General features: G+C 41.7%; 5 protein-coding genes across 14 annotated transcripts; 1 reads left to right on the top strand and 4 right to left on the bottom strand.

Annotated features, from left to right (window-relative positions):
* Positions 1-2,961: 2,961 nt before the first annotated feature.
* On the bottom strand, positions 2,962-8,137 carry LOC124146902 (galactose-3-O-sulfotransferase 2-like). Its single transcript, XM_046517453.2, has 3 exons — positions 8,049-8,137; positions 6,961-7,023; positions 2,962-4,348 (listed from the first exon to the last, which is right to left on the bottom strand). Exons 2-3 carry the CDS (start codon positions 7,011-7,013, stop codon positions 3,118-3,120), a joined length of 1,284 nt encoding a protein of 427 aa, XP_046373409.2. The 5' UTR covers positions 7,014-7,023; positions 8,049-8,137; the 3' UTR covers positions 2,962-3,117.
* Positions 8,138-14,102: 5,965 nt separating this feature from the next.
* LOC124146912 (DNA polymerase delta catalytic subunit-like) lies at positions 14,103-56,126 on the bottom strand. Of its 5 annotated transcripts, XR_007219498.1 has the most exons (26): positions 55,951-56,076; positions 53,911-53,980; positions 51,842-51,936; positions 49,791-49,922; positions 48,482-48,654; positions 46,950-47,043; positions 44,658-44,826; positions 43,204-43,436; positions 40,825-40,991; positions 38,274-38,519; positions 36,777-36,887; positions 35,578-35,769; positions 34,423-34,511; positions 32,127-32,243; positions 30,268-30,381; positions 27,554-27,701; positions 25,687-25,782; positions 25,179-25,316; positions 23,915-24,087; positions 22,773-22,925; positions 21,647-21,749; positions 20,223-20,355; positions 18,051-18,164; positions 16,304-16,457; positions 15,080-15,250; positions 14,103-15,047 (listed from the first exon to the last, which is right to left on the bottom strand). XR_007219498.1 is itself a non-coding variant. In XM_048390161.1 (25 exons), the coding sequence occupies exons 2-25, from the start codon at positions 53,967-53,969 to the stop codon at positions 15,154-15,156; spliced, it is 3,300 nt and encodes a 1,099-aa protein (XP_048246118.1). In that variant the 5' UTR covers positions 53,970-53,980; positions 56,037-56,126; the 3' UTR covers positions 14,103-15,153. The 5 variants fall into 5 exon arrangements, 4 of the variants coding, with proteins under 4 accessions (XP_048246118.1, XP_046373425.2, XP_048246117.1 ...); XM_048390161.1 differs by having other exon boundaries at positions 14,103-15,250; positions 56,037-56,126; XM_046517469.2 differs by having other exon boundaries at positions 14,103-15,250.
* LOC124146911 lies at positions 55,658-74,166 on the top strand. 6 transcript variants are annotated; one of them, XM_048390166.1, is made up of 9 exons: positions 56,293-56,331; positions 61,077-61,170; positions 63,776-63,777; positions 64,479-64,658; positions 65,508-65,644; positions 67,498-67,651; positions 69,692-70,009; positions 70,732-71,139; positions 71,852-74,166. In XM_048390166.1, exons 4-9 carry the CDS (start codon positions 64,535-64,537, stop codon positions 72,190-72,192), a joined length of 1,482 nt encoding a protein of 493 aa, XP_048246123.1. In that variant the 5' UTR covers positions 56,293-56,331; positions 61,077-61,170; positions 63,776-63,777; positions 64,479-64,534; the 3' UTR covers positions 72,193-74,166. The 6 variants fall into 6 exon arrangements, with proteins under 6 accessions (XP_046373424.2, XP_048246120.1, XP_048246121.1 ...); XM_048390163.1 differs by lacking the exons at positions 56,293-56,331; positions 63,776-63,777 and adding an exon at positions 55,670-55,753; XM_048390164.1 differs by lacking the exons at positions 56,293-56,331; positions 63,776-63,777 and adding an exon at positions 56,238-56,276.
* A 163-nt stretch (positions 74,167-74,329) lies between these two features.
* Positions 74,330-105,942, bottom strand: LOC124146913 (atrial natriuretic peptide receptor 1-like). The gene is made up of 20 exons (XM_048390172.1): positions 105,756-105,942; positions 104,729-104,836; positions 103,516-103,654; positions 102,045-102,181; positions 100,202-100,310; positions 95,966-96,047; positions 92,006-92,108; positions 90,745-91,020; positions 89,837-89,941; positions 89,349-89,420; positions 87,519-87,690; positions 85,796-85,954; positions 82,559-82,748; positions 81,835-81,975; positions 81,245-81,368; positions 80,349-80,417; positions 78,997-79,159; positions 78,177-78,287; positions 77,627-77,718; positions 74,330-76,766 (listed from the first exon to the last, which is right to left on the bottom strand). The coding sequence occupies exons 1-20, from the start codon at positions 105,900-105,902 to the stop codon at positions 76,593-76,595; spliced, it is 2,673 nt and encodes an 890-aa protein (XP_048246129.1). The 5' UTR covers positions 105,903-105,942; the 3' UTR covers positions 74,330-76,592.
* Positions 105,943-106,007: 65 nt separating this feature from the next.
* Positions 106,008-107,944, bottom strand: LOC125377267. Its single transcript, XM_048390173.1, has 3 exons — positions 107,812-107,944; positions 106,777-107,001; positions 106,008-106,120 (listed from the first exon to the last, which is right to left on the bottom strand). The coding sequence occupies exons 1-3, from the start codon at positions 107,942-107,944 to the stop codon at positions 106,008-106,010; spliced, it is 471 nt and encodes a 156-aa protein (XP_048246130.1).
* Positions 107,945-121,833: the final 13,889 nt, after the last annotated feature.

Here is a 121,833-nt window from a genome sequence, read left to right as displayed (position 1 = left end):
CCTTCATTATGTGATATCAAAGTTGGGTGGTGAGGATGTGATAATCCTCGACTATCCAGTCTGTCCCCTTCTATTATGACAAATAGTCAAATAAGATGGGTCCATTCACCGCCATAGCTTCGTTTCCCACCTGACGTATAAAATAGCCGACTAATCAAATTAATCTCACGTGCGAAAAACATTATGTGCTGTCAGAGACAAAAGGACCGCCTCCGTGGTCTAGTGGTAGAGTGTCCGCCCGGAGAGCGGAAGGTCCGGCGTTCGATCCCCGGCCGCGTCATAGCAAAAGACGTTAAAAGATGGTACTTGTTGTTATCCTGACTGGCGCTCGGCATTGAAGGGCTAAAACAAGGACTGGTCGGCTCGGAGTCAGTATACTGTGTCTGAGTGGGGTATTCATGTTAAATTGCGGCATGGTATCTCAGTGGGATAGCACCATAAATCGGCATCAGTCCGGACTAGTATAAGCAGCCACACAAACACACGTGCATGCACGTCGCTATATAAGTGCAATAATCTTGGACGCAACGTTAAACCCCATTTCACCCACCACCTCACCCAGAGACAAAAGTGATAGATGCGGCGACGTTACTTCCAAAATGAACCTATAGTGGCGAAAGGGCATTTATCGACACAGAATGGATTTATAAAGTACTAGACACTCAAAGATGACGTATTTTTGGCAATACGAGATCGATTCTTTTCACATGCAGTGATAGGCCATATTTAGACTGGTCGTCTTCAGACATGATGCATAGATTAAATCATATTCCCTTTTGCCGCAGGTGCTTGAAACTAAGGAATAAGTGACACACGTGACTCATCTATTGCCTCAATGTCCATGACACATCAATTTCCGAAAGCCCTTCGGAGCATGATAAATGTTAGATTTAGTTTAAAATATTTATTAAATTGGGCTGAAAACCTAAACCATGTTTCATGTGCTCGGGTGAAATCACATTTTTGTACTGTCCATCGAGAAAAAAATGGCAGTTGCTACCTACCTACTTCCGGTTTGGCATGGACAGCGCTTACCCCCCTGTGCTTTTGACATCAGAATTATCGTCTTGGATATAAAAAAACAATGAAACCTCGATAATTCGAACTCAACTTTATTGATATGTATTTTAGTATCACTATGATCCGACAGTCCAAACAAATTTTAAACAATTCTCAAAGGAGTCTTTTATTTAAATGAAATGAACAAAACCTTTATAAAGTGTAATGAATGTTATTAGATGTGTTCATATTTATCAGAATTTAACTTGTTCTTTTTAATACGTACACATATATTATATATATGTCTTCAACTTTAAGAACCGCCTCCGTGGTCTAGTGGTAGAGCGTTCGCCCAGAGAGCGGAAGGAACTGACACTAGTTCATTGTTATTTGCCTTTCTGTTAAACAAATACTTTTAAATCTACAGGGTGTGTACAGGCTACCCCACTACCTCTGTTTTCTTTGAAAATCGCCTCCGTGGTCTAGTGGTAGAGCGTCCGCCCGGAGAGCGGAAGGTCCGGGGTTTGATCCCCGGCCACGTCATACCAAATGACGTTAAAAGATGGTACTTGTTGTTACCCTGTCTGGCGCTCGGCATTAAGGGGCTAAAATACTGTGTCTGAGTGGGGTATTCATGTTAAACTGCGGCATGGTATCTCAGTGTGCTAGCACTATAAATCGGCATCAGTCAGGACTAGTAAAAGCAGCCACACAAACACACACACGTACATGCACGTCGCTATATAAGTGCAATAACCTTGGACGCGACGTTAAACCTCATTTCACCTCACCTCACCTTCAACTTTAAACATGTTTTATTCCCTTTATGTTGTCGACTAATCTGGCTCAAATTAACAAATTTGCACAGTGACAAGTTTGTGTTTGTTGTTTAACGCCGCACTCGGCAATATTCCAGGTATAGGACGGCGGTCTGTAAATAATCGAGTCTGGATAAGACAATCAAGTGATTGACATCATGAGCATCGATCCACGCAATTGGGATACGATGACATACAGCGAGCCTGACCTAGCGATCCCTTTGGTCGAAAAGCATAGTCGCCCGTTACAGCAAGCATGGGTTGCTGAAGACCTATTCGATCCCGGACCTTCACGGTTCCAGAGACGACCTGTCACACAAGACAGTTAATGAAGATGATGATGATGATGACGATGACGATAGCAATAACAATAATAATGCGTTAATAATGCGCCAAGATCTATTCACCAAGTGAATGCGCGTGTCCCTTCATTATTGTTACCCTGGTCAATGGATCAGCATGCACTTGATTTTCATTCTCAGCTCCCTGGAGAGTATACACTCTAAGCTGCCTTTGAGGCGCTTGGTGAAGAGTCATTACGATCCAATCCTACCGGGGACCCATTCAGTCACTTGCCTAAGGAGACACCACGTGTGCTACTGCATGCGCTTACGTTATTACAATGTCATCACTGCAACCAGAAATGCAATCTCATTAAAATCAGATCTTAGTTCTCGCTATCGCTAAACAAAGATCTGAGGACATCCCATTATGAGTCACACCAGAACGACCTTTCATCCGACCAATCAAAGCGTAGATCCAGATCATGAAAGTGACAGTCGGAATGTGTTTTCTCATCATGCAACCTCGAAAACGTTAACACGGGGAATTCCGAACAGTACGGCTGATTCCGTCAAAATCATCGTCTATCTCTCGCTTCTATGGGATAAATATTTGAACGGAGGAGGCGTTGCACAGTACGTGGGAAGCACTGCCATACAATCTCAACCATATATTAGACATTCCGGAATCTTCGTTTGCTCAGTTGTCAAAATCTTAATCGAGAAATGTGTCAGCATATTTTTCAAGCGTAGTCTGAAATGGAAGTCGCCAGTGCCATAAAGCTCGAGAAAGCTGCTTTCTAATAGGCTGATGTCGACTTCTTGTTAGTCATTTCAGTGGTTGGTCAAAGTTCGCGAAAGATCGTTCTGACGTGACCCGTAATGGGATGTCCTCAGATCTTTGTTTAGCGGCAACGAGAACTTAGATCTGAGTTTAATGAGATTGACCAGAAATGGCGCCAGACTGTAGAACGGAGTGCCTCTTTAAGATGATGTAACTTCTTGGTACAAACTATCAGTCAAAGAGGTATTGATTTCATAAAGTCATTATTAGCCCCAAAACCCAAAAGGTCATTCTTGCGCTGATTTTGAAGATACGAGACAAAGGGTAGTTCTTCTAAACGTAGTAACGTACACTCGCGTCTGGTCACGCTGAATCCACGTGACCAGTTGCTGGGTGGGATCTCAAGTTTAGGTTTGCGTTGCCAACGAGTGCAGAAACTTGCAACGTTTTCTCGCAATGTTCGGAAATATTCCACCTCTTTATGAAAATCAGGACCTTCCTGTTCAATTTGCTTTCTGAATCTCTTCAGGGAGAAATCGTAAAGTTTTTTATCTAAATTTGACACCTGATAAAAATTCATCATTAACTTTCCTTCAATTCCAGGAACCCTTATTTTAAAACGAGCTCTGTTTTTAATGGTATATATCACGTCCTTGAGGCTCCAGTTCAGAGTTCGCTTCACCAGGACAAGCGATTCGTCGAACTGCTCAGCAATCATCACTACACGAAACGTTTTGTTGAGAGATATCAAGTATTCATCGAACAAGGACTCGTTGCGCAAGAGCTGAGCAGGAAATCCAAAATCTATGGCCATTCTGTTATTAGTCATGGACTGCATGGGGTTTTCCGGTTCCCAAGCCATCGGGTTCTCGAGATAGGTCTTCAGAATCGCACCGCGCCTCCCAGGAATTCGTTGAAGGTATTCTTTGGGTTGTGTAAATCTAAAATAGTGTACAGCCGAGACGAATCTTTGAAATGGTTCTCTCACAATGCCAATGTATTCTGTGTCAGTTGGGAGGTAGGACGAGAAGGATGTGTAGTTAAATAAAGCATGGTTGCAGAGAATGTCAAACTTCTTCCCTTTAGGCGGCGGAAAGATCCTCGTCTTGTTAAGATATCTGCCTGTTAGATAGTTACCCACCTTAGGTAGAATAATTACGAGGCCTCGTTCACTTGCAAACCGGTAAAGAATGTTGAGGACAGTGGAACTGGCAGCCTTGTGCGTTTTAACGAAAGCAACGTGTTGCTTTTCTGGCAACCGTTTCGTCTGATTGGCTGTGTGAATGACGGAAGGTTGCGGAGAGGGTCTTGGCAGTGTCATTTTGCGCTCTTGACAGGAACAGGTAGGTCTAAAGGCTGGGGACCGTTCACACATACGTTGTATTACATTTGTCATAACTGGTTGTCGAGGCCACTGGAAAACAGCTAACACGGAAACATACGCCACTGCGCCAAAACACACCAATCTGAAAGCGAAGTTTAATATTAGTTTACAAATACAAGGCACAAACGAAATATTTCTGTTTGAATAATTAAAACAATAGGAAAGCAATATACACAAGAGAATTAATTAAACACAGTCTGGCTTATTCTTTTGAAGCATCACAGGGATGTCAATCACGTCTATGACATTGGTGCGTTTTGGAGAATATAGTGAGTGAGTATGGTTTTACGCCGCTTTTAGCAATATTCCAGCAATATCACGGCGGGGGACAGCAGAAATGGACTTCACACGTTGTGCCCACGTGGGGAATCGAATCCGGTGTTCGGCGTGACGAGTGAACGCTTTAACCACTCGGCTATCCTACCGCCCTATTGGTAATGAAAACATTCAAAGAATGATAAATAATGTGTTGTGGCCCTAGATGATGAATATGAGAAATATTTTCTCCCGATGTATATCTGTAGAGAGATATATTAGAGTGAGTGAGTGAGTTGGGCTTAACGCCGCTTTGAACAGTATTCCATACATATATCAGCTTCATGTGGGAGGAAAGCCCGAAATGATGCAGGTCTTAGACGTTTACCATTTTGGTGAAAACCACGAGCAAGGGTATGGTCTGACAAACCTAGAAACATAATCGGGTCGAACTTGGATTCGCACCACGATCATAGATTTCTGGCATACCAAGGGACGCAACTCTGCAAAGTGAACTTCAACAACTTGGACGACTGGACCACCATACGCCTGGATATACCACAGATCACGATACCCAGGGATTTACAGGACGCCAATATCACGTATACTAATTGCATGAGAATTGACGCAAATAATTACTATTTGAATAATTAAATCTAAAAAGGCGACTATGCTTGTCGTAAGAGGCGACTAACGGGATCGGGTGGTCAGGCTCGCTGACTTGGTTGATGCATGTCATCGATCCCAATTGCGTGGATCGATGCTCTTAATGTCAATCACTGGATTGTCTGGTCCAGATTCGATTATTTACAGACCGCCGTCATATAGCTGCAATATTGCCGAGTGCGGCGTTAAAAAACAACCAAACAACAAACAGCGTTAAACTGCGGGTTATACACAACTGCCATTTTAACTGGTAACAAGCACACTCAAACTTCATGGCGTTAATGGTTGATTTTCTTCAATCTAACATTGAAATCCCCATGTACAATAGGCATTAGGCTTCTGATCATATGGAGTGTTTTGACATCAGCAAAATTCATGGACATGAGGTCAAGTGTGCCACGTGTCTCCAGCCTTGGATCCGCATGTTCATTCCGTGGACTCCTTAAGTGTATTACTGAGAGACCCTTGACTCAGAAATAGTGAGTGAGTATGGTTTTACGCCGGGGGACACCAGGAATGGGATATGCACATTGTGCCCATGTCGGGAATCGAACCCGGGTCTTCGGCGTGAAGAGCGAACACTTTGACCACTAGGCTACCCGACCGCCCCGAACTGAGAAATAGAGAGACCCAGGTATGTCCCTGAACACAATGATAAAACTACACGGCTTATCACATGCATAACAGTACATTGATGGAAGATAACCCGTGGCTCTTCCGTATGACCCTGACAGTAATCTGAAGGTCACGGGCGCATTGTTGCAGCCAGATACATTATGATGTTAGGGTATTTTTCCAACCAATATGTGAAAATATAGGTCGTCATCTTCATCATGTTACATAGCCTATTCTAACGAAACGTGCCATGCTTTCTTTTCGGTCAGCAGGTTTTTGTTACAGCCAGTGTGGAATCAGTCAATGTGTACAATGACTGATATTTCCACTTATGAGATTTACAAAACGCCAAATATTTCATTTTACAATTATTTTCTGTCAGATTGACTAAACGTTATTTAGAAGTTCTAAAGGGCTTAAAAACATCACAGCAGACTAATTATGCTTAAATTACAGTGAGTGAGTGAGGTTTTACGCAGCTTTTAGCAATATTCCAGCAATATCATGGCGGGGGACACCAGAAATGGGCTTCTCACATTGTACCCACTATAATTAGACGCCAGAACGTATACATTGACTTTCGTTATGAAATAGAACATAATAATGTTTGGAATTCGCTAGTGGTTAGAGCGTTCGCCCGGGTTCGATTCCCAACATGAGTACAATGTGTGAAGCCCATTTCTGGTGTTCCCCGCCGTGATGTTGCTGGAATATTGCTAAAAGCGGAGTAAAACTATAGGTGAGGTGAAATGAGGTTTAACGTCGCGTCCAAGATTATTGCACTTATATAGCGTCGTGCATGTGTGTTTGTGTGGGGGGCTGCTTGTACTAGTCCGGACTGATGCCGATTTATAGTGCTAGCTCACTGAGATACCATGCCGCAGTTTAACATGAATACCCCACTCAGACACAGTATACTGCCTCCGAGCCGACCAGTCCTTGTTTTAGCCCCTTAATGCCGAGCGCCAGACAGGGTAACAACAAGTATCATCTTTTAAAGTCTTTTGGTATGACGCGGTCGGGGATCGAACCCCGGACCTTCCGCTCTCCGGGCGGACGCTCTACCACTAGACCACAGAGGCGGTGAGTACAACTATACTCACTCCCTTACTTAAAAACACCATATATGAGTTACGTTTGCTTTGACTAAACACCTACCTTATCATGGCCCGTTTTGAAATCATGGAAGAGATTTTGCACAATTTCGCCATTTCAAGGTTGCTGAAATGCAAGTAATTAAACGTGAGATTGTGCGTCATTGAGAACATTATTTCAGTCAGATCACGGCGTGTCAGTTGTAATCTGTAATCCCAAGTTTATCAACCTTGTAAACCCAAGGGCGGGTATGGGGCTGAGAGACAAAGGATCACAATTGGGCGTATTTGGGATTCGAACCTACGACAAGCGGATCATGGCTAAGGGGCGTAACTCTGCCTAGCAAACAGTGGCACCATATAGTCCACCAGTCTCCGGTGGCATACAAGTATCAAGGTTATACCCTCAAGGTGATTTAGTGAGTGAATGATCTTTAACGCCGCACTCAACACAATATAAACATTTTTTTACTTAGAGCCGACCAGTCCTTGTTTAGCCCCTTATGCCGAGTGCCAGGCAGGGTAACAACAAGTACCATTTTTAACGACTTTTGGTAAGACGCGGCGGGGGATCGAACCCACGATCTTCCGCTCTCCGGGCAGACGCTCTACCACGGATTATAACCAGTGTTAATCAATGACAACTAAGTGCAGTTCCCGAAATAAAACGCAATGTGGTAACCTCGGAAGACTCGAACCACTCAAATTATACAAATCTAAAGTGACCCGTGAAGATCCGGGGTAGAATAGGTCTTCAGCAACCATGCTTGCAGGAAAAGGCGAATACGCATGTCGTAAGAGGCGACTAACGGGATCGGGTGGTCAGGCTCGCTGACGTGGTTGATGCATGTCATCGTATCCCCAAAACGTAGAATCATGATCATGATGTCGACTACTGGATTGTCTGGTCAAGACTCGATTATTTACAGATCAACGTCATATAGCTGGAATATTGCTGAGTGCGGCGTTAAACAAGAAACAAACAAACAAACTAATCGAACGCACGTACTCATATCCGGATGTGGTCTGAAGCCCTGATTTCCGTTCCACGTATCTAACCAAGCGGCTATCGTAAGTCTATGTTAACGATGGGGAGTTAAGGAAGGGTAGCTTTTTCGAGCGGAATCCTGGTTCTACCAAAGTCTTACTTACAGTCCTTGCCTTGCGACCTGAATCCAACAAACACCTCGTTGCCGTGTCACCAACCGAATGAATAAATCGCAAATGGAAACTGCACAAGCGTTTTCATATCTCCACCAGAAGATAACCCACTATACATAATTTCAAATAGGCGTAAGGGGTGTTATCTTATGTTATCGCACGTTTGTATGATATCGCAGTCTGTATCTCAAGTGTGCTGGCGACGGGCATGATTGTAATGAATTATCTCTCCACCCATGCCTTGACCAGTCGAAAGAATGTGAGACTTGATTTCATCTTGTGACCTGTTCAATGCGCTGTTACCAGTCGCCACAACTCGCCCCTTTCCGTGACCCGCAAGCACTATATGAGAACCATTAAGCAACGAGTTGACAATTGTTTTAGATATGCCCGTTTGCGCTAAGAGGGAACCCAGTCGCAAAAGTGGCCACGCGAGGGGCACGAGTCGCTATTCGGCTTGTCCCGGAATAACACGAGTTGGTCACGACTGCGCTGTTACAAGTATGGGTTTTACGAGGGGAGGCTGAGGTTCTGAGCCTAACTACGAAGGATGTATCGTACACCCTCAGCAGTTTGCATGTATTAAGTACATTACTTCCCACTCTTAAAGGCTACATTTGAACCAAAAAATACAACCAAAAAAGCATATTTCTACAGGCAACTAAGTGAAAAGGTATTCTTTGTTGCTGAAAAAATATTTGTACAAGTATCACTTGTCCCCAACTGGATTCAAATAAAATTGTTTTCTATTAAAAACAAAGGGGACTGCCCCCCGGCTGGCTACGGCAGTGGTGTTGATAAAATATTATACTGAACAACAAAAGTTCCTGTGACATTGAATAAGATTTAATGCAAAGTTATGTTTTTTACCAAATCTGAAACAATTTCGGTTTGCAACAGATAAAAGACTCCTGTAAGTGTTCAAATGGTTTAATTTGCCATACTGACTTCAGAAAATGCGTGATTTCATAAGAAAACATGAACATGCCAAAATGTCAATTTACGAATCAATAGCGTGTGTGTCCACCTCTGGTTGCGGTGCAAGCAACCCCTCCTCGTCTCATGGAATGGACTAGGCGTCGCACAAAGTCCTGTTGGATATCTGTCCATATCTGCTGGAGCATGTTTCGAAGTTCCTGGAGTGTCTGTGGAACACGTGGTTGACGTCGAAGGCGCCGATCCATCTCATCCCACATGTGCATGATTGGTGAGAGATCAGGGGAGCGAGCCGGCTAGGGGATGACATTCACGTTGTTTTGTTGAAGAGAATCCTGAACAAGTCGAGAAATATGAGGCCGGGCGTTGTCATGTTGAAAGGTAATGCCTGGGCCATGACGACGCAAAAATGTTAGAACAACAGGGCCGATGATCTCGTCGCGGTAGCGCTGTCCATAGAGATTTCCCTCTCCCACTATCAAACGGGTCCTCTGTCTTGCTGTAATCCCACCCAATACCATAACGCTGCCGCCCCCGAACCGATCTTCCTCCATGACACAATGATTGACGTAACGATCACCTCAACCTCGGTACACTCGAATCCGCCCATCGCTGTGGCTGAGGTGAAAACGAGACTCGTCAGTGAATAGTCCCTACTGCATGGCCGTCCAGCGTAGACGCTGTCTGCACCACTGTAGACGTGCTTGACGGTGGTTTCCTGTCAAAATGGGACGTCTGGCGGGTCTTCTAGCGAAAATCCCTGCACATCTGAGGCGACGACGTACGGTTTGTGAAGAGGCCGAAGGCCAGGGATGCTCTTGCAGTCACTGTTGCTGGCTGAAATCGATTTCGTAGGTGTGTTGTTCGAATTCAGTTGTCTTGTCGATGATTGGTTACGCGTGGCCTGCCACTCCGAGGATGGTCTTTGACTGCATTCGTCTATGGTGTTTATGTGGACGTTACATTGTCTTGCAACATCACGTTGACTCGATCCTGCTTCAAGCATACCAATGGCTCGCAGACGCTCATTTTCGGACAGGCGTGGCATTTCGTAATGTTGGATAATTGCGTAATTTTGTTGTTTTCTGAGTGATTGTTGTCAGCACGATGCTAAACAATGGATATGGAATCCCGTTAACGCACGTTTTTATACCCATTCTTGGGTAGTGAAATGCATGGGGCTTGCATAAAAGTCAACTTTTGCATGAAATGCATGCTTTTCTGTATCAGTTGCGTTTTTGTGACTTGATTCCATACAGGTACTACAATATTGAAAACCAAACTTTACTTGTTTGAAAAATACACTAAAATATTGGTGTCACAGGAACTTTTGTTGTTGAGCACATAATGGAGGAACGACGACTCACATCGCCGATATAGTAGACATCTCTTGTGAGGTGAGGTGAAATTGGGTTTAACGTCGCGTCCAAGATTATTGCACTTATATAGCGACGTGTGTGTGTGTGTGTGTGTGTGTGTGTGTGTGTGTGTGGCTGCTTGTACTAGTCCGGACTGATGCCGATTTATAGTGCTAGCTCACTGAGATACCATGCTGCAGTTTAACATGAATACCCCACTCAGACACAGTATACTGACTCCGAGCCGACCAGTCCTAGCTTTAACCCGATAATGCCGAGCGCCAGACAGGGTAACAACAAGTACCATCTTTTAACGTCTTTTGGTATGACGCGGCCGGGGATCGAACCCCGGATCCGGGCGGACGCTCTACCACTAGACCACGGAGGCGGTCCTCTCTCGTGGGAGATGAGAATATTCGGAAGAATGAACATGTCATGACAAAAGTTTCAGCACGCTGGGTTCGAGTGATGCTGACTCCTTATCAGATTTTGTTTGTTTGTTTGTTTGTTTAACGACGCACTCAGCAATATTTCAGCTAGGGAGGAGGGCATGAAAAAATGTTACATAAAATGGGGGGTCGGCATAATATATACAGTGAAAGACCAATTTCACAACCCTCTGTCATAAATGACCCGACCTCAACTGTGGGTTGTTCCTCCTGGGCAATTCACCTGTGCACAAGTCTGTTGTTGGCATGGCTGCAGCGCATGATTTGGTTTGTTTTTTCAGCAATATTCAAGCTACATGACAGCGGTCTGTAAATAATCGAGTCTGGACCATACAATCCTGTGATTAATGTCATGAGCATCGATCCACTTAATTGGGATCGATGACATGCATCAACCAAGTCAGCGAGCATGACCACCCGATCCCGTTAGTCGCCTCTTACGACAAGCATAGTCGCCTTTTACGGCAAGCATAAGTTGCTGAAGACCTATATATTCTACCCCGGATCTTCACAGGTCCTGCAGCGCATGAGTGTGGCTTTGAACTCATTGAATATTTACCGTATCCACCACATTAAGCACCTTAAGATTTCCTCCTCTTCCCAAACTTTTGTTTTTAGCCAAAAAGAACCGCCTGGATAGCATTTTGCCAATGATGACGTCATTTCTGCTGTGGCAACATTTTATACCACCCGATGTCTTTTACACAAGTGGGGGTCAATCATCGTTGGTAGATGTGTGGACATCAGAGGGGATCAAATACATTAGTTACCAACTCCATCACCCCTGTCTATAACTTTTCAGCCATCCCTTTATACATGGAGTTCTGAAAATGAATAAACGAGCTAACACCCTGTCTGGTTCACAGGGTTTGATGGCCGTCCTGTTGACAGGGATAAGTACGTGGTGATGTCGGTACAATCCAATTATCCAGTGTTTTACATCTCCATTCTATTTTGATAATACGGGGGCGGTCGGGTAGCCTAGTGGTTAAAGCGTTCGCTCGTCACGCCGAAGACCCGGGTTCGATTTCCGACATGGGTACAATGTGTGAAGCCCATTTCTGGTATCCAACGCCGTGATATTGCTGGAATATTGCTAAAAGCGGCGTAAAACCTCACTCACTTTGATAATACCTTTTGCGTTCACATTTGGTCCAGGGATGCGGCTTTGTCATCCTGCCTTACTGAAGTCTCCATCTTGGTCTCCCCGAAAGGTCTCTGATGGCGACCATCACCTCGTTGTTACTGGTAGAACCTATGCCACACGAGGTGCAGTTTGAGTTAACGGAAAAGATCAGTCAGAAGTTGCCTTGTAGGGTTTCATGGGAAGCAATCCACAGCCACACTTTACAAATGCGGCCATCACGGCTTGTAACGTTATGCACAGGTGCCTTGTCCTGACACGCCTCATCCTGAACTGAACCTTCTGCCGACGTATTGCCCATTAATAGTCTGACCTGGTTGCAGATAGACAAGCATGATGATCCCCTTCCTGTCTCAGAAAACCAAAGCCATGGCTTTGCCAACAGATGCCACCCATTTGTACGTCTTTGGTGGGTGTCAGGCCAAATGTTTCCAGTGTTTCTTCTGAAATCTTGAGTCTTATCCAGGATTACAACGTGCAACAAGAATTTGTCAAGGTTCTGCTGGTGTAAAGGTTGCTTCATATGTTCAATCTGTCAGCTTTCAATCTGGAGTCAACATTCATCTTGCTCATGTGCTCATTTTCTCACCCTGTTAAAGTCTCCAGTTGACATCCAGAAAACAGATTCCCGTGAAGACTACTGGTTAGTCTTCTGCAACCCATGCCTTTTGTACTAGGCTACTAAGGGAACTGGGTGGTCAGGCTTGGTTGAAGCCTGTCATCTTATCGCAATTGTGTAGATCGATGGTCATGATGTCAGATTTACAGACCTCTGTCATAAAGCTGGAATATTGCCAAGGGTGGCGTCAAACAACAAACAAACAAATCAGAAAACAGACGCTGTTATCAGTTTGTCAGGCGGCGTTGGTCTCCTAGGATATGATTCTTCATACAGGTTGAAACAGGATATTACAGAAGCAATATCTCAAGGCCACAAACCTTTCAATTAACCCTCTAAATCGTTTCTGGTTCTACCCTACTCTGGCGGTGGGACCTACCAACTTGGTGAAAAAGCTTGTTATGTCTGTTTACAATCATTTTCGCATTTTTCGACAGTAGTTGGTGTCTAGGTGAAAGTTTGGCTGGGGACCCACATTCCATTCGTGACCAACTCGTGTTATTCCGGGACAAGCCGAATAGCGACTCGTGCCCCTCTCGTGGCAATTTTTGCGACTCGGTTCCGTCTTAGCGCAAACGGGCATATCTAAAACAATTGTCAACTCGTTGCGTAATGGTTGACATATATTTCCCCATATATTATATATATTTCAGATGCAATTTAAAGCACACCGGGACGCGCGCAATTATACAGTATGATTGAACATATTTAACTGTGTCTTGGGTATATTTTTAGATGCAAGACATATGTAAAATCAAAAAAAATTTCTGAGGGATTATTTGACAAAGAACTCGAAATCATACGCGCCTTCTGATTGGTTTGTCGTATTTTCGCACATAACATTCATCGATAGGGGGATGAGTCTTCTTGCAGGTCCCGGAAAGGGGCAAGCGGTGGCGAATGGGGGGACCCACTGACCCGATTAGTTTTTACAGAATCCAAGATGTCGCCACACAGGATGCACATCTATATTTCCTCATAACTTCGGACCCGGCCGCGTCATACCAAAACACGTTAAAGATGGTACTTGTTGTTACCGTGTCTGGCGCTTGGCATTAAGGGGCTAAAACAAGGACTGGTCGGCTCGGAGTCAGAATACTGTGTCTGAGTGGGGTATTCATGTTAAACTGCGGCATGGTATCTCAGTGAGCTAGCACTATAAATCGGCATCAGTCCGGACTAGTACAAGCAGCCACACAAATACACACACGTACATGCACGTCACTATATAAGTGCAATAATCTTGGACGCGACGTTAAACCCCATTTCACCTCACCTCATAACTTCGGATCTGTTTTTGAGGGCGAGGAGAATGATTCTGAAGTTATTTTAATATTTTGTGGCAATATTGATGACATAATACTAATATAACAGTGTCTAGGCTGAAAGTGATGAAGGAGGTACAATGTTTGTAAAGTTGATTGTGTGTGATCACGTCATTCCACGGATCCTCATTCATGCTTCAAATATTATATCATATTGTTCACAGTTCACTGTAATTGTAGAATAAATGTTAAAAAAAACCCAACAACTCAAGAATCTTGCTTGCATGTTTATTGATGAAATATGTACAGTGGTATGTTATGTACAGCAATTTCAGTATTCACAATTCATTGTTGTCAAACAATTCAGATTGCAAACAATATAATTTCCATCTGAGCAAATTGAGTTCATTGCAAAACCAATTCTTGCATACATTGCCTGAAATCACCACACAGACTCTCACAGGCAGAACATGTCATAGCAAAACAATCTCTCAGCACTAGGATGCATCCATTAACTTACGATACAGATGAAACTGAGGCTACAGCAGAACCACAAACAAGGCAATGGATGGAACATTGATAGTGGTGTTGTAATCAGATTCAAATATTTGGCTGAACCAAAATTTACCAAAAGGGCAAGTATGACAGCTGCATGAAATACATTCCCCCAAATGAAATTATTTATTAAATTGGTCGAGTTTCCTCAAAAATGAAAATTCTCACTGAAATTTATTTTCACATTATTCATCGATATTTTGACATAAACAAGGCACTTTATAAAAGAGTCGACAGTCCCGAAATGTACACATAAACTGTCTCACATTTTCTGTCTTGCAATGTGTTTGAGACAGAGATCTAGTGCAGCCAAACAGAATCTACTGAATAGTGGGTAGGTACTCTATACACGGAATTGTCATTTGACTTCTTGCTTGAAACACTTGAAACACATTGACACCTGAATACAGGTCAATGGCACAACGCTGCCTCCGTGCAGGTCAATAGCACATCGCTGCCTCTGTGCAGGTCAATAGCACATCGCTGCCTCTGTGCAGGTCAATAGCACATCGCTGCCTCTGTGCAGGTCAATAGCACATCGCTGCCTCTATGCAGCAGGTCAATAGCACAACGCTGCCTCTATGCAGGTCAATAGCACATCGCTGCCTCTGCGCAGGTCAATAGAACATCGCTGCCTCTGTGCAGGTCAATAGCACATCGCTGCCTCTATGCAGCAGGTCAATAGCACATTGCTGCCTCTGTGCAGGTCACAAACACATGATGACCTGCACACAGGCCACTCTCACAACACCAGTCCTGCAGCATGGCCACTACCAAGTCGGCACCCCAAATCTCATGATGAGTTTGTCCTGATCAGCCAGGTCTTTCTGAACCTTCTTCCTCATGTAGAATATGGGGCAATCTCGACTGAAAACAATCAATATCATCTTTCAGTAAAAATGAAACAAAAAAAGGCTGAACTTGTTTCAAAATAATGAAGGTAGAAAGATACAATTGTAACAATGTTAGACATTTTGAGGGTGGCCATTTATGGGATCATCCATGCAAAGGATCATGAAAGGATCCCATGATATGTGAAATGAATTTGTTTTATACCTATCCAAGGACATGGATCTAGCCATACACAGGATGTACCCTACAAGCACTGGGCCCTCAGTCAGGAGAACTCATCTCGTACACAGGATGTCCACTGCTACGACTTGACCAACTTTTGGATAACTCACCCAGTACATGGGACCTCCTCTCTCGGCACTAGATCAAGCCAGGAGAACTCATCTCGTACACAGATGTCCACTGCTATGACTTAACCAACTTTGGGAGAACTCACCAAGTACACAGGATGTCCACTGCTACGACTTAACCAACTTTGGGAGAACTCACCCAGTACATGGGACCTCCTCTCTCGGCACTAGATCAAGCCAGGAGAACTCATCTCGTACACAGATGTCCACTGTTATGACTTAACCAACTTTGGGAGAACTCACCAAGTACACAGGATGTCCACTGCTACGACTTAACCAACTTTGGGAGAACTCACCCAGTACATGGGACCTCCTCTCTCGGCACTAGATCAAGCCAGGAGAACTCATCTCGTACACAGATGTCCACTGCTATGACTTAACCAACTTTGGGAGAACTCACCAAGTACACAGGATGTCCACTGCTACGACTTAACCAACTTTGGGAGAACTCACCCAGTACATGGGACCTCCTCTCTCGGCACTAGATCAAGCCAGGAGAACTCACCCAGTACACAGGATGTCCACTGCCACGACTTAACCAACTTTGGGAGAACTCACCCAGTACACAGGATATTCCCTACTTAGCACTGGGCCCACAGTCAGGAGAACTCACCTTGTACACAGGACGTCCTCTATGTCTCAACCAACACTTGGAAGAACTCACCTCAGACACAGGACGTCCTCTACAAAGACCTTACCAACACTTGGGAGAACTCACCTTGTACACAGGATATCCTCATGTAAACTTCCCTGACACCTCTGGCACTGGGTCCAAAGTCGGGAGAACTTCTCCTCCAGAACTTGCAACTGCAGGATCTCCTTCTGGTAGAGTGCCGACTCCTGACTCTTGCAGTGCTTGCACACAGACACACCTGCAAGTAGAATGTCAGTTAGAACAGCCAGTGCATACTGTCCACCAAGTATTGCATGGTTGGTTGGTTGGTTGGTTGGTTGGTTGCTTGGTTGATTTGTTTGTTAGCAATATTCCAGCAATATGACGGCGGTCTGTAAATAATCGAATCTGGACCAGACTATCCATAGATTGATATCATGAGCATCGATCCACGCAATTGATGACAACTATTGCATGGGTACCCAAGTAGCATGAGATGGTTATGCCAATGCAAGGATGGAAAAGCATTATTTTTTTCCAAGTGTGTGACAGAGCATCTAGGACATTTGGGCGTGCCCAGTGAGAGTCTAATTAAAATCCAAGTATTGCATAGTTGGTTGGTTGGTTGGTTGATTTGTTTGTTAGCAATATTCCAGCAATATGACGGCGGTCTGTAAATAATCGAATCTGGACCAGACTATCCATAGATTGATATCATGAGCATCGATCCACGCAATTGATGACAAGTATTGCATGGGTACCCAAGTAGCATGAGATGGTTATGCCAATGCAAGGATGGAAAAGCATTATTTTTTTCCAAGTGTGTGACAGAGCATCTAGGACATTTGGGCGTGCCCAGTGAGAGTCTCATTAAAATCCAAGTATTGCATGGTTGGTTGGTTGGTTGGTTGGTTGGTTGATTTGTTTGTTAGCAATATTCCAGCAATACGACGGCGGTCTGTAAATAATCGAATCTGGACCAGACTATCCATAGATTGATATCATGAGCATCGATCCACGCAATTGATGACAAGTATTGCATGGGTACCCAAGTAGCATGAGATGGTTATGCGAATGCAAGGATGGAAAAGCATTATTTTTTTCCAAGTGTGAGACAGAGCATCTAGGACATTTGGGCGTGCCCAGTGAGAGTCTCATTAAAATCAGATCTTAGTTCTCGCTACCGCTAAACAAAGATCTGAGGACATCCCATTAGGGGGTCACATCAGAACGACCTTTCATCAGACCAATCAGAGTGTCGCTTACCAGATCATGAAAGTGACAGTCGGAATGTTATTTCTCATCATGCAACCTCGAAAACTTTTAAACGGGATACTCCGAAAGATAATTATGGGCTTAACGACTGAATTGATATAATCTAGACCATCTATTAGCCATTCGAGAATGTTCTTTTGTTCAGGTTTCAATTTTTTAGGCGAGAATTTGCCAAAATATGTTTCGAAGCGTAGTCGCCCATTTTAAATTTGTGCTGTAAAGCATGAGAAAGCTGCCTTCTGATTGGCTAATGTCAACTTCTTGTCAGCAATTCCATTGGTCGGTCAGAGTTCGAGAAAGGTCGGCCTGACGTGACCAGTAATTGGATGTCCTCAGATCTTTGTTAAGCGCCAGCGAGAACTACGATCTGATTTTAATGAGATTGGCCCAGTGAGAATTTCCAACCCTTAAAAACAACCACTCTAGTACCTTCAAGGCAGCTTAGGTTGTATACTCTCCAGGGAGCTGAGAATGTAATTACAACATCATTATTATAAAATTATTTCAAGAAAGTCAATTGTAGTTTCTTCTGACGTGCTTGAGGTGTTACTATTGTTTCCCCAACAGCACGACTCACCTTCCACACTGAGAGGTGTCTTACAGCCGATGCATGTACTCTTCTTCTTGGTGAAGGCAGCCAGTCCGCCCACCTTGGATGCTACCACAGTCTTCGTTCGGGTGTGGTCACCCTCTAGGAACACACAAACATTGAAATACTACTGTAATTAGAGGCTATGGCATGTTCCACAGAGCGATATTAGCGCTGTTGTCATCAGTCCATCTTAATGTATGGGAGTTACCACTGTCTTGTTATAAGTCAGTATTAAAATGAGGGAGCATGACTGTCTGGTCATAAGTCAGTGTTCAAGTAAGGGAGCATGACTGTCTGGTCATAAGTCAGTGTTCAAGTTAGGGAGCACGACTGTCTGGTCATAAGTCAGTGTTCAAGTAAGGGAGCACGACTGTCTGGTCATAAGTCAGTGTTCAAGTAAGGGAGCATGACTGTCTGGTCATAAGTCAGTGTCACAGTAAGGGAGCACGACTGTCTGGTCATAAGTCAGTGTTCAAGTAAGGGAGCACGACTGTCTGGTCATAAAGCAGTGTTCAAGTTAGGGAGCACGACTGTCATAACTCAGTGTTCAAGTAAGGGAGCATGACTGTCTGGTCATAAGTCAGTGTTCAAGTAAGGGAGCACGCCTGTCTGGTCATAAGTCAGTGTTCAAGTAAGGGAGCACGACTGTCTGGTCATAAGTCAGTGTTCAAGTAAGGGAGCACGACTGTCTGGTCATAAGTCAGTGTTCAAGTTAGGGAGCACGACTGTCATAACTCAGTGTTCAAGTAAGGGAGCATGACTGTCTGGTCATAAGTCAGTGTTCAAGTAAGGGAGCACGCCTGTCTGGTCATAAGTCAGTGTTCAAGTAAGGTAGCACGACTGTCTGGTCATAAGTCAGTGTTCAAGTAAGGGAGCATGACTGTCTGGTCATAAGTCAGTGTTCAAGTAAGGGAGCACGACTGTCTGGTCATAAGTCAGTTTTCAAGTAAGGGAGCACGACTGTCTGGTCATAAGTCAGTGTCACAGTAAGGGAGCACGACTGTCTGGTCATAAGTCAGTGTTCAAGTAAGGGAGCACGACTGTCTGGTCATAAGTCAGTGTTAAAGAAAGGGAGCACGACTGTCTGGTCATAAGTCAGTGTTCAAGTAAGGGAGCTAGGGTTGTCTTAGTGCAACCTGGGAATTTAGGTAGAGACTGAATACTGTTTCTGACAGTGCTTTCAAGACATACAATGTTTCCTCTGTTCTATGAATGTCATGGCTGCCCAGACTGAACTTAGTTAGATTTGGGTGAACATTTAAGGTTAAAGAAGAAAGTTGATGGTAAAATAATTTTAGCGTTACTAAACATTTTTAATTATGTCATAAATATGCAATATATGGGGATACCTGGAAAGTTCAGGAGCATCCCCTGAATGATGGAGTTAGTAAATGTAAAACATCCATCCCAATACTAAAGCTACATCACAGCAACCTGTAGACAAGTCTGACCCTGGCAAACCAGTGGCTGAAAGCTAGAGCAACAATCCACACCATCAGGTCAGATGACACACCCTCAGTTGGGTCATACATGCCCCATCTGATCCTCACCACTCTCACAGCTAGGGGGCACCTGAAACCCCATTGGGTCATACATTCCCCATCTGATCCTCACCACTCTCACAGCTTGGGGGCACCTGAAACCCCATTGGGTCATACATTCCCCATCTGATCCTCACCACCCTCACAGCTTGGGGGCACCTGAAACCCCATTGGGTCATACATTCCCCATCTGGTCCTCACCACCCTCACAGCTTGGGGGCACCTGAAACCCCATTGGGTCATACATTCCCCATCTGATCCTCACCACCCTCACAGCTTGGGGGCACCTGAAACCCCATTGGGTCATACATTCCCCATCTGATCCTCACCACCCTCACAGCTTGGGGGCACCTGAAACCCCATTGGGTCATACATTCCCCATCTGATCCTCACCACTCTCACAGCTAGGGGGCACCTGAAACCCCATTGGGTTATACATTCCCCATCTGATCCTCACCACCCTCACAGCTTGGGGGCACCTGAAACCCCATTGGGTTATACATGCCCCATCTGATCCTCACCACTCTCACAGCTAGGGGGCACCTGAAACCCCATTGGGTTTCCCTGACGACCTGTTATGTAAGTACACAATCCTTATTGTCAATGTTATACATACTGAGCAGGACGGACTCGGCTTTCTTTTCCCCCAGGATGGGCTCGAAGATCCTTAGCAGTGGTTTAGACAGCTGATTCTCCAGGTAGTACTGTGTGTCAATTGGGATGTTGTTTTCCAGGACGTATATTGGATCCTGGGACAAGATGGAACAAGATAAGTGTAACACTTCTTTGAAAAGGGGATACTTCCTAAGGTAAATTACTGTGCACTTTGCATTAAACTGTTTCAGATTTTAGGGATGAGAGATCCTTTTAAATAGAAAAATAGCTTTTATTTATTTATTGATGTGAACTTCCTTATTATGAGGAACACAGCGTTTTGGAGTATATGCTTACTCCTTCATCAGGTGAATGATATGCAGCTCACCTGGATATGCAGTTTAAAGTTTAAAATGACAACAAAGACAGACACTTAAAAAAAGATGTGCTGTTCCGATTAATCAATTTTGTCCACAATTGGTTGGTATCCAAACAAGGAATTGATCTTGAACTCTGTAATCGTTTATAATTCAATCATGACATATGTTAATCAATTTATTTTCAGGAAGAAAATAATTAAATAGAAAATTGAAAATTGGAGTCAAACTCTGTAGCAAATTGGGATGTCATCATTAGTGGTAACAACATGTGAAATTTCCTCTTCAATGTCTAGTGGTTTCAGACAAGATGTTTATGACGGATGATGCATGCCAGACGCCTCACAAAGAGGACATGGCATCACCTCGCTTGACTTTTAGAGGACACCAGAAAAATGGTTTCAAACATTGTACTCATGTGGAGAATTGAACCAGGGCCTTTGGCGTGACGAACGAACGAACTTGTTAACCACTTGGCTACCACTTGACACATCAAAATGACATCAGGACTGACATCAAAATGACGGCAGGATTGACACATCAAAATGACGTCAGGATTGACACATCAAAATGACATCAGAATTGACACATAAAAATAAAGGCAGGATTGACACATCAAAATGACATCAGGACTGACATCAAAATGAAGGCAGGATTGACACATCAAAATGACATCAGAATTGACACATAAAAATAAAGGCAGGATTGACACATCAAAATGACATCAGGACTGACATCAAAATGAAGGCAGGATTGACACATAAAAATGACGTCAGGATTGACACATCAAAATGACATCAGAATTGACACATAAAAATAAAGGCAGGATTGACACATCAAAATGACATCAGGACTGACACCAAAATAAAGGCAGGATTGACACATCAAAATGACATCAGGACTGACATCAAAATAAAGGCAGGATTGACACATCAAAATGACGTCAGGATTGATACATCCATACTATAGCAGGATTGACACATCAAAATGACATCGGGATTGATACATCAAAATGACGGCAGGATTGACACATCAGAATGACCTCAAGATTAGCATACAAAAATGTTACCTCTGACTTCATATATGCTGCTGTGCCCTTAGCTGCGGCGATGATGACATACGGCACTCGGTCTCCCAGCTTGGGCGCATTGCCTGCGTCTCGCTTCTTCATCCTGTCAGGACATTGATTGATTGAATAATTGAGTATTGATTAATGCAGCTGTTTAACAGAGACAATCATGGGCTTGGCAAACTATGTGGTCAAATTGTCCACACACTTGTTAGGAGATACATTTCATAGTGCGTGATAATATTAAATGAATTACATCACTGCAGACAACAGATACTCCTGATGCTGATACAGATTACTCTTCATCCTCTCCTGGATGCAAACACGATGGCTTGATTACCTGACCGAGGTCATCATAACAAGCAGACTTGAAACTGTTAACATATTTTTTAAATACATAAATTGTATGAATGTTGTCTTATGACCCACCTGAATATTTTCAGAATATACAGATACTAAAGAAACAAGCTTAATGTTTCTCTGTGTATTGCTTAGTTTGGGTTCTTGGCTAACCTCAAACATTGTGTAATTAAAATATAAACAGTGTGGTCTTGTGCAGGATGAACTTTTCCAGGGTTCAAAATTAACATGCCTGTTAGTCTGAGTTTTGGACAATTCAATCAGGACTTGTGACGTGACGTAACCTTGGCAACCACCTCTTCTACTGGCAAGATGTCATCTCTACTTGATGTCAGTTTTGGTGACCAGTAAAAATAAGAAATATTCTACAGCCCTGAGATTTGGGATAACACTTTCTTCATAAAGAACAAATTGTTGTACTTTTTTAGGTGGAGTCCGATCTGGGATTCAAACCCACGTTCTCTGAGCAAGTTCGGTTTTTGGTTTGGTTTGTTGTATAACGCCGCACTCAGCAATATTCCAGCTATATGACAGCGGTCTGTTAATAATTGAGTCTGGGCCAGACAATCCAGTGATTAATATCATGAGCATCGATCCACGCAATTGGGATTGATGACATGGTTCAACCAAGTCAGTGAGCCTGCTTTCCTGATTCCCGTTAGTCATGACAAGAATAGTCGCCTTTTACGGCACACATGTGTGGCTGAAGACCTATTCTACCCCAGATCTTGACGGGTCCTCAGAGCAAGGTGCCTTCTGCACTCACTTGTTCGCTAGTTCCACGTGTGCCTGCTTCCCTGCGTAGTCGTCATCAGTCTTGGTCAACTCCTTGGTGATGACAAGTTGCGAGATGTCCACACGATTACACAGGAGGTCTGAGATAGTCTGCTTCACGTGTTGCACAGCGCCATCTGGATCTCTGGAACAAACCCGTATGACAGTCACAGACAGGCCGAGAGTCTGTAGCTTTACGCCACAGTTAGCAATATTCCCGCTGTAAAATTGCCGCCAACGGACAGAATCTAATCAGGGCCAAATAAACCTGGTGGTAGAAATTAAAGATCAACATTCCAGGGTACGACACGTCTGATCTTTCAATCCACTGGAACCACTTCTAACAACAAGCAACAGAGCGTTGAGTCTTATTGAATGCAGCCGAGTTTTTGATGAACATTTTGCAAGCCACTGTTAGCAAATTTTGGAGAACTTGATTCATCATGAAGCCATAATGGGGAGTCTGGGATTTCAAACTAATTGCATGCAAATTGGGAAAAAAACATTATTTTGCTCAAAATTTGGATTTAGTTTTAAATTAATATTTTCTGAATGCCAGAGTGTTTAAAAGTTAAAAGCATACTCTATTAGTCCTGTTATCAGTGAAAAATAAGTCACCTCTACAAGTGAGTGAGTGAGTGAGTGAGTGAGTGAGTGAGTGAGTGAGTGAGTGAGTGAGTGAGTGAGTGAGTGAGTGAGTGAGTGAGAGTGAGTGAGTGAGTATAGTTCTATACCACTTTTAGCTATGTTCCAGCATTACCACAGCGGAGGACACCAGAAATGGGCTTCACACATTGTACCCATGTGGGGAACTGTCTGGGGGGCCTTTGGCGTTATGAGCAAACGCTTTAACCACTAGGCTACCCCACTGCGTCTCACCTCTAAAGTAAGGTTGCTTTCTATTATTTTGAAATATTGTTTGAATTCATGTGGAATTCAATTGTGTTTGGCTACAAGGAGAGCCTCAGAAAGCCTTAAGGGATGCAGGTCATAGATTTTGAACACTTTGTTGAACACCCTCTTATGACGACATAGACCTGCATTTGTCTCAATGTTTTGAAAATGAAGGATTTAAAAAATGTTCAAACAACAGAAAATTGACCGCATCCCTGCAACATTACCATGGCAACGTACCTATCAATCAGCAGCAGCTGCAGGCACATGTTGATGAGGTTGGCCACCAGGGGGCTGTTGTCTCGCCGCACCGTCTCGATACCCTTGCAGTCCATCTTGTCATGTTTGTCTGGGTTCGTCCAGTACAGGCCAGCGTACCGCTTCTTGTTGATCAGAAGATAGGGGAAGTATACCTACAGGAAGCAGAGGAACACGGCGCGTGACAAAAATGAAAGTTTTCCCCAGGTCCTGTGGGCCGAACGGCCTTTGAAATTGTTTTAATTCTCTTACAATGTCACATTAAAACACGTTGGTAAGGTACCCATGGCTCATGGTATAAAACCTAACGCAGGAAGCATAAAACTCCACGTACCTCTCATGATCCTGCTACAACATATATAATGATGCGGTGCCGTAAAATTTAACAGAAACATGTGCACATAATCTTGAAGTCCTCACAGCTTGATGACGTAGTTTAGTAAATTTATACACCTTAGAGGTACCGAGTGTGTTCAAAGATCAATCTTGTGCAGCGGTACAAACTAATATTTTTAGTCCACTCGTCCTTATAATGATAACATGTAGCAAAACTCTTCATAAATGGCAAGTTTCTTCTAGTCCTTATGATACCTTAACCATTGGGCAGTTTGGCAAGGACTAGTGCCAATTTCTAACACTGTTGTGTACACAAGTAAGAGTGTGTGAGTTGGGTTAACGCCGCTTTTAACAGTATTACAGTTATATCATGGCATGTCAGCTTAATGTGGGAGGAAAACCCGAAGTGATGTAGGTCTCAGACATTTACCACTTTGGTGAAACCCACGAGCAGGGGTATGGAGCTGACAAAACTAGAAACATAATTGGGGCGATCCGGGATTCGATCACACAATCATAGGTTTCTGGCGTGCCCAAGGGACGCAACTCTGCACAGTGAATCGCGGCACCTGAGACGACTGGACTGCCCCTACACAAGTAAGAAGTTAGTCAGACACAAATTTGAAATATTTTCGCATGCACTTGGTGCACGGTGACATGAATATAAGGTTGCATTTTTCAATAATCAACTGCACTTGTGCATGTTTTAAATAGCAAAATCGAGCCCTGGCATATATCACAAAGTTAACCATTGACTTAACAAATTCCATGGAAACTACTGATTTACTACGCAATTTCTTTCATATGACAATAGTTAATCTGTCATTAACTATTTTGAGCAGTATATTTTAACTTATCATCATCACAAAACTATTGGCATGAAGCATCCTAAAAGATGCACTCGCTTTACCTTCTCGAACTCTAGTTTGATGGGGCTGACAAACTTGAGAGAGATGACCTCTGCTGCTTCCTTCCCGAGCTCCATTGCCTCGGCAACCGTCTCCACACCGAACTTGCACATCACAGAATCTGTGTCACCATAGATAACCTGTAATAGAGAGAGTAGCGTACATCTCTCACTGCCAACACTCAGCAATAAGATTAATTTTGTACACAAAATGTTATATATCAATGTCACAGTTTTACCATTCACCTTCAGATATATTTTGTGCCAAATGTGTTTTGGTTTTAACAATATTTAAGTTACATCACAGAGAGTAAGCTTATTGGTTGTTTGTTTGTTTGTTGTTTAATGCGATACTCGGCAATATTCCAGCTATATGACAGTTGTCTGTAAATAATCAAGTCTGAACCAGACAATCCAGTGATTGATATTATCAGCATCGATCCACGCAATTGAAATACTGTACATTGCAACATTAAAACAAATGATTTACCATTTTTGCCAAAAGTCTTACCTTAGCATCATGCTTGTATCCATTGGCGATGGTGTATCTCTCCTCCACATACTGCTTGGTCTGTTCAATCATCATACGACCAAAGGCCGTCACACTCTGCAAGCGACACAGTGACAGAGTGAGTGAATGGTAGTCTCAGGCCACAGTCAGCGATATCAATGCTTAATGTGTGGATTGCCACTCAAACTATTCCTATGCATAATTAATGAATGGGAAGTTTAAAGTTTTGTTAAAAATCAAAGCAGAAGACTTTTAATGATTGAACAACTGAAACAATTGAAAATAATGAAATCCTTGTTTGTTTGTTTGTTTATTTGTTGTTTAACGCCACACTCAGCAATATTCCAGCTATATGACGGCGGTCTGTAAAATAATCGAGTCTGGAACAGACAATCCAGTGATTGACATCATGAGCATCGAACCATGCAATTGGGATACGATGACAGGCATCAACCAAGTCAGCGAGCCTGAACACACAATCCCGTTAGTCGCCTTTAATGACAAGCATAGTCGCCTTTTACGGCAAGCATGGTTGCTGAAGACCTATTCTACCCCGGATCTTCACGGGTCACTTTAGATTTGTATAATTTGAGTGGTTCGAGTCTTCCGAGGTTACCACATTGCGTCTTATTTCGGGAACTGTTAGTTAGTTGTCTTTGATTAAATCCATGACTTTTGCAAGCATGTCATAGGCTACTCCTTAAAAGTTGATGAATGCTGGTTCATCATATTTTAATGAACATTTCCACAAGAACACTTTGAATAAATACTCTTTAGTGTGCCCTCAAGGCACCAGGATAGGGGAATTACTCACACTCCGGCGCAGTGGTGACACAGCATAACACCACTGCCACAGGCTAATTTGCATATCACGTGACCGTACTTATCCCTTGTTTGTAAACAAACACGCTTTTTCAGAAATAAGTATAGAATGGACTAATGCAAGTATTTGGGGGCGCTTCACATATTGTTTTGCATAATTATATAGATATGCTACTACAACTGAGACAGTGAGTTGCATGACAATATATATTTATGCATCAAAGTGACCGTATCGCTAGCTCTCCGTTGGGCTTCGATGACAGCACGTGGAGTCGTACAACCAATGTAAACAAAGGATAACTACGCAAAAACAAGTAGATTTTCACGTATTAGCATACTTTCTTAATGAACCGTAACCATTCTTTGACATTTGTTTATGAAATGTGTAGACTTGTCAAACATGAAACGTATTAAAAGCATATGCAATGTCTTGAATGGACTGTGAAAGATGCGACGAATCGTCACATGGTGCTGGCCTGTGGCAGAGGTACTATGCTGGCTGGCTGCCGGCCGCATGGAACTCTGGGTAGGAGAGTGGGAATAACTCTAAGGGCAATAACATAGCCTAAAGTTCTCCCAAAATCAAGATAACTGACTACATGTTGCTGTCTTTGTTCGTTGTTAAACGCTGTGCTAAATTACATTCCAGCTGTTAATAAGCAATTTGTAAATAATCAAGTCTGAACCAGACAATCCAGGGATTGACATCATGATCTACTCAATTGGGATACAATGACATGCATCAACCAAGTCCGCAAGCCTGACCACTCGATTCCGCTACAAGCCTCTTACAGTTTGTTTTTGTTGTTTAACGCTGCACTCAGTAATATTCCAGCTCTATGACGGTGGAAAGTAAATAATCGAGTCTGGACCAGACAAACCAGTGATTGACGTCATGAGCATCGATCTACGCAATTGGGATATGATGACATGCAGCAACCAAGTCAGCAAGCCTAACCAACTGACCCCAACTCGGCTCTTTTGACAAGGATGGGTTGCTAAAAACCAGTTCTAACCTAGATCTTAAGGGTGTACACGTTGTTACCTGAGATATCTCCAGACAAGGCAGCTTGCCGACTTGAGCACCTGTGAATCCATACACGGAGTTAGCACTGATCTTCAGTGCGAGCTGACGGCCATCCAACACCCCCTTCTTGAACGGGTCAGTCTCCTTCTTCAGATCAGCCTTAGCTCTACAACAATGAATGATGGGTATTACTGGTGCCACTTGAAAACTACAACAATTACTGGCAATAACATAGCCTACACTGAACTCTGATTAGAGTGAGTGAGTGAGTGAGTGAGTGAGTGAGTGAGTGAGTGAGTGAGTGAGTGAGTGAGTGAGTGAGTGAGTGAGTGAGTGTCTGGGTTTAACGCCGCTTTGAACAGTATTTCAGTTATATCACGGTGGGTCAGCTAAATGTTGGAGGAAAGCCTGAAGTGAAGCAGGTCTCTGATGTTTATGACTTTGGTGAAACCCACGAGCATGGGTATTGTGCCGATAAACCTTGAATCATAATCAGGGCGAACTAGGATATGGACTCACAATCATAGGTTTCTGGTTGCCTAAGGGACACAACTCAGCAAAGCAACTTGCGGTGCCTCAAAGAGGTTATGAGGTTATATTGTCACTCAGCTATAGAAAATGAAATTAATTTTACTTTTGTATGTGCTGATTATTGTGATGTATTGGCGAAAACACGCTCACGAGGTTTTGGTAGACAGAGCATGCCCTGGGGAGAGGGAAAAACCAAGAGGGCCAAGCCCCCGCGATTTTTCCCGACCCCCAGGGCATGCTCTGTCTACCAAAACCGAGGGAAAGTGTTTTTCCATGCTTATAAACTGAAAAAAGAAACTTAAAACAACATTTATCAACATTTTTATGTTTCGAACATACTTTCCATGAACCTTAGGAAACGCGCGTAAAATATCTGTTGCTGGCGTATGGATCTTGAAAAAGGACATTCTAAAAACCAGTGAGGCTTATCAACACCTCTGTAGCCTCGTGGTACACTCACTGGGCTACAGATATGAAGGTTGCGAGTTCGATCCTCAGGAATATAAAGAAAACATTTGTCATTTGATTTTACATTTCATTACATGTTACAATCTGAACGGAAGTTATATTAATAAAATACCCAGGACATTATATAAAATCCCAGGGACATTACAACGTCCCTGTTTATGAGATTTAACCCGACTGGAAAGTAAAACCTCACAATAGGTTTTAATGCCTATGGAAAGAAGTCTCTTACTTAATAGAGATCCCAATGAACAGGTTTATAAATAAGAAACAAATTTACACTAGAACGCTATCTGTCAAATTATCCTGTACCTGCCTTTATATCATATACAGTGGTCCCTACATCGCTACCTATGGGGTTCAAATAATTGGTGGGCGTTATAGACGATGAGCCGTTTAACCGAGGCCGAGGCGGGGGAGCGCGCTCGGCCAATCTCACGATCTTCGCCTTGTCTCGCACATTGCAATGATACAAGTTGTTTACCGTTCATATATATCCATTATGTTTTCGCCGTTTGTTATTATTTACAAGCCTTAACTGTCACATTCAATGTGAACGTAGTCTACTTACATGAAAATATCGATCGATGATGGTAGTAACAGACGCTATGAGTGAAGAGCCAATCACAATTCATTACACAAGTACAGAGTGTTTCAGTGGCATTGATTGGTCATGTTGCTTAAAATACGGGAAACGAGAGTTTTGACCAGCGCTATGCGCATTCATACACATTCATACAAATATAGATACACATTCAAGCCAGATTAATTGGTTTGATACGGTTACTTGATCCGAATCAAAAGAAATGACCGCCGTGTTGTGACAGCAACATGTGAGTTGACAGTGTCGCCTCAAATTGAATTGCCCACTAATTAAGAATATAAACTTCGCTTGTGGTTCTCTTTTATTGCATGCATGCACTTCTAAGATCAAAGGATGTATAGCGTGAAAAGTTAACTAGTAGAACAATCATATTTCCGGGACTTACCGCAGATGTTTTCAAACAGATTATTAGAACTCCATTCAGCGATAAACGGTTGATTATGCAATAAGCGTTATGTGCAAATGAACAACAATACAATCATGTCTGTGTAAAACTCTCAGTATTAAAAGTGTACATAAATTTTGGGAGCCATGCGTTACCGCGCGTAGTAACCGAGGTAGCGCTTTATTGAAGAGCACAATAGCAAGGGATCATTGTATTATAAGATGCTGCTGTCATATATTCAAAACTGGTTATATATGTTAAAATACAATTTCTCTCCGAAAAAACAAAAAACAAAAAACAAAAACAACTTGCGGCACCTTTGAAGACTGGGCCACCTGCGCCCCTGAATATGGTTACCATGGATACAGGCAGAGACCTTCATTCTGTCTATATCCACTGGGCCCTTACACGCGGTTCAAACATCACTTCTGACCATTAGGGGCTGGTCAGGTGACCCCTTTTCGAAACCATACCATGTGTTATAGATATATGGAAAGCTCTTTGAAATCGGTATCTTCGATGGTATCACAAAAATACATCAAAACCACCAAAATAATGACTTAATAGCCATTTGAAGTTATTATTTTTGTTTTGGTGACTTTTAACTGTCTATCAGTGACACCTTAATCTTCAAGACCAATGATGTTTGTTTGTTGTTTAACGCCATGGATCCCGCCTTCATATAGCTGAAAATAGCTGAGGGCAGCATTAAACGGAAAAAAACAAAACAAACAAAACATCACTCACTTCTTCCTGGCAGAGAGCAAATGCTCCAAGATTTCTGGCAGCAGACCCTTCCTGACTGTGGACTTGCAGAACAGGTTCCCGCTGGGTGTCTTGATGTACTGCTCTGCCGTCAACCTGCACACAGAGAACGTGGAGGTCAGGTGACCAGGTCACCCAGCTACTGGTAATACGGGGGCATTGCAGGGACACAGGGATAGGACGCAACACACCATCCAGTTCACATATACTCAAAGTCATTATTAAGGGATCACACAGGTAAGAGATAAAACGTTTCAACACCTGGAGTGCAATTCAGATGCATCTAAATTTTATACCCATATTGACGATTCTTACACAGGTAAGAGATAAAACGTCGCATTTTCAACACCAGGAGTGCAATTCAGATGCATCTAAAATTTATACCCACATTGACGATTCTTACACAGGTAAGAGATAAAACGTCGCATTTTCAACACCAGGAGTGCAATTCAGATGCATCTAAAATTTATACCCACATTGACTGTTCGTTATGTATTGCACAGGCGTGGGTTTCAGGTGGCTGGTACCTTCGCCTTCAATCTTGCACTTTTCATTGTTTTTAATAGTTGTCTAGTTTTCTAGTTCATAAAAACATCCAATGATTGTGAGTGAGTGAGTGAGTATGGTTTTTCGCCACTTTTAGCAATAATCCGGCAATATCAAGGTGGGGGACAGCAGAAAATGGGCTTCACACATTGTACCCATGTGGAGAATCGAACCCGGGCCTTCGACGTGACAACGCTTTAATCACTAGGCAACCCCACCGCCCCGCTAAATGTCATAAAGGGATATGGTGGTCAACTTCAGTGATAGATGAAGCTACAGTACACTACATAATCTTGAAGTACCCACAGTTTGATGACGTCAAGCCCAAGAAAGCATGACAAATCACATGTAACACTGGGATTTGTGATGTAGTAAGGTAAATAAACATTAGGTGTTGAGCGTGTTCAAAGATTGATATCCTGTGGACAACTTACAAGGGTTAATCAAGACACAAATTTGCACATATTTTTCATGCATTTGGTGCATGTAGACACAAATATTGGGTTGCATTTTTCAATAATAGGCTGCACTTGTGCATGTTTAATATAGCAAAATCGAGCCCTTTAAAATACCTCAGCAGTTTCCCATTGTACAGATTACCACTATAAAATATCTCAGCAGTTTCCCAATGAACAGATTACCACTATAAAATATCTCAGCAGTTTCCCATTGTACAGATTACCACTATAAAATATCTCAGCAGTTTCCCATTGTACAAATTACCACTATAAAATATCTCAGCAGTTTCCCATTGAACAGATTACCACTATAGAATATCTCAGCAGTTTCCCATTGAACAGATTACCACTATAAAATATCTCAGCAGTTTCCCATTGAACAGATTACCACTATAAAATATCTCAGCAGTTTCCCATTGAACAGATTACCACTATAAAATATCTCAGCAGTTTCCCATTGTACAGATTACCACTATAAAATATCTCAGCAGTTTCCCATTGAACAGATTACCACTATAAAATATCTCAGCAGTAGATGAACATGAACCATTTCTGTCCACAGTCGTATCGCTTTCTATATTTTTTGGTTGTTTGTTGTTTAACGCCACACTCAGCAATATTCCAGCTATATGATGACAGCCTGTTAATAATCGATTCTGAGACAATTCAGTGATTGACATCATGTGCATCAATCTATGCAATTGGGATACAATAACATGCATTTACCAAGTCACCAAGCCAGACGACCCGATCCCGTCCCGTTGCTGAAGATCAATTCTATACCCAGATCTTCATGAGTCCTATAAACGTGTGAAGAGTGTTACTATGGTTACTTACCCTTCCTTCTGGATGACCGATGGGTTGAGGAGGGAGGTGTAGCAGAGGTTGTGTGCCATCATGATTGACGGGTACAGCGAGGAGAAATCCAGTGTGGCTATGGGAGCATCATAATACCTGCCAAACACACGTGTGTATCAATTTGTGGAACAGACACATGTGTATCACTTTGTGGAACAGACACATGTGTATCAATTTGTTGAACAGACACATGTGTATCAATTTGTGGAACAGACACATGTGTATCAATTTGTGGAACAGACACACGTGTATCAATTTGTGGAACAGACACATGTGTATCAATTTGTGGAACAGACACACGTGTATCAATTTGAGGAACAGACACATGTGTATCAATTTGTGGAACAGACACATGTGTATCAATTTGAGGAACAGACACATGTGTATCAATTTGTGGAACAGACACATGTGTATCAATTTGAGGAACAGACACATGTGTATCAATTTGTGGAACAGAGCAGCATCAAGTGATCAATAGCATAGGTGCACCCTGTCACCCTTTACTGGCATCCACGTGCCAATTCCTCCTCAAACTGGTGCCAATGGCACTCTCGTACCAACACCTTCCCAAGACCAAATACCGGTGCCACCCTCATATCAACCCTTCTGAAGCTCTATGCCAGCGCACTCTCGTATGAACCCCTTCTGAAGCTCTATGCAACCACACTCTCGTATGAACCCCTTCTGAAGCTCTTTGCCACCACACTCTCGTATAAACCCCTTCTGAAGCTCTATGCCACCACACTCTCGTATAAACCCCTTCTGAAGCTCTATGCCAGCGCACTCTCGTATAAACCCCTTCTGAAGCTCTATGCCACCACACTCTTGTATAAACCCCTTCTGAAGCTCTATGCCAGCGCACTCTCGTATAAACCCCTTCTGAAGCTCTATGCCAGCGCACTCTCGTATAAACCCATTCTGAAGCTCTATGCCACCACACTCTCATATAAACCCCTTCTGAAGCTCTATGCCACCACACTCTGGTATAAACCCCTTCTGAAGCTCTATGCCACAACACTCTCATATAAACCCCTTCTGAAGCTCTATGTCACCACTCTGGTATAAACCCCTTCTGAAGCTCTATGCCACAACACTCTCATATAAACCCCTTCTGAAGCTCTATGTCACCACTCTGGTATAAACCCCTTCTGAAGCTCTATGCCACCACACTCTCATATAAACCCCTTCTGAAGCTCTATGTCACCACACTCTTGTATAAACCCCTTCTGAAGCTCTATGCCACCACACTCTCATATAAACCCCTTCTGAAGCTCTATGCCACCACACTCTCATATAAACCCCTTCTGAAGCTCTATGCCACCACACTCTCATATAAACCCCTTCTGAAGCTCTATGTCACCACACTCTTGTATAAACCCCTTCTGAAGCTCTATGCCACCACACTCTCATATAAACCCCTTCTGAAGCTCTATGTCACCACACTCTGGTATAAACCCCTTCTGAAGCTCTATGCCACCACACTGTCATATAAACCCCTTCTGAAGCTCTATGCCACCACACTCTCATATAAACCCCTTCTGAAGCTCTATGCCACAACACTCTGGTATAAACCCCTTCTCAAGCTCTATGCCACCACTCTCATATAAACCCCTTCTGAAGCTCTATGTCACCACACTCTCGTATAAACCCCTTCTGAAGCTCTATGCCAGTGCACTCTCGTATAAACCCCTCCTGAAACTCTATGCCAGCGGCAATCTCGTATAAACCCCTCCTGAAGCTCTATGCCAGCGGCAATCTAGCATAAACCCCTTCTGAAGCTCAAAGCCAGCGGTATTCACATCCCAACCCCTTCTCAAGACCAAATACCACTGCCACCCTCATATCAACCCTTCTCAAGCTCTATGCCAGCGCACACCCTAATATAAACCCCTTCTGAAGCTCTGTCAGCGGCCCCTCGTACCACACTTTTCTCAAGATCTATTCCAACAGTGCCCTCATCCAAATTCCTCAAGCGGCAGTCACATACGACCCTTTTCAAGCTTGATGACAGTGGCACTCTTGTTGTCACCCCTTCTCTCCTTTGATAACAGTCTGCCCTCAATCTCACACTTCCCACACTTCAGGACAGTGGTGCCCTCTCACCAACCAACCCCTTCACGTGACAGTGGTGCCCTCTCACCAACCCCTTCACGTGACAGTGGTGCCCTCTCACCAACCCCTTCACGTGACAGTGGTGCCCTCTCACCAACCCCTTCACGTGACAGTGGTGCCCTCTCACCAACCCCTTCACATGACAGTGGCAACTTGAACCCACCCTTTCTCCGGTTCGATGACCGTGGCACCCTCGTACTCGTCCCCTGTGTCTACTTTCTGCGAGGGTATGACTAGGTCCTGTTCCTTTGCCTGCAACAGACAGGGTTTTTAAAACACAGGAAGCAATAACATTCAAATACCGTATTCGACATAATAAGCGCCCAGGGCGCTCTCAGAATTAGAAATAGGGGCCTCTTATTAAAATATTATTTTGGTGAAAAAACCCCAGAAATTTTGTGGTTTATGCTGACAGCCTGAAATATTTATGTACCGCAGATATTTTTTCCAGAATTTAATTGCCCATAATTAATGGTGCATATAACACAGGAGTGCATATTAACGCGAATGAATAAGTCTTGTTTACATTGATCAATCAGAAGGGGTGCTAATTGGGATTGTTCATGTGCCAATATATTAGCAAATATCGCCGTGGGTGCTTATTACGTCGACTACAGTATGTACCAAACTTCCATGTAAAATGTGCAAGATAAAATGAAAGGTACACTCAATGGCACACTGATTGTTAGTTTAACGCTGCTCTCAGCAATATTCCAGCCACATGATGGCAGTCTCTAAATACTCGAGTCTGGACCAGACAATCCATTGATTGATATCATTAGCATTGATCTACGCAATTTGGATACAATGACATGCATCAACCAAGTCAGCGAGCCAGACCATCTGATCCTGTTAGTCGTCTCTTACGACGACAAGCATAGTCGCCTCTTTCAACAAGCATGGGTTGCTGAAGATCAATTCTAAGGGGATCTTCACAGGTCGACACACTGATACATTATAATCCAATAAGCATCTGAATGTGAATATGCTTTGAAAACAAATTATCATGAATCTTTTATGAAGATAACAAATTTTCTATTTGTATTTAATCAAACAAAAAGTTGAATAGGTGTTTTAAATAAGGTCCAACCCATGGTAACATTTTATACATCCAACATAATTAGAGCAATAACTTTTTGGCAACACACTTTATTTTATCCAATGTGTCCATTTTGTTAAACCTCAGGTTAATTTTCCCCCAGTATTGTTGGGAAAAAAATAATTTTTTTTTTTAAAAATCCATCGTCCTGAATAACATGTTTTGTCCCTGAACACACTGAATCAGTATTGGATGATGGCCAGTGTGTACTCAACTCACCTTCCGTAGCAGCTGTGACATGACCTTGATTTGTTGACCTCGGGAGAGCAGAAAGGGGAGGGGCACGCCGGTGACTCGGGCCATCTCCATGTAGTTGATGACACACATCAACTTGTCCAGGAGTCGGAGCGGCAAGATGGCGTCCTTCAGGCAATACACAGCCAACCGACGCCTTGTCTGCTCGTTACCATTCTGAAGTAAAGGAAGTAGAGTGAGTTAGTTGGTTTTAATGCCGCTTTTACAGTATTCCAGTTATATCACGGAGTGTCAGCTTAATGTGGGAGGAAAAGGTCTCAGATGTTTACCACTTCAGTGAAACACAAGAGCACGGGTATGGTGATAACAAACCTAGAGACATAATCAGGGTGAACCGGGATTCAAACCAACAATCATAGTGAGTTATTTCAGTTATAACACGGAATGTCATGTTCGGAAGAAATACTGAAGTGATGCAGGTCTTAAAACCCAATTGTTTTTGTTTGATAGTTTGTTGTTTAATGCCGCATTAACAATATTCCAGCTATATGATGACGGTCTGTAAATGAAAGAGTCTTGACCAGACAATCCAGTGATTGACATCATGAGCATCGATCTGCGAATTGGATATGATGACATGCATCAACCAAGTCAGTAAGCCTGACCACCAGATCCCGTTAGTCGCCTCTTACGACAAGCATAGTCGCCTTTTACGGCAAGCATGGGTTGTTGAACACCTATTCTACCCCGGATCTTCATGGGTAGAACCCCATGAGTATGGTCATGGCTATGGCCCTCAAAAACAAAAAGGATTAATTAGGGTGAATATTGGAAATATAATCCACGACCATAGTTTTTTCCGTATTCCTAGGTGTCATAAATATACACAGGGCATTGCGGCACCTTAGACAGACAGGGCCAGTGCCCCAAGTTTGTTTGCTTGTTGCTTAACTCCGAACTCAGCAATATTCCAGCTATATGACGGGGATCTGTAAATAATCAAGTCTGGACCAGACAATCCAGTTATTAATGTCGAACTATGCAATTGGGATACGAGGACATGCATCAACAAGCCTGACCACCTGTTTCCGTTAGTAGCCCCTTACGACAAGCAGTCGCCTCTTATGGCAAGCATGGGTAGCTGAAGACTAATTCTGACCCGGATCTTCACAGGTCCAGTGCCATAAGTACAAGGATGAAAGTGTTTTATGACCCTGTCGTACCTGGAGATCTGTGATGATGGAATGTTGGACATCTTCCTTCTGTTCCTGCAGGAAGTGAAAGGAGACGGCGTTCAAGGTGTATGACCGCAGTTTGTAGTCTCTCAGCAATATCTGAAATAAAAGTGATAAAGTGAGTTGGCATGTACCATTGTTTCCAACTGTCTTAATTGTATCATTCCAAACCTCGCACTTCGAGCATGTGCACTGTCTGTAAATAGCAACACAACTTAAAGAAAATTCCAACATTCAAACAGCAACATGCATCAAGATTAATGTGGCATTTTGACTTTACTGAATCAGGTGCCTCATCAATATCTACCTGTATTCATCTGTGACCTAATGTTGTCTAATGAAGTACAATTTAGTCCTATATCTCAACCTACCTTACAAGAAGTTGCACACACTTCCAGTTTAATGACATTACTTTTAGTTGGGAAAGACACATGACCATTGCAGTACAACTTTGAAACAGAAAGTCCCATGGCTTCAGCTACCTTAATGTCAAAGTTATAAGCCCATCAGGTTTAACTACATCTTTTACAATTTGGAAAGAAGCATGCTAAATACAGTACAATTTTTACCCACTTTACAGAAGGACTAACCGGAAAAATAACTAGCTTGCTAAAAGAAGTGCAGTTATGCAAGTTTTTTGCATTATGGGTCTAGTGGTAGAGCGTCTGCCCGCTGTGCAGAAGGTCCGGGGTTCGATCCCCGGTCGCGTCATACCAAAAGACGTTAAAAGATGGTACTTGTTGTTACCCTGTCTGGCGCTCGGCATTTAGGGGCTAAAACAAGGACTGGTCGACTCAGAGTCAGTATACTGTGTCTGAGTGGGGTATTCATGTTAAACTGCGGCATGGTATCTCAGTGAGCTAGCACTATAAATCGGCATCAGTACTAGTACAAGCAGCCACACAAACATGTACGTCGCTATATAAGTGCAATAATCTTGGACGTGACGTTAAACCCCATTTCACCTCTCCTGTGGTATTAAGCAGCATTTGGAACTTGATGTTTACTGGCTACATGGTACACAGAGAGATGGGACTCAGGACACAGGACACAGGACACAGGGCTTGGGACACAGGACATAGGACACGGGGCTTGGGACTCAGGACACGGGGCTTGGGACACAGGACACAGGACACGGGGCTTGGGACACAGGACTCAGGACACAGGGCTTGGGACACAGGACACAGGGCTTGGGACACGGGACACGGGGCTTGGGACACAGGACTCAGGACACGGGGCTTGGGACACAGGACACAGGGCTTGGGACACAGGACACAGGGCTTGGGACTCAGGGCTTGGGACACAGGACACAGGGCTTGGGACACAGGACACGGGACTTGGGACACAGGACACAGGGCTTGGGACACAGGACACAGGGCTTGGGACACAGGACTCAGGACACAGGACACGGGGCTTGGGACACAGGACTCAGGACACAGGACACAGGACACGGGGCTTGGGACACAGGACTCAGGACACACGTACCTGCAGCAGGTCGAACTGCGTCCTGCCTTCAATGTTGATGACCTTGTTCTCCCTCTTCCCCATCTGTTTGCTCTGGAACATGGACTCCTTAATGACAGAGGGGATGTCCTTGATGCGGCCCAGGTACGTGAAGTCGCGCACCTTCAGGTGGGCAGCCCGGTTGATCAGGTACGGGAAGTCAAAGTTCTGTATGTTGTAGCCGGTGATCAAGTCAGGGTCTATATCTCGGACAAATGCTGCCCATTTCTGAAAATATGGAAATCATTTTTTCAATTTATATCTGCATATATTATGTGGATGGATGCCGAGATGAATTCAAGTTGGATGTAATTGTTAAATGTCTTCTTAATTTGAGTTAAGGTCTTTGATAGTCAATTAAAAGTTGGAAGAACATGAATACATGAATTTATTTATGAATAACAACTTCTTCATTCTTTGTCACAATGTTTCAGGACTACATGTTGCCCCTTCATCACGTGAATACTCAGTATTCATATACAGTTTCGCATTCCATGTCTGTTGTAAGAGGCGACTAACAGGATCAGGTTCGCTGACTAGGTTGATGCATGTCATCGTATCCCAATTGTGTAGATCGATGTTCATGATGTCAATCACTGGACTGTCTGGTGGTGATTCAATTATTTACAGACCGCCGTCATATAGCTAAAATATTATTGAATTCAACAAACAAATATAGCACAAGTACCAGTGACAACTCGAACATTGAGTTGGCTCTATTTGGAAGAAAAGTCCTTCTTTCATAGATTTACCAGATTAAATCTCTTAATTGTTTTCACGGTTGTTTACAGAGGTGATAACTGAAATAGCAATTTTCCAGTAGAGTGCTTGTAGTCTATAAACAAGTGAGGGTCAGGAAAACAAGTGGTTGATAGAATGAGCAACAATTCCTGCAGCCAGGATACAACAACCAACTATCAGCCAGGTCACACACTGTCAGCTTCAGTGCGAGTGAATGGGGTTTAACGCCGCTTTGAACAGTATTCCAGTTACATCATGGCGTGTCAGCTTAATGTGGGAGGAAAGCCTGAAGTGATGCAGGTCTCAGATGTTCACCGCTTCAGTGAAACCAACGAGCACGGGTATGGTGCCGACAACTTAGAAACATAACTGGGGCGAACCGAGATTCAAATCCACAATCATAGGTTTCTGGCAACTCTGCACAGCGAATCGCGGCGCCTTAGACGACTGGGCCACCCGTGCCCCTCATCACCAAGAAGGATTTGCATTTACATGTAGAGAATTTACTAAAACCCCATACGTCAACAATTCCATTTTCAACATGCGTATCAACATTGAAAAATAATCAATGATAATGTACTCTACTAGGTTTCTGGCGTGCCCAAGGGGCACAACTCTGCACAGCGAATTGCAGGGCCTAAGAAAACTGGGCCACCTGTGCCCCTGTCAGCTCCAGAATCTTTAGTGGTTGTCTTAGGGTGCTGATAGCCTATTTCTCCCTAGAATTCCTCCAGGGAGATTGGATCTGTGTATGAGCTGAGGTGAAATGGGGTTTAACGTCGCGTTCAAGATTATTGCACTTATATAGCGATGTGCATGTACGTGTGTGTGTTTGTGTGGCTGCTTGTACTAGTTCGGACTGATGCCAATTTATAGTTCTAGCTCACTGAGATACCATGCCGCTCTACCAATAGACCACGGAGGCGGTCGGATCTGTGTATGACAACTGTTATGTGTAAGTAATATTGGTGGCAGTAGAAACTGTTGCAAAAGTATTTGTAGTGTTTGTTGGTTGCAGCAAATGACAGCAACCATGGTAACGCTAGGAAAATGTTGAATGCAGGCCAGATGTTAACATAACAGGAAGCGATTAGAGTTAACACCCTTGGTTGTACATATAGGGCAACAAGAGGGTGATATGAGGCCTTTCTTGGCTTGTGTCTTATCTACTAGCCATGTGTGAATGGGATACCTATTTGAAAAAAACAAATTACTGCCAGTTTCCACCACTCTTCCTGATTCGAGAACAGAGACAGGTATGTCATGTGACTATGTTTTTTTCTGTTTCGATACAAGACGATACAATTGCTGAAATATATTACTTACTTCTAATTAAATTACCCCCCCCAGTGTTTTTGTCAGTCAAATGTTGCAAGATGTTTAGTAATTAGCATTTCAAAATCATTACTAACAATAGAGCTAGCTTTTCCTTTTGAACCTGATCTGAAATATTTATTGTCAAGAAGTTGCCATGCAAATTGACATGTATGTATGCATATCGCGATACATATGGAATGGTGACCCATGTATCGTGACCCTGCTGTTTTGCTTCACCCCCCAACAGCGACAAAATTCTGGACAATCTTAAAATTTCTCTCCTTAATCATACTAAAAGCTGCTGTCACAATTATGACCCTGCTCTGATTGTAAACCTAAAACTGGATCAATATACTTTATGATTATTCATTGATCTTGTGTGGTCATCTACTGATTTCACTATTTAGTACATGTACCCATTTCTTGGTCAACCACTGCATTTCAATTTGGAACCGAGAATTTGACCGATAATTACCTCCAACATTTCTTTCTCGGTCTTGAAGGACAAGACCTCTGACCCCACAACTGGCGCACACGTGTTTAAGGTATACACATTGCGGACAAACGGATCACGTTCCCCCTGTCTTTTCACCATGTTAGCTATCTGTATCACAGGGTCTTTGTCAGCCTCCGGAAAAACACCTGCATTAAAAACAAAAGATTTAACAAGCTTTAAATTTAACACATGCTATCACCAAGAGTGAGTGAGTTGGGTTTAATGCCGCTTTTAACATTATTCCAGTTATATCACGGTGTGTCGGCTTAATGTGGGAGGAAAGCCCGAAGTGATGCAGGTCTCAGAAATTTACCACTTCAGTGAAACCCACGAGCACGGGTATGGTGCTGACAAACCTAGAAACATAATCGGGGTGAACCGTGATTCGAACCCACGATCATAGGTTTCTGGCGTTTCCAGGGGACGCAACTCTGCACAGTGAATCGCGGCGCCTTAGACAACTGGGCCACCTATCACCAAGAAGGATTTGCATTTACATGTAGAAAATTTACCAAAACCCAATACGTCTACAATTCCATTTTCAACATGCGTATCAACATTGAAAAATAATCAATGATAATGTACTCTACTGCAGTGTCTACTACATTGAAGCGCTACCTCTCGCTTGCTAGTTTAGATTGCTAATTTCATTCGTGATCAGCTTGTGGTATTCCAGACAAGCCAAATCACGACTCATTCCCCTCTCATGGTCATTTTTGCGAAACGGGCATAGTTAAAAGAATTATCATCTCGTTCCATAATGATTCACGTATATCTCCCCATTTCAAATATATTCCAGATGCTATTTAAAACACATCGGGACTTCTGGTATTTATACAGTATGATTGAACATATTTAACTGTATCTAGGGTATATTTTAAGATGCAAGACATGTGCAAAATAAAATATTATTCCTGAGGGATTTTTGACTGAAGTACTCACGACATGCATTCTAATTGCTTTGTTGAATTTTCACACATAACTTTCATCGATAGGGGGACAAGTCTTCTTGCTGGTTACGGAAAGGGGAAAGTGGACGAATGTGCTAATTTGTGTGCTGGTGTTTAGTAGCCTCACTTTGAGAGGTTTGGGGGGGGGGGTGGTGGGTTGCCTAATGGTTAAATCAATTGCTCGTCACGCCGAAGACCCTGAGTTTAATTCCGCACGTGTACAATGTGTGAAGCCCATTTCTGGTGTCCCCCGCTGTGGTGTTGCTGGAATATTGCTAAAAGTGGCGTAAAACCATACTCACTCACTCACTGAGAGGGTGGGTTCAATTCCTGGACTGGACTCCACCCAAAGAAGTACTAGGACTTTACTAAGAAAGCGTTATCCCAAACATGACAGTTAAAACCCAGACCTGTTTATCCTTTACTTGATACTACATTTGTTCACTAAGAATCTGTCAAATGTTGCAGCTATTTGTCAGAAGACACTTTTACCAGTGCACGAGCAGACAAAGTCGACCTCACACACATTACAAAGAACAAATGACGGGTCCCTCTTTGAGGAAGGAAGACATGGTCACCGCTGTGTTAATTTAACATGAAGTGTTTACACCTTCGTCTTAGTTGACATCGACAGACGAAGGTCTTCAACTTTTTAATTGACCATTCTGAGCAACTGCTTGATATATATTACCCCTAATGCAATAGGTTTATTTCCATCAAGTGCACTTGGTTCAAAGATGGCGGCACTCATAGCAAAACAGACAATGATCGATACCAATTTGAAAATTTATTAAGATAAAGTAAAGGATGCATTGTTCCACTGGTATTTTGTTTCAAAGTAGAAGTAATATTAATTCATAAGTTAATAACCTTATATACATGATTTTCTAAAATATGTATTTTTTTTCACTTAATTTGTGTTTTTTATTCAAAATCTGTAGAAACTATGGAGAAACCGTTGGAGGAAAGAGGTCTGTAAACCAAACATTTTGTGAATAAATCTATTGAACTGGTGTTACGGTACCGTTGTTCATACCTACAAAAAAAACCTTAAACAACTAAAGCATTTACTTAACCTTTTTTCTCGTATTGTATGTTTTTGAGGCAACGTTTTACTCATACATTTAAAAATTAAATTCTACTTCTAATGTTTACATTGCCTACAGTTATTAATAGGAGTGAGTGAGTGAGTGAGTATGGTTTTACGCCGCTTTTAGCAATATTCCAGCAATATCACGGCGGGGGACACCAGAAATGGGCTTCACACATTGTGCCCATGTCGGGAATCGAACCCGGGTCTTCGGCGTGACGAGCAAACGCTTTAACCACTAGGCTACCCGACCGCCCAGTTATTAATAGGAGTAAACACAATATTGTTCTGTGGCGAGACAACACTGGTATTGATTACCTTTCCGCCCAGCACACTCGATGTCGAAGCTGAGGATCCGGAAAGGGGCGACCTTTGACCACTCCCCCTCTGTAGCATGGGACACAAAATCTTCCCACGACACGTCCAACTCGACCTGACAGCGAGACATAGGCGGAAGTCGGCCATCTTTAGCATCCTTGGTACGGAGGACATATTTCCCCGCGGGAATCTCAATCCAGTTACATCCAACAACATGGGCGTCAACCATAAACCTGGAAACGGGCAGAGGAAATGTGGTGAATTGGGAGTCTTGTGGTGCATTCAAGATTCTTGCACTTACATTGCGATGTGCATGTGTGTGTGTGTGTCTACTTGTAGTAGTCCAGACTAATGTCGGTTTTGTAGTACTAGCCCACTTAGATACCATGCCGCAGTATAACATGAATACACACAGCACTCATACACAGTATAAGACGTTTGTTTGTTTGTTGTTTAACGCTGCACTCAGGAGTATTCCAGCTATATCACGGCGGTCTGTAAATATTTGAGTCTTGACCAGACAATCCAGTGATTGACATCATGAGCATCGATCCACGCAATTCGGATCGATGAGATGTATCAACCAAGTCAGCGAGCCTGACCACCCGATCCCCTCAGTTGTCTTTTACGATGGTATGACGTGGCCAGGGATCGAAGACCAATTCTAACCCAGATATTCACTGGTATATAAACTGGTATATAATGAAATGAAAGTCGATACGGACGTGAAGGTCTGGGTTAGAATAGGTCTTCGGCAACCCATGCTTGCTGTAAAAGGCGACAATGCTTGTCGTAGGCGGCTACTGACGGGATCAGGTGGTAAGGCTCGCTGACTTGGTTGATGCATGTCATTGCTTCCCAATAGCATTGATCGATACACATGATATCAATCACTTGATTGTCTGGTCAGACTTGATTATTTAGAGACCACGGTTATATAGCTGGAATATTGGTGAGAGCAAACAAAGAAACAAAATAAATCACAATTCTACATCTAACACAATGCCTAATCAAGGAAACGGGCTGGTGGTTATTTAATAAACATAACTGGAGACAAACGTCAACACAGGGTGATCTGTGGTTGATATAACCTCCACAATTTGAGACTTGCAAGCATCGACCATACCATAAGTGGACATCTCCTTGCTGCCTCTCACTTCATCGAGACCTAAACCCATGGGTGCGAGATTAACCCTTTTAACATGTTTTGACATTTTACAGGCCTGACTGCCAAATTTAAGGCTTTCTCAAGCCTGTGTGAATTTTGACCCTAATCAGCACGAAATCCTCACAGGTCGAAAATCTAAGCTACTTGGTAAACAAAATAAGACAATATTCCACCACACAAAACTATAAAAAGCAAATTGCAAAGTTAAAGTTTTTAAAGTTAAAGTTCCTAATTTTATATTTGACTATATATATATATATATTCAGTTATCTTCATGTAATCTCACCTGATCTCGAAGTCTATGTTACTTTCGTAGGTCTGGAAGCCATACTGGCTGTAGCCCGGGCACACAAAGCCTTGCTCGAGGAGCCGGCGGGATGGGGCGATAAGACGAGGCAGCGCAACCGTAATCTTCAGAAAGGGAATCTTTCTGTTGCCATGGTAACCATAGATGCCTGAAAACATGACAGAAGGTAGCAACAAATAATTCTCCTTCACTGCAGAAACCCAGAAAACAATCAAGTTTTGACATTAGACGGGTTTTAACATAACACAAAGACAAACAAATAAACATTGTTGATCTTTGTTTGTTTGTTGTTTGACGCGCATTCAGCAATATTCCAGCTATATGATGTCAGTCTGTAAATAATTGAGTCTTGACCGAACAATCCAGTGATTGATATCATGAGCATCAATCCACGCTATTGGGCTTTGATGACATGCATCAACCAAGTCAGCGAGCCTGACCACCCGATCCCATTAGTCACCTCTTAGGACAAGCATATTCTCCTTTTACAGCAAGCATGGTTGCTGAAGACCTATTTGGACCCTAATCTTCAAGGGTAAACATTGCTTAAGTTATATTACAGTAATATCTCACAGGGATAGCTATTTATTTCACCTTACATTAAAATACTAGCTTCTGATTGGTTAAGGAGAAGACAATTATTTTCCATGTAGCCTGCTCATAAAATCAATTGGAACACCTTGGGTAACTTGCTTATCTTGCATAAATATTGTTGAATGAAATGAACTGATGTTTATCTGAATGCATTGGTTCAGGGAAGCAACTATTCCTTTGCGTCGTCTGCTAGCTGTCAAAATGGCTGAATCCATGCGTTTTACTCAGTGAAACTTCAGACATCTTTTCCAGGTCTGTATGAATGAATGTTGATGAGATAAATTTGATGACTACCCAATCTCATAAAAATCAGACCTTAGTTCTCGCTACCGCTAAACAAAGATCTGAGGACATCCAATTACGGGTCATGTCAGACCGACCTTGCGCGAACTTTGACCGACCAATAGAATGACCAATCAGAAGGCAGCTTTCTGGTGCTTTACGGCACTAATTTCAAATTGACGACTACGCTTCGAAACATATTTTGACAAATTCTCAATTACAAATTTGAAACCTAAACAAAAGAGCAATCTGGAATGGCTAATAGATGGTCTAGATTGTATGGATTCAGTCGTTAAACCTGTAACTATCCTTCGGAATACCCCGTGTAAATGTTTTCGAGGTTGTACGATTAGAAATCACATTCCGACTGTCACTTTCATAATCTGGTAAGCGATGCTCTGGTTGGTCGGATGAAAGGTCATTCTGACATGACCCCTAATGGGATGTCTTCAGATCTTTGTCTAGCGGTAGCGAGAACTAAGGTCTGATTTAAATGAGATTGGATGACTACCTATCCCTGTTGGATTCTAGTGTGATGTACACTGCTTGCAAGCTTATGTAATCTGAGCCCTTCACACTCTCCCCGATCATACCATCATCTTCCTTCCTGTTTCGCACACCCAACTTTGAAACCAAAGCGCGATTCAAAACACACTCCCCCATGATTTAAACACAATTTGGCTGGTTCTCAGATACAGGGATCCTCCACTTGGTCTGTGGCAGGACGGGAACTAGTCCAGAGTTTCAAGCGTCACTCATGACAACGTTAATTAAACTATGTTCAGTAATACACTGCGTGAAGGAATCAACTCACGTAACTCGAACAGACAGAAGACAGTCTTACAGGAAGTAACCAACACATTAAAACTCAACTGATAATAATTTTCAGTGGCAATTTTGTTATAGCCAGAACGATTTTTTTCACATTCCAGCACCTTTCAAGAACTGTCAAAAACATTCAAGCACTTTGATCCTAAAATGGCAGGATCAAGTGTGTGTGTGTGTGTGTGTGTGTGTGTGTGTGTGTGTGTGTGTGTGTGTGTGTGTGTGTGAGAGAGAGAGAGAGAGAGAGAGAGAGAGAGAGAGAGAGAGAGAGAGAGAGAGAGAGAGAGAGAGAGAGAGAGAGAGAGAGAGAGAGAGAGAGAGAGAGATCAAGTAGGCACCAGACAATGGAGTGATTGATATTAAGAGCAACGATCCATGCCCACCGATCGGGCAGAAATGACACCTCCTCAGCCAAGTCACAGACCTGACAACCTCATCCATTAAGGCGCCTCTTACGGCCAGCATTGGTAGGTATGGACCAATTCTAACACGCAATATCCACAGGTTCCCAATTTAGTTGCTTGACAGTTAGCAATAGGGGTACATGGCAGTGACGATGACATCACATACTTTCTCGGATGACGCAATCCACAGCTAGCACCGCCTGGACCACGCCCTCTCGGTTCGACCGCATGTCCTTCTTCACAGCCGCCTCCAGAGCATCCTACACAAACAACAATCGTCACAAACACCACATCAGGAGCGGGAACCAAGTTACAGTTTCTTCATCTTATCATGGTTACCATGGTTACTATACTACAAGTGGCTGACAGCCTCTGGTTTAAGTTTTGTTGTTTTACACTGCACTCAGGAATATTCCAGCTATATGACAGGGGTCTGTAAACAATCCGTCTGGACCAGACAACCCACTGATTGACATCATGAGCATCGATCTATGCAACTGGGATATGAATACATGCATCAACCAAGTCAGCGAGCCTGACCAAGAGCCTAGTCACCTCATACGACAAGCACATTCACCCTTTACGACAAGCATGGGTTCCTGAAGACCTATTCTCTACCAAGATCTTGACAGGTCCCTCTGGTTTAAAGTAGTAATTATTGATCTTCAATACAGCTGACTTATCTGATAAATGTATAAATGTCAATGACTTTATTCAGAACTCATTAAGTCTAATCTTTGCCATATCTGAAACATTGGCAATGCAAGTCCCTAAATTTGAACTCATTCGTAACAGGACCAATGTCTTTGAAACTTGAAACGATGGCTGGGCCCCCTGTGTCGGTGCCTTACAACTGACATGCATACTGCAACAAATATACAGTCCATGGATTTATCTAGGATTCTAAATCTAGGATTCTAAATTAGGTGAAGGGATAGGGGGAGAGGAGATATCACTCTTTTGTTCAAAATTGGGATTTTTGTAAAGTTCTGATTTTCCAAACTTCCGAGGTATTTTAACATTTCAATTATGTAAAAACAAGCATCAAAGTCTCTTCCTCTAAATTAGTCTTGTTACCAGTGGGAGAAAGGTATCTCTATCATTTACAATGCCATGACATTATCATCATTAGTCATATACCGTATTCAACGTAATAAGCACCCCGCTGTAATAAGCGCCAACGGCGATATTTGCTAATATATTGGCTAGTGAAAAATCCCAATTATCACCCCTTCCGATTGATCAATGAACACAAGACTTATTTATTGTGTATAATACGTACTCGTGTGTTATATGCACCCATAATTATGGGCAATTAAACTCTGGAAAATATTTCTGTCGTGTATAATATGCACCGCCTTTTCTTTAGTATCATTTCAGGCTGTCAGCAAAAACCACGAAATTTACAATCTTTCAACTCTGTTTTTTCTCCTCACCAAAAGTATATTCTAATATGAGCCCCCTATTTCTAATTTTGAGATCACCATGGGCGCTTATTACGTCGAATACGGTAACTATATAAAAATGAATTGGGAATTGTCTTTATTCCAATGTGGGAATTTTTATTGACATTTGCTCAAGAATTTGGGCCGAATATCATCCTGTAAGCAGGTCCAGATAAACCCATGCAGTTCAAACACATGGGTAACCCAGAACCTGCAGTTTCACCACAACAACCAGCATAGGTCCCATGTTCACCTTAAATGTCCCACAATCCTTCTCCTTGAAGCCCGGCTGTGCTGGGACGTAGAAGTACGGAGCAAATCCATGGATGTGGGCCATGACACTGTTGCCCGCTTGTGTTATCCCGTACATCCGGATGATGGGCACTGGGCCCTGTGTGGCCCCGGGCATGCCGGCCAGATGCTTCCCTGGGGGACAGAAACACCACCAACACTTGTTCTTACATGTTATTTTTCATAATACGATCACCATGCGTATTTACACACCCAGCAGAAGAAATGAGCTTGAACAGGATTTCAGCTTTAACATGGTGTAAAGGGTTTAACTGGAGGAAAAATATACGCATGGATATACACACCTCCAGTCTTTTAGTCTGAGGTGAGGTAATATCAGGTTTAATGTCGCATCCAAGATTATTGCACTTACATAGCGACGTGCATGCACATGTGTGTGTGTGTCTGCTTGTACTAGTCCGGACTGATGCTGATGTTATAGTGTTCGCCACTGAGATACCATGCCATAGTTTAACATGAATATCTCACTCAGACACAGTATACTGACTCCGAGCAGACCAGTCCTTATTTTAGCTCCTTAGTGCCGAGTGCCAGACAGGGTAACAACATTTTTTATGTCTTTTGGTATGACGCAGCCAGGGATCAAACCCTGGACCTTCCACTCTCCGGGCAAACGCTCTACCACTAGACCACAGAGGCGGTCCTTTAAGTCTGAGACTAGTGAATATGCAGATAGACAAGCTGTCTCCTACCAAAATCTAACTACTTTACACAAACAACTAGTCTGAAATGAGTTGAGGACTTATAGCATTTGACCAACAGTGTCTACCCCTGACGTATACATACTGAGCATGCGGAAACAAATAATTTACATTTTTCGAGTTCAGTGGGACATGAAAAGGCACGGCTGTTCGAATCATTAAATTTATAAAAATTGTAGAAGGCATGTCACACATAACTGACATTTCTATTCTGGAAACAAATATGTAAAATATTTTTGACAGCGACGAGACTGTCAGTGTTATAGCATCCTGAGAGTACGTGAATACATCCAGGGCTGTAACGATTCACCAATACCTATGATGTCACTGATACTTAGGTACATGCGATACTTGCATCTTCAGATTTTGAGTTCACAAGACACAACAACTAGAACAGTAACTAATAGAGTTACCTCCCATAATAGCAGATGTAGCATAGCGCCACCTGTAGGCATGGCAAATCATGAGGAAGTGGTGGCTCAGGACACACCAGCTAACTGTTGTATTTAATAACCATCCCTTCACTGCCATGAAGGTGACTCGACTCACCCACATAGTTGTCCACGTCCAACTGCTGAAAGGTCACTGTGTCAGTCTTGGGGTCAAGGTCAGGGGCAGCAGGTCGTGCCCACTTGCTTTTGGGGGCCTTCATTTCGGGTCCTGGTCGACAGTCTCCTGAACCTGAAGCAAAAGAAACACTTGCCTGTTGAGTATATGGGGGCACGGGTGGCCCAGTCGTCTAAGACGCTGCGATTCACTGTGCAGAGTTGCGTCCCTTGGGCACGCCAGAAACCTATGATTGTGGGTTCGAATCCCGGTTCGCCCCGATTATGTTTCTAGGTTTGTCAGCACCATACCCGTGCTTGTGGGTTTCACCGAAGTGGTAAACGTCTCAGACCTGCATAACTTCGGGCTTTCCTCCTACATTAAGCTGACATGCCGTGATATAACTGGAATACTGTTAAAAGCGGTGTTAAACCCAACTCACTCACTCACTGTTGAGTATATCCTTTGTGTTTGTAAACATCCAGACTATGCTCTTTTTAATTTTAATCACATCAATGGTGCAGATCATTTACTAATTGTAAAATTGCTGAGTGCTGCATTAAACAACAAACAAACAAACAAACAAACAATATCAAAACATCAAAAAGTAGTAGGTATTTACCATGTTTACCTGCCTTGATTTATTTGTGAAATCAGCTTGATTAACAATTTTCTAGTTTAACAAACAACTGGTAAGCTCCAATATCTCTTTAACCTTATGACTAAAGAGAGTGAGTGAGTGAGTGGGTTTAACGCCGCTTTTAACAGTATTACAGTTATATCAAGGCATGTCAGCTTAATGTGGGAGGAAAGCCCGAAGTGATGCAGGTCTCAGACGTTTACCACTTCGGTGCCCACAAGCACAGGTATGGTGCTGACAAACCTAGAAACATAATCGGGGTGAACCGGGATTCGAATCCACAATCAAAGGTTTCTGACAACTCTGCACAGTAAAATACACACCACCTTGACTTCGCAATCTCTCACCGTATTCGCTGTACTCAAGCAGAACAATAAGCGCCCTTGACCAAATGCCCTAATGCTTATGTAATGTTTATAAGCGCCCTGTACTTAGTTTGAAAACTTTCATGGCAGTCCATATTTTCTGGTGTATGTTTCTACAATTAATACACACCTATCTTACAATATAGTTGCCTAGTAACAATTATCAAAATTATATGAGTTTCATCGATGATTATTTGTTTTCTACCGCCAAACCTCAGATAACTAATTTAACATAACTTGGCAAATACATAAATAATAACAATAATAACATGAATCGACTGTCATTGTGGGGGTATGTTTTTTTCTATTAAAGCAGCAATATGATACACGATCATGACTGAGTGAGTAAGTTGGCTATAACGCCACTTTGAACAGTGCTCCAGTTATCATGGTTATATCACGGCATGTCAGCTTAATGTGGGAGGAAAGCCTGAAGCAACGCATGTCTTAGTCATTACCGCTTTGGTCATAGGCAGATCCAAAGGGAGTGTCCAGGGGGGTCCTGACCCCCCCCAACCCTTTTGACAACCAAATGTAGAATGTTTTAGGCAGTAAAATTATCTGAGGGAGAATGTTGATATTTTGGACCCCTCCCTTTTACAAATGCTGGATCCGCCCTTGTTGGTGAAACCGACAAGCCTGGTATGGTGCTGACAAACCTAGAAACATAATCGTGGCAAACTGGATTCAACCCACAATCATGGGTTTCCAGCCCGGGTATGGTGCTGACAAACCTAGAAACATAATCGTGGCAAACCGGATTCAACCCACAATCATAGGTTTCCAGCATGCCCAAGCGATGCAACTCTGTGAATTGTGGCGCCTTAGACGACTGAGCCACCATTGTGACCCTACATGATGATGATATCTGACCCCTGACACATAAAGAAGTCATATTTTATCAGTGTAGGTCAGTTATGAAACCTTATGAAATAATTATGGGATATTTGTCTTCCAATTAAGGAATTATTACAGAATTTGTTGTAGATCTGGTGCCAAATATCAGCCTCTGAGAATGCCTGGATACATGCCTGGAACCGTTAACTTACCTCCAGCAGCTTCGTCATCCATCATGTCATTCTCAAAGTCCTCCATCATTGCCAGGTCCGCTTCAAACTGGGACGGGTCATCCTCCTCCTCGAACCTGACGTCATACAAGATATTAGTACCTCAGCAACACATGCATCAAGTTAATACATCATTGGGCATGTTTGAGAGTAATTCAATATGTCACACATCATGTCAGCTAATTAAGGATGAAAGTGTTGCAGGTGATAGACGTTTACCACTCATGGACACGTGAGCATGGGCTTGGAGGCAAAACAATAATCCTCATTATCATAATCAGGGGGAGTCCCAATCAAAGGATTCTATGGGTACAATCCTAATAATAAGGGAGGCAACTCCATAGATCAAATAGCGGTGCCTCAGATGACTGGTCCACTGTTCACCCCAAGGAAATTATTTTTGCTGCACTGACCAACATTAGAAATTGGCACTAGTCCTGTAGTCCTTGCCAAACTGCCCAATAGTTAAGGTATCATAAGGACAAGCAGAAATTTGCCGTTTTTAAGGGGTTTGCTATATGTTATCATTATAAGGTCTAGTGGACTAAAAATATTAGTTTCTACTGCTGCTGACATAACAATGATATTCAATGAACATTGAAAGTTCTATTTTCTCAGTTTGGTTTGTTGTTCAACGCCGTACTCTGCAATATTCCAGCTATATGACGGTGGTCTGTAAATAATCGAGTCTGGACCAGACAATCCAGTGATTAATATCATGAGCATCGATCCATGCAATTGCATTGACATGCATCAACCAAGTCTGCGTGCTTGACCACCCGATCCCATTAGTCGCCTTTCAGGGCAAGCATGGGTTGCTGAAGACCTATTCCACCCCGTGTCTTCACAGGTCTACAAAGAACAAATGACGGGTCCCTCTTTGAGGAAGAAAGACATGGTCACCGCTGTGTTAAATTAACATGAAGTGTTTACACCTTCGTCTTAGTTGACATCGACAGACCAAGGTCTTCAACTTTTTGTTTGACCATTCTGAGCAACTGCTCGATATGTATTACCACTAATGCAACAGGTTTATTTCCATCAAGTGCACTTGGTTCAAAGATAGCGCCACCCATGGTAAAACAAACAATGATTGATACCAATTTGAAACTTTATTTCGATAAAGTTATGTATGTGAGTTAAAGGGGAAGTGTACGCGCAAAAATCACTTTCTTTCTTTTTCTAAACAAAACGCAATTTTAGAATTAATTAGTATCTGTGTTTGAAAATATACACTCATTTTTTTTCACAGTGAAAGTAGGAAGCTCACAATAGTGTGAAAATGATATGCCGTTATGAACTTATGAGGCCTTCGTTTTTCGAGCTAAACAGGCCTGAGTTATCCCCCTTAGATTATGACGTAATTGGTGCCAATTCAACTTGGTTCCTGTCTATTCTCAACGCAAAAGATATCAAGTACCAGTTTGCGTTAAACCAACATGGCCTACGACACACTCCGGCGCAGTGGTGACTCAGCATAACACTATGCTGGCTGGCATCTGAGACGCTAGAATCACACACCTAGACCTACACCACGTGAAGCGGCTCTAACAAAGCATGATGACGTCATAATGTTTATCAATTGGCACCAATGACGTCATATTGCAAGGGGCATAAGCCATGGTGTTTTTGTTGTGGAAATAGAACACTTGGTAAATGTGAAAAATATAAATCGTTTTAATGCGAAAAATATGTTAATTAATTGTGATATTTTTATATTTTTGTCTATGACGCTTCTAGGTTAACACTTTTAATGTGGAAAAAGTACAAGAAAAATAGGTTAATTTCCGTGTGAACTTGCCCTTTAAGAACTCAATTTATATGATATTCTAAAATCCGTATTTTTTTTCACTTAATTTGTAGTTTTTTTAATTAAAAATCTGTAGAAACTATTGAGAAACCGTTGGAGAAAAGAGGTCTGTAAACATGGTTTGCTGAAGACCCACCCTACCCCGATTATCACGGGTCTCTCAGTTGGGAAATACTAAGGTCATTTGGAGCAGATTGGAGTGATGAGGCACAGGCTGCAACAAACATATAAAAGTAGTCACCTGGATTTCTTTTTTGGGGTTGGTCCATTGTTACCCCCCTTTCCTTTCCTCTTGTCCATCCTTGGTACTTCTGTGTCAGACATAACATCAGTAATAAGTGTAAGAATGGTAACAGTCAAGCGTAATGATGCCTTATTTAAGTCATATCATGGCTTAACATAATGTACTTGGCGCTATGATGAAAGTCTGAAGTGATGCATTAAAACCAGCAAGCTAGGCCTATTGAGTATTGTGCTTGCAGACCAAGAATAATATCGGCCAATTCAGGATTCAAATCAGCACTTCGTACGTATTTGTTTGGATTCCAAATTTTCATACATGCACACAAACTGAATATATCAGTAAGTTGGTTTATTGACACTTTGAACAGTATTTTGACTGTATCAGTGTGTTAACCTAATATTACTTTAACTAATGTTAATGTGGAGGAAATAACCAAATTTTATCTTTCTTAGATAATAATAATAATAACAATAACAAATAACAATAATAATAATCTAAGTATAATATATATGTAGAAATGTGGCAGGAATCTAATCCTTGGCTGATTAACCGATCCACGGCAGATTCTCATTGTTATATGAATTCATGTTTGCAGTGATGAAGATGATGAAGTAGTATTCGTGAACGGGCAATCTGTTCAATTGTTATATGATGACATGCTTGAGATGACGTCACGACTCCTTGTCCGTGGTGTCGTCAGATAAGTTTAACGTCCATTACCGACAGACAGCAGTTAGTTGGATAAGATGGAGCTGGACACCATGGAAAATTAAGGGGTTTTTTTATGGCGGGTTCATGTCAGCAGAGGAAGAAAGCAGAACCAAAAGACCCTAATGCCAAATCATTTCAGAATGATTTTACAAAAATTCAAGAAATTATTCACATGAAGACTGTAAATCCAAAGTGGGGAAGACTGAAAGTGAAAATATTCAGGATTTTGTCAACACCGGCAAAACAGAAGATGGGGCTTAATTATGATTTAGAAATTTAATTCTAAGATGAAACTTTGGTCGACGTTTTCAAGAAAAGTACTGATATGCAATCCCTGCACTGACGATGCTGTTCCAAAGATGAAATGATAAAAACAATCCCAACAATTCACAACATTGATCATTGAATGTCCGTCACAATGTATACGAATCTATAGGCCTTTAACGCTTTTTAAATTGCCAGTTCTTAATATTATATGATAATCTGCGAAAGATCTGAGTCAATGTTTGGAATCTGACAGTGGTATACGCCAAAATCTGCCCTATATTTGTGGAATCTGTCTTAGATCTGAGAATCCGCCACGGATCAGTCCAGCCGAGAGCCGCGAAGGGGTCCTTCGTAGGGTCGATGTCTTGACTGTACTGTCCTACCATGCATCTAAGTCGTATATATATTTAGTCAAATTACAGTGCTACGTAATTGACAACATTGAATCAATAGTACAAGTGTGTTACTCTGATAATCACCAACTGAACCTTTTCAACGACGTTTGTACAGATATCAGTGGCGGAAAATGCTGACATTCACTTTCCCGCAATTATTTTGAAGTAACCGAAATGATTACATCCGGTAAACAAAAACGAACTGAGATGTTCTATATTCCGTAAACTCAAACGGGCTTCCGAACTACCGGTGTATCATTTCTGTCTCCTATTACGCATTCAAATTAAAAGTAAATATTAAATCTCACATAGCTTTTAGAATACCGATTGATTTTTATATTAACCTTTATCCAGGAAAAAATCAGTCCGTAGTTTACATAAACCATGTAAACAACGTCGTTGTTTCGCTTTCGCTTTCAGCTGTTTTCTGTAGGCCTTTTCGAAGATCGGTTGACATTATGATCTTGGTAACTACAAACACTACAGACTTTAATTGAGTGTAAGTTCTGATTACATGTCCCCTCACCCAGATACCTGATTCATTGCCGTTATGTAACAAACTTGGCCTCGTGTAGCCTACAGTACGTGTACACTGTAGCCTGCAACCTCGGGGTATCGCGGTACTTGTCATGTACGCTAAACGGAACAAAATGCACTCACTAACCTTTATGTTTATTCGTGTTCTCTGTATCAGTTATCATTCATGTTATCAAACAATGCATATTTTACTGACAAAAGTTCATTATTTACATCAGTAGCTCCGTGTAAATGCCGGGCCTCGCGCTCTGTCAAGCTCCTTCCCAGCGCGTGACACCTTCGTTTCACTCTCGGGAACGTACTATCGCTCGAACTCCGGCGTGACTATCGCTGTGAGGAGCTTGGCGCTCTGTTTGACAAGGGAGAGAACTCCATCGTATCGCGGTACAGAGAAAAGTTGTGTATGGAGGTCCGAATTGGACAAAAAGAGGACATAATTCTACCAACCACTTGGTATGATCATGCCAGACATCAGTGATTTGTCCAGACAAGTGCAAAGACAGCACAAGTAAAAATCTAAATGTGTTATCAGCAATAGGTATTCAATGCATATTTACCGAAAAGTAAGAGAAAAATATTTTTATAAGTCAACATCAAAATATCAGAAATGATATTTTAAGATTGTTTAAAAAAAATTGGATGACAATTATTTGTCACAAAATGGAAAAATGTTAAAAGTCAACAATAAATATATAAAAAGCACTCCTAGTATGCCCAAAGTATGTATTTATCTTTTGGTTAATAGTGAAGAACGTATTTCTAAGTTTGGCATTATGGCCTTATGATCTCCCAATAGATTCTGGGCACAGAGCGGGAAAAAATGTGCGGACTACGTAACTTCCGTTACCTCATTAGTCGCCATGAATATGCAGATGGTCTAGTTCAGGTGTTTTCTTCGCTTCACTCATCGGCTTGTTTAGTGTAAAATGTTAGTGAATGAACAGCCTACCTGTCTTGTTGACACATGTGCAATAAATCACAAAGACAATTTTAAGTACCAATGCAAACTGTTTGGACCTCCAAATTGCTTGGGGCCATTTTCTCCATGACCACTGACTTCATTTCAGGTATACAACTACAGCCCTTTATTGTGGGACCTCAGAAATATTTTCTAATCATTTGTTTCTGATGTCATGAACTTGCTATAAGATCTAATTTCTTTATCTGTCGGGCAGTACGTGTGGTTAAATCGTTAGCTCATCACACCGAAGGCCTGGATTCGATTCCCTCATGGTTCTGTGAAGCCAATTTCTGGTGTCCTCCGCCGTGATATTGCTGGAATATTGATAAAAGCAGAGTAAAAACATACTCACTCGAATCTGTCATGTGGAAACTGGTAAAGTTTAGGAGTAGTGCACTTTACTGGGTGCACTTTTTCGTATTTCTAGAAGCGCCGTATGGAGGATCGAATTCACGGTGCCAGCTTGAAGCAATGCTTGGCTAATGAATTGATCCAATTAGTCAACACTTTACTATGTTTCCTGAGGTACTATCACAAATAATTAGTGCTCGCTTACCAAGTCATCAGCACCTGATTGCTTACCTTAATGCACATGGGCAGTAGCCATTTTCTCCTTAAGACTCAAAACTTGATACAAATTCTAGTTTCCTCAATTCTGAAATTTCTAGATACTAAGTTGAAATTTCTAGATACTAAGTTGAAATTTCAACTTAGTATGTATCTTGAAATTTCAACTTAGTATCTTGAAATTAAAATTCTGTATCTTGAAATTTCAACTTAGTATCTTGAAATTAAAATTCTGTATCTTGAAATTTCAAGTTAGTATCTTGAAATTTCAACATATAGTATCTTGAAATTTCAATAAAAAAATAAAAAACAAATGGCCCTAAAAGGCTTCCGTATCAAATAGTGTTTGATTACTTTGTTATAAGAGATAGCTAACCCATACCCTAACTCACACTGACCCTAAGAATCATAAAGGGGTATTTGATTTGCAAGTGGTGCCCAACCCTTAGGATTGTGAAGGCATATTTGATTGGAAAGGGGTAGCTAACCCTAATGACCTAATGACTCGGGACCTTAAACGGAAAAGGATCCAAGGGCTAAGGGTAGAATTGGGGGTATCCTAACTTTGAGACTAACCCAATGGATCAAAGGACACACCATATCAAATACAGTCAAGTCTCGTTAACCCGACAATCAGTGCTATTTAGACCCGTTAATCCGACAGTCTCGCACTCTGACTCAGACACACCTAATTTGCAATGTATTACCGAAATCATTCATTAATCAGTCTTGTTAATCCAACACAGTGATCAGCGTACTCTGTGGTCATCTGCCCGCGAGTACACAGCCCGTGTTTTGATGCAAGACGAGTCGGCTGGTAGCTGCATATTACAACGGCTGCAGAGATAAACTTGCTTTACAATAAACAATTAATGAACAAATAGTGTTTGTATCGTTATCTATCGTGTAGTTGTCCGATTTTTTATCACAAACATTTATACTACTTAATTTCGTTTATCCGACATACTTGTTAATCCGACAGAATCGTATGCAACCAACCATGTCGGATTAATGGAACTTGACTGGATATCTTATTTGATCAGTCTAGTATAATGTGATGTTTATCAACAACCCGTACTGTTCAGTCAAGTTGAACTGCTGACTACGGATCTGGAACACATGTTTTACACTAGTGAGTGAGTGAGTTTGGTTTTACGCCGCTTTTAGCAATATTCCAGCAATATCACGGCGGGGGACACCAGAAATGGGCTTCACACATTGTACCCATGTCGGGAATCGAACCCGGGTCTTCGGCATGAGGAGCGAACGCTTTAACCACTAGGCTACCCGACTGCCCGTTTTACACTAGGTTGACACAGCCACTATTCTGCTAGGTGCAAGCATGAAAGGGACTGGTCATGTTTTCCCCAAATGTTACATGAACTGCTAAAATCAAAAATGAATTGTGGACTTGTTGGATTTGACTTGTTGCATCTTGAGCAGTACGTCTGTATAATACCGTATTCAACATAATAAGCGCCCAGGGCGCTCTCAAAATTAGAAATAGGGGGCTCTTATTAGAATAAGATTGTGGTGAAAAAAAGAGTTAAAAGATCATAAATTTCGTGGTTTATGCTGACAGCCTGAAATAGTACAAAAGAAAAGTCTGTGTATATTAGACACGACAGATATATTTTTCCAGAATTCAATTGCCCATGATATGGGGTGTATATAACACACAAGTGCGTATTATACACGAATAAATAAGTCTTGTGTACATTGATCAATTAAAAGAGGTGCTAATTGGGATTCTCTGGCCAATATATTAGCAAAAATCGCTGTGGGCGCTTATTAGAGCAGGGTGCTTATTATGTCGAATACAGTATATTATTTTGATGGAAATATGCAGGTATATTTTGATTGAAATGGAGACTCCGTGAGATGGGAGATTCACCTTTGAAAAATCTGGACTTGCTTCTTTTAAGGCTATAGAGTTACAGTTATTACAGTCAGCGATGGGTGGAAGGGAAAATGTGTTCAGAGACTGTGAGACAGACTACAGTTATCTGTACATATTCCTTGTGTTTTAGATCTAATGACATGGTTAAATCGTAATGGCATCGTTAAAATAACTTCCCAATGACTATATTATCAATGTGAGCTCAAGTTATGGGTCTTCGTCCTTCTGTCTTGTTACATCTTTCTGAGGCAAGTGAGTTAACTGACTATAAAAGTCCAGTTTCCACCCTTGCTGAACTAGGCTGGTATTATGTAGTTACATTTTGGCTAGACTAACGGGTCTATGCATAGTCAAATCAAAATCGCGCACTGAAATCAAAATCCGGTTTGTAAAGTGTCATGCAGATTTCGGTCGACTGCAGGATTTGCAAAGCATGTGCACCGCTAACTCGTTGTCAACAGATATTTTCTAAATCTTTTCATGTTTTTAATCAAGGTGCTCACGTGATTTGATGCACTTCGCGATGTAAGACTCGTTTTATCACAATATAGATCTTGATTATCGATCAGATCGTCTTGTCTGGGGGCCACCGTTTTGTTTGAAGCAAATGCAGGTGATACGAGAGGTTGAATCTGATTGGTCAATAGGAGAGGCATAGAAAGGACATAACTCGTAATAGCCACTGGTGGCGCTACGATCGAGCCCAGGAATTCCAGCCTAGTTCAGCAAGGGTGGAAACTGGACTTTTAAAGTCAGTTAACTCTCTTGCCTCGGGAAGATGGTCTTGTTAGCACTGAAACTGTTAATCTCTTCTCTTTCCAAATGTCAATATAATTTTCACATGATAGACTACACTGTCTACAATGAACAAAACTTTTCAGTTTGATAAATAGAAAATGTCCGCCACAGCAACTCATTTTAGTGAAAAGACACCTTTGCACATGCCATTGGCAGGGTTCACTCTAGGAAATTTCTGACATGGGCCTTTATGTGAAAAATTCAAATTTTTCAGAAGGTCGCCCATATAGCACTATGTTAAAATTCCGCATTGTATTTGAAAATGTGGGCCTTTTTTCAAATTTGGGGGCTAAAAGCACAAGGCCCCACCCCAGAATTATCCCAGGTAGCCTTGTGGTTAAAGTGTTTGCTCGTCACGCCGAAGACCAGGGTTCGATTCCCGACATGGTACAATATGTGAAGCCAATTTCTGGTGTCCCCTGCCGTGATGTTGCTGGAATATTGCTAAAAGCGGCGTAAAACCATACTCACTCACTAGAATTATTCCTGCATTGGACATACTGCATGTTTTTAAATTTTCAGAGGATGATAAAAAGAGCTTTGTTTGCATGTTAATAGTATTATGTCTTCATTGATTGAGTATGAAATACAATCCCAATGATGCATATGTGACAGGGTCAAGTATTTGTTAATATGCATATATCGTTTAATTAAGATTAGTTCTTTAGTTAATTAGCTTGTATGACCTTGTTGCATTTAGTTAGTTAAGTACTTTAACATGTTTAATAATTAATTAAGCAATAAGAATCTCATGTTATCATCCTTTTTGAATAAAGTAAATATTAGTTACATTTTATACTTTAGCATGTTATACCTTAGACATTTATTCTATTGCCATGTTACATGAAGTAAGCTTTCTATCAGTTGAACCTCCACTAATTGTCACACTACATGCTTTTGTTTCCAAGCACCCGATGCCCCAGCATGCTCTAGCTCAGTCTATCGTCTCTTTGATAGCCCAAGCTGGCTACAGCTTGACTGCAAACTTTGGATTTTATACATTTTAAAAGCCAGTTTTCTTCTGCAGGAAGGACATCATTGTATCTATTGTAAAGTTCTTTTGTCGTTGTTTCTCATGTGAGGACTTGGAGGGACTTATGAGATATTCATGGACAACTGAGGTTAGTTGATCATGTATTGTATGTGGTAGATATGGATGATTTCTGGTTTATTATCCCCCGCCCAACAAAGTTGGCGGGGGATATAGAAACGGGCTCCGTCCATGCGTACCTCCGTCCGTCACGTTTCCAGAGCATAACTCATAAACCGTTCAATATGGTTTCATGAAACTTTGCAGGTCTGTCAAGTACATGCTGAACTGGTGCCTTTTGTCAGAAATTTTTATTTTTTACGTTTCAATGGCAACAAGATGGACTTAGGTTCCAAACTCTTCTTTTTTAAAAAATTTCCATGACAAGTTCCACCTCAGTAAAAAAGGTTAGGGTTTGTTTAGATTTAATTATGTCATAAATTCTGCAACAGGGGCGGGGGATATAGCCATGTTAATGGCAAATTCTTGTTATAATTCCAAATAGGATGTATTGTGTAGTTCATTTCTAATTTGTTTGATTGGAAATATGATGTATCGTGTATATATATGTATGATTGTAGATGAACTCACACTTCAGTGAGTTATTGATTATCTCTTCAATTCAGTATGACTTTATTGTTAAACTCTAACGTAAATATATTATCAACTTAATATCTGATCCGTAAAGATCCGGGGTAGAATAGGTCTTCAGCAACCCATGCTTGCCGTAACAGGCGACTATGCTTGTCGTAAAAGGCGACTAATGGGATCGGGTGGTCAGGCTCGCTGACTTGGTTGATGCATGTCATCGATCCTAATTGCATGGATCGATGCTTATGATGTCAATCACTTGATTGTCTGGTCTAGACTCGATTATTTACAGACCGCCGTCATATAGCTGGAATATTGCTGAGTGCGGCGTTAAACAACAAACAAACAAACAAACAAAACAAACTTAATATCTAATGTAATAACCTATCTCTACAGCAAGTAAATGTAGTGAGTGAGTGAGTAAATGATTTACGTCACATCGGCAATATTTCAACCATATCGTGACGAGGCAAGTAAATGTATGTTTGATGAGACTGATGTGTAGGATAAAACACGCCTACGTATAATCGAAGTCTTTTCCTGAGCTCAAGGTCTTACATTTTCAACCAATACCGAGGACATGTGTTTTATCCAACTTATGAACCGTCTAAATGCTAGAAATACCAGAAAAAATAAGAAAACATTGACATTCTGTAGAGTGAAACAATACAGTGTGTCGTGGTATTAAAGGAATTCGATCAAAGCGTGTGAAAAAGAAATTAGGTGCAGCATGGAACAGCTGGACCCATGACATGTTATATTGTACAACTTCTCATCACCTTCTCTAGTAGCTCAGTGGGAAAACAGTGGGTTACCAAACTTAACACAATATTTGAAGTTGCAGGTTTGATTCACGTAATGGAATTTTCATGCAAAAAAATTTTATGACTTTTGACTAATCATCAAAAACAATTGTGTTCATATCAAGAGGCAAGTTTATAATACAGTATTTGTAAAACCTAGGTATTACAATTGAAATGTAAAACCTCAAAGCTGGTTCAGAAGTGACCCATTTCAAAAAGGTTTCGAAGAGACCAGCTTCAACACCTGAGTTTCCAAGGTAACTGGTTACAAGGTTCACCTGAGTTTCCAAGATGAGCTGGTTACAAAGTAACCTGAGTTTCCAAGATGAGCTGGTTACAAGGTTCACCTGAGTTTCCAAGGTGAGCTGGTTACAAGGTTCACCTGAGTTTCCAAGGTGAGCTGGTTACAAGGTTCACCTGAGTTTCCAAGGTGAGCTGGTTACAAGGTTCACCTGAGTTTCCAAGATGAGCTGGTTACAAGGTTCACCTGAGTTTCCAAGATGAGCTGGTTACAAGGTTCACCTGAGTTTCCAAGGTGAGCTGGTTACAAGGTTCACCTGAGTTTCCAAGGTGAGCTGGTTACAAGGTTCACCTGAGTTTCCAAGGTGAGCTGGTTACAAGGTTCACCTGAGTTTCCAAGATGAGCTGGTTACAAGGTTCACCTGAGTTTCCAAGGTGAGCTGGTTACAAGGTTCACCTGAGTTTCCAAGGTGAGCTGGTTACAAGGTTCACCTGAGTTTCCAAGGTGAGCTGGTTACAAGGTTCACCTGAGTTTCCAAGATGAGCTGGTTACAAGGTTCACCTGAGGTTGTCAGGAACCTAATGCAATATAGGATAACACGGCCACAGGTCTATAATGATGGATCTGAGTAAGTTGAGGTGTATGACTGTATGTTTGACGTGAGTGATTGATGAATCTGGGTAAGTGTAGGTGTATGTTTGATTTGAGTGATTGATGAATCTGGGTAAGTGTAGGTGTATGTTTGATTTGAGTGATTGATGAATCCAATGAACTCACACAAAGTGAAAGTCATTTCTTATGTGAACTTTATGTGGTTTATAGACATCGCTGTATGCCCCAAACTGGATGAAACAAGACGTATATTTCTTAACTAATATTGACTGCATTAACCTGAACGCAATGGAAAACACATGAAATACATTATAAGTATGTATTAAGTAAATATTACATTTACATACATTTATGTTTTATTAGTAGTAAATTACAATGTCTAGGAAATGATTCTCCCGTTACAGTTACCATGACAACTATGGGAATATCCTCTTTCCATGTACTGACAGATGTATTAAATATAAAGATTATTGAATCTGTCCATTATTATTTTGCCCAACAAATCACTTAAAAGAGTTAAATGTTTTATACCAAAATGATTAAGTTCTGTAAAAAATTGTTTACTACCTCATCATGCTTATTAGAGCAAAATAATACTATTTAAATATGTATATAATTTATGCCTGTTGACCTTTCCAGGTTTTCATTCATGAAAATAAAATAGTGTTTGAATTTTAAACTATGATGTTCAGTATATCATTTACAATAAACATGGCTGAGTTTGGCTCATCCCCTCTTGGTTTGACATTCTCCAGTGTGTCGTGTTTGTTTGACATGACCCCTGCTGCTTGTGAAAAAAGGATTACCCTTAATCCCCTTTAGTGTTGGGCAAGTCGAGAATACCCCACTGGGATAAACTCTGCTCAGTTTATTTTGTACTGCAAAGGTTTCCTCCTGTTTAAGTGCTTCGTCATTTTCTGTTGGGACATTAGTACCCATCCAGACAAACACACACACACACACACAGACACACACACAGACAGACACACACACAGACAGACAGACAGACACAGACAGACACACACACACAGACACACTCACACACACACACTCACACACACACACAGGCACACAGACACACAAGAAAAATCAAGAAAAATATATATAGGTAAATGGCCCTAAGAGGATTCTGTACAATCTCTCTTATTTCAGATCAACATAACATTGATTGCACTGTGAAGATATCTGAGTAAATCCTGCAAACCAGGATGGGGTCATTCGATAAGGATGCCTTTGAAAGACAGCTGAAAACAGCTGATATTGGAAGGCATATCATCTATCTGAAGTCAACTTCATCTACGATGGATGATGCAAAAGATCTGTGTGTTAAAGGTAATCTTAGAATTATAAAAGAGCATTGAATGAAAATGATGAAGAAATTTGATGGGGATTCCAGGGCAGAAAAAAATGTTTCTCATAATATCAATAACTGGAATGTATAGTCCAGACTCAATTATCCCATTCTTGTCTCTCTTTTGGGATTCCAGAGCAGAATTGGTCCCCAGTACCCCATGCTTGTCTGTGTGGAGATTCCAGGGCAGAACAGGTCCCCAGTACCCCATGCTTGTCTGTGTGGAGATTCCAGGGCAGAACAGGTCCCCAGTACCCCATGTTTGTCTGTGTGGAGATTCCAGGGCAGAACCGGTCCCCAGTACCCCATGTTTGTCTGTGTAGAGATTCCAGGGCAGAACAGGTCCCCAGTACCCCATGTTTGTCTGTGTAGAGATTCCAGGGCAGAACAGGTCCCCAGTACCCCATGTTTGTCTGTGTGGAGATTCCAGGGCAGAACAGGTCCCCAGTACCCCATGCTTGTCTGTGTAGAGATTCCAGGGCAGAACAGGTCCCCAGTACCCCATGCTTGTCTGTGTGGAGATTCCAGGGCAGAACAGGTCCCCAGTACCCCATGTTTGTCTGTGTGGAGATTCCAGGGCAGAACAGGTCCCCAGTACCCCATGCTTGTCTCTCATGTATTGTACCCATGTTTTGTCTATCAAAATCATGTTTTGTCTATCAAAATGTTTATCTATCCCAGGGTTTGCAGAGTTTAAAAAATAGGTCCACAGTGTCTGATTCTTGGGGATTATGTGGCAGAATAGGCCCCGGTGCCCAATGCTACTCACTGATTTATAAACAAGCTCGAAAAAGACACCCAAAATGTCAAAGTGACCTGTGTTGTTCCAGGACCTGGTAGCCATGGCAGTGTCGTGATGGCAGACGTACAAACCAAGGCTCGTGGATCCAGAAACAGAAGATGGAATGCAGATTCTGAAGGAAATATATACACATCAATTGTCTTATGTGATAACCCGAACAAAAATGTAAGTTTTCCTCAATACAATAATTAAGAGGTAAGCATAAAATGTATTCAATGAAGAGCTAGGTTATCTGTAGATTTAACCATGCTAAAACTAAATGTGTTCAGTGTGAGGTTTCAAATGTTAAATTTAGGGAATATAGTTTTACATTCTACCATGAATATGAAACTTACTCGATTCGGATTGGTCAATCAGGGGCTATTAAATCACGATAAACCCCCTCTGATTGTAACAGCTGGTTTGACAGCCACATCATGGCGGAAGCTAATATTCCTAGAATAGTACTTTTTTCAGTCATTGTCAGTAGGTGTATTTAAATAATTATACCTACAAAATGCAAAGTTGCGGTTACTACAAAATTCAAAAGTTGCGTGGCAATACATTTCGTGCAGGAAACACAATAGCAATCAACAAAGAGAATGTATTTTAAGTTTTGGGGACAACAGAGAGTTTGGAATTTGGTGCTTTCTGTATACGACAGTGACGAAAGCCTTGCAAAGCTTGCTTAGTTTTCTTCAGGGGTGTCCACCTCATGTTAGCTTTCCAGGTTGCTGTGCTTATATGCTGTCAATGCCTGGTTCGCAGTGAAAGACTAAACTCAGATTAACCACGGACTTGTATAACTAAACATGAACTTACCTTGCAATCAACTAAACATGAAATTCCCCTGTAATCTAATGATCAATGAAAATGTAATAAGATAAAATGAAATGGATTTGAAACTTAAAGTGATGTTGCCATTGATTAGCGTATGTTAACAATGTAAATGGGAAACTCTCTCAACTATTTCTATTCTATTCTATTCCATTCTATTTCTGTACTATTCTAGTTCACTATTTTGTAACTTAGAGAGAGATATCCATTTACTACTTGCACATATGAACGCCAGAAGCCAACTGAAATACACTGTCAAGAGCATGTGCATTTTACGCTCATCCAGCAAGAAGCACGTGCTGCATGCCAACTTTAACGCTTTCTGCGAAGCTGTTGTGTACCCATGAATCAACCACTGTGTCCAGGAACATAACACTTGTTCCGGACACTTCAGATTAATGCCTGTCACGTGTTTGAGTGAAGTATTATGGTGTAAACAAACTGCCTGAGCATATACAGCGCCATATTTTGTTTAAAGGCTGTTGTCGGTGAATCTGTAATTCAAATCGACAACCTACTCAAAAAACACTGGCCTCAATCCATGCCGCTTCACTCAATCTATTTGCTGCGCATTCGGTTCCAAATTCATTTTAGCAGGGTTAAATCTACAGGTAACCTTTCTTCCCATTGAAAACACAGTATGTTTATCTCCTACTTGAAAACCAGTATCTCCATTCTTTGACAAACTTAACAATGTCTTTGGAATTAGCGAGTGATGTGGCAAGGGTGGAGTTCAGTGTTATGGTTGGGTTGTCATGCTGAATTAAGAAAATGCTGATACCCGTGAAGATCCGGGGTAGAATAGGTCTTCAGCAACCCATGCTTGCCGTAAAAGGCGAATAACGGGATCAGGTGGTCAACTGACTTGGTTGATGCATGTCATCGTATCCCAATTGCGTGGATCGATGCTCATGATGTCAATCACTGGATTGTCTGGTCCAGATTCGATTATTTACAGACGGCCATCATATAGATGGAATATTGCTGAGTGCGTCGCTAAACAACAAACAAACAAAACAAGTCATTTAACAAAAGTTGGTGCTGTATATTCTCAAACATTGTTTATAACATCATTATACTGCACTCGCACATAAAATTGAAAGTGTGCAAGTACAAGCCAGTGTAAAATGGGTACCAGTAAGGAAATTAGGCAAGCCTTGAAGGTTTGGTTCATAAATTCAATAGAGCTGTTCTGTGTACAGAGTTTTGAGGGAGTCTTCACAATGGAAGTGGCTGCCTGTCTGTCTGTACGAGAGGCTTTAGTGGAGCAAGGCGTGGTGGGAATCTACACAAAATGGCCGAATGACCTCTGGCTTCGAGGTCACAAACTATGTGGGGTGATGGTAGAACCATATGGTAAATTTTGTCCTTTTATGTCATGCATATCAGTGATTGAAATACCTTTTCAACAACACCAGCCAGCTGGACTAGCTACCCATGTCAATCACTGGATTGTCTGGTCCAGACTCGATTATTACAGACCGTCATCATATAGCTGGAATATTTCTGAGTGCGGCGTTAAACAACAAACAAACAACATAATCTCTTACAAGCCGATTTCAGTTTGAAGAAGCCATCTATTTACCCATCCAAATCTGGTTGCAGAAGAAGAAAAAATTATTTTCGACTTCAGTCTGAGTCAATATCAATTAATTATTCAGGGCAATAGCCACGAGACACTTATGACAATATGATGCTTTCGGATACCTCTCAAGAAAATAACAACCAATAATATTATCGTTCTTGTGTTTTAAGTAGGGCTGTGACGATACACCAACTGTGAATCCAGTACGTATCACGATACCTTACTCATGATCCGATATGTATCACAACACTTGCATGTGGTCTTATCTGTGGTGCGTAAGCATTCTTTTTCATAGACAGGATGGCCAAATACCTGGCACACTGATGATTTACCGTTGGCAGTGTCAAGTGTGGCGCAATGGATGAAAATATTTGTTTTCACTATTAACTTGCACTACTGTTTCGTGCTCGTGAGTTTCACCGAAGTGGTAAATGTCTGAGACCTGCATCATTTCGGGCTTTCCTCCCTCATTAACTGGCATACTGTTAAAAGCGGCGTTAAACCCAACTCACTCACTCACTCACTTACAAGAAAGTGGCGGTCAGGTAGCCTAGTGGTTAAATTGTTCGCTCGTCACGCCGAAGACCCGGGTTCGATCCCCGACATGGGTACAATGTGTGAAGCCCATTTGTGGTGTCCCCCGCCGTGATATTGCTGGAATATTGCTAAAGGCGGTGTAAAATCTCACTCACTCACTCACAAGATAATTTATGAGAAAAAAATTAAGCTAGCAAGTTTGGCTACCTCAATTGCATTTCACTAGCCAGAAGGAAAAGAAAGTAGCCACGGGCTACCAGGCAGGCGCTTATTTGCACACTGATGTATTTACTTGTATTCTTGGTTAGGTCTTCTCGTTGACGTCACAGGAAGGGTAAGGCCCCAATGCCCTTTTAGGGGTCCCTGGATGGAAAAGGACCCAAGTGGACCTACACTGAGGCGGAATAGGTCCAGATTCACTCACTAACCCCGGATAAGGATGCACATTATATAAAAGAGTAGGGGAAGCAAACTTGTTCAATTTATTTAGCATTGGACCAGGTGCATCTGTTCTCCTTCTAGTAGATAATAATTTGAATTTTTAATTTGACATGTTGATCTTAAAACCTCAGTCCACAAGTCTGCAGAATATGTTCATAAACTAGAATTAAGGTATATATGTTTAATCAGCTCCGGGTATCATAAATATTAACTGAATACATTGTGACTTTGCTTGTGTGATATTGCTTTACATCATTGTATTTATATTGAAAGACAATCTTAGAGGAGCTCTGAAGAACATACAAACCATCGGCATATCTCTCAGTTTTATTACTGCCTGCTTGGTTTCCAATCCATTCCGGTGGCCACTGGTGGTCCATTCGTCTAAGAGCTGTAACTTGCTGTGCAGAGTTGCGTCCCTTGAGCATGCCAGAAAACTTTGATCGTTAGTTCGAAACCCGGTTTGCCCTATTATGTTTCTAGGTTTGTCAGCACCATAACCTTTCTCGTGGGTTTCACCGAAGTGGTAAACGTCTGAGATCTGCAAAACTTTGGGCTTTCCTCCCACATCAAGCTGACACACCGTGATGTAACTGGAATACTGTTTAGAGCGGTGTAAAAAATCAACTCACACACTTGATCAAATCCATATCAGTATTTGATGTCCCCAGCAATGTAATATTATTGTTATTAATAAAAGAAACCTGACTATAACTTATAAAATACTGAAAAAACTTCCACACCTAGTAATGATACAATTTATCTCTGAATAATTGACATTTTCTTTAACTTACATCATTTTATTAAAATTATATTTTTATCTTCCTTTGTAGAAATGGACACCCGTCTGTATGTCATGGGAATTGGTCTAAACCTGAACGCAGATTGCAGGAGAAACACTGATTTGTGCTCTATTGCTACAAGCGTAAGATGTGAAAGAAATGGCGTCCCTCTGTCAAGGGAGACAACTCTAGCATACATTTGTAACAGCTTGGAGAAGAACCTGACAGAGACGCAGTCTGGTCTTCGGGAGATGTTTTTAGACCATCTCCTGTATAAACCATCAGATGGTGTAGTGGTTCTACAGGATGGCAAATCGTCCGATGGAACGTATATGAACGTACTGGAAAACTGGAACATTGAAGTCAGAGGTAAGTATGTCGGGTAGAAAATGACTTTGAAAGTGTTCCTGCAGCTTAGTGACTTAGAGCCCTGGGCCGCCCATACCCTGATGTTTTTTTAAACCTTATTGGTTTTTCTAGCACTTACTAGGTCTATATATTAGATGCGATATGAGTATACCACTGGGGTCAGAGTAGTCAACCCCATATTTCCCAACCCTTCCTGTGCATATACCTGGAATATTCCTGAGTGCGGTGTTAAACATCAAATGAAACAAACAAACAATGCCCCACATTTACACATAGTGTATAGCCCATTTCAGGTGCCCCCCACCTTCCCAAGCCTTGATATTGCTTTGATATTCACTCTTCCCAGATTCAGTCCTTCTCTCTTTTAGTTAGGGGGTACGGGTGGCCCAGTCATCTAAGGCCCCGCGATTCGCTGTGCAGAGTTGCGTCCCTTGGGCACGCCAGAAACCTATGATTGTGGGTGTGAATCCCGGTTCGCCCCGATTATGTTTCTAGGTTTTCAGCACCATACCTGTGCCTGTGGGTTTTACCGAAGTGATAAACGTCAGAGACCTGCATCACTACGGGCTTTCCTCCCACATTAAGCTGACACACCGTGATATAACTGGAATACTGTTAAAAGCGGCGATAAGCCTAACTCACTTACTCGCTCACTCTCTTTTAGTTAATGCTGGATAAGCCATTTAGCTGCATGATTATTATTATCATTTACATCATTCTAGACAAAAATGGCGACACAGTCAGTGGAACAAGTCGACAAATGTCAGTTCGCCCAGCACCTTCTCGGACAATTTGTGTGTTGGAGGGAGAGGAACTGGACAGTGCGAGTGCAGGACGGCTCTACCAGACTCTCACATCTCTCACTGACCTGACCAGCGTGTGTGTAGCCCACCTGGACACACGGCAGTGTACACTTCCAGGAGGCCAGCCTCCAGAACATACTCTGGTTGCAGTGGGCGATGTGAAACTGGACAAGCATACAGGAGACCAGGGGGGCAGTTTGGTCTTGACCCCGGCGCTTGTCAAGCTGGGGCACCTGCTGAAGGAACTTCTGTTGGCTGGAGGGTCCGTCCTGGGTGTGGCTGGAGGGTGTGTCCTGGTCCAGAAACTCCTGCAGGAGTGTTGCCAAGGTAATCTTTGCAAATTAGTTGGACCTTCTTTTCTTATTTTTTTAATTCTGCTTTGGCAGATTCACACACAAAAACTTTCCCAGATATGACCTCATAGTTTGTTTGTTGATAAAGCTGCATTCAGCAATATTCCAGCTCTAAGACGGCGGTCTGTAAATAATTGAGTCTGGACCTGACAATCCAGTGACTGACATCATGAGCATTGATCCACACAATTGGGATATGATGACATGCATCAACCAAGTCAGCGAGCCTGACCACCCTATCCTGTTAGTAGCCTCTTATGACAAGCGTAGTCGCCTTTTGTGGCAAGCATGGGTTGCTGAAGACCTATTCTACTCTGGATCTTCATGGGTCTATGACCTTATAGAAAAGATATCTCCTTGTGTTGCCTGTCTACTGGTATTAATACTTACTGATTGATATGAGCATGTGTTTAGAAGCTATTAGCTCAAGTTAGCAGGAGATTGTTATCTCTAAGCCATACATGATTTCATTCATCCAATTATTGTAAAATATATTTCCGACATCTCTTAAAGAGACACAAGGCTGAAACTGTCAAGATGTCATTGATTTTTCAGGATGGTCTCAAAGACATATAGTTTCATGAATTCTCAAATTCTTACTCATTTTGAAAAATGAAATATCGCAATGAACTTGAACGATATTATTTTCTTCAAAACGTATAATTTCATGATTCTCTATATCCCAGGATCTCAGTCTGACCCAATCATCCAACTACAGACTGACAACACTGTGATCTCGGTACAGACGACCAGTGAACCAGCATCCCACTTTTCCCTACCCCTGGATGGACTTCAACTGAAGACTTCATCCACATCACCTGGTAATGTGTTGGCGCTGTATGCCGACGACCTCAGCCCAGCTGTGGTCTGTAGAACCTGCTCTAGAGGCAAGGTCTGCTTCTGTCTTCCCAACATCGAGGTCACCTATGCTGACATTGTCGACGCAACCCTGTCAGACATTATAAAGGAAGGTGTGTTCAACAGAGATGTCCTGGTGCAGAAAATGTTGTCAGAACTTTGCTTTTGAAGATTGTCATAAGTCAAGATTTTGCTTGGTCTGCCGATTTAGGAGTCCAGGAAAATGAGGTGCATAAGTGAAAATCTTGTCAACATGTTTTTAGTTAGATGTCATGAAACAGAAATTCTTTTGTGATGATGGATCATTAAAGAAGATGAAGCTTTATGTTCCTCCATGGACGTGGCAAAATACTTCCTGATTTCCTACTGGTCTTATATCTGCACTATGGTCTAATATCTGCACTGTAGTCTCATATCTGCACTGTAGTCTCTTATACCTGCACTTTTGTCTAATATCTGCACTTTTGTCTAATAACGGCACTATGGTCTAATATCGGCACCATGGTCTAATATCGGCACCATGGTCTAATATCGGCACCATGGTCTAATATCTGCACTATGGTCTCATATATTTGCACTAAAGTGTTATAGCTGCATTATAGTCCTTATATCTGCACTATAGTCTGCTGATATCTGTTTGATGGTCTAATATTAGGACTGTAGTCTCTTATCTTTAATGAGGTCTAATATCTGCACTTTGGGCTAATATCTGCATTAATGTCTAAAATAGACTGTGGTCTAAACAGAATCTGTCTGAAGAAAATTTTAGTTCCAATTAGCAGAATATTTCCATGGTGCTGACCATCAAATATCTACCTTATCTAATAGTCGCACCCAATTACAATCCTGTAGAATATAGGTATATGTAAGGTCATATTTGTAATTGGATGCTTCTTGAGAACATCGACCATGCAAGGATTGTAATCTGGGCTATGTCAAGATACCATTTTCTGTTAGTCTGCAATGTGTATAAAGATCTTCGCCAAATGTAGTTACTCCAGAAATATATGTCCATCATCACTGAAAATTTAATATACTCATGTCTCACCTCAAATGAAACAGTTTTACGATATTTAGCTACCTTTATCTACCATGCAATGAATGTTAGGAAACCTATTGTAATATGATCTGCAAGCTGGTTGCAGAGTTACATTGTAACTGGAATGGGCTGCATACTGTATTGATAATGTACCATTGCCTGATGGCCTACATCAGTACGGAGTAAAGAAGAACTGGACGCTTACAGGTCAGCCTTCTTACAGGCTGTTGTAATTGAACTGTGAATGATCTAGTCGGCAGACAACCTATGTATTCAGAGCTCCAGATAAGCTTTTGGTGTTGTGTGTATTTTACCCATGCATTTTAAAATCATTGGATATCAGTAATTCTATCTGGGTATTCAAATTTCTAGTTTTAACACATGTGGGTATTTAAGTTAATATTCAAAAACACTATTCATCTAGTCCCTGCAAACTGGTGTCGTGTTGGTTGGAGAGCTTTATAGGATTAAAAAATACCACGATACTTTCACAAGAAAGTGTGATGGCAAATGATCATGATGTAACTGTCATAATAATTTCAAAATAAGTTGCTGATTTGATAATCGAATACGCAGGGTTACTCCACAATATTTTGATGATACACACAAGTTCTATTTTTGTAGTGTATATGTAATGTTTGTTATGTATTTGATACGCTTCGATTTTATTTTACTGCGTATTTGTTTTTCTGATGCGTATTTTACGCAGATACATGGAAGAATTATTTAATGTGATTTATTTTGAGCAAAACATATTCTTGTTCTTAGAGGCACAGATGTATTGTTTACATTGGTGTAAGGACATTTAGATTTTTATATCTCTGGTGTCACATTTATTAGTTGCCCTGCAGATATAACTGTTTACCAGTAAAATGAATTTTCAGTATGTATGTCTTACATACCATGCATGTAGATGTGAAAAAAGTTTGAGATTCTCATTTAAACAGGTCTCCCGAGCATCAGTTGTTTTAGTGCATTATTGGATTGCCTGAGCAATTTCTCATTCTTAAATCTCATTTGAAGTTTTTCCAAATCTGATTTTGTTTGATTGTTGTATTAATGATATTTGTGATTGTTATGATATATATAAACATTGTCAGATAATATGAGTATGGTGATTTTTACCAAGTATCATCCAGATGGAGCTGCTGCTTGTGGAAATCCCGCACAACTCTTCAAATACCAGGAAATCCCGCACAACTCTTCAAATACCAGGAAATTCAGCACAACACTTCAAATACCAGGAAATCCCGCACAACTCTTCAAATACCAGGAAAACAGTTTTATTAACAATAATTACTCAGAAATAGGTATATATGTCAATATATAAAAAGTAATCAGAAAGCCACTGATGGTTAACAATCTTGAATGACTGGATGTGTTCATGACATCCAACAGTAGAAAGCTGTAAACATTTATTGTGCAATCAGCATATCATTAGACTCTCCATGTAAAGTCTAGTGGAAAAAACCCAGCTTGAATATGATTTCAAGTCAATATGAAAATAGACAATAAGTAAGCAGTCATGTGTTATAAGTGAGTGAGTATGGTTAAACGCCGCTTTAAGCAATATCACGGCGGGGGACACCAGAAATGGGCTTCACACATTGTACCCATGTCGGGAATCGAACCCGGGTCTTTAGCGTGACGAGCCAACGCTTTAACCACTAGGCTACCCGACCGCCCCTTGAGGTGAGTATATGATGACATTTGGATGTAATATGTATTAGGTAGAGTTCAGCACTGTACAGGGCCCGCCAGAAACCTATGATCATGTATCTGAATCACGGTTCGCCGTTTCTAGATTTACTCCACATTGATTATTTAAGCTGACACAGAATTATTATTAAAGATTCAAATATTGAAAAGTTAATTATCACAGAAATAATGAAGCGATGGTTATCATAAAAAAGTTAAATATTATATATTATAAATACATGATGGATGTTGTTTATGGAAAGTAAAACACCACAGTAGATATTTTGATTAATGACTTGACACCTCATAACAAGAAAACTAGTGAACATGAACCATTACAGACCCATTATAAACCTAATCAATTTTCCCTCATCTTCAGGCGAGGCTGTTTTCACCAGGATTTTAAGAATTGGATTTACTCTTCACATATTCAGATAACCTTTTGCAGAACACACAAAAATATTTCCCCCACACTGACCAGGATTTTTCACTCAAAAAAAACCCTGCTTCATGGGCATTCTGGGCTATCCAAGGTCCCCATGCTGGTTGTAAGTGTACACCAAATGGATCGGGTTGTCACACGAAATCAAACTCGCTAAATGAGATTTTTATACATCTGTAATAATAATTCTAGAAAAATTTTAAGGGTAATAGTATGGGATCACGATGCATGTGAAGTTCGTTAAACTTTCATCCAATCGATGATGTTACAATTAAGATTGTTTTTGTGTTCAGGGAACAAAAAATTATGATCGATTGTGAAAAATGATAAAGATATTAAGAAAATATCAAACTAAATGCCCCTCAGTGTGAAGTGCCAACTGCCGTTTCTGGTAGTTGTATGCCTAGAAATTCTGAAAGTTTGATATTTTGCAAGTTGAGTCACACGTAACTTAAATGATACACAAAGCCTCCTCGTTGAACAGTTATTGCAGGTTTCACTTGGGGGTTTGAATTGGTTCAACAGAGCTGAAAGCATTAAATACTGTCAGCAATATTCTAGCTACATTAAATCAGTGTCCTTCAGTATATATATTTTATACAATGTATTCAGCAGTAAACACATAATTTCATACGCTGGTTTAGTTGGTTTGCTGACAATATCAGCACCCAAACACACTTACGATACAAGGAATTAAGATGCCTTTTCATTTGGATGCGCAATTCAACGTTTTTTTCATATCAGTGAGCATCTGCCAGGAGAGAGAGGAGGTTCGATCCCCGGGAGCATCACAGCAAAAGAAGCTCCCGGCAGACACAGGGCCATATTCTCTCATACTTCATATTACCACAGGAGAAAAATGTATTCTTGAAAGAATGCAATCTTTAAGATGTGGTATGCTCATATACAGCTTATTTCTTGGTTAGAAACGGTTCATTCACATGCTCTCTCACTCAATATTATCTGAATATAAATATTTAAATGAGAAAATGTGATTGAATGCATCAGACGTATGTCAATGATTTAAACAATTCTTAAAGTGAAGGGCGCACATCTAAACAAAATCCACAGAAGGTTTCTCACATAGCTTACATCCATTGTTCAAACGCACCCAACCCATCTGGAGCTAAAAATGATATGGTATATCAAAGAGTTGCATGAAATACAGAAAGGACCAGAATGCAGCATCAACAGGACAGAACCATGCCTGTGACAAACTGAAACTAAAAAAATTGATCAAATTCAAGCGAGTCACAATTTTTCTTAGTCCAAAAATGAGACATGGTTTCTTCCAGCATGAAATTTCCAGCCTCCGGTTCCGTCATCTTCAGGACTATTTGAAGCACCAAGACCCCTGACGATGGCAGCTGCCCCCGCAGTGGTGCTAGTGTCAGTGGTTGGAGTTGGTGATGGAGGGAGTCACATCCCCGTGGAACACGGTTTCCACTTTCAGCTCTGTTAGGTCACTGTTAACTGTCGTCTGCTGCGTGTCTAGGTCTCTGACTGGAACTGTGAACAACCCTGTCTTTCCCATCAGCCAGAAGGTGCACAGTCTGCCTTTACCCTGTCAGGGGAAAAACGCACAGCTTTAAAATGGTAATCTTTGTTAAAATGTCAATTCTGATTTCTGTATTCACTGTCAAATGCAGAACAATTGTACTGCATGGTATTACGGTACACCAGGACACTGCAATACGCTTTTCAAACAATTTTCTTTCTGTCTTCCGGTATACTGGGTAAAAAATATATAACTAGTTTCATTATTATTTGAAGACAGAGATTCATTCACAGATGTTACCCTTCAAAGTTGTTTGACAAAACGGTGGAAACAAAAAGGAGATCTTTCTTCCACATTGTTATCTCCCCTGTATCCATGACTACAAAATGGAGACTACTGACCATCCTGGGTAATACTGACTTTAGTATGTTGAACTAGAATCTGCATGTACAATCAATGTCAAACACATTAGCTCCTATATATTGCAGATATTGCAATACAATGTTTTTGCCAACACACAGCCCTAAAAGGATCTGTGTTTGATTCACAAAATACAATTTTCATAGGATTTGAAAATGAATGGTATAGATATAGATGCATACACATCATCTCTACACTGCAAAGATATGCGTTCATGTTTTCCTGACCTGTGAAGATCCGGGGTAGAATAGTTCTTCAACAACCCGTGCTTGCCGTAAGTGGCGACTAACGGGATTAGGTGGTCAGGCTCGCTGACTTGGTGGATGCATGTCATCGTATCCCAATTGTGTGGATCAATGCTCATGATGTCAGTCACTGGATTGACTTGTTTATTTACAGACCACCGTCATATAGCTGGATTATTGCTGAGTGCGGTGTTAAACAACTAACCAACCAACCAATCATGTTTTCCTTATCCAGAGGAATGTATTTTCAGGCATATTTACCTTGATCTCTACGTTTCCCCTGTCAACCACGTGATAGAGTGGGTTCTTCTTCAGCAAGGCAGCAGACGACCCACTCATGTGTATCATCAGGGCTAACACCATAGAAAGTATTAGATACACATATTTATCATGGCAAAAATACACAAAGCAGAACATCTTTCGTAATTTTTCAAGGTACCAAAACAAAAGTTTTATTGTTCCTCGTCCCACATGACTGAAACCAACATACATCTACGATGGATGAGATGTCAGTTAGTACCCAGTACCTTTCTGAATAATTTATTACAGTTTTCATTTTTAAATTTAATGATGTAGTTCACATCTGAGAACATATTGAAATTCTTTCGGATGGAAGAAAATATCAGTGTGCATTTACATGAAACTGGCACCATGTGCAGTTTGATATGTAATCATAGCAAGTCATGACCTATACATATTGATTTGTGGGAACTACAAAATCCTTTTCTCATTCATGTTTAAAATGAGTGATGTTTTGTGCAATAGTTGTTCTGCGTACGAGAAATAAAGTGAACGTCACAAGGAAACTTACGCATTCCATTGGACTCCATTCTGGAGGCTGTATTGACTGTATCTCCAAACAGGCAGTACCTTGGCATCGTCTGCCCAACGACCCCCGCCACCACCGGCCCCGTGTGAATACCTAGAGAAACACAGCCCTAACTGTATCTGGGTAACTACCCGAGCCTAAAGGTCTAAAAGAGTGAGTGAGTGAGTTGGTTTTATGACGCTTTTAGTAATATTCCAGCAGTATCACGGCAGGGGGACACCAGAAATGGGCTTCACACATTGTACCCATGTTGGGATTCGAACCCGGGTCTTCGGCGTGACAAGCGAATGCTTTAACCACTAGGCTACCCGACTGCCCCTGATTTTAAAAGATGGATAAGAGTATTGTTGTGGGAAGTGAGTGAGTGAGTAAGTATGGTTTTACGCCGCCTTAGCAATATTCCAGCAATATCACGTCAGGGGACACCAGAAATGGACTTCACACATTGTACCCATGTCGGGAATCTAACTCAGGCCTTTGGCGTGAAGAGCAACTGCTTTAACCACTAGGCTACCCGACCGCCCCGGTGTGGGAAGCGAGCGAGTCAGTGAGTGAAATAGGCTTGACTGTATTTCACAATATTACAGCTTGTTGGTCAAGTGTGAGAGTAAACCCAAAGTGAAGCAGGTCATAAATGCTTGTGTAAAAGTTAACAGCACGGTATAATGGCAACAGGTATGGTGCTGATAAACAAAGGAATGTCATCAGGGTAAATCTGGCACCTTAAACAAATTGTGGCACCTTAGACAACTGCGCCACCTGTGTCCCCTAACGTGATGCTTCCTGCTGTTTGAGTGTGTACCTATTCTGATCTTGAGTTGGCGCTCTGGTCTGTGTGGAATGACATAGCTAAGAACCGCCTTCAGCAGGCTGAGGGAAGCATCTGCCATCTCCATGATATGTTGGTCCCCATTTTGTATTGGCACTCCGCTTGCCATCATGTAGGCATCACCTATTGTCTCAACCTAAAAAGAAAACAAATCACAAATGTGTCAACTATTACCAGATTTGTTTCATCAGCAACAAAAATACGATCACCTAAGTGACTCCCCGTTAAGATTTATTACAACCATATCATCACTGTATCAATCAACTACTTTGGGTATGATGCTACGCTAAGTCAGCCTGTTGTAGCCATTGTTCGGGGACAGGTTCAGTTACAGGTACAGTTCACACACACATTGCCGGTGTGACCATGATATGGATTCAAGTCACTTGTGGCTATTCATAGGCTGAAATGGTGAAGTCAATGTGCACGGGTATGGTGCTGTTAGACCAAGGAACGTAAGCAGGGCAAATATTGGAACTGAACACACGACCAGCAGATCTTGGCACATCTTCCCAAGGCAAGAGTGTCCATTAGTCTGTATCAAAGTCTAGTTTTCACCGTTCAGTTCATATTCCGAATGGCTTTGCAAGCATGACGACTTCCAGGTAGACAACCTGGTCGATCCGATAATGAAATCTTGGAAAGACTTAAAAAATATTTGTCCTTGCATTATTGTTGGATAAATTTCAGAGCAAGTATGACACGCGATGGATGTAGCCATAGCAGCAGCCATGCTTTTACAACCCAGAATTTCAATTTGTAAAATCTTCCCTGACCATCCCTGACCATTGATATGTGTGATAGTCCTCTCCTGAGCTTGTCTGTTTTAGCACAGAAAAGTAGGCTTGAAAAGCAAAGGATGTAAACTCGACTTTGATACAGGATACCGTATCCGACGTAATAAAGGCCTCACTTTAAAAGCTCCCACGGCGATATTTGCTAATATATTGGCTAGTGAACAATCACAATTAGCACCCCTTCCGATTGATCAATGTACTCAAGACCTAATATGCACTCATGTGTTATATGAACCCTTATGGGCAATTAAATTCTGGAAAATATATCTGTCGTATATAAACATTTCAGGCTGTCAGCGTAAACCGAAATTTATCTTTCTACTCTGTTTTTTTCACCAAAATAATATTCTAATAAGAGCCCCCAATTTCTAATTTTGAGAGCGCCCTGGGCGCTTATTACGTCAAAGGTAGTTGTCACTCTTGCCTCCGGAAGATGCTATGGAGGGCTAAGGAACTGCACATATGTCCTACAACCTTCCCTTGAACATAATTTTGAATGACTTTGCTTGACTTGGGAGTTGTACGTACCTTGTAAACATCAAAATTCTTTATGGTGTCATCAAACAGCGTGTATAGTGTATTCAGCAGCTCTATGATCTAGGCAAACAAAGAATCATAACATAACAGTGGGTGAGAGTGTACCACACTACTGGAATGAGAGTGATTAGTCAGTCCCCACTGTATTTCGCGATTCGGGGGCTGCAGAATATTTTGCAGAAATGCCCACTCGGTGCAGAAATGTACCTATCTTGCTGTAAATCACATTTTGTGCAGAACTTGTGCAGAATTTAGGATTTATCTGCTGCAAAAATCGTCAAATACACTGCAGACTTTTAACATGTGAGTTGAAAGCTGGTTTTAAATGTGTAACGTAAATTGATTTCTTTTGAAGTGGACTTGACTTTTGTATTATTGCTTACTGAAAGTGCATGTCTGTATTTTTACACTAGTAACCTACAGATTCAGAATTTTACAAGGCTTGGACTTCGGACTAGTGGCTGAAGTCTAACACTGTGCTGGTTGTCGGTTTTTCTAACTTTCAGTTATGGTTGATTCGTTAGGGAATTAAAGTTTGTGTAAGCTTACACGCTGCACTGAAGTATCTAGAAGTAGACCTTCAGGTCTACAATTCAGGCTCTCCATGAAATCCCAGGTGCTTCACATATTAGCCAACAGCCAACAGGTGAATGCAAGGTCATCATTTCCTCTTGCACTGCGATAGTGCATAGGAAAGACAAGTACCAGGGACCTACCTATCCTGCGGGAACTCCACAAGGGGATACAAGGATTGGGGGGTTTTGGGGGGAGAATGGCATTATTTGTTACTCAGGATAAATATTTCTGCTTTAATTTCTGCCAGAGACATTATTGCATGCTGGGGACCTATGTCTTGGTGTGGCCTACACAAAGCAATAGCAGCTGACCTCCATGGGTGTGCTCTCACTGGCGAGGTCGGTGAAGCTGACGATGTCGGAGAAGTAGATAGTGACAGATTCGAATGCTTCAGCTTGGACCAAATTCCCAGTCTTGAGGTTGTCTGCCACCTTCCTGAAAGTCACAGTTATAATACTGATGCATTGTAAGGCAAGGCAAGTGTGTGCATCTCTTTGTAAATTGGCATAATTTGATAATGTTCTTCCGACGAGATAGAGTCTGAGGGTTGTAAGCCGCTTTTAGCAATATTCCAGCAATATCACTTTGAGGGAACAAAAAAAGGGTTTCACACACTATACCCATGTAGTGACACAAACCCAAGTGTTTGGTGATCCACACTTAACTACAAGGCTACCTAACAGCCTTTGACAAGAGAACATATGGCTAAAAATGAAATAATGCTGCAGTATGCTGCACGTGGCTATTGTGGACAAAATGGCTACTTATTGTAGCAGTATGCTGCATGTGTCTATTGTGGACAAAATGGCTACTTACTGTAGCAGTATGCTGCATGTGGCTACTGTGGACAAAATGGCTGCATATTATGGCAGCATGCTGCAGGTGTCTATTGTATACCTACTGTGGCAGCATGCTGTATAGCAGGGCGTCCGTCTTTCTCTTCTCTTCCTCCAGCTGAGCCGTTCTTTCTGCCACCAGTTCCTCCAAGTGGTTTGAGTAGCGTTCCATCATCATCAACATGTTGTCCAGCATGCTAGTTGACCTGCCCACACATCATACATATAACTGCACTACCACCACTCCAGATGAAATGTACTACCACCACCACCACCACCACCAGTAACTAGTACCCTAGCTGCAGATTGAAAATGGGTGCCAGACTGCTGAGCTAAGCCCCATTTCAGCTGACACCCACAGCTTCCATTTCCCACCTGGTACCCAGTTACACAACCAAAATGTCACATGGCCTCACCTGTAAGGGTTGAGATGGTTGAGTCTCTTCAGCACCCTCTTGATAGCCCCCTTTAAGCTGACACCCACAGCTTCCATTTCCCACCTGGTACCCAGTTTTACAACCACAATGTCACATGGCCTCACCTGTAAGGGTTGAGATGGTTGAGTCTCTTCAGCACCCTCCTGATAGCCCCCTTTAAGCTGACATTCATATTCCATTTCCCACCTGGTACCCAGTTACACAACCTCAATGTCACATGGCCTCACCAGTAAGGGTTGAGACGGTTGAGTCTCTTCAACACCCTTTTGATAGCCCCCTTTAAGCTGACACCCACAGCTTCCATTTCCCACCTGGTACCCAGTTATACAACCACAATGTCACATGGCCTCACCTGTAAGGGTTGAGGCGTTTGAGTCTCTTCAGCACCCTCCTGACTGTTGGCCTGCACTGTGGGTCCTCTTCCCAACATGAGTGTATCAGTTTCACGAAGGGCAGCCTCAGTGACACATACTCGTCATGCGTCTCCACCACAGTGGGTCTCATCAGCTGGTCCGTGGGGTGGGCCACCTGCTTGATGATCTCTAAGAAGAAGAATGCACATAAACATATCACAGTTACAACTGTAGTCAGTGCTCCAGATACCTTTTTCAGCAATTCAGTTTTTACTCTAGGGTTTCTATCTTAATTACAGTAAACTACATTTATAACGAACACGCTTATAACGAACTGGCGGATATAACAAACTGGTTTTTAGGTCCCTGCCATTTGCTGTATCTATGCTGTATATATGAGTAACTAACTACGGTTATAACGACAACTAAAATTTGTGGTCCCTTTGAGTTTGCTATAACCGTAATTTACTGTAGGTTATTACATTTTTCATTGGGTAACCAATATTTTTTCACTCATCTATTCATCACTCAATTGGGTTTTTCCCAAAATTAGTGAACTTTTTAAGATTTAAAAAAAAAGAAATAATGTTTAAGATGTATACAACTGTTCTGAACATATAGGCTTGACTCGGAAAGTAAATGAGCTCATAATTGTGTTTTGGAAATCAGCTCCTTTGTACGCATGCTGAAAAAGCTTCACCGGGAATTTACACAAGCTGTTTTTATACATTTGAGTTTTTCGTTTAATGCATGCATTTCTGTACGCAAGGCTCATAAGGGCAAACACTGATCTCAGAACATGTGCACATGGTATCGTTCTGAACAGTGTTGTGTGGATGGCAAAGTGTCCGTCATACCATAATCCATGAAATTTAACAAGGATTCACATACCTAAAGCAATATAGTAATAGGGACTTTGACCACATATTTATACGGTCTAACATTGAGGTGGTCAGGGGATGGTATAGCTAAACGCAAAAGGTGTATTAAGCCAAACAAGTTTAAGTGGTTATATAGCATTGGAGTGACCATAGTAAGGCTGAAGTGGTTATACAGCATTGTAGTGACCATAGTAAGGCTGAAGTGGCTATACAGCATTGGAGCGACCATAGTAAGGCTGAAGTGGCTATATAGCATTGGAGCGACCATAGTAAGGCTGAAGTGGTTATATAGCATTGGAGTGACCATAGTAAGGCTGAAGTGGTTATACAGCATTGGAGCGACCATAGTAAGGCTGAAGTGGCTATATAGCATTGGAGTGACCATAGTAAGGCTGAAGTGGTTATATAGCATTGGAGCGACCATAGTAAGGCTGAAGTGGTCATACAGCATTGGAGCGACCATAGTAAGGCTGAAGTGGTCATACAGCATTGGAGCGACCATAATAAGGCTGAAGTGGTTATATAGCATTGGAGCGACCATAGTAAGGCTGAAGTGGTCATACAGCATTTGAGCGACCATAGTAAGGCTGAAGTGGTCATACAGCATTGGAGTGACCATAGTAAGGCTGAAGTGGTCATACAGCATTGGAGCGACCATAGTAAGGTGGAAGTGGTTATATAGCATTGGAGTGACCATAGTAAGGCTGAAGTGGTCATACAGCATTGGAGCGACCATAGTAAGGTGGAAGTGGTTATATAGCATTGGAGTGACCATAGTAAGGCTGAAGTGGTCATACAGCATTGGAGCGACCATAGTAAGGTGGAAGTGGTTATATAGCATCGGAGCGACCATAGTAAGGTGGAAGTGCTTATATAGCATTGTAGTGACCATAGTAATGCTGAAGTGGTTATACAGCATTGGACAACCATAGTAATGCTGAAGTGGTTATATAGCATTGGAGCGACCATAGTAAGGCTGAAGTGGTCATACAGCATTGGAGTGACCATAGTAAGGCTGAAGTGGTCATACAGCATTGGAGCGACCATAGTAAGGCTGAAGTGGTCATACAGCATTGGAGCGACCATAGTAAGGCTGAAGTGGTCATACAGCATTGGAGTGACCATAGTAAGGCTGAAGTGGTCATACAGCATTGGAGCGACCATAGTAAGGCTGAAGTGGTCATACAGCATTGGAGCGACCATAGTAAGGCTGAAGTGGTCATACAGCATTGGAGCGACCATAGTAAGGTGGAAGTGGTTATATAGCATTGTAGTGACCATAGTAATGCTGAAGTGGTCATACAGCATTGGAGCGACCATAGTAAGGTGGAAGTGGTTATATAGCATCAGAGCGACCATAGTAAGGTGGAAGTGCTTATATAGCATTGGAGCGACCATAGTAAGGCTGAAGTGGTCATACAGCATTGGAGCGACCATAGTAAGGTGGAAGTGGTTATATAGCATCAGAGCGACCATAGTAAGGTGGAAGTGCTTATATAGCATTGTAGTGACCATAGTAATGCTGAAGTGGTCATACAGCATTGGACAACCATAGTAAGGCTGAAGTGGTTATATAGCATTGGAGTGACCATATTAAGGCTGAAGTGGCTATTCAGCATTGTAGCGATCATAGTAAGGTTGAAGTGGTCATACAGCATTGGAGCGACCATAGTAAGGCTGAAGCGGTTATATAGCATTGGAGTGACCATAGTAAGGCTGAAGTGGTTATACAGCATTGGAGTGACCATAGTAAGGCTGAAGTGGTTATACAGCATTGGAGTGACCATAGTAAGGTTGAAGTGGTTATATAGCATTGTAGTGACCATAGTAAGGCTGAAGTGGTCATATAGCATTGGAGCGACCATAGTAAGGCTGAAGTTGCTATATAGCATCGGAGCGACCATAGTAAGGTGGAAGTGGTTTTATAGCATTATAGTCACCATAGTAAGGTGGAAATGGTTAAATAGCACTTTAGGCAACCAAGTAAAGTTGAGTTGGTGGTTAGGGATGTCTCAATTTGAGATCACAGCAAGGAGTGATGGGTTTAATGCCACTTTTAACAGTATTCCAGTTATTTCACAGCGTGTCAGGTTAATGTGGGAGGAAAGCCCAAAGAGATGCAGGTCTCAGACGTTTACCACTTCGGTGAAACCCATGAGCACGGGTATGGTGCTGACAAACCTAGAAACATAAACGGGGCAAACCGAGATTCGAACCCACAATCATAGGTTTCTGGCATGCCCAAGGGACGCAACTCTGCACAGCGAATCGCAGCGCCTTGGGAGGAAAGCCCGAAGGGGTTGATCACAGCAAGGACGAAGTGGTGGTAATAAATGAAATACATAAGAGAGTTACCTTTTGGTGTCAGCCTAACCTCCTCGGCATACGGCTTTGTGAGACAAAGGATCTCCTTGAGGATGATGCCGACAGCGAAGACGTCCCCCTGCTGCGTGGGCGTGAACCTCTTCTCAGACAGCGAAGTTCTCAGCAGTTCCGGGGCAAGCCAAAATAACTCTGTGGATGAAGGATGAGATGAGGAGATGTCCTACAGTATGTGACCCTATACTGAGAAGAAACCTTCCAGATGAAAGCAATTAATCCTAATGTATGTAGCTTCATCAAAAAACTTTTGTTTTCACTACACAATAGAGTTTGTATGGACTAAGAGAGATATTTACAGAATTAATGCTTTCATGAACAGTGTTGAGCATTTGCAGCAAAATAGCTGCTAGAAAGTGTCAGATTAGTGACCTCTAAACGCCACTTTGGGACAAATGGCTCACAGACACCAAACATCGTTCACTGATACCAGTTTCACTTCACAGATACCCACATTGCCTCACAGATACCTACAATACTTCACAGATACCAAACATCGTTCACTGATACCAGTTTCGCTTCACAGATACCCGCAATACAAGATACCCACAATACTTCAGATACCCGCAATACTTCACAGATACCCGCAATACTTCACAGATACCCACAAAACTTCACAGATACCCACAACACTTCACAGATACCCGCAATACTTCACAGATACCTGCAATACTTCACATATACCCACAATACTTCACAGATACACGCAATACTTCACAGATACCCACAAAACTTCACAGATACCCACAACACTTCACAGATACACGCAATACTTCACAAATACCCACCATACTTCACAGATACCCACAATACTTCACAGATACCCACCATACTTCACAGATACCCACAATACTTCACAGATACCCACATTGCTTCATGGATACCTGCATTGCTTCACAGAAATCCACCATACTTTACCAATACAAACAATACTTCACTGATACCCGCAATACTTCACAGATACCCACAATACTTCACAGATACCCACATTGCTACACAGATACCCACATTGTTTCACAGATACCAACAATACTTCACAGATACCCACAATACGTCACAGATACCCACATTGCTTCACAGATACCGGAATACTTCACAGATACCCACAATACTTCACAGATACCCACAACACTTCACAGATACCCACAATACTTCACTGATACCCACAACACTTCACTGATACACGCAATACTTCACTGATACCCACAACACTTCACAGATACCCACAATACTTCACTGATACCCGCAATACTTCACAGATACCCACAATACTTCACTGATACTCGCAATACTTCACAGATACCCACAATTCTTCACAGATTCCCACAATACTTCATAGATACCCACAACACTTCACAGATACCTGCAATACTTCACTGATACACACATTGCTTCACAAATACCCACATTGCCTCAGATACCCACAATACTTCACAGATACCCACATTGCTTCACAGATACCAACATTGCTTCACAGATACCTACATTGCCTCACAGATACCCACAATACTTCACAGATACCCACAATACTTCACAGATACCCACATTGCCTCACAGATACCCACAATACTTCACTGATACTCGCATTGCTTCACAGATACCCGCAATGCTTCACAGATACACGCAATGCTTCACAGATACCCACAATACTTCACAGATACCCACAATACTTCACTGATACCCGCAATGCTTCACCTACTTTCACACATGTCGTCCTCGGACTCCTGGTCATACGTATCTTTCTCTCCCTTTCTGATTGGTCGCAAACCAAAGTCCGTGAGTTTACAAACCCAGCGGCTGTCAATCAGGCAGTTGGATGACTTCAGGTTGCCATGGTATTTCAGGGAGCTCATGTGGAGGTACTCAAGACCCTGCGTTGAAGAGAACGTTTTGTTTGTTTGTATAACAACACACTCAACATGTCAGCTATATGATGGTGGCCTGTATATAATCCTGTCAGGAGTGAGTGAGTATGATTTTACGCCGCTTTTAGCAATATTCCAGCAATATCCCGGAGGGGGACACCAGAAATGGGCTTCACACATTGTACCCATGTCGGGAATGGAACCCAGGTCTTCGGCGTCACGAGCGAAAGCTTTAACCACTGGGCTACCCGATTGCCCTCATCCTGTCAGGAAGAGACAACCCATGTTTTGTATGTTTGATTTTTATTTAACACCCCACTCAGCTATATTCTAGCTATATGATGGCGTTCTGTAAATAATCAAATCTTGAACAAATATGATTGATACCGTACCGATGACTTGCCGGACTACCTGATTACATTAGTCGCCTCTTATGACAAGCATTGCACATTTAACAGAAAGCATGGGTTGCTGAAGACCTATTCTACCCCGGGTTTGTGATATAATGAGGAGCATCCTTTGCCGTTGGGGTATGATGACACACTGTCAACCAAGTCACCCAGTCTGACCACCTGATACATTTAGTAGCCACAAGGGAACAAGACTGAGTGACAGTATTCCAGTTATATCATGGCGTGTCAGCTTAATGTGGGAGGAAAGCCCCAAGTGATGCAGGTTTCTGACGTTTATCACTTCGGTGAAACCCACGAGCACGGGTGTGGTGCTGACAAACCTAGAAACATAATCGGGGCGAACCGGGAATCGAACCCACAATCATAGGTTTCTGGCATGCCAAAGGGACGCAACTCTGCACAGCGAATTGCGGCGCCTTAGACGTCTGGGCCACCCGTGCCCCAAGGGAACAAGAAGAGTGATCTTCACAAAACATATATCAAGATTTGAACCTGAACCTCTTGACTGATCACTAATGTAAGGCTGATCATGCCATTTTGCATAAGAACCACTGTAAAATGGGGATATCACAAACCATATCACAAGTCCAAATACGACAACAGGAAATCATTGTTCTTCCCGAGGCAAGGAAGTTAACTGACTACAAAAGGTGCAGTTTCAACCCTTGCCAAACTATAGGCTGCTATTTTGGAGTCTAGCGAGTCTAGCGAGTCTATGCATAGTCCAATCAAAATCACGTAAGGAAATCGCCATCCGGTTCGTAAACTGCTGTGCAGATTTCGGTTGATTGTAGGATATGCAAACATGTGTAGCGTCAACTCAGGGTTGACAAATATTTTTCAAAACTTTTCATGTTTTTACCACCGTGCTCAAGTAATTTGATGCACTTTGCGAGGTAAGACCAGTTGTTTTACAAAATATATCTTAATTATTGATCAAATTGTCTTGACTGGGCGCCACCATTTTGTTTGGAGGATATACAAGTAATATGATAGGTGGAATCTGATTTGGCAATAGGAGGGACATAAAAGGGATATAGATGGGACATTACTCGTAATAGCCTCTGGTGGCGCTATGATCGAGCCACGAAATTCCAGCCTAGTGTGGCAAGGGTGGAAACTTGACTTTTACAGGCAGTTAACTCCCTTAGTCAATGTTAAGCAATGGAAATCATGACAGCCACAGGACCGATATGAATTACTGAAACAAGGATATATATATTTTTAGTAGTAACTACAACACAACTTTACCGTGCAGATGTCGATGGCGATAGAGAACTGAAACATACTGTCAAGCTTCATGTCGGAGTTGTCCAGGATGTCCTGAAGGAAGAGCCCACAAAAACTATGTCAGAAATATCAGCATTCCCCAAGTATTATGTCTCCAGTTTAACATAAAAAACACCCATTTGCCGCAATAGCTTTGTTTCAAAAGCGATGTCTCAGAGTATTACGAGACGCAAATGTGCATCCTGTATGCACAAATGTAGAAAATGGTCGCAGAAAAACAATTAACTGCGTCCCTGGGGGGCACTAAATATTCATTGTGCATCAAGAGCAGTTACGAGTGTGTGCTATTTCATCAATCAATCATGATCGTGACCACTTATAATAGGGTCTTTGACGTGACTGCCAAAGTTAATTGTGGTCCTTTTTTGGTAATTTATTCATACAAAGATTCAGCTTTCATGGCTTTTGTGAAAATCCTGTTTCCGATGAGTTGAGCTGGATGAACTTACAGTGAGGCTTCCCTTGCTGCAGTACTCCCACAGGATGCAGATGTTGGGAGACTCGGGACAGATTCCCACAAACGATGTCAGGTTGCTGTGTTTCAGCATCATCATCTGAAAGAACAATCGGCGTATAAGGTGACATTGTTTCACAATATATGGAAATAAATTATGATTAATTTTAGATCAATATGTACAGGTCATGATCAATGTGGTCCACTTCTGAGAATGCACTGGGGAATGCACTGGATCAGTTGGCACTATCAAGGTCAAAGCTTAAAATATCACAGAAAAAACTACACAGTCGCCAAATGGCATTACATTTCGAACCAAAATGGCTGAGTAATGAGTATGAGTGAGTGAGTGAGTTGGGTTTAATGCCGCTTTTAACATTATTCCAGTTATATCGCAGCGTGTCAGCTTAATGTGGGAAGAAAGCCCGAAGTGATGCAGGTCTCTGACGTTTATCACTTCAGTGAAACCCACGAGCATGGGTATGGTGCTGCCAAACCTAGAAACATAATCGGGGCGAACCGGGATTCGAACCCACAATCATAGGTTTCTGGCGTGCCCAAGGGACGCAACTCTGCACAGCGAAATCCGGGCGCCTTAGACAACTGGGCCACCCGTGCCCCCAGTAATTGGTATGAGGTTTTTCAATATGACTGTCATGGTGGCTATATTGAAAATCAGATTTCAACTTTGTGAACAAATTCAGGTGACACCTTTGGTGAGAACAAGGACATGTATGTATCAAGTTTCAACTTCATTCGACCAGTGGTCTCTGGGGAGCATATGTTTATGACAGAACAAACAATCAGGTCATGACACAAGCTCTCTTGATATTTAGTCAGGTGAGATAAAATTCCACTTCCAGGAATGTAAATCTTATATAGAAATGTTGTACCCCACTCTACCTCTTTAATATGCTTCATTAACTTCCTATCAGTATGAATACGCTGTTTCCTGATTTCCTTCACGGCAACAATGTTGTCTTTATATTTCGCTGTAGTGGTATACTGGTGAAAGGTGACACTGCCATCCATCATTGAATCTAGTGATGCATGTGCAGAGCTGGTCATCATTCCGCCGGTGTCGGAACCCTCACTTTGGAGGCTGTCTCCGTCTACTTGGTTGTCTACTTGGTTGTCTACTTGGTTGTCTATTTGGCGGACTGCTAGCCTGCTGCCATGCTAGAAACATAGAGGTTCTACACATGATGCTAGCATCATATTGGGGGCTGGGGAGGGGTAGTCTTGTGGTTAAAGGGACTTGACTTCAATAGCCAACATGAATACATTGTGCAAAGTTGCTTCATGGAGTCCCAAGCCATTACATTTCTGGAATAATTCTAAATATGACCCAAAACCATAAATATGAAATGACTACTACTACTACTACTACTACTACTACTACTACTGAGAACAATAATATCAATATTACTCGCTTATTATGCAGTGTTAGAATCCACAAAGAATTAAGATCAAGCTTAATAAAGTCATAAAATAACCCTGGGCCCTGTTCCACAAAGTCACCTTAGCACAACGACTAATGCAGAGACCAAGAAATCTATTTTTACGGTCTCTGGTTAAAGTATGGGAGTTACGATCCCATTAACGTTAAGATCACTTTGTTGGATCCAGGTCAATGAATCACTGTGCACTCATATTACATTCTCTGGACCCTGGGGACCCTTGTGCCACCAAAGTTGCCAGACAGAGGATGGTGTGTTTCCACATTGTCCAGCAAATGCAGGGGGGACAGAGAGACATTTCAAACATCAATGGATATAACATGAAAAGATCCATATATGATTAAGAAAAAAGATTTATTCACATGGCACTACCTTTTTCCCAAAATATATTTTGTCTTATTTCAGATTACTGTTTGTTTGTTTGTAGTTTAATGTAGCACTCAGCAATATTCAAGCTATATAATGGCGGTCCGTGAATAATCCAGTCTGGACCAGACAATCCATTGATTGACATCATGAGCATCGATCCACGCAATTGGGATACGATGACATGCATCAATCAGGTCAGTGAACATGACCACCCAAAACGGTTAGTAGCCTTTTACGACAAGCACAGTTACCTTTTACGGCAAGCATGGATTGCTGAAAACCTATTCTATCCCTGATCTTCGCGGGTATTGAGATTAATGAGGTTGATGCCCTACCATTGCCTTCCGTTTGCGCCTCCATCCGCGGAAGTTGAAGTTGAGATCGGGGAAGTGGACTTTCCAGTTCAAGTTGTTTAAATCTCGCTCGTGTCGCCACCATCTGGGAAGAAACACATTCATAAAATATCACACATATCATTAATCCCATCAGTATTGATGGACTCTCTATAGACCAAAACCGGATACAAAAATAAGGATGCCATCTTAAAACATATACATATTAGGTTATCCAGGTGACATAGAGGAGGCCCATTCAGCAGGTGTATTAACTATACTGAAAACAAAAGCACCGAATTGAAATACTTCTTGGCTTTAGCGCACGTTCAGACACCTATACGTCTGGTCTCATTAAATAACTTCCGGTCTTCTGAAAAACAAGCTTACTCATTACATGTGGCAACCAGTCTAAGAAACAGCTCTTTTTCAAAGAAATTTTGGACCATGTCACTACAGGTTTCGGAAAAATCAACCATTCTTACTGCATTTCAATATAAAACCAGAGAATAAAACGGTGTTAGTTTAAATTATTGGTACTTCTAGTTTTGGTTATGTCACTTCCGGTTTCAGAAAACACTCTTGCTGCAATGAAATTTACACCAAAATGTCACACATTCTAGCTCCTTTTGTAACTAAAAGAATTAGTACATCCGATTTCGATTACCTAACTTCCAGTTTCAGAGAACACACTCTTCCTGCACTGAACACATGGTTCTGCCACCAATAACAAAGTTGTTGGTGCTTGTAGGTTGAATTGTGGTACTTTCAGTTTCGGAAAACACATGTTTACTTCATTAGATTGGTTTGTTGGTTTGTTGTTTTACGCTACACTCAGCAATATTCCAGCTATATGACGGCTGTCTGTAAATATTCGAGTCTGGACCAGACAATCAAGTGATTGACGTCATGAACATCGATCCACGCAACTGACCACCCGATCAAGCCAGTCGCCTTTTACGACAATAATTCAAACAAATTCAAATTTCGATTGAGCAGAGGTTAATATGTGCTACGTCACGTGACTTTCATTGACTCGGAAAAGGCGTGCGGCCTTTAGCTTCGAAACGGGATATTAGGGATTTATTCCCCCGCTCAGAAATCCACGTGAAGCCTGTTTTCTTCGTGGCGGGGTGTAAGGGACATATGACAGAAATGTATTTCCCTCACAGGCGGAATACATTATTAGTTGTCAAGCGATCCCTCGGGGCATGTACTACTCGCCTCGTACCAGCATTACGAGAGGCACATGTGGTTTTATGGCTCCAGCGTTTGGTTTTATACCACAAGCCGGAGTGGAGCCGGAGTGGAGTGGTATAAAACGTAATGAGGGACGCATAAAACCACATGTACCCCGAGTGATACTGCTACAATGAAATGATCTTACCGACATGTTTTCATCTGCCTTGGCAAATGAATTAAAATAAATAAAAAATTGATAGAAAAAGCTGTTCGATTGAGCTGAGATTAACTGGTGTTATGTCACGTGATTTCAAAGCGGGGTATCAGGGTTATATTTTCCCGCTCAGAAATCCACGTGCATCCTGTCTTCTACGTTTCAGGGTATATGGGATATATTCTCCCACGCGGGTTTTTCGGAGTAGAGATATGTTTTTTTCTTCTTTATTTTTAGGGGCTGAGATTTTTTTTACGGTGCACTTCAAATTCAACCTCTGGAAAGAATGTTAAAAGGTTTCTCACTGTTCGCTAAAACATAATAACTCTACAGATGTAGGTGGTTTTTTAAACAGAACAATGAAAATAGCGGTATAATAAAGTATTTTTATATAATAAAAGACAATACGTAAGATCCAGCGACCTAAGGTGTTCATTGTTTTTTTTTAGATAACCCTTGGGATTAGGGTTTACGCTGAATGTTTGCTGTATACATTAAACAGAAAAAGGAGATAGAATATCTGTGCACTTAGCAAACACATTGAAACAATTATGTTAGAAGCCAAAATCATTCAGCCCAGCTCTTCTGAATGGCACTCTCCTGTTGTTATGGTTAAAAAAACCGAGAAAGCTCTTGTCACTTTGCCGTAGATCGTAGACGCCTCAATGCAGTTACCAAACCTATATACTTTCCCCTCTGTCACGTATTGAAGATGTCGTTGATGCCACACATATTCGACAGCCATGCCAACATTTTTAGTGTCCTTGATTGTGCTAGTGGCCTTTTGCAAATACCATTCCATCCAGATACAAAACACAAGTCGGTCTTCATTACGGGGTGTTTTTGAATGGAATCGCCGCATTTAAAAAAAACATTTCTGGCACTAAAAGAAATTAATTATCTTAACATATTAATATATGAAGATGACATAAGATTCTCTAAAACGTTTTCAGAACAGTTGAATCACCTCAAGGCAGTATTCCAAAAGATAAAAGAAGCAGGACTCACTCTGAAACCCAACTTATGAAAATTCGCGACAAAACAAGTCACCTACTTAGGGCATATATCGTCAGCAAAGATGTCATCCAGATCCCACCCACCTACAAATGTTCATGACATGCGTCATTTCTTAGGTTTGGCCTCGCATTACCGCAATTTTTTAGCAAACTTTTCTGGCATCGCCTGTATACAACCTTCCGAAAAAAGATGCGTCTTTCGAATGGTCCAACAATTGCCAACAGGCAATCGAAAAGCTAGCCCTTACATCCTTGCATACCCGACCAAAACAAACCCTTCATCCTGACAACTGATGCATCTCAAACTGCAATAGGGTACATTTAAGGCCAAGTTGATTCCAATGGCGTAAATTGTAATTATGTTGTTAATTCATGTCTTTTGACCATACAAGTATCTTCCTGTTCTGCTTTTAGAAACAATGTTGATTGGTAACATTCATTTTTCTCGTAAGTTTAGGTTATTGCAATAAACTATTTTTATTAATATATATGTTTACATAGTATTTTTTTTCCAAATAAGGGTATATGATACTTAATGGTCATTTCCCATTACAGCCCTTGAAACGGAAGATTTGAAATGATTATTAGTATATAAGGGTTACAGGTATTCTGTCTCTCGTGGTCATGTCTCTCTGTCACGTGTATGGCTTTGCTCACGAAATACTCGTATAAATCCTGTGTTGATGATGATGGCCATATTGTGGACGAGACTTGGAGACTTTTTATTGAAGCTGTGGTTTTTTCAAGCAGATGGAGGCTGACGTTTTTTATTTACACAGAATTATGAGCTGTGTTTTGGTTTTTTAAAGAAAATCAGCAATTACAAACAGCAACTTGTTTCTGCATCTGACAAATCTTACACTCAACCTTCAGTTCGTTTTTCATATAACAACAGACCCCTGAAGATCCGGGTTAGAATACGTCTTCAGCAACCCGTGCTTGTAAGAGGTGACTTACAGGATCGGGTGGTCAGGCTCGCCTACTTGCTTGATGCATGTCATCGTATCCCAATTGTTAAGATCGATGCTCATGATATCATCAATAACTGGATTGTCGATTAATAGCAGACCGCCGTTATATAGCTGGAGGGGGCACGGGTGGCCCAGTCGTCTAAGGCGCCGCGATTCGCTGTGCAGAGTTGCGTCCCTTGGGCACGCCAGAAACCTATGATTGTGGGTTCGAATCCCGGTTCGCCCAAATTATGTTTCTAGGTTTGTCAGCACAATACCCGTGCTCGTGGGTTTCACCGAAGTGGTAAACGTCTGAAACCTGCATCACTTCGGTCTTTCCTCCCACATTAAGCTGACACACCGTGATATAACTGGAATACTGTTAAAAGCGGCGTTAAACCCAACTCACTCACTATATAGCTGGAATACGGCTTATTGCGGCGTTAAACCACAAAATCACCCCCCCCCCCCACACCCACACACCACACACATCTTTGCTAACAACGATATCTGCTTTCAAATCCGTTTTTACTAAAATACGCCGATTAAGTGAATGTAGACGTTGCGTATCTTATGACAATAAGTATATGGTGTGACCTACCTGTAGAAGATGAGGGCCCCGACTGCAAACGCTAGCATGATGCTGATCAAGGCTGACACCAAGGCCACCTGGAGATCTGATTCTTCAACAGCAAAGTCAACAGGGAATATTATTTGTCTTGGCTGAAAGCCAACCATTGTATTTTTAGGAACATGCAGTTTTAATACAGAATGATTTGATTTTATATCGCACGATCCACTTAAGATGTTTGTTTATCGTCAGTACTGTACGGGTATGCATGGATAAACGGACACTGTGGACAACCCGTGAAGTACCGGCGATGCATGTTTACTGGAATGTGCTATTTGTATTTCTAAGATGGTGAGGTGAAATGGGGTTTAACGTCGCGTCCAAGATTATATAGCGACGTGTGTGTGGAGCTGCTTGTACTAGTACGGACTGATGCCGATTTATAGTGCTAGCCCACTGAGATACATGCCGCAGTTTTATAACATGGATACCCCATTCAGACAGTATATTGACTCCGAGCCGACCAGTCCTTGTTTTAACCCCTTAATGCCAGACAGGGTAACAACAAGTACCATCTTTTAACGTCTTTTGGTATGACGCGGCTGGGGATCGAACCCCGGACCTTCCGCTCTCCGGGCGGACGCTCTACCTCTAGACCACGGAAGCGGTCTTGTATTTCTTTAAAAAAATTAACACTAATGTGCACAAATACATAAAAGTTGTCGGTTTTTAATTGCATAGTCTAAGAAATTCTTATAAAGATACTTGAATATATAAATTGGTCCAAGTATACGTACCAACAGGTCGTGGCTTAATGTATCACAATCTGCCATTACTATTCAATAGTTGTTCAATACAGACCCGTGAAGATCCGGGTTAGAATAGGTCTTTAGCAACCAATGCTTGCCGTAAAAGGCGACTACGCTTGTCGGAAGAGGCGACTAACGGGATCGGGTGGCCAGGCTCGTTGATGCATGTCATCGACCTCAATTGCGTGGATCGATGTTCGTTGTGTCAATCACTGGATTGTCAGGATTGTCTGGTCCAGACTCGATTATTTAGAGACCGCCGTCATATAGCTGGAATATTGCTGAGTGTGGCGTTAAAAAACAAACAAACAAAACAAACAAAACAGCAGCTACAATCAGATTATCGCTATTGAAGCCTTGAAAAGAACCTTAGTTTTCATAGAATGGATCTTAAAGAATAGATGCTATACTTTGACTCGCTAGAAGTCATATTTCTTGTAGTTTGACCATACATGTACACATAAATATTCATTTCGAAAGAGCAAGTCAGCGGGAAGTTTCAACCGGTGACTCATCAAACAGCTCTATGCCTAAACTATCCCTATTGTCAAACTGCTACCCTAATGGTTCCCATTATTCTAAATATAGTAAAAGCTGCAATTAAAATACCACGATATTGAAATATATTATTATTTCTGAGAAAAAATAGTTTCAGATACATTTTACATAAAAATCCTATTTAAAAATATTTTCTGTGTATTTACCGGTAGATCGGGGAGGGGGTGAGGGAGTGTTCAAAGCTGTAATTTCCTGCTAAGTTTACGAAACAAATACACAAGGGTAGGTAATCTTAATCTCTGCATATACAACAATGCCAAGTAGTACAGGAAATCCAAGTGAAATGTTTGTCCGTTGTTTAACGCCACACTGATGGCGGTCTGTAAATAACCTGGCTATATGGCTGAAATAATGCCGATGCGACGTTAAATTTTAACTAACTCACTCACTGTAAATAATCGACCAGACAATTCAGTGATTGACATCATGAGCATCGATCCACGCAATTGGGTATGATGACATGCATCAACCAAGCGGATTTGACATTAATCGTGAAAAGAGCCATCGTGATGGTCAGATACACATTACCCAATTTATAGAATTAATGTACCAGGAAACATATTTGACCAAATATTGGAAAACGAGGGATCGGATGATTAGGCTCGGTTTATTGCGAGTATTTTGGTTTTGGTTTGTTTTTTAACGCTGCACTCAGCAATAGTCCAAGTATATGACGGCGGTCTGTAAATAATCGAGTCTGGACCAGACAATGTGACTGACGTCATTAGCGAGTAATCGTGCCGGGGACGTTGATAGTTGCTCATGCTTTCAGTCACTGGTTTGCCTGGTTCGAGCAAGATTAAGCACAGAACACCGTGATGTAGTGCGTAGGTGAGTGAACTTTCATTTAACGCCGCTATAAACAGTATTTTTGTTACGTCACGGCATGTCACTTTGAGATGGGAGAAAATCCTTCATCCTCCTAGATGTTAGTGAGTGAGTGAGTTTGGTTTTACGCCGCTTTTAGCAATATTCCAGCAATTTCACGGCGGGAGACACCAGAAATGGGCTTCACACATTGTACCCATGTCGAGAATCGGACCCGGGTCTTCGGCGTGACGAGCGAACGCTTTAACCACTAGGCTACCCGACCGCTCTCCTAGATGTTAACCGCATTGGTGAAACCCACAAGCACGGGTGTGGTGCTGACAAACCCAGAAGCATAATCAGACCGAAACGGGATTCGAACTCGCCGTGAAATAGCGGGACAACTGCGGCTTTATTATATTCACTCATCTGCAGCAGTTCCCGGGCTCCTGGGAACGACATTGTTGGCGCATTTCATGTTCATGCTTGTTATTGAAGAGAACTATATAGGATGAAACAAAATACTCCGATTCGAAATGCAGCTTGTCGACATTAGGGTCAAATACAAATTTAATGTTCCGATAAATGCCGTCATTTAGTTTCCCCCGAGAATCGTAAGACTCAAGCTGACCTTTATAATGCATACAATCGGTAATCACCATGCAGTACGCATGCATTTTCAAGAACGCAATGTGATCCATAGAACAGGCTACGCGGACTCCATCCAATAGGCTCCAGGCTCTCCCGGACGAGCGTCGTCCCATCCCAATTAAATTACACACGGATTAATCGTATAGCGTCCTCCAGAGTCTGCAAAGGGATAGAGTGTGTCTATAGGAAAGAGGCATGTTATAGTGCCTACCCTATAGGTAACTTACCTTACAGGTAAAACTGCAGATGCTTCTCGAACCGGGTGGACAATGTTTTCATTTTATGTCGCCATTTTGAATTTCCACGTGTATGACGGGTGACCAGCTGTATCGATTCTCCATGGCATCGGAGACGCCATACCTGGATGATAGGTCATGTGACACGGAGACCGCGCTCAGTGATCAATTATGAATAACGCTGATGGGAAATCGACGGTTTGAGCAAGTTAACAATGTCGCGTTGCAAATATGATATTTCATTGCTAATAACCGGAGTGATTTGCCCTACGGTCAAGGTGTCAATCAGCAATACGTGATAGAAACACCTGTTCACACCTGAATGTTTTTATAAATTGATATCAAACGTGCAACTTCGATTTGATTTGATACTCTGTGCAGCGAAATCCGTTTACCAGACGAAATCGGTCTTTGGGGACATCGCCAAGATTAAGGAATAACCGTTTTTAATGTGTTATGGATGGTAATGATCTTTAATCACAAGAAGACATTCCTCTCATTCCATAAAATGAAGCCCATTTCTGGTGTCCCCCGCCGTAATATTGCTTGAATATTGCTAAAAGCGGCGTAAAACCGTACTCACTCATTCATTCCATAAAGACTTTACTCTAAATCATGTAAACGTTCTCGAAAGTAGTAGAACAGAAGCGAGGATTCGGTTGTCTTGTTCATTTGATTTGGGGTTTGAAAGATATACCTATAGCATTTACCAAGGTGAGGCGACCAGCGGGATCGAGTGGTCAGGCTCGCTGTCTTGGTTGATGCAATGGGCTTCAGACATTGTACCAATGTCGGGAATCGAACCCGGGTCTTCGGCTACCCGACCGCCCCGATCCTAGGATGAGGTCACTCTTAGAGTGATTCTATCCTGGGACAGGATCATTCTCGAGTGAAATTTATGGGGAGTGATTTTAATCCTGCCACACCAGACAATACCATTCAGGATTAAAGACTTTCGGATTAACGATTCTCTGGTCTGTATGGATTTACTAAGCATACAAAAGTGAGAAAGTGAGTAAGATGGGTTTAACGCCGCTTTGAACAGTATTCTAGTTATACCACGGCGTGTCAAGCTTGATGTGGGAGAAAAGCCCGAACTGATGTAGGTCTTCGGGACGTCAACGACACTGTCTGGAATAATGGGGTTTCGCTGTTACACTTTAAAAGAAAATCATGGTTCTCCCGTCACTATCCATATGACGTACCTTTCGGGCACAGTTCGTTGAAGAAGCCACAGGGTGGAGAATCTGGAGGAGTATAGTATTTACTGCTACGTCCATCGCCCCACAGAATTGGAGCATAATTCTCTAGTGTCTGAAATATGATTGTACGTATTCATCCCTAAATACAGCGATGTAGCATATCATATGTCAGAGTTCTAAATATATTGAAATGCAAAAAACATATTTTTCAAGAGTTAAGTCTTGACGGTGTAAAATGCTCTTAAATCATTGGTATATACTAGAATACTTACAGGCCGTTGTGATATAGCTGGAAAATACTGCTGACTACGGCGATAAACATCACAAACTACCTCATTATTATAAGTCAAATATACTCTCTTTTAGGAGAAACGTGAAGATCCGAGTTAGATGGTCTTCAGCAACCCATGCTTGACCAGACAATTCAGTGATTGACATCATGAACATCGACCCGCGCAATTGGGATACGATGACACGTATCAACCAAGTCAGCGAGCCTGACCACCCGATCCCGATAGTCGCCTCTTACAACAAGCATAGTCGCCTCTCACGGCAAGCATGGGTTGCTGAAGATCTATTCTACCCCGGATCTTCAAGGGTCCGTTATTTGTAGCATACCCGGCGACACCATGTGGTCACTTAACATCACTCTGTTAACACCAGCAGCGGGTGTTATTTGTTACCACCAACAAGTGACAAAGTGCAATTATCAATACCGGATTAATGTTTGGTCCTTTTACATCTGTTTTGGACTAAAAAATACAATTATTTTTATTATCATCATAAACATACTAATTAGGATAAATGTCGAGACCTTATGTACTATTGCGAAATGGTTTAGCAATATAATCTAAATATTATAGTGTTGATATAATTTAGCACTAAGCCAAAAAATTATACTGTTGCTTTAGTTTAGCACTATAGTCCAAAAAATATAGTATTGATATAGCACTCTTGTCTAGAAATTATAGTTCTGCGACAGGTTTAGTCTAAGTAATATAGTATTGCGATAACAGTATATTCTAAATGTACCATGTTTACACCAGTTAGTGAAATATTTCGATACATTTACACATACTATGTGTACAACAGTTGGTGAAATGCTAGACACATTTATCACACACACCACGTTAACACCAGTTGGTGAATTATTGGACACATGTATCACAAATACAGCATTCTAACACCAGTTGATGAAATACTAGACACATTTATCACACATTCCATATGTTAACACCAGTTGATGAAATACTAGAAGCATTGATCACACACACCACGTTAACACGAGTTGGTGAAATACTAGACACATTTATCACACTCATAACATGTTAACACCAGTTGATGAAATACTAGACACATTTATCACACACATACCAAGTTAACACCAGTTGATGAAATACTAGACACAATACTAGACACATTTATCACACACATACCATGTTAACACCAGCTGATGAAATACTAGACACATATATCACACACATACCACGTTAACACCAGTTGATGAAATACTAGACACATTTATCACACACACACACACCACGTTAACACCAGTTCGTGAAATAGTAGACACATTTATCATACACACACCACGTTAACACCAGATTGTGTAATAGTAGACACATTTATCACACACATACCATTTTAACACCAGTTGGTGAAATATTAGACAAATTTATCACACACACACACACCACGTTAACATCAGTTCGTGAAATAGTAGACACATTTATCACACACATACCATGTTAACACCAGTTCGTGAAATAGTAGACACATTTATCACACACACACACCACGTTAACACCAGTTCGTGAAATACTAGACACATTTATCACACACATACCATGTTAACACCAGTCGGTGACATCCGGTACACGATGCTGAATGCCGATCTGAAGCGATCATTCGGCCCCATGTCCCACACCACAAAACTGGGTAGTCTGTCTCCATCGTAGTCAATGTACACTTCACCGGTCAACCCTGTAACCAACGGATATAGATGGAGTGAGTGAGTGAGTGAGTGAGTGAGTGAGTGAGTGAGTGAGTGAGTGAGTGAGTATGGTTTTACGCCGCTCTTAGCAATATTCCAGCAATATGGGCTTTACACATTGTACCCTTTCAGGAATCGAACCCGGGTCTTCGGCGTGACGAGCTAACGCTTTAACCATTAGGCTACCCAACCGCACGGATATATATGAAAGTAGCCTCTATGTGAGTTGTGTTTAACGCTACTTTAAACAGTATTTCAGTTACTGGTATATAAGGGAGTATGATGGTTTGTTTGTATGGTGTTTAACGCCGCGCTCAGTAATATTCCAGCTATATGACGGCGAAACAATCGGTAAACAATCGACTCTGGACCAGACAATCCAGTGATTGACATCATGAGCATCGATCCACGCAATTGGGATACGATGACATGCATCAACCAAGTCAGCGAGCCAGACCACCCGATCCTGTTAGTCGCCTCTTACCACAAGCATAGTCGCCTGTTACGGCAAACATTGGCTGCTGAAGACCCTTTCTAACCCGGATCTTTACGGGGCATTACGGCGTATGATGGACGTTTCCCCATGGCAGCAAAACCAACGAGCAAGGTTGTGGTATAACGACAAACCAAGGATTTTATCTGGGCGATTCCGGTAAAAACAAGTCCTGACAGCAAAGGAGGGCGTTTAGTAAACCACTGGGCCAACCACGCAGCCACGAATACACAGACAATGGTGAATGTCCCGATAGGTTATAGATACCTTTAGTTTACGTTCATTTCAACAGTATTAAAGTTAAAACATGGCGTGTTAGCTTGATGTGGGAGGTCGCAGGTGAGGTGAAATGGCACTTATATGGCGATGTGCATGCTCTTGTGTGTGGCTGCTTGTACTAGTCCGGAATAATGTCGATTTATAGTGCTAGCTCACTGAGATTCCATGCCGAAGTTTAACAAGAGCCGATCAGTCCTTGTTTGAGATCCTTAATGCCGTGCACCAGGCAGGGTAGCAAGAAGTACCATCTCGTAGCGTCTCTTAGGATCGAACCACCGGGCTTTCGCTCTCCGGGCAGACGCTCTACCACTAGACCACAGAGGCAGTCTTGCAGATCTAAGACGTTGACCACTTTGTTGAAACCCACGAACACAGCTATTTTGCTGACAAATCAAGAAACATAATTAGGGTGTATCTGGGATTCGACCACACGATGTTTGGCACAGCCAAGATTAAAACTCTGCACAGCGAATTGAGGAGCCTTGGACCACCGTACCCCACCCTATTTACCTGTTAAAAGAAGGGAATACAGAAGTGTTCTGGGATTTCTACCTTCAAATGTGATTCCCGGCCGTGAGAGGGCGTTGTATATATCGGTGCCACTGCTACTGTTTTTTGTCGCCAAAGTCTCGTTGAGAGCCCAGAAGTACAAATGTACAGCGTCAAAGAGAAATGATGAATATCTGTCTCGCTGTGAATAACGAATAATATACGTTATAATATACTAGTATTAGACATAAGTCTGGCAATTAAACATATCTGGAAACAATACTCCTCCTCGTAACATGTTTAAAGTCGATTGATTCTCTGAGGATCACATTGTTATATTGGTATTTTGCAAACATAAACGAGGCAAAAAATATAAAAAAATATGAATGAACTCCACCGATTTGTGCATAAAAGTACCAATGTTTGTTTTTAGAAAACAAAAAATGAATCGATCGGATTAGGAAAACGTCATCATACACCATCGTATTTTCCTATGAAGATTTACACGAACGTGCATCAGCATAAGGTTCAATATATGAAATGGGGTATGGATCCTTTTTTATGAAGATCGTTAATGTATGCTATTGTTTTGTAATAAATACAATGTTGATGATAATTCAGCATTGTCTGGATTATAACAGAATAATTAAATTTTCTTGCTCAGACCAAATATTCTTTTTTTCATGGCCTTGTGTAATTTATATGATTATTATTGTATTGTTTGTTGTTTAACGCCGCACTCAGCAATATACCAGCTGTATGACGTCGGTCTGTAAATAATCGAGTCTTGGCCAGACATTCCAGTGATTGATATCATGACCATCGATCCACGCGGTTGGGATACGATGACATGCATTAACAAAGTCAGCGAGCCTGACCACCCTATCCCGCTAGTCGCCTCTTACGACAGGCAGAGTCACCTTTTACGGCAAGCACGGGTTCCTGAAGACCTATTTTACCGGATCTTCACTATTTTACCGGATCTTCACGGGCCTCTACCAGATGTAACATATTCGACTTCTTGTAGTCCTGCATTGGTATGGCATGATTGTGAGAGGTTTATTGTACATCTAAAGTTTAGTGAAGACATCTCGCATCTAACAGTAATGTAAAACAAAGGTCACATGGTCGCCATTTACGGCAAGCATGGGTTGCTGAAGACCTATTCTTCCCCGGATCTTGTAATGTATATGCAGCAATGGGGTAGAAGGAAACGTTCAAAGGCAGCAATTAGAGAACAACAGTTCCTCATAGAATCTCTTTTTTAAGAACACACCTTTTCGGAGTACCGTGGCATGTCGTCTCTCCCGTGAAAGATCTTGTCATAGGCATCAGCTGTCCTGGTCTTAATCACCTCCAGCTCAAGGATACTGGCGAACGTGAACTGTGATGTAAAGAGATTCAGAGGAGGAGGTCTATACGTGAAGGATAAAACACGTTCGGTTTTATTAAATCTCATAAAAAAACGACGGAAAGATTTAGTGTTTTAGGCAACTCATAAACCGACGTTTGGACTTTATATTCTTTATAATGATCAGTATATATGTACACATTTTCGTGAATGGGAAACCGTCGACCAAACACAATGTACGAACAGCATGCACTGGTCGAGAGTTGATTGTCCCCCATACAGAAATGGACCAGATCGGTGCCTTGTCAATTTCGCGCGTGCAACACAACTTTTTCGTGACAACAACTCACTCTCAGCCATTGCTTCAAAAAAAAAAAAACGTAAAGGGAAAGCGCATCATTGTTCAGAAGCTATTGCACATATACATTTATGAGAAATAAGGACAAAACCTACTTTATCTCAAACTGCCAATAATATTCTTTAACACTAAAATTATGACAATTATTTTCCAACCGTTCATAAGTCCACAGTGGCCAAGGTGGCAGCGATTATATATATTAGCGAAATGTCCTATAGGGTGTGCAGGCCTGGGATTTGGTTATTGAGACTATATATTTTATAAGCCACTTATGCAAAACCACATATATTTATGATCAAATCTTTGAACCTAAATATATATTTAAAATAAACACCTTACAGCAATGAATTTTTTGTCAACTTCGCTTTTTTTTCAAGTCTGAAGCATAATTAGGTTTTTGAAACATGTTTTTGGATGATTTATTTGTTTGGACGAAACCCCATTTTTTCAACAGGAGGAATGCGTCTACAACTTAAGGCTGACAAAACGGGCTGATTTACATTTCGTTTGAAAACAAACTATAAAGGTAGTCCATCCAAATCGGCTTCAGCCTTGTGATCAATTAACTGACTGACTCACTCGCACTTAACTTACAAAGAGGAGGTTTCTGAAGGCCTGTTTAGCTTCCTCGTCCCGACCGTCTCCCGTCTTCCATGTCCTCTCTCCCTGGAGAAGCTCCAGCTCGAACCTGTCCGGAATCGTCTGCTCCGTGAACAGGAACTGGTAGTCTCCCCCAGTCATGCGCAGACTGTGTGCAACCAGTAAGTATCGTCTCAGGTGGACTCGTGGGATCACCAGGAATATCACTGTAACGATAACGATTGAGTGTGAAGGATAATTATTTTGTCAATGACCAGAGTCCGGTGACATGGATACCGGTACAATCTGAATTATGACGTGGCCACCATTTTGGGCATGGTCAAGCGATGCGATTCCTATCACGAACCTCTCATGACTACCTGTGGGTAGTAATTGTTGTATTCCTGTCCTCAAGCGTACTGATGGGACGCGGCGCAGTTGCGTCCCTTGGGCAAGTCAGAAACCTATCATCGTGGGTTCGAATCCCGGTTCGACACGATTTTGTTTCTTGGTTTATCAGCACTATTCCCGTGCTCGTCCGTTCACCAAAGTGGTAAACGTCTAAGACTTGCATCACTTCGAGGTGTCCTCCAACAGACACGCCGTCATACAACTGGAATCCTGTATCTTATCCTGAGAATAAAACTGTGCTTGGTCAGCATGTCGGTCACTTTCGCTCACGTAACGCAACAACTGAATATGTAAACTAACATGAAAATCAGCGTTATCCCGAATCAACCCAGTAGATCAAAGAGCCAAAATTGTTCGTGGAACAGTTCATGGTGTTATTTTGCCTCCATAGTTCGTCAATAACATGTCGGGTATGCTCTGTAAGGACGTTGTGCGTTCGAACGCTGGATTGGATCCTTGTTTCGTATGTACCCGTGTGATACACCAAACTGTTTCATGATCAAATTGGACTCTCCCCTATGTTAAGCTGACATACATTGTATAACTGAAATACTTTTCAAAATGGCATTGAACCCAACACGCTCACTATCATTGCATTTACACATTCTTTCCCGTCGCATCATACCTCTGGCCTCTGTTTTAATCTTTCTGAAGTGTTTGACCAGAAGAGCGTCACTTGCGGATAATGGGATATTGTAGTAATGTCGCACAAGGCTGAAGTCGGTGTTGTTTTCGCTGTTGAAGGTGTACAACATTGACTCTGCCAACTGTCGCGTATACAGCCCTTCCGTGGACATCATCACGACGTTCAGCCACCCCAAGTTCCTGCAGAAGGACACGAAGATGCTTCCTGGCAACACAGAGACACGCGTAATAAAAACCTTGTGGTTTGTGATTTACTTACCCTCTCTGTTGTAGTTTATTTGATTGCTGGAATTAATAATTTTGTTATACTACAGAGCTCCAGATAAGTTTTTGGTGTTGTCGGTATTTTACCCATGCATTTTCAAATCATTGGGTATCAGTAATTCTATCTGGGTATTCAAATTTCTGTAACCCACTAGTTTTTACACATGTGGGTATTTAAGTTAAATATTTAACAAAACTATTCATTTTGTCCTTGCAAACTGATGTCATTTGGGTAAGAGAGCTTTATAGGACTCACAAATACCACGATACTTCCACAAGAAAGTGTGATGGCAAATGGTCATGATGTAACTGTTGGCAAGGTTGACAGAATGCCCGTTTATAATTTCAAAATAAGGTGCTGATTCGCTAATCGAATACGCAGGGTTACTTCACAATATCTTGATGATACGCACAAGTTTTATTTTTGTAGCGTATCTGTAATGTTCGTTGCGTATTTGGTACGCTTGGATTTTCTTTTACTGCGTATTTCTGCATTTCTGATGCGTATTTTACGCAGATACGCAGCTTATCTGGAGCTCTGTACTATCAACTCCTTTTTTATCGAGTATCTGAACCTGGTCTGTCTGTAACTTGACGTGACCTTGACATTGAATAAAGTTATTGTTGTTGTTTGTTTTGTAACGGCGCACTCAGCAATATTCCAGCTTTATGACGGCGGTATGTAAATAATTGAGTCTGGACCAGACAATACAGTGATTGATATCATGAGCATCATTTAATTAGTACCAACCAAGAGATGATAATGGCGGCAACACCCTGATGAGTGTGGAGAACCTGTCCTTGTTGTCCAGGCCGATGGTGCTTGACACCCAGCCGAACACTGGGATGTCGCGGTATGACGCCAGATCAGCAACAGTAGCCATGGCTGAAAGTAGTTTCGAGTGTAGGATGATAATGGAGGTAGATAAAACAAAAATTGTTTTTTACGCTAACGATAACAATATTTATAAGATGAACACTGCTGCGTAAGATTTTTTCTCTGAAATAAACAAAAGCAGAATAAATATTCATAAAACACGAATACGATCTTATGGAAATTTTTCATCAAGATATGCAAACTAAACTGTACGCTTGGGGATTTCTTCTACAACTGCTATCCAACAAAACTCACCACAGGGCATGATGCTTGAATATTCCCTACCGAGGACACAGGGCAGTAAGAATGTTTACTGGGGACATCACGGGGCAGTAAGAATGTTAACTGGGGACATCACGGGGCAGTAAGAATGTTACCGGGGACATCACGGGGCAGTAAGAATATTTACCGGGGACATCACGGGGCATTAAGAATGTTACCGGGGACATCACGGGGCAGTAAGAATGTTAACCGGGGACATCACGGGACAGTAAGAATGTTACCGGGGACATCATGGGGCAGTAAGAATGTTTACCGGGGATATCACGGGACAGTAAGAATATTACCGGGGACATCGCGGGGCATTAAGAATGTTTACCGGGGACATCATGGGACAGTGAGAATGTTTATCGGGGACATCACGGGGCATAATAATATTTACCGGGGACATCAGGGGGCAGTAAGAATGTTTACCGGGGACCTGTCGAGGACAAGGGTGTATAAGAAGGACCTGTCGAGGACAGGCGTGTATAAGAAGGAGCTGCCTAGGACAAAGGTGTATAAGAAGGACCCGCGGTGGAGAGGGTTGTATTAGAAGGACACGCAGGGGACAGGGGTGTACATGAAGGACCTATCGACGACAGGAGTGTATAGGAATGACCTATCGACGACAGGAGTGTATAGGAAGGACCTATCGAAGCCAGGGGTGTATAAGAAGGACCCTCGGAGGACAGGGGTGTATAAGAAGGACCCTCGGAGGACAGGGGTGTTTAAGAAAGACCTGTCGGGGACAAGGGTGTACATGAAGGACCTGCCGACGAAAGTGAAAGACACGACGAAAGTGAAAGACACGACGACTGAGTGAACAGGGTACATGGATCTTCTATCCAGAACAAAGGCGACTGTGCAGCTAGCTACCTTCTGTACAGGGCGGCCCTATGATGACATCAACAGGCTGCTGAAACAGTAGATCCACGAGGCGCCCAATACTCTGCTTGCTGTTGCAGGCTGTATCGATCCACGTCACACTGGAACAAAGACAGCATCAGCCTCTACCGGTAGTTCCAGTAATAACGGACCAAGCACATTCAGGATAACTTCGGTATATCCTTAAGTTGGATTCTTTTTAAAATCCAGAAATAAACGGAAATCAAATACTGTCTGCTGGTTTTAACCTCAAAAACTAAATTGTACGCTGGATGTACTGGAAAAAATGTGTATCGTGAAAAAAATTAAACTGCTCGGTTCCTTTTTACACAAAAAGAAACTTCGTCTTTTGAAGTGAGGTAAGAGAACATGCTTTCTCAAACAAAAAAACCAACAAAAACATTTACAGATGATATTGATCACAAATAACATAGACAAAACGACTCTCGGTGAATACTAAATATTGTATATGGATAAACATAATTGTGTTTTCACAGTGTGGTACAAAATGCACTAGAACTGACCACTGTATCAAAAAGCTTTCAGTGACTGACCGCTGGCTCGCAGCATTGTGACAAGCCAGACACTAATCGCCTTTACTCGTACAATGATAACCGGGCCAAAGGAATTTTGTAGCGTGGGTAGAAAGTAACACAACTAATATATTCACACTGGAGTTAATTAAGCGCTTTCAGCTCCAACGAGCCACAATTTCTCTCTCTCGGATCGTTTGATACATGTAGCTGAACAGTTCTTGTCAGGGATGCGGTGAAACAATTCCCAATCAGACATTGTGTTCCCACATCTACGGTGGGTACCCGGGTAGGTTCGGGTACCCGGGTAGTAAAGTAAATTTGGACTCGTCCCAGCTCGTGTGTGTGTGTGTGCGTGCGCGTGCGTGTGTGCGTGCGTGCGTGCATGCGTGTGTGTGTGTGCGTGCGTGCGTGTGTGCGTGTGTGTGTGTGTGTGTGTGCGTGTGCGTGTTCTTCACTTACTTGATATTATAACCAGGCACCAGGTTACTATCTTGCACAGTCGACAGGGCATACGCGAGAGTTCCAACACTGGATGTAGCGTTCAGGAGATAATACTCTTCCGGCACTAACCACACCAAGTTGAGATCTTCACCCTGGCTCCGGCACGTCGGTAATAACACAGACACCACCGCAACCACCAACAACATCGCCGCGTACATGCCTTACACAGTGTGTCCCCGAGGTCAGTAAATCTCCAGCGCTTCTTTGATGACCATATACAGACTAGTTCTCTGTTTGTCGATAACGAATATACCGCACTGTTAAGTTACAGCCACTATCCGACCAGCTGATGCTGGTTGGCTGTGAAAAAAGACAGATGTGTCTGTCTTTAACACCTTCTGGACCCAGTCTGTTGGCACTCTCCAAAGCCATCCACAGTTACACCGCGACCCGTTACAACCATTGTGTTACGTCGTAACAACTGTCTGTCTCATTATGCCTTTATTTCATTAGGTGGCTGTGGGTTTATCATTCACTACCATGCTTATATATGCATCAATTTAACAATGCATGTTAATACTTCTATCTCAGTGATAGCAGTAATAGATACATTTATATAATGGGATTGGCAAATCTAAATGCGTGGCCAACCACCGGGGCCATCGTTAGGTACACATCACATGACATCGGTCCATGCCCACGATGGAGGAATAATCTTTATGTTGATTATCTTTCAATGAAGCATTGTTATTGGCTCCTTCTCGCTAAAGTAATAATCTGTGCAAAACATCGATTTCTTACGAGAATCTATGTCAATCTGGTGAGATAGCTATCGTCTAGGAAACAAGTACTGGATAATAAATAATAGACGAAGTTGACACCAATGCTTAAAAAACCCAAAACTATAGCTTTGTTCGTCTTTATTGAATTTCTACATCATTGAACACCATACGAAAATATTTTATTACGCTTAGAATTACCACATGTTATCAATCTCATTAAAATCAGATCTTAGTTCTCGCTGCCGCTAAACAAGGATCTGAGGACTTCCCATTTCGGGTCACGTCAGGCCGACCTTTCGCGAATTCTGACCGACCAATGGAATTACTGACAAGAAGTCGGCATTAGCCAATCAGAAGGCAGCTTACTCGTGCTTTACGGCACTAATTTCAAATTGGCGACTACGCTTCGAAACATATTTTGGCAAATTCTCGCTTAACAAATTGAAACCTGAACTAATTTCAAATTGGCGACTACGCTTCGAAACATATTTTGGCAAATTCTCGCTTAACAAATTGAAACCTGAACAAAAGAACATTCTGGAATGGCTAATATATGGTCCAGATTATATAGATTCAGTCGTTAAGCCCGTAATTATCTTTCGGAATACCCCGTTTAAAGGTTTTCGAGGTTGCATGATGAGAAATCACATTCCGACTGTCACTTTCATGATCTGGTAAGCGACGCTCTGATTGGTCGGATGAAAGGTCGTTCTGACGTGACCCCTAGTGGGATGTCCTCAGATCTTTGTTTAGCGGTAGCGAGAACTGGGGTCTGATTTAAATAAGATTGCACATATTATAGATAACTCCAAGAACAAACATTGTTTACCTGTAGTTGATCGACACTGACATGTAGGTAGGAGAGACGTCATGGACCATTATAAAACATCACCATGTGAAAAAATAAATATATACAGAGAAGGTAGAGAAGCTATACCTCTCAGTTGATTTTATCATGTTTGATTTTCAATTGATAATATTATAAGTTAGCGATATTATATCCAAAACATGAACTGTAGTGGCGCTTAGTAGCACTCAAAGAATCCTCCTACTTGGTTTTATTTTTATAATATAATTTGATTTCATTTAAAAAAAATTATTTTTCGCATAATACACAACTGCTGATGGGTATCATTGACATCTTATGTTTGAAAATCAATAATTTTCCTTTTTTTTGGCTCAAATTTACAACATTTAAAACATGGGGTCATGTTAATTTACCAAGTTAATTTCTTACCCCAGTCTAAATTGAACCAATATTTTTTACACAAAATCACCCAGCCACAGATTACTTTTTACAAACGGTTGCAGGAATGGGTGATGGTTAAATAGACAGTTCTTTCACTCTTCAAATGCTGCAAAAAACTTATAGTCTCTTTTGCCCCTGAGTTTATGAATATACATATTAAACCAATTTCACGTCACATTGTGTCAATTTGGCATTAACCACAGAGAGCGATGCATCCTCACTGAGGATGCGGGAACATGGTCTGCAAACACCGTCCACGTCACTGCTCCAAATCGTTATCTGTCTCTTAAAGTTTGAAGTCGATTATCAATACGCCGACACTTCCTTCGTTTACAAGCCCTTGTTAGTGAGTCGTTCTTTCTGCATGCATACAGTAGAAGTACTGGTACAAACTGTCATGGATCTTAGATATCGGATTACGGAGGAGTTCCAGCCTTCCAAATAGTTGTTGGTTCTTGGTCCATCGTCCTCATGGTGACTCTAGTCCTCCAGGTGGAGTTCACCCTCTAGCCGACCCGTGAAGATCCGGGGTAGAATAGGTCTTCAGCAACCCATGCTTGCCGACCCGTGAAGATCCGGGGTAGAATAGGTCTTCAGCAACCCATGCTTGCCGACCCGTGAAGATCCGGGGTAGAATAGGTCTTCAGCAACCCATGCTTGCCGACCCGTGAAGATCCGGGGTAGAATAGGTCTTCAGCAACCCATGCTTGCCGACCCGTGAAGATCCGGGGTAGAATAGGTCTTCAGCAACCCATGCTTGCCGACCCGTGAAGATCCGGGGTAGAATAGGTCTTCAGCAACCCATGCTTGCCGACCCGTGAAGATCCGGGGTAGAATAGGTCTTCAGCAACCCATGCTTGTCGTAAAAGCGACTGTGCTTGTCGTTAAAGGCGACTAACGTGATCGGGTGGTCAGCCTGGCTGACTTGGTTGATCCATGACATCGTATCCCAATTGCGAGGATCGATGCTCATGTTACCATTCACTGAATTGTCTGGCCCAGGCTCGATTATTTACAGACCGCCGTCCAGTGCTGCGTTAAACAAACAATCAAAGTGGCTAAACATGAAACAAATAAGATACTATAAGTGATTTATTTGATACGGGTATCACAGTTGTATTTTGGACCACGCTATTTTGCAGTCTTTCGGTGACTGTTTTCCTAGTAACGTTTTGATAACGTTTGCAAGTTTTGGTAAAATCCATTTTTCAAGTGTACATTTTCTTTTCCCCGGCAGTTTAGTGGCGAAAGGCAAGACCTCGTTGATGACTGACGAAGGACAAATTTACTTCAGATAGGTTACTAACGGGATCGGGTGGTCAGCCTCGCTGACTTGGTTGATGCATGTCATCGATCCCAAGTGCATGGATCGATGCTCATGATATCAATCACTGGATTGTCTGGTCCAGACTCGATTATTTACAGACCGCCGTCATATAGCTTGAATATTGCTGAGTGCGGAGTTAAACAACAAACAAACAAACAAACAAACGAGAGATAGGTTATTAAATGCATATTTTTTTAATAATGGATCACTAATCTGATCGACTGGTGTCAGAAGCAGGACAGTAAAACAGTTAATTCACTGGATGTCATTGTGCTTTTGCCACAAGTGCTAAACGGTAGCACAATTGCCGTCAAAGACAATGAAAACTCCAGAAACACTGTACACCTCAAAAACTGTTTTATGGAGAATGGAATTATGGAACGCAATATTCATATATATAGTTGTTATTGAAACTATGAAAGGAAACCACTATGGTTAGTGAGTGAGTGAGTTGTGTTTAACGCCGCTTTTAACAGTATTCCAGTTATATCGCTGCGTGTCAGCTTAATGTGGGAGGAAAGCCCGAAGTGGAGCAAGTCTCAGACGTTTACCACTTCGGTGAAACCCACGAGCACGGGCATGGTGCTGACAAACCTAGAAACATAATCGGGGCGAACCGGGATTCGAACCCACAATCATAGGTTTCTGGCGTGTCCACAGGACGCAACTCTGCACAGCGAATCTCGGCGCCTTAGACGACTGGGCCACCCGTGCCCCCTCACTATTGTGAAGGTAATAAGTGAAGATATAGTTATACGTCATAAAACAGGTTACCTTCATGTCCGTTAGACGTAAACACCTTGTAGACAACACGCATATCTCCAAAGGCTACCCGCATGTCGCTATGGCTAGAATACCTGTACTTTAAAATGTTGTTTTGGCGAGAAGTGAGTGAGTATGGTTTCACGCCGTTTTTAGCAATATTCCTGCAATATCACAGCGGGGGACACCAGAAATAGGCTTCGCACAATGTACCAATGCCCGGAATCGAACCCTGGTCTTCGGCGTGACGAGCGAACGCTTAAACCAGAAGGCTACCCGGCCGCCCCTCTGTCGAGAATCTTATAATTATCTCAATTAACATAACAAAAAGTCATCGAAACGACGTATGAAGCATTCATCAAGCATGAGGACAACAACATGACTTTGTGCATGTAGTTTGTGTTTGCGAATAGCTTGTCTGATCATCTACAGAAGTCTTTTGTATCGTGCACTACTTCACTCTGTCACTGTGTTGACAACATCGACAGTGAAGCAAGGGTACTAGTGTGGTTCTGACGAAATGAATGAACACAGCTCACAGTTAATTATGGCACCTTAATCAATCAATATCAATCAGCTTTATACATTAAGTATTGTAGGCCATATGGCCATGACACAATGGCAATACAGGGAGTCGGATACTCAGGGTGCCAAATTGTTTCTAACACACATTGCTTTATATTTAAGAAATAAACCCGAGTGGATTTATTCTCCCTGCAGTTTTTTTTTGTTCGATAAACAAAGACCAAGAGTCGTTTATATCTTCTATGAGATATCAACATTATGTAGAACCTCTTTAAGGATGATGATAAAATTACAAGCTTAAAAAATATTAACCCGTATTTAATAATGATGACTCCCTTAATACAATCCGACCTCGACAATGCCGGACAAGTCCATTTTATGCACAGGTGGGTATTTCCCGCATAATCTCACAATCCTATGGTGGCCGAGAGGGGACATCGCTTTCTCGCTTTATCGCTTTCTCGCTCTATCGCTTTATCGCTTTCTCGCTCTATCGCTTTCTCGCTTTATCGCTCTATCGCTTTCTCGCTTTCTCGCTTTCTCGCTCTATCGCTTTCTCGCTTTATCGCTCTATCGCTTTCTCGCTCTATCGCTTTCTCGCTTTATCGCTCTATCGCTTTCTCGCCCTATTGCTTCTTCTAATGACTAACCATAGTCATATGAAGGAATCGGGTGTTCTTTAACTTCTTTTGAATAGTATGTGCTGTAAATATTGAAATTAACGTTAATTATAAATGCAAAAAAAATAGCGTAGACATAATTACCGTATTCGATGTAATAAGTGCCCAGGGCGCTCTCAAGAATAATATTTTGGCGGAAAAAAAAAGTTGAGTTGAAAGATAAATTTCGTGGTTTATGCTGACAGCCTGAAATGTTTATGTACGACAGATATATTTTTCCCGAATTTAATTGCCTATAATTAAATGTGCATATAACGCACGAGTGCGTATTCTACGCGAATAAATAAGTCTGGTGTACATTAATCAAACGCAAGGGGTGCTAATTGGGATTGTTCACTAGCCAATATTTTAGCAAATATCGCCGTGGGCGTTGATTATAGCGGGGCGCTTATTACTTTCAAATAAGGTAATTATACTTTGCATTTATGTCTCAGAAATGACTGTTGATAAGACGGCCTCACTGAAAACTTTGAATAGCGGAAATACCAACTTGAATATAAAACCAATCAACTATCAATTTCCACATTACGGTTACTGAGAACAATATGTCATCCAAAAACTAGAAATTACATAAAGGACATCCGGTAGTATTAACCATTGCTTGGGTGAGGACTTCCACTTTGATGACATCTACTCCGCAAACAGAATAAACGTTGATATAAGCGTTGTTTTAAGGAAAACACTATTGCTGTTTAGGAAGTACGTACTACTCAGCGCTATTGAGCGGTGTTATTTGCTATTTGTTTGGATAACTTGGCCTGGGGGCGGGGGATCAAATAGCTAAATAGGGTCATAAATCAATCAAATTCTTTTTTACGCAGAATTACGTGGATTGTTATAAAAGCACATATGTCTGTACTGTTAAATTATATTTCAGTAGATAGTGAGAAAATTTCAACATTCCGTCCATATGTATATAATTTGAAATGCGACTAGAAAAATTTCAGCTCTCTTTTATGTTTAAAACCCAAAGAGGGAATATTGCTATACCGCGAGAAAGCGATAGAGCGAGAAAGCGAGATAGCGAGAAAGCGATAGAGCGAGAAAGCGAGAAAGCGATAAAGCGATAAAGCGATAGAGCGAGAAAGCGATAGAGCGAGAAAGCGATACAGCGATAAAGCGATAGAGCGATAAAGCGATAAAGCGATAGAGCGATAAAGCGAGAAAGCGATAGAGCGAGAAAGCGATAAAGCGATAGAGCGAGAAAGCGAGAAAGCGATAAAGCGAGAAAGCCAAATAGCGATAGAGCGAGAAAGCGATATTTCCCATAATGCCGTACATTAAAACGGTTTTTGCTGATATTTAGTGATCCTGTAATTCTCACCGCTATTTTGCCTCTTATGATTAGATTTTTTAAACATCTTGTAGTAGATAAATATGTTACAAAATACACACGTAATTTTTTCTCGTTTAGCTTGCATATTTTCTTGTAGTGTAATAAATAAGCAAGATTCAAAGAATACAGATAGTCACTGTTCATATTTTCATCTTGTTCATAGTACCCCCCCCCCCCCCCCCCCCCCCCCCATTTCTCCATCAAACTTAAACTGATAAAAAGGAGATCATATATGTCAGTTTTATTAGCCAGTTTGTATTGTTTGCAACGTCCAAAGAATTATTTTGTTCAATATTAGATTTGGAATTGAAGCCGAATACAATTATATTCATTAAGTTGCATGTACATTATGCATACATGTACACAGTTATGTTTCCCTTACAAAATACAGATGAATTAGATATATGTCTCTACCTTAAGTCACATATACGACTTTCGAGAGCGTCATTAACCCGTAACCCCATTCCTTGGACAATAGAAATGAAATGCGTTGAAAATAATTTTTTTAAACAACTCGTTTCTTATAATGACTTTCGATCAAACTGTCTTCGGGAATTAAATTTAATGCTAAAGTGCTTGTAAAAAAAAAGTTTAACTTTCCCGCAAGGAGAGAGTAGATATCCAATTATAGTATAGGCTCAGGCAGGAATATACATATTCATGTAGCAATTCTCTATCAATTTAAACTGTATGGTTAACAATTGTGCGTTCTGATATGAGTTATGTTGTTATCTACTACCTTTTTACACAGACAATGAGTCGGACACACACACACACACACACACACACACACACACACACACACACACACACACACAAACACACAAACACACACACATACATACATACATAATTTTGACAAAACTATACTTAAGATATACATAACATATCACAATGATAGCTGATTTAATATATGTTATAGATAATCATAGTAATTCATTTCATATTGTTATCAACCTTAACTATGTGGCCATACTACTTATGTCTCTCCATATGTGTAGTTTACACAAGTACACATATCAACTGTGGTAACGCCACAGCGATGGGGGCAGTGGGATAGCCTAGTGGTTACAGCGTTCGATCGTCAAGCCGAAGACCCAGTTCGATTCCCTACATGGGTACAATGTGTGAAGCCCATTTCTGGTGTTACCCGTGATATAACTGGATTATTGTTAAAAGCGACGTGAAACCATTCTCACTCACTCACAGCGGTGTTTATCAAATTACTATATGCAAGTACATATATTTGTAGATTTGCACAAGACAAGAAACACAATTCAAGTTAAACATACATCAAATGTCAAAAAGAACATTTACGGACAACCTTATGACACACTGTAAATCATATACTGCCGAAAACAAGTTATAGAACACCCACAATTATAAGATTGTATTTTTGCAAAACAATCAGCCATGACTAATTAACCATAGTCTTCTTAACTTCTTTTGAACAGTATATATTTAGATTTTAACCTGATTTATTTAGAGCGTATTGCCATGATCTGCCACGCGCTTTCGGCGAGATGGTCACATACAACTGAATAGGGCCATAAATCAATCAATTACATTTTACGCAAAAATCGGTGGATTGTTTTAAAATCACCTACGTCTGTACAGTTAAATTATGTTTTAAGTAAATAGTGAGAAAAGTTCAACATTACCTCCCAATTGCAGCAGATATCACATGCGGCCCCTGTAGTGGTCAAGAGGGGATACTGCTTAACCGCGAGAAAGCGATAGAGCGATAAAGCGATAAAGCGATAGAGCGATAAAGCGATAGAGCGATAAAGCGATAAAGCGATAGAGCGAGAAAGCGATGTCCCCTCTCGGCCACCATACAATCCTCCCGTCGGTGAGGAGAAATTGGGTTTAACGTCGCGTCCAAGATTATTGCACTTATACAGCGACGAGCATGCACGTGTGTGTGTGTGGCTGCTTGTACTAGTCCGGACTGATGCCGATTTTTAGTGCTAGCTCACTGAGATACCATGCTGCAGTTTAACATGAATACCCCACTCAGACACAGTATACTGACTCCGAGCCGACCAGTCCTTGTTTTAGCCCCTTAATGCCAAGCGCCAGACAACAAGTACCATCTTTTAACGTGTTTTGGTATGACGCGGTCGGGGATCGAACCCCGAACCTTCCGCTCTCCGGGCGGACGCTCTACCACTAGACCACGGAGGCGGTCCAATCCTCACGTCGATTACCTGCACCTTTTCTCCCAATATTTATCGTGAAATAAACCACACTTCGTTCTTCATTGTTCTTTGGGATTTATCGCCTATCTGTGTTATATACGTACATCGACATGTTTTTAACGGTGTATTCGTTAGTGAGCTGACATTAATACATTTAACTTGTGTTTAATAGGTATATTTTGGTGCTAAATATTGGCCTCGAAGATCATCAAATGTTTTGCATATCAAAATAATAATGATATTCGTCGTCTATATATCTCTCTTTACAAATAACACATTTTTTTGTATCAAAGTCGCCTTAATCAACCTTCTATTTATATCCAAATATATTTTTTATGCCAAAGTAGGGGATGTTATTGGCATTCAATTTCCAATCCGTTTAATTACCGATGTCGACGCATGCTTGCAGGTCTTTACGCAAGGCGCGCTGGCTTTTAATAGTTTAAATGTCAATCAATAGTACTTCGTTCTTGGTTTTAAATCATGCACAATTACATTACATTGAACATGTTGTTGTAATGCGACGCCGATATACACTAGAATGATCAAACACAGATAATGAGTGCTGCTTGAGACCTACTGGAATGTGACGAGGGAATAACAATTATTGCTAATTGCTTTGTTCAAGGACAGAAACCAATATATTTTCGTCTCACAGCTGTACATCATAAAACAGGAGTGTATTAATACAACATAACTCGTATAGAGTATACCACAACATCTCGTGAGGACGATGTCTGTCGTAGGTCACATGTCTCAAAGACAAGGCACCAGTTTTAGTGAGAATCCGTCGGACGCGAACTCGCGACCTTCGGATTGTTAGCCCGACAGCTTACCGACTGGGCTGCGTCCACACTCTCAGACAAAATGCAAATTTACCTAGTCATGCCTACGACGTTACGGAACTGAACGAAAAGGATCGAATAGGTGACGAACACTTACGAAGGTTACGGGTAGGCATGGTGTCTCGTGACTTTAGTCTACCACGTGCGAGTCTCATCAGGCCATAACTGAATAACGGACATGAAGTAGTAACATATAGTTACGTGACGTCATAACATTTAGGAGAACTATGACGTCACAATACCAAAGTGACAATGGACAAATAACTTACGCCTTTACATTTAACTTAGGACACACATGTTAAACATTTTAGTCAGCCGTTATTACTCGTAAATTAGGAGATAAACATACTGTGTTTTCAATGTAGAGCTAGGTTACCTGTAGATTTAACCCCGCTAAATTGAATTTGGAAGCGAACGCGCAGCGTGAGGTTTCAAATGTTAAATTTAGCGCGGTTAAATCTACAGGTAACCTAGCTCTACATTGAAAACACAGTATGTTTACCTCCATTCTACCATGACTAAATAAAACGCGAACTCTTTGGTGTTAGCAAATATACTGAGTGAAGCGGCATGGGTTGAGTTCAGTGTTTTGCGTGGGTTATCGATCTGAATTACGGAATCACCAAACAAAATATGGTGCTGTATATACTCAAGCAGTTTGTTTACACAGTTATACTTCACTCGAACATATGACAGGCATTGAAAGCTTATAAGCACGGCAACTTGGTAAGCTAACATGAGGTGGGCATCCCTAAAGAAAACAAAGCAAGCTTTGCAAGGCTTTCGCTCTACATCGCGCGTCACCATTATGACGTCATATCGCTCATTGTGACGCAAAAAATATGACGTCACAGTCGTATATAGAAAAGCGCCAAAATTCCAAGCGCTCTGTTGTCTCCCAAACGTAAATACATTCCCTTTGTTGATTTCTGTCATGTTTTTCTGCACAAAATGTATTGCCACGTATCCTTTGAATATTGTAGTAACCGCATCTGTACATTTCGTAACCTGTAATTGTAGATATAATTATTTAAATATGCCTACCGACAATGACTGAAAATAGTACTATTCTGTGAATATTAGCTTCCGCGGTGATGCGGTCGTCAAACCAGCTGTTTCAATCAGAGGGGGTTTATTGTGATTTAATAGCCTCTGATTGACCAATCAGAATCGAGTAAATTCCAAATTCATGGTAGAATATGAAATACTGTAAGGGACATTCTCGCGATCTCGCGTTCTCGTGATCTCGACCTTTGGAAACGAGCGAAATATGCACCAAACACGAGAATACGAGAATGTCCCTTACAGTATTTCACACGTAAATGTTAGTTGTTGGTTTGTTGTTTTACGCCGCACTCAGCAATATTCCAGCTATATGACGGCGGTCTGTAAATAATCGAGTCTGGACCAGAGTATCCAGTGATTGATATCATGAGCATCGATCCACGCAATTAGGATCGATGACCGTGCATCAACCAAGTCAGCGAGCCTGACCACCCGATCCCGTTAGTCGCCTTTTACGACAAGCATAGTCGCCTTATTACGGCAAGCATGGGCTGCTGACGACCTATTCGTAAATGAGGGAAATTGACATTGAAATAAACATGTTCTTCATCTTCAATATGACCATAACAGTTACAACCCCATGTCTTCAACATTTAAAGTTTACATATCTGCTTGTTTTGATTTTTAAATATGCAAGGCCACATCTAAATGTTGTACAGGAAATGTCACAGAAAATGAAAAGCTATTGTGGTTTTGTTACGATATCATACACAGGGGATGAAACGTTATCTTGAAACCCCACCATCCGCATGTTTACTGTTATTAATATCTTATATATACAGTATCGGTATCATATTTTGTTTAATTGTTCAGCTTAAAGCCACGTCGAGCAAAGTTACATAAAGCCTAAATTTTACATAAAACCAAATATTTCGAAATTTTATTTCCCTACTGTCATCGCAAGACCTTAATATCAGTACAGCAAAGTACTGCTGACGACTTAGAGAGAGCCCTCCGCCTGGTTAAAGAAGCTGCTGAGCACCCGAGGATATCAGGTGCTT

Source organism: Haliotis rufescens, unplaced genomic scaffold (assembly GCF_023055435.1).
Source record: "Haliotis rufescens isolate VD_foot unplaced genomic scaffold, xgHalRufe1.0.p SCAF_85, whole genome shotgun sequence".
NCBI lineage: Eukaryota > Metazoa > Mollusca > Gastropoda > Lepetellida > Haliotidae > Haliotis > Haliotis rufescens.
Note: the sequence above shows the minus strand (reverse complement) of the source record. Positions and strands in the feature narration are given on the sequence as shown.

Excerpts from the sequence above, each read along its gene's own strand:
- LOC125377267 (XM_048390173.1), bottom strand. The coding sequence starts at position 107,944 with ATGGCTACTGTTGCTGATCTGGCGTCATACCGCGACATCCCAGTGTTC. Across the intron at positions 107,002-107,811 it reads GCCGCCATTATCATCTCTTG|GAAGCATCTTCGTGTCCTTC; the intron begins GTTGGTACTAAT and ends CTGTGTTGCCAG. Across the intron at positions 106,121-106,776 it reads GATTAAAACAGAGGCCAGAG|GTAGTCATGAGAGGTTCGTG; the intron begins GTATGATGCGAC and ends TACTACCCACAG.
- LOC124146911 (XM_046517468.2), top strand. The coding sequence starts at position 64,535 with ATGGGGTCATTCGATAAGGATGCCTTTGAAAGACAGCTGAAAACAGCT. Across the intron at positions 70,010-70,731 it reads CTGGAACATTGAAGTCAGAG|ACAAAAATGGCGACACAGTC; the intron begins GTAAGTATGTCG and ends ACATCATTCTAG. Across the intron at positions 71,140-71,851 it reads CCTGCAGGAGTGTTGCCAAG|GATCTCAGTCTGACCCAATC; the intron begins GTAATCTTTGCA and ends TCTATATCCCAG.
- LOC124146902 (XM_046517453.2), bottom strand. The coding sequence starts at position 7,013 with ATGGCGAAATTGTGCAAAATCTCTTCCATGATTTCAAAACGGGCCATG. Across the intron at positions 4,349-6,960 it reads TCAAAACGGGCCATGATAAG|ATTGGTGTGTTTTGGCGCAG; the intron begins GTAGGTGTTTAG and ends CTTCGCTTTCAG.
- LOC124146912 (XM_046517469.2), bottom strand. The coding sequence starts at position 55,987 with ATGATAACTGATACAGAGAACACGAATAAACATAAAG. Across the intron at positions 32,244-34,422 it reads GTCATCGAACCGGAGAAAGG|GTATTATGATGCTCCCATAG; the intron begins GTGGGTTCAAGT and ends TGTGTTTGGCAG. Across the intron at positions 22,926-23,914 it reads CAGCTGCTGCTGATTGATAG|AGATCCAGATGGCGCTGTGC; the intron begins GTACGTTGCCAT and ends GGTTTGTTCCAG.
- LOC124146913 (XM_048390172.1), bottom strand. The coding sequence starts at position 105,902 with ATGACTGGGGGAGACTACCAGTTCCTGTTCACGGAGCAGACGATTCCG. Across the intron at positions 96,048-100,201 it reads CAACGAACTGTGCCCGAAAG|AATCAGATCTCCAGGTGGCC; the intron begins GTACGTCATATG and ends TTGCTGTTGAAG. Across the intron at positions 78,288-78,996 it reads CCAACTCAAGATCAGAATAG|GTATTCACACGGGGCCGGTG; the intron begins GTACACACTCAA and ends GTGTTTCTCTAG.